The following is a 144,179-nucleotide window of genomic DNA, read 5'->3' as shown; positions in this document are numbered from 1 at the left end:
GGGGACGTGTTAGGCTTTACACTATAGCCGAAGCCTTACTACCGTGAGAGGCCAACAAGGTGCTTGATGTCTGTGCTGTATTGGTGACTCTAGGGCACAACTTCTGAAAGTAAAATGCGACCCTGCCTTTCGGTGCATGCAGAACTTGTGACTGCAAGAGAATGTTAACCTACGACGATTCGTGTACTAAATACTATCCCTATGGTTTGTCAAGTTCGGTCCCTTCATTCGTAGGTGCCCTACCTTCTTTAAGAAAACCAACTCAAAAATGGGAACTCGCGAGACCAAATTGATCTATACAAAGCACTCTCATTCTATTGTCCACGTTGTTTCTCTGCCTTTCTTTCCAAGAATGGGTTACCGACCTTCCCAGGCTCTCGTTCCATCCAATCCCGCCCTCCAATTCCACTGATGTGACGCATAATTTTTTTCGTTATACCAGGTGGTACTGCGAAGTAATTTTTTAAAATTGCCTGTGGCAGCTAGATTGCACAATTCTAGTCATTGAGCTTGTCTACGCGAAGAGGCAGACATTACTTGCACGAGGATACGAAATACATAATCTACCAATTAACGAAAATTCACTAATTACGTTTATAACTAATTACCTTACGTCACATATTGCAATCTACCAATTGTAGCGTGAGACTGCATGGGCATATCCAGTTGAATATAAATATGTGGCTATCATGTTCGAGATATGTACCAACACACTTGTAAAAATACACTGTCGTTCCACTTTCTCCTTTAACAAAACGCCGTTTTATGCATGCGTGTTATGTACAAAAGTAAGTGGACCGTTAATGCATTTCTTCGCAAAGTTCGGCACTTAATATCACAAAAGTAAGTGGACCGTTAATGCATTTCTTCGCAAAGTTCGGGACTTAATATCTCGAAACTGGTGTCATCCTGAGAATTCGTTCCAATTGGATCCACCCTGCGAACTGCCGGGCTACAATTTGTAAACTGCAGTATGCGCTGTAAAGGAATTAGTCAAGACCTTAATTTGCGAAATTTTCCCTAATAGTAGATTGTGCATTTTGATTTCTCGTACAAATAATGCCCGCCTAATTGGGCAATCCAGCTCATGTATTATAATTGTGCTATCTGCCACACATGATTTTTAAACGTTACTTGAGGTATTCGCAAAAACACCCTGTATACCACGTTTCTCCTCACAATGTTCCCAGTAACTGTGACCTGACTTTGCTAGCCTCACAGGTGTTACGGGTGATTAATCTGCGTAATTTGTTCGTCTTTCTTTTTCTATGTGTTCAACTTTTTTAAACTTCTGCGTGCTGTTTGTTCAGATCCACTTGTTGAGAGACAGTGCTTGGTCGCTAGTATTATTTCTGGCAGGTCAGGTCAGGTCACCAGAACTTAACGCCAGTCATATGCCGGCGATTAAGCAATATCGTCCTTCTCTGAAAACCTCACGAAACCTTCTCTGTAAAGCTCGCGGAACGAAAAGTTTGAAAAATCTCCAAGTCGCCATTCGGGTATACAGAACACTATAACTGACTTATCCCGACAAAACGAACACTGAGAGGGACATCGGCAGGTGCATGCGCATTGTGTGCCACATTGTGGGTGTATATATAGAGACACGTTCAGAGTTCATCTGTTCAGCGAGGTTAATGCGGCATATATGGGCCATAAGTAATAATCTCTCTCTAGCGACGACTCGGCGAGTCAGAGAGGAGACGGGTGCATTATACGCCACATCGCACCGGGGGAGCTGCCAGGAGGGGGGGAGTGTTATTACGACTTTATATGGCAATGCGTATTTATGTACGTGTATGCGTTGCCGTCTCCCTTCCTCTCTGCCGCGTGTGTAGTCGGTGATGAGAACGAATAGGAGGTGTGCGCTCCACTGAGCGCCTGAAGGCTGGGTGAGGGCAGGCACGCACACACGCGCCCAGAGGAATAACTTGCGCTCCATGGAGTCCTCATACGTTCACCTCGCGGCGTGGGTGCGAGGGGTGCACGTTGCGGGAGACATCAGGCGTGCGCTCGCTCGCCGACGGAGGGACGTCATCATTTATGAACGCATCGTTTAGCCGCTCCCCCACCACGCTTTGTCTTTCCCGCGCCGAGGCGTTTATCGGGAAAAACAGCGGCCCTCGGTTTCTTACGCCGCCGCCGCCGCCGGCCAGTCTTGCGCGTCGCGTCCCGAGGACCTATGTGCTGTTGCATGTGCGGCGACGGTTTTGCCATGGGGCGTCAAGCCACCGTCTTCCCACGCTGCGGCCGCGACGGATCGCTCGTCCTGCGTTTAACCGGCGTCGCACTATACGCGATCTATACCTCGCGTTCCCAATGCGGTTGGCTTGCATACTACGTTCTTGCTTCTTGCGCCGCTAGAGCTGTATTCTGAGCCCATAGCGCAAATGCGCTCGCACGGAGTCGGGTATAACGGTGTCTTCGCTCCATATCGCTGACATGTCGATGCAGATGTTTATCGTGAGGTATCGACACATTGCTTGGCGTACTTTAAAGCGCAGCTCTTAGGCGCCTGTTTCTTCGGCGAGTGTCAACGTCGGTGTCGTCTCTCGGCGTCCCTCGTAACCGAGCGAATGAGCACAGCGGCGGATGAAAGAGCGAACGTGGAACCCGGATGAAAGACACCGAAGAGAGCGCGAAGAGGCAAGCGGTGGAGGACGGTATGGCGAAAGCGTGAGAAGAAAAGCGTAGTGCCGCGCAAGACGGGGCGATGATGGCTACGAGACTGGCGCCAGAGTAGCGCGTCGTCTGTTCACCGATGACGCCACTGATGCCATACATGGAACCAAAGCACTGCATGAGTGGAGGTCCGTCTGCGGCGGCTGCTGTGAATTGCGCCCACGCGTCACCCACGCGCTGCCTCTCGCGATCTCCCGATAAGCCAGGCAGTCGGGCCACAGTTCGCTCCGTTTGCAACGTGCCGTGCGAGACAGATTGTCTGCGCCAGGCAATATTTCGCGAAATGAAAACATCCCTGCATACAGCTGCGCCTAAATTTCTCATCAGGGAGTATCGTAATCGTCGGGGAATTCTTTGTCCTCCAAGGTATGCCTGCCTGCCTACCTGCCTGCGCGCGTGCGCACTTGTGTGTGTGGTCTGAATGCAGCACTGCGGAAAAGTTCCAATTTAGTAATGTAAATTTCGCACTACTTATTTATGTAGTAATTATTAGTGAATTTAACGGCGCAACTCCGAATTGAAGGCGTCTGGTGAACATGTATTTCAGTATCGCCATCTCGCGTACCATGGCTCCCCGTCCTGTGCAGAAAAAGCGCACGCCTCCGTCATCATTATTATCATCGAGATCTACGCCAGCGAACGGAGATCCACTGCGATGCGAGCATCACCGCGACAACGTATGCCAGCAAGAAATAATCCTGCGGATCAGGTCTCTTTCTGTGCACGACCGCGGCTTTACTGAGCTTGGAGGCACCTTTTGTAGAACCTGTAGCGCCAGTCACATATCCTAAATGCACAAGAAGTGATTTTTTTCCTCTGGATACCTCTAGTGCATCAAGTAATGGCTATATTATAGGAATACGCGTAGGTTTCCTCTTTCATCGAGTGGAACCAAAAGCAGAGGTGACGTTACGTCCATATATATTGTTACGTCTCAACCTGGGCCAGCGTATACCTTGGACGTTTCCGACGAGGCAGCCCCTTTCATCAGCGCCGCCCAGACGGCGACAGTGCCCGACACCGACGGTGGCGGGCAGACAAGCGTCCCAAATCGGGAGTGCGCATCCTTTGGGTGTTGCCCCGAGGCAGCGCCTTTCATCAGCGTCGCCCAGACGGATACCGCCCGACACCGACCATGACGAGTTTACCGGATTGAGGCGAGAGACCAACTTCGAGGCATTACTACCGTGGGAACGACAACGATCTCGGTTCCCTAGATGACCACGCAGTGGCAGCAAAGGCGGGGGCGAGGATGCGACAGTATACAGGCGGTGTTGGGTGAACAATACAACCTCTCTGATTGGCCGCACCAAGGTCAGCATATTCCCCAGTCGAGTCTCCTAGGGAAGACCAAGGCATTAAAAGCGGAGACCGGTGGTGCAGTGGGGATGGTGTTGACGTGACCTGATACGAACTCAGACGTTGAATATGCTCCCGATGGAGTGAGCTTCCGTGCCCGGAGACAGTGTACATAATGTAAATTAAACCTTTTCCTTCATTTCCAACTACTGGATGTATTCATCGATGGGCTTGGTGGATTCCTGGCCCAAATGCCACCTCGAGCCGCAACAGTATATATATATATATATATATATATATATATATATATATATATATATATAAACGAGAACAAAGGAAACCAAGGTGCCCGATTTTTGTTAGTCATAAGAACACAAGAAACCATGACACCAAGGATAGCATAGTGGCAATTGTCCATAGTTCTTAAATGAATTCAAAATATTAACTTTTTACCCTTCAAACAGTGTGATTGGATATGGTAACAGCAGCTGATGTCTTCTTTCGCCAACTCGAATTTTGTTCGTAAAAAAAAAAAACACAGTTTCTGCAAGTCGTGCCGGGTGTGAAATGTCTCATAGCAAGTATTGAAATAGGTAATCTGGTGCCAGCGCGAACACACACTGGGCGCAGAGCTCGTTTTTTGAAACTGATGGATACATGTGGCGAAGCAAGAAAGAGAGAGAATAGAATGAAGAAACAACAACAGAATAAAAAGTCATGTAAGAAGCACAGATCGATATGAAAACGAGTTCGGGGGCTAGTGCTGGTGGTTTTGGTGAGGTTGGGCAAAGTGAAAAAGGCAATTGAGTGAAGTAAACATAAGCAATCCTTGGAAGGAGCTCTTTGCGGGCAGTGTTTCGTAAAGGGCGCTGAAAACGGAAATAGCTGGCAGGGTCGCTCCCCAACAAGCGGACCGCTCCCTCAAAACAAGTAGCAAATAAGCAGTCGCTGGCTGCCAAGAAATAGCTTGAAGCATATTTAATCCAATCATTCTCTTTTCGAGCACCTGCTGGTTTAGATTAAAAACAATACACCTTATATAATTTAGTTTTTACTATATGGCTGACTGTGCAAAAATATATATAAATGAGTCAAGAACCGGTCATCGGCACTGATTGAAACGAGGAAACAGTGGTTGGGCTGCTCCTATGTTTTCCTATACGAGAGTGGCGCATCTGAATGAACACTCCTGTTCCGTGCAACTCAAGATTATGTTGACGCGAAAGAGCCCATGAATACTAGACCCCAGAAATTTTGTTTTTTATATCCTTCGTTTATATCCCCTTATTGAGAACTGACGCTGCAAGAAAACATTATTTTCTTGCTGGAACTATGACGCAGACTTACTGGTGTTCTCCTAATCTTTATAATTGTCTCCTACATACACTCGCTTTTTTCCTATAAAGCGACAAGTACCATCAAAAATCCCCGCTCTAATGCGACATTACTGCGCCGCCTCTGAGTCGGAGTGTTATGGACAAAGGCTTACTCGTTCCGCATTGTAATAGGTGACACAGGCGCATGTGTCACTTACGGAAGCAAGGAAACTGTTGAACACCTTCTGTGCCTTTGTTACCGGTACGACGTCAGGGGGTGAACCTCCGGAAAGCATTAAACCGGCTTGGCTTTAAACCACTTTCGGAACCAAAGAGCCTTCCACAATGGCCGAGCGACGCGTCGCTCGCGCAGAAAACTAAGAGCGTTACTGAAGTCCATCAAGTCGACAAGTCTGTGCGACCAGTTATATAGACTTCCTGCACACCTTCATGCGTGCACCCAACTAAGTGTTTGCACTCTCCTCTTCTTTCTTCCTCTTTTGGTCCCTATATCCCCTTTCCCCAGTGCAGGGTAGCAAACCATAATTGGTATCTGGTTAACCTCCCTTCCTTTTATTTCTTCTATTTCTCTATCTCTCCACTTCGTTTCTTATCGTCAATCGTGTCAAGTAGCAGATTTCTGCTATAACGGCGCCACGGGGACGCCTGATTCTATATTACGAATGGCTAAAAGAATGGAAAAGGAAATGCATCTGTACAAAATATGGCCCGAGCGGTCTTATTTGGCAGCGTTAAATTTTACTTTTTATTACTCTCGCTCCTCGTTATTGGCTGGGACGCCGCCTAGCCGCTGTAATCACTTGGTTCAGGCACTATGTATGGCGGGCGATAACAAAAAGAAAAAGGAAAATTAGACGGATCGTTACAAAGTGCGGCTACATGTTTACACTATTGCTAATTTGATATTATTCGAGCTCCCCTAATCCGTAGGAAGTGATACGAGCGGCTAAAGAATTTGGCACTTGCAAGCGATTGGGCGAAATGATCAAAATGAAAATTCGCATGGTCACCATGGTAGTCGGATTCATGCAACGTTACTAATGCAGTCACGTGTCATGACGAAGGTGCCACATCTTCGAGCACGTGGAATAAGATAAATATGAGTGCCGGCTCGCCTGATAAGGCATGCCAACTGATGTCCTATATACCTTGTGAAGTTTCGTAGGGCAACACATAGGTGGCGCTCCGCACTTCCACAACGCGGTGCCTGTGCCCTCTAGGACTGCCGCCAATGAGCTGAGTGAACTCTCGGCGCAGCGATGGACCAAATCGCGCGTTTTTCCAGCTAAGCTGTAGAGCTGACATATTTCGATAGCACGTGTTTCACGCGATCACCGTATGGTTTCGCGATGTCGGCATAGCGCGACTGGCCAGAGGGCATAGTTCGTTCAGAGCGTGCGAGTCGTTTTCTCTTGCTGGCCTGTCCATAGAGCGGCGCGCCAACTTTGGGCTAGCAGCTAGCGGAGTAAAATGGAGGGGAAAGTGCAAAGTACAGTTACAAGCAACATTAGTTCACCGCCCCAAAGGCATTTTGAGATAGGCAAGTTCCTGTGACTTCCACCAAATGGTTCCATTTTCACGCTCAAAATGTTTAATTACATGTGATGTTGTCACCTCCCCCCCCCCCACTCCCGCAATTGGAATGCCTGTGAATTCGGGTGCCGATACCCAATAAACAATTTGCGATGCGTTCATAAGGTTCTGCGCATTGGATGTTTAAATAAATGTGTCGTCATCACTTGACATATTCCGTCCCCTTCTACATGGCTGTAACGACTGTGAAGGCAATGTAAATACCCAATAAACAATCAACAATGAACGACGATGCCTGCACGGCGCTGAAAGAGGCCCGCAGAACCTCAACGAACCGGCGTCGCAATCTCAAACCATGATTAGGGTTTCTGGCCGATCGGGGCTTTGCAAGTGCACGCCAACCACGCCTGACAACTATTGTCACTATGCATATGGGACCATGTACATCAGATCAGGCCCTTGCGAGCTGTGCTCTCGCTGCGATGAAACCATGTGCGTGACTACGGTAGCTGCCATGCATTGCGAGTATAGGTAACGCGTATAGCCTCAAGTGCTCACTCTGCCGGCTTCTACAGAATGCTGAGCAGGGAGTACGACGAATATGTAGGCTAATGTAATGAGGTGTACTGAAAAGAAATTAAACATAATGACAAAGTTCTTCTCCAATAAAGTAATTATAAAATACTAAGAGCAACTATCTATTAAATTTTGAATCAAAAATAGAAAGAAAGAAAAAAGAATCCAGCGCTTCTCTGATAAGGCCAGTCCAACTTTAGCACAAGAACGCTCCATATATCGAGCTATACGCGTTGCCAATCTTGACGTTCGCGATTTATTTTCGTGCGGCACGTGACAATACGATCGTGCGCACGCAGTCATCTCCTCAAAATAGATGTAAAAGTGATCAACACACCTTCGAACATACTACCTATATACAGCGTTAGGCTTTAGGTCGCTCGCGTGTATTTTTGCTAGACTTGGCTGTCACCGATCTACATTCGTTCAGGCATTCAGAGCAGCCAAACGACTAAGGCCATCGGGACGCCCGCACGCTTATACTCTATATAACAGCACGCAACAATATTTCTGTACGCGATCGATGTTGTGCGCAGACACTAAAGCTATAAGTTACGCTGGCAACGACCATATACGCCAGCTTCTCGATAGCGCTTTTCAGTTTCACCTATACAGCAGGCACAATACATTCACATCTATCATCGTCCAAGGTTCATCGACTATTAGTTATGTCTGATGAACTCTTAGTTTAAACTCAGCTCTTTCAACGTGATCACATTGTTAAGTATAGAGAATAGCAGAATAATTAAGGAAGTTGAAAATTTACATTGAATTACATTGCATGCCACAGGGACGTTCATCGTGTAGGATGCAACGCAGTGAAACACGCGCGCAGATGCTGTCTTCCCTTGTTGTGCGCTTCACTGCGCTGAATTCATTACGATGAACGTCTATACCAACTTGCGCCTTCATCAACTTTTCTCCGCAAGAGTTCTTTTGCATACAGTTTGAAGGTAACCAGCTCAGAAAAAGAAAAAAGAAAGGAAAAAGAACCGAAGAAGCAGCGCTAAACCACAAAAAAAGTCCTAATTTTATTTCAGATGATCATAGGATATACGCATGCTGTAGCAGCATCACCGCTGCGCGTGCGTAAAACAAAACAAGCAAGGAAAGGTGAAAAAAATAAAAATACAAAAATGGATGTTCAGGCTTTGACCACTTGCCTAAACTTCGAAAGATTATTTTGCAACCACAGAATAACTTGTCCTGAGGGAACCCTCAAAAACAACGGAAGAAAAAAAAAAAACCCATCTGCATGAACTCATCACGCCTGCATGCCAGACACCTGCATTTTTTTAGCCCCACTTTGATTCCATGCACTTACCGACTTCTGAGCACGTAAGCCTAGTCAGAATTATCTGCAGATGTGAACTAAATGATTTAAGTGTCAGTATTAATCCAATTAGGCTTGCGAATGTCAGGCGTTATCTTGGTGTGTGCAATCTAGTCGAATCGCCTCAGTTAGATAGGCATGCTGGGGAATACAACAGGTTGCTCTCGACTGCTCGACATTTCTTAGAACCGAACATGGTGTAGAAGGAGCCTTAATGCCGCAAGGCGTGCAGTCATCTGCTATATATACGCCGAACGAAGACGGCAAAGCTGGCTCCAAGACGTTCCTTGGATCCATGTGGTGATTTAGCTATAGCTGCTTCGGGCAGACGTTCTGCACTGCCCCCAATGGAGATATATTTAAGAGTAAGAAAGATAAGAATAAAAGGATTTGTTTTTACTTAGTTTGTGCCAGTTGTGCTAATTTTCTTGCAGTCATTCTAACATTGTTCGAACAAAGACGAAAGTCAAGAACAGCTAGGACCTCATCGAACATTTAGCTCGTCTCCGACATCAGTGTGCTAAATTTTGTACTACAGAAAGGAAAGCAAAAAAAATGTTCCTTTCACGTTGAACTGGCAGACATAAGCTACATAATTAGTATCTATAAAACAGGGAGGGCGATGCAACAGACCTGTCACACTGGTCTGTTCTTTGAGGTACGTCAATGGACAGATGGCGCGGCACAAGTGCGCTCTTGAAACGCTGTGTAAACGCTGCACTGGAAGCAGGAGTATAAGAACGCTCGGAAAACACAGCACATTCGTTGCGCGACCATGACGAAGCGGAGACGGAAGCTGCAGAGGATGCGGGCGCGCTCGCTCACGCGGAGATGACAGGACAGCGGATGGCCCAGACGCCATCGTTTGAGGAATGCCCGAGACCTCGATCGCGGTCCCGTGTGGAGCTCTCTCTATTCGCTTTGTTGGCTCCCACCCTAGTGGCTTTGAATACTATTTCTCCCGTCGTTATGAGCGCGGTATCATTCTGGCCCTATCCAAGTAGGGTTTCGATGGGCGGAGGAGGAGGGTTGGGCCGCGGGCAAACGCGGAATAAGGGACGGCGCTGCAGGGTCACCAGCGCGCTCTCTCTCTCGTTTGTTTGGCCAGCGTCGCGAGGCACATTGGCAGGCAAACGGCCAGTAGGTACTGCAGGTCTTGGGGGAGGAAGTGCACGGCCGCATCGTCCCGCAGGCCGGCCGGCAGCGCCGCGGTCCGCGGCAGTTTCACGGCTAATGGAACGATCACGGGTCGCTGAGGAGGAACACGCGGCAGAGGACGACGAGGCGGGAAGAAGGGAGCGGCCAGATTTATCTTTCCTCCATCTCCCTCCTCCCCCTATCTATCCATCGCCAACGCCAGCGTCCGCCGAGCGGCGGGACCGTGCGTAGCCAATTGGGGATTAGCGCAGGAAGGAGCGCACACCGCCTGTTCCGCCACGCGGTCGCTCGTTTGTGTGCGCATCTATCTGCCTATTTATATGTGTGTGTGTGTTCCTGCCCCGGGGCACACGCGCTGAAACAAGTCTGCGCGCGCGCACATACCACGTAAGGGAGGGCATCAAAAAAAGAAATAAGGGCAGGGATGCACGAAGACTTTGCAGCGCGAGACGGCTCGCTAGACGGGAGGAGCGGTTGTTTCTCCTCCCCGCGCGGAGCAGGCCTCCTCCTGCTTTCCCCCCGAAGCGGGAAGAAAAGGGACGCCGGGATTCGACCGACGCTCATTTCGTTGGCTCGTTCGCGTCCCCGAGCGCGCAGTGAGAGCTGGGGACTCAGAGAGGAAGAGATAGGGCACGCTGGCAGAAACAACGCCGGCGTCTCCGTCGTTACGCTCATTGGAGTCGCAAGTTTTATTTTCCCGGTGGGGATGGGTTGTCTTTGCTCCCTTTCTCTCTCTTCCCTTCGTCCTCTGCTTTCTTCCCCAATTTCTGCGCGACAGGGTCGGCGGTCTTTTTTCGTGCTCCTCCCGGCCGCCTGTTAGCTCTCCGCGTGTTCGAGTCTCGTCGCCTGTGTATACCTTGCGCGGTGGCTTCCTTTTCTCGCTTGCCGTTCCCGGCGGCGTAATGGCCCCGCTGATGAGATTGTCGTTGATGATGATGGCGATGATGGCTCTTGTAGAGGTGAAAGTGCGGCATGCGCTGGTTCTTTGTGCCACCCCTCGGGGCTGAAGGCCTTTTTTTCGTATTTTGCCTTTCCTTCCTCGGAAGAATCGTGAACACGTGCTTGCGCACAGGCAGAAAGTGTTTTGTTTTTGTTTCATTCGCAGATAGCCCTTAGCAACATGTTTTACTGTTGCAGCGTATAGCAACCACGATCTTTTTTCGCATTGTGTCTTTAAAAAAGCGAATGAGGATGCAAGAGGCTGAATAGTCGTTCTGCTTTTGTTATCAAGAGTGAAAGACAGAAAACTCATGACAAAGGCTCAGGCAAGGTATGTAAGACGATGACCTTTTTGGTTACTTAATGGTAATGACATCATGGCAATTGCGGTGCTTGCGAAAGACTCTATATTTAGAAATGTAGCGTATGCGTGCTGCCCATTTTCGCTGCCAAACCCTTACATTCGCCAACAATGAGTAACCTCTAATAACCACATGTGCACTGAGTGAACGTGATTTGTTCAGCCAAGATACTGTGAGACAATTGTGAAGCAAACATGCGCAATACTTAGCTGTGATCCTTTGCGATATGGCTTTTAAGTCCATGATTCGACCGGTCTACAGCGCATGGCATATCCGGTTTCAGCTTGTTCGAATGTTTCTTGGAATAGTCGCTTAGAAAAACACTTGGAGCTTTTGCGCGTTCAGAATGCGCTGTTTACAAGGTCAAAAAGAAGTTGGTTGAATTCAGACGTATACATATAGGCGTGCACGAGAATATTTATCGTACCATCATTGTATAGGAGAGTAGGCGTTGCTCCTCAGCGCCACATTTTAATGTGCCTTAGTCAAAAGTTGTTTAAGGTGGCATAGTTTGATCACGGCGCAGTATTACATAGCACAGAAAAATGGACACGAAAATATGCACAAGATCTAGTCATCAAAGTTTCACCTCGATGTATAGTCTTGTATCTCTGCTGTGATCGTTTAAAAAGCGTCAGCAGCACTCCTGCATGCTCCACGATAATAACCGGTATATTAACAGCTGATGCTGCCATGGAAACGGCGAATGCGGACCTGAATGGATAGGTTGTCGCTCAAAGTGTTCCTACGAGCTCAAACTATAATACGCCCTATGATACGTCGTCTATGGGTCAGAAAAATGCCGAACCGTTTCGTATTCTTCGCCCTATGTGGCAATGTATGTATACATCTTATTATATATTCTTGCGAATACACGAGCGGCCAGTCGCACGGCAATTTTGAGAATACACGCTAAATTGCCACGCGACGGGCCGCTCGAGGCACTTTGCGTGTATTCGCGGGCTTCTTTCACGCTCGGAAAAGCACTTTTATGTAGCACGTATTGAGCAACAGCAAGCTGTATAGGGAGTTTTTTCATGTGCTCTACAATTTTCTCATTGGCACTTTTCATCTAACTATAATAATTGAGCAGTTGATGCATTAATTAGGACTAATTATCTAATTAGGCGCTATTAAAAAATAATTTCAGTATCTCTAAGCGACGGCAAACAACATTACCTTAGTTCTGTCCAGCTACGTAGAGCATTTGCATATCTTTAAAGTTTGACCGAAGTTAAGTGAAACATCCTGTATGTATCGTTGCATTGTAACTTATATACATACTCGTAAGTGTCTGTAAATCTCTTGAATTCAGAATCAGAATCAAATTTTATTATTACATACGAAGTTATTACAACGTGTAATATACAGGAGGAGGTCCCGGAGTCGGAGACTGCATTGGGATCTCCTGTACATGGTATACACGAAAGGAAAAGTAAACTTAGTTAACCCAGCGAAAGTAACAAATACCACTACAAAAACAAATTAGAAAGGCAGCAATTATTAAAGAAACAGTAAAACACGAATTAAATCCATTAGGCAACATTGGGAAACAAGAACAAATGGGCTTTTTTAAACAGTTTCATACGTGATTAATAAGCATGATATAAGCTTCAGTATTTACCAATGAAAATGAAAATGCATGCATTATGCGGCATATAAAAAACAATGTTATGTAAGGCTCCGTTGGTTCAAAAGGAACTTTTTGAATTCTGTAATAAGTGAGTGCAGTGTCATTAATTTTAAAACAAATGGTAGCGAGTTCCATAATAAATGAAGAGATTGCTTGCCGTAGTTGGTTCGAACTTTGGGTAGGATGAGATTTTTCTTAAGAGCAAATCTAGTGCTCTTAGTGTTGTCTAGAGAATAAGACGTAATGAAAGAAAAGGAGAATCGATTGTTGATATGCTTATATAAGCAGATACCTAGAATATTTAATTGTGTCGGACACGGTAAGGATATTATTGGCTTGTAATAATTGTTTGGCGTTCATGTAGTATAGGCTAAAAGTTATTTTGATTGCTCTATTCTGTACGATTTGTAGTGGCGCAAGATGAGTACTGTATGTATCACCCCATGTAATTATATACAGTAGTTAATGTGTGAATGAATGAATGCATAATACAATGATAACAGAAAAGAATGTGAAAAAAAGGGACGGGCTCGAAAGAAGATGCGTATATCATAGGACATCTTTTTTTTTTACGTCTGAAATGTGGTGATGAAATTTTAAGTTTCTATCTACTCTGACGCCCAAATACATGCAGTCATCACTAGCCTGGATCAAGTACTGTGGCATGCAAATGGAAGGAAGAGGAACTAATGACCGTTGATGTGAAGTAAAGACAATCAACTTTGTTTTAGCTGGATTAAATTGCAATCTGTTTAATTTACACCAGTGTAATATGTTGAGAAGGTCCGCACTAAGTCTATCTACTAGGCAGTTCATGCTTTTATCCGAGTTAAATATTGTAGTATCGTCAGCATACAGCAAACAATTACAGTGCGTGATGAAATCAGGTAGATCGTTAATATCAATTAAAAAACAAAAGTGGACCCAAAATGGACCTTTGTGGTAACCCTATATTAGTCATTATTTGCTTTGAGTAAGTCCCGGAAATACTGACCACTTGGTTGCTATTATGGAGGTAACTACGGATTACTAGCAAGGCAGGACCAGATATTCGCATTGCTTCTAGTTTAAGAAAGAGCATCTGATGATTTATAGTGTTAAAGGCTTTAGTTAGGTCAACAAAAATAGAGCCGGCATAGCTGCCATCATCAATAGCTTTCTTTAGAAAATCTGTCAGAAATATTAGCGCGAGATCTGTAGAATATCCTGATACCGAACTGATATCGCGTAAGAATATTAAATTTGTTGAGATAATTTTTTAGGCGTTTTCAGTTAGTTTCTCGATTATTTTACTGAAGAATGGCAGCACACAGATTGGGCGGTAGTTCGTTAATAATCAACGATCTCCCTTTTTAAATACTGGGGTAACTTTGGCACGCTTGAGTTCACGAGGAAACGTCCCTGTTTTAAATATCAAATTAATAACATCTGCAAGGTTATTAGATATTGGACAAGCAATTAATTTTATATGACATGGCCTAATATCGGCAAGACCGGCACTTGTGACTTTAACATTATTAATTACAGATATCACTTCATCAGGAGTAGTAGGAAACATGTAAAAAGATTGTGGGAGGCGTGTCAATTGATAATGAAAATGCTTGCCCGAAGCCAAGTTCTTCGAGAAAAAGAAGTCACTGAAGACATCTGCTTTGTCACGATGGTTTGAATATTCACTGCCGCAGTGGTTTATTCTAGTTAGGGTTTCCTGGTTGCTGTTTCTATTTAGGAAAGAATTTCCTATTTTCCATTTTTTATCAGAGTTGTTCCCACACTGCAATATTTCCTGTTCAAAGTAGCTTCTTTTTGCTCTCTTTAGCTGTGCACAGATATGGTTGCAGTATTTTTTGTACCGGGCTATCAGTCTAACATTAAAGGGCTGTCTTCTTGTTTTTTTACAAAGATTCTCTCGTCTTCGCATTGCTTTCAGTAATCTATCAGTAAGCCACGGGTTTTGCGGTGACGCTAGTACCTTCTTGCATTTTTTCTTGTGGGAATGGAAATAGAATTTGCGTAAAAGTATAGACAAAAAGCGCGAGAAAGCTTGTTGAGGGTCGTTAGTTTCTTTTACTGCGAACCAGTCTACCTTTGTTTCGGCTTCGAAAATTTTTCTTTATCAAGAACAAGTTTGTAGTAGAATACAATGCGGGAAGAAGGAATAGAATTGATCTTGAGAAATATGGGATAATGGTCTGTGATGTCACTAGTAAGAATGCCTGCTTCAGGTGGGACTAAAAGGTTAGATAATGCATAATCAATCAATGAGCTTCCGCCATTATGAGAGCAACGTGTTGGTTCAGTAATTAGGTAGTCATACCCGAAACTATGATAGCAACTAGAATATGTCGTGTAGTTAACGGACGTTCTGTCAATAAAATTTGCGTTCATGTCACCCATAATTATTAGATTCTTGTTTTCATATGATAATGATTCTAATACATTATCTAAGACACTACAGAAATCACTGATGGAAGTGGAAGGTGAACGATAAATGCAACCCAAAATAAAATTATTTCTGTCAATTAATTGTCCGCTTGTCGCATTATGTCATCCGCATGCATCAACCCAGCGAATTTCTGTTGCACCTTTTGCCCATTACGGATGTAAGAGAGATCCAAACCTAATTCACTGCTTTCCAGTCATACTTCTATTCCCTTAACATAAAGCGTGAACAAAAATGGAGAGAGAGAGGACATCCGTGCTTCAATCCTCGGTGAATTTCCACTTCATTGCATTTCCGGCCTTCCCATACAACTTGAACACGGTTGTTTCTAGACATCTCTCTGAGCATCTCCACGAAATCATCATATATGACCTCGAGCTTGAGAATATCCCATAGCGATTCCCTGTCTACGTTGTCGTAAGCTCCCTTAATATCTAGAAATGCTATTCATAAAGGTCCCATAAAGGTCCATTTTGAGCTACTGCAATCTCTATGCACTGCGTTAGTACAAAGGTGTCCTCTAAGCGTCTGCCTGGTCTGAACCCATCCTGTGGTTCCCCCGGCATATTGTTTTTCTCCACCCACTCCGACAGCTCTAATTTTGTGGCTTGCATTTCCATCCTGTTGACAATTAAAGTATATACTGTGGCGCCTCCTGTAGCATTTTTAATGCTCGAGATTATCCTTCCTCATATTGGCATGAATCCGCGTTACGATACACTTCGAAAACGTTGCTGAACGTTCAGACACAGTACCCGCGCAAATCGCGTATAAGAGATGTGCAGGCAGAACAATTGCCGGCCAAGCATGACAGCTTATAACCCCGCCTGCTGCACCGCCACCACCACCAAAGTCCACAGTCTACGAGGAGGTCACGAGGCGTCTGCACTATAGGAGTTCATTCAGCTGGAGCCGTAAACAGAAAGGAAATATCGTACGCTATCGTGGTCAACCACTTTGCCAAACCTCGGCCTACTTCTGGGAAATTAGGCTAATTTATTTCAAAAAAGAAGAGAAAATCGGAAAGCATTCGCGCTTTTCGTTTTCTTCTATCCATTTATTTCATTTCACTCCCTATGCGTACGATCTTATGCGACCGTTGTGCGGCTAGCCATTTATCGAAAGTGTATATAAATGGCAGGCCTCTACACTCTTATCGAAGCGTGCGGCAGCCGCAGCAGACCAAGAGATCGATGAAGAACCCCTGAGCGCTAACTTGTCGTGTTGCACGAGTAATTCACGATAATCCTGTTAACCCAGACGCGACTGGGCTTGGAATTTTGTCGGTGTTGAAGAATTAGTGAAAACGCATTAAATCCCCGGATTGCTTATTTTACCCCCTCCACTCGCTTTTGTTTTAAAGACCGTTTCAGAGAACCGGCAAGCGATTCGTTAGAACGCCTCGATTATCGCCAGTTTCTCGTGACCCCTCGCGAATCAGCAGACGCGGCAATAAACGGTGCGGAAAAGCACGCGGCCGGCGGACACCAACTATGGCCGTCCGTCTTAAACGAAAAAAAAATGTTAAAATGATTTCTATATGTGCCCTCCGCTGCGCGGAAACGAACGTGCCGTTCTCGCGCTAAAGTGCATCACCGGTATCGGTGATCCGTACACCATGCTCTCTATAACTTTCGCTGACTGTCGCATATAGGCACTGCGTGCGCTTTATCATAGCCCGACGAAGAGTCCACGCACTCGGATAGCCTGAGCTGCGCATGCGCGGACCATGTCTCGCACGAGCTTGTCGAGCGAATCACATTTCGCTGAAGCGGCTCTCGTGGCATTACATTAGCGCCACTGCGTTTTGTTGACCTTTTGCAAATTGAGAGCTTTTTGTGTTTGTGTCTGGGACCTGGGGTGGTGTAGTCTGGACAATGTCAAATTACGCCATGTTGTCAAATTCCGCCGAGTTTGCGTATAGAGCCTGTCAGAGAGGGCGTAGCCGTCCTTTCTGCTAATCAGAGCTGACAAGGATGGCGATGTTGATATGGGAGAATTTCACACAGTCAAGAAGAGTACCACTGCTTGTGTTTACTTTTTGGCTTGTCGAAATCTTAGCTCGTGAGAGTGATAATCTCTCGTGATCTTTCTGTATTGAAGTGCTCCTTCTTATGAATAACTTCTTCTTATTTCTGGGGTTTTACGTGCCAAAACCAGTTCTGATTATAAGGCATGCCTTAGTGGAGGGCTCCGGATTAATTTTGACCACCTGGGGTTCTTTAACGTGCACTACGACGCAAGCACACGGGCGCTTTTGCATTTCGCCTCCATCGAAACGCGGCCGCCGCGGCCGGGATTCGATCCCGCGATCTCGTGCTCAGCAGCGCAACGCCTTATAGCTCACTGAGCCACCGCGGCGGGTCTGATGAATAACGTTCTTGTAAGCAAAAATTCGATGGCGACTGTAGCGCCGCTTTCGGCGTCTGACCTCGCTGCGCTTCGCCCTTCCCGAAAACGCACCATGTATATAGCCCATATCAACTGTCTCTGTCTTCCGTCTGGCTTAACTGTCCATTTTGTTCCACTACTCTTGCATAATACCGTATAGATACGCCTATGTTACGCGTGTCAACCTTATAATAGCCCTCTCTCTGGATAAGCTGACATGCGCGGTGCTGACAAGCCTTGCATGGTACAGCGAGTGCCTAAAGGTATACGTGAGCTCTGGCAAATAGATATGCATGCATAATCGGCCTACGTTTTAGACTAAACGGTATGCGCGTTATTATGGAACCAAGCGCTTCACTCCCTGAAGCGGTGCCCACAGGCATGCCCTGTGCGGCTCCGTGTATATAACGGTGGCTTGCGCGTGTTGCGGACGTGACGGCGCACGTTGCGGCATGGGCGCGCGGCACGGTTATATGGCCGCGGGGCAACCGGTGTGTTGTTCTTTCGGCTGACCGTGTTATCGCTGACGAGTGCCGGGCCATAAATTGTCCCCCCGAATAAAATGTGGCCCCTCCGGAGCCCGATAGGCGCGCGCTGCGGCCCCGAGGGGGGGCAATCGCGCCCTATCTCTTATACAACGACACGACAACTACACGGCGGCGGCGACAGCCCGCAGCACGCCCATTGCAGCATATGGCAGGGCCACGTGTTCCGGCGCGGCCGTATACGAGGCAGGGCGGGCGCTGCATCTACACGCTCCGTGTGCATGCGTGTCTATAGGCATATATAGAGCATTGTACCATATAAGAATACCACAGAGCGAAATCTGACGCTGCCTTTCGCTCAACATTCGTGGAAATCATTTGTATACACTACTACATGAATTTGGCGTCGCTTCTTTAATGAATCACGCTGCGGTCTCTGCTAAAGTTATTTGTGACGCAATAGCCACGCAGCGTATACTACAGCCTTTAAACATTACTTTAGAGCTGCAGGGTGCTTTAGGTTCACAATGAAGTAAGCTTTTCGCTTAACTGTGTGTGTCAATTGATAAATAATAACCCCCTATACAGGTGACTATTTTTGACATTGCAAGGAATTCATTTTGTTTGTAATGTTCTGCGTGATAATGATCAAACGCTTGACATTAAAGTCTATGTGAGAAAAATGATCACGATAAAATGAATTTGCGGTGACAAGTTCAACTTTAATATAGTTGACTTCGCATCCACTGCCGTTACAATAGCGGTTTCTTAGCGGATGCTGATCGACGCGCAACACCGCTGCCTCGACGTTTCGAATTTCATAAGTGCTTTAATATAATTTAGAAACCATTCTGCATCGTGGTATTGATATACGAAATCCAACTTCTGTGTGCCTCCACCACAATTTTTGTGCTCTTAAGTTTGTAAGGACGTTAAAAGTAGCTCAGATAGACATTCGAGAGTTTAGTTGCTTACATTCGCAACTATTCCTTTATGTACAGCCAAACTTACGTGCCACTGTGACATAAGAGGTATAGAATCCTTATAAGATATATGTAGAGATGTGTCTCACTTCGATGTGCGTATACACTTGTCATCACCCCCCCTCCCCCCCCCCCCCCGAAATATTCCCGATACAGCTTTCTGTTGCTCAATACGTGCTACATAAAGGTGTTTTTCCGAGCGTGAAAGAAGCCCGCGAATACACGCAAAGTTGCCGCGCGACTGGCCGCTCGAGGCACTTTGCGCGTATCCATGGGCATCTTTCACACTTGGAAAAACACTTTTACGTAGCCTATATCGAGCAACGAAAAGCTGCATCAGGAGTTTTTCATGTTCCTCTACAATTTTCGCATGGACACTTTTCGTCTAACTATAATAATTAGGAAGTTGGTTAATTAATTAGGACTAATTATCTAATTAGGCAGAATGCAAAAAATAACCATAGTATCTCCATGCGACGCCAAACCACATTACCTTGGTTCTGTCCAACTACGTGGCATGTACATATACCTAAATATATACGGAAATTTTCGCTCACGGGACGCCGACGCTGACGCCGACCCCGACACCGGATTTTCTGCGACAGGGGGCCCTCAACGCTACTTCGTTAAAAGGCGCGTCTAACGGCGCCGTTATTAGGCGCGCTAGCGCAGAGGCTACGCGGTTCTGCTGGGTAACACAGAGAATGTCACGAATTGGGTTCCATGGAGCAGCGACCGGCTAATTCTGAGTAAGAGACACAAAGGCACTGCGCGTCTAGCGTCGCTATTTCGACGCACTCAGTGTAAACGTTCAGGAGACGCGTAAATGAATCTGGAACACGTAGATGTATGGTGTGCCGTACATAGGTAGTACCTCGGGCAAATTTTCGTATGCAAATTTGGTGTTCCTTATACTTCGTCCTCTAAAATTAATGTCCCCCCTTTGGGAAATATTCAAGGCAACATTCCACTTTGCGACGGATTCTCAGCGCCTTGAAATTGCTCCGTGTCGCCGTGTCCGTATAGCACTTCTCGCTGAATATTCGAGTGAAGAAAGAGGAAGGGTTGAGGGGGGGGGGGGGGGGGACCGAGGGTGATACACTGTCGCAGGGCTCTCCTCTCCAAACTTTTCGTCGCGACCTTTAGAGGTGGCAGATGCAGCTAGCTGTTGCGAAGCGCGGATCAGGAGCTTGAATCAACTATAAATACGCAGTTCGTATCTGAACTCTTCGTTATTATACGAAACAGCTGTTCAAACAGCGAGCCTTTTAAAATCAATAATATGCACTCATACTCCCCACCCCGACTGTGCATGGTAACAGTTACATATTTTTACCCGAAGTTGTAGTCCGGCGAATTCACCGTGAAAATAATAATGTGGAAACTATGAAGTGTCGAATGTTCGTGTCGTGGGTGACAGATATATACCACCAGGCGAGAGCGAGCGAGCAGATCTTTGCCACAATACATTGTATTGTTGCTAGGTCGGTGGTTCGGCATGCAGACACAGTTCTCGAAATGCAGCTAAGGAAACCAGAACAATTAACGAGTTGTCGGCCACTAAGCATGTTGTAAGCCACGCTTATGAGCTCTGCGACTGCGTCAGACCAAAACCCCAATATCGAGAAATAGCGCGAGCAGCATATATATATATATATATATATATATATATATATATATATATAGGGACCATGGAGAGCATATTGTCTTGTGTGCTGCACCAATACAAAGAGCCATTGTCCCCGTTCTAGTATATATATGTGCGTGTGTGTTACGCTCACGACACATGGATATGTGCAACAGGTTTACACTTCCTCGCATCTTGGTTAGATCGCGTTGTTTGCGCGACAAGATGCCTCGCTTCCATTTCGCTCTTCTTTTTTTTTCATTGTTTTTTTAGAACTGCACTGCGATTTTTAACCTACCTGCAAAATCTCGCTCCCATCAAAATGAAAGCAGCGACCGTGCAACAGGGATGGGGAAATTGATCACTTGTTTTATCAAAGTCCCACGTGATGGGTATCATGTAATACACTGATTTTGCTCTATAATGATCTGTATAGTACTCGCGAACTGAAGTGCGCAAAAATGTGAAGGAATATCTTGCTAATAGCTCTGCTTTCTATACATGGCGACGCAGGCTGCAACCACAACGTCTGGCGCATTTCAACCTATTTAAGGCTCTCGTGAGGCTTCAGCTCGAGTGGTCCAAAGTCATTAGTGTGCGTTGTTTCTTGAGGCTTTTGCTGTAAAACGTCCTCTTCAATGAAATTCGTACAGCTAGTTGCGTGCGACAGACATTCGTGGCCGAAACGTCGATGCTTCCGAATCGCCCGCAGATGAGAACCGCGCACTACAAGTTGCCAGTATGTAACGTCAACGTTAAAGTTAGAGCCTGCATGCATCTATGAGTCGTCTCGATCGCATGACATATATATATATATATATATATATATATATATATATATACATGATTATATCGACCTCTCCGCTATGGTGTTGTTCCTTCTTACTGATAGCAGAATGAGCGCATGAATAAGCGACCCTTTAGGACAGTTCGGATAACTCGGATTCTCTTTTAATTCCTACTTCTTTGCATGAGTCTTTGCCGGTATATAGTCGCTGAATCTGTGTGGGGCATAGGACACTGTTGTCAGCACTAAAGGATGAAATCAAGAAAGAAAAACAAGAAAGGAAAGAAAGAAACAAAAAGAAACAATATTGATCTCGATCATATACTGAATGAACCTTATGTCGGGAGCTCTCGTCTGCAACGAGAAATTGTGCTGCGGTAGGTGAAGTGTCGAGATAATATCTATAGCCGCTGCATTTTTTATGAGGCTGCAATTAAATAACGCCGTGGTATAGAGGCGGGAATTGAAGTAGTACTATCTTTCGTGAAGTTCGAACGTATGCGAAGTGAAAAAAAAAGTTTTGGGGGGAGGGGGGGGGGGGAAGAAAACATTTATGCTTTTATGCAAATGCACAGTGATTCGTAAAGACATTCAGACATTTCTCAAGGTTCCCAAGCTCTATAGTGATAATTTCGGCCCTACGTTGATTTCGGCTCGAATTTTACCGACAGCGAGTTCTACTCACTGATGACTCTCGCACGCTCGAAAGTACGCACCAAAATCAGGGTGAATGGAACTTTCGAATAAACGAGACCTCCAGTGTTTGGTATACGTTTCCAATTCTTTCTGATATCATCCTTCGGGTAATCGAGGATATTCTTGTAAATTTCAAGTAAAGTAACGTACCCCGAGAACTTCTTCGACTATATACGGCTGCAAATGATTAATGAGCCCTGTATGTGCGCCTCATCGCGCCACATGCAGTTTCGCAATCACGTGATGAACGAGGTTTCTCCATTTCGTCGAACGTATTTAAAGAAACATCCCTGACTTCACGGGTTAAAGATTGCTTCATCGGCGACGGTATACCTAAGCTAACTCATTCGGTACTCGTTGCCACAGGCGCGCACACATTTTTCGCGCAGAAGATGTCGAAAAAAATAAATGAAGTTAGTACGCTTGAACATTTGTTCATACACACACTGCGATCGTGTTAAAAAATACTCTGAACTCTTACACGAGTAAGATGTCAAAAAATACTGCATTCTTCACCGAAGAGAAATATCGGTTAAAGTGCGAAACATTTTTTTGTCGGTGGTCCGATGAGTCTATACTTTTTGCGGAATTTATACGTTTTTTTTTTCTTATTATTATTCTAATGAACTCCTCACATTTCCCACAAAAATAGTGCGAGAAACATGTGAAGCTATTGGACACCACAAGTGATGCGTTAGTGAAGAGGAAGTAATTTTTGGTCAACATTGAGATGGACTCTAGTCGATGTAGTGGCTCAGTGAGTAGCGTTAGGTGGCTGAGCACAAGGTCGCCGGTTCAATACAGCCAGCGGCGGCCGCGTTCCGATGGTGACGGAATAAAAAAAAAACAAAAAAAATGTTCGTGTACCTTGATTTGGGTGCGCGTTACATAACCCATGTAGGTGGCCAGCAGTTATTCGGAGCCCACCATTCCGGCGTCCCTCGTCACCCACTGCACAGTGTCTGCAAGTTAAACTCCCGCACTTTATTTATTTACTTCTCACATATGGCGGCTGCCTTTTGGAAGCCATGGCTTGAAGTGTGCTCCATCTTTGTTTTGCCTACTTTCACGTCACTGTTCGCGGCAGTCCATTCAGGGGAGCTTAAGTGAAACCGATGAATGGTATCACCTCGCATATACGCTGTGTTTGCCGCCAGTTCGTGCATCGACAACAACAACAGAGTATATATAGTGAGAGCCACGCTGAGCGATGCGCGGGCGCGTTGTCTTGACGCTGCTAAGTATGGGTATGCGAATATTCAAAACTTTCGAAAAATGAATCGAATTATGTCCTATTCCATTCGGTCTTCGAATAGAACAGTCACTATTCGTAAATGCGAATATTTGTCGATATATATATACAGGGTGTTTCAGCGAACACTTTCAAAAATTCTTAAAGGTTGCTTGTGGCAGATAGCACAGTTATAGTTGATGAGATGGTCTACTCAAAGAGGCGGACATTATTTGCACAAAAAATTGAAATGCATAATCAAATAATTAACAGAAAATCACTAATTAAGTTTTTAACTAATTGTCTGATGGCCCATATTGCAATTTACAAATTGTAGCCGTGGAGTTTGCAAGGTGGATCCACTTAGAACGAATTCTCGGGATGACATCAGTTTAGAGATATTAATTCCAGAACTTTGCGGAGAAATGCATTGGCGTTCCAGTTAATTTTGAGCTTCAATGCATGAAGTGACGTTTTGTTAAGAAACCTAACTGGAGCGCCAATGCATTTCTCCGCAAAGTTCCGGAATTATGATCTCGAAACTGGTGTCATCCTGAGAATTATTTCAAAGTGGATCAGCCTCGCGAACTCCATGGCTACAATTTGTAGATTGCAATAAGGGCCATCAGGTAATTATTTAAAAACTGAATTAGTGATTTTTTTAATTAGTCGAGTATGCATTTAAATTTTTTGTGCAAGTGATGTCCGCCTCTTCAAGTCGACCAGCTCATTAACTAGAATTGGGCTATGTGCCACAGGCAACCTTAAATAAATTTTGAAAGTGTGCGCTGAAACACCCTGTATATATATATATATATATATATATATATATAGATTTTCAGCCCCGCGTGCACAATATAGACATAAAACATGATAACTTGCGTAATAGAGCAGGCTGCGTCACTTATAGGCAGCCATACTTTACAGGTTGTATTTACAGCGATAATTTGCACTCTCTGAAGAGCCCTGTGCAATCGAAGAAACTAAATGTATGGTTCTAATGCTCAATTTGTGCTTTCAGTAAACAACGCTTCATAACGTACCATGTATAATAGCTGAAACTTGCTAACTTAAAGAATACTGGGATGTGGACATTGTTGCATATTAATTGTGATAACGGCTCGACCCGCCGAGGTTGCTCAGTGGCTATGTTGTTGGGCTGCTGAGCACGAGGTCGCGGGATCGAGTCCCGGCCACGGCGGCCGCATTTCGATGGGGGCGAAATGCGAAAACACCCGTATACTTAGATTTAGGTGCACGTTAAAGAACCCCAAGGTGGTCGAAAATATCCCGGAGTCCCCAACTACGGCGTGCCTCATAAACAGATCGTGGTTTAGGCACGTGAAACCACATAATTAAATTAATTTTTTTAATAACGGCTCTTCATTATTCGAAAACTATTCGACAAGTATTCGATTCGATTGTGGCACTATTCTATTCGTATTCGATGCGGTCTCAAAATATCCCTATTCGCACATCCCTACTGCTGAGTCGTTTTGTACAGAAATTCCAGCCTTTTTCGAGGCGGCAGCGCCCGTAAATGGAAATTCAAATGCCGCGTACATAGGTTGATGCCGTGAACGCCGTCATTCCATTCACACAAAGCGCCTCGTTCTGTTCCTTGTAAGGCCAAGCTCGACACGTTCGCGAAGGCCGCAGCTCAATCTATAGATAGCTGTCTCCAAGTTCTCGCTGCGTGTGCGCTCATGGCTATCTAAAAACAAAAATAGGCGAGCTATTAACATAAACGGCTCTGTATGCACAGCGGAGACTTGGAGTATTTATGCTGACGTCGCCGATATATGCTTCATGACTTCCTTAATTCCCGTACTACGCGATGCTTCATTTAGAGGAGGGCCGCAAGCTGATGGTCGCTTTTGGTGCCGCCATTGCATAAAAACAAAAGAGAGAAACAAAGAGGAGCCTCGTGTTCTTCCGAACTAAATTCCGAACCAGACGTAAGCGCCACGCGAGGCTCGCTATATACGTATATACGCATGCAAGAAGTGGATATTTGTAATGCAGCTCTTGTTGCGTTCTGCGCATGCGCACTGTGCAAAACACAGCTCTCGCACGTATACACAACGACACTGCGTGCGCAACCAATACGCATGTATATACCAACAACTATGATGGCAGCATGCAGCCAGCTTCGGCAGCACTTGTTGGGTTTCTATATAGGCCCAAAAAGGGGAGAAAATGACCGCACGCCGGAACACCCGCACCGTTATATTTCCCGTATAGCAGTCCATGCCTATAGATTACGGCAATGAGCCTCTAAAACATTTTACTGTGGCAAATATTTTGCTTTCTTACTTGAAACCCTTTTTTTTTCAGCGATAACTATCCTAGGGCGATGCAGTCTACTGTACCCTTTTAATAAATTGTAAAGAAAATAGGGCTAGTTTTTAGACAGCCGACGCGGCCGGTGTGAACTGTATACGTTATATGTAGGTGTCGTGTTTTGATTGTTTTGTCAGGTCGCTACTGAACATTCGGATAATATAGCGAAAACGCTGATAGTGAAACCCGCACGATGCATAATTTTATTCAGGCAAAAGAAAATAAAATAATTACACTTGCACTTGCATTCAGCTATGTATAGAGTGCTGCGGAAACAACGTTGTGAGAAAGGCATCGCTCAGGAAATGTGGCTTCGCAGTATTTATAGACTCGTATCAGCTTCATTTGTGGGTTTAACGTCTCAACGCGTCACAAACGCACAATAAAGGTGCAGCCGCGGACTGCTCCGAATTAATTTTGACTACCTTGTGTTTCATTTAACGAACATTTTGCGTGGTCGTTTTCTGGCATTCTATACCCCCATCAGAATGTGACCACCTCGTGACCTGCAGTCGAACAGGCGACCTCCTCGTGCGGATTCCCAAATCAGCCATGAGTGTGTATATGTATATATATATATATATATATATATATATATATATATATATATAGCACCTGGCAAACCGCACGTTTGCTGGCAAAGTGGGTGCTGCGCGATAAGAGATGCGTAATACCTCGAAGCTCACCCGCATTCGTGGACGAAGCCACGTCCAACGCACGCAGGTAAAATGTGCACAAACTTGAATTAGCGTCCCGAAAAAATAACAGTGAGGCACGCGGTAATGGAGGGCTCCGGATTAATTTTAACCACTACATATAGGGCATTTTTTAACGTGCACTCGAACGCCAATCGAATTTAACCAATCGAACGTCTTTGAATTGCTCAGGCCCTCCGTGTGCGGGCGCGAGCTCATCGTGTCCTTCCTCTCCTCTCTCTATCTCATCTTTCTATTCCCTCTTTCCCGTCCTCCAGAGTAGGGTAGCCAACTCGACGCATTTCTGGTTAACATCCCTCCCTTCTCTCTCTCTCTATACTCCTTCTCCTACCAATCGGAATATTTTTTTTTCCTTCTGATTCATAGCTTTATTCATGCTGCCTCCTTACCTGCAAACAGGCACCCAAGTTTTCATCTTCTCGTCATAAAAGAGGCCCAATATACATACTTGATTGAAAGTATATGATGTTTTAGCAGAGCGAAAGTTGCATGTCATTATTTAGCACTTCGGCATTGCATGAGCAGCTCACTATCGAGCAAAATGCTGTCGCGGAAAGTGTACATGCGCGCACTGCTTGTGTGACATGCAGCGGCGTTATTATTTTAAAGGATGTCGGAACGGCTGCGTGACCTTACTACACGTTGGTCATAAGGTCAGAAGTACACCTGGCCCTGAAAAAAAATTCTCAGCGAAGTTAAAACGGAAGGCATCAAGCTAAATGTCAAGCGTTTCCATGGCCAATGCACGTGTTTTTTCACATACTGACGTGTCATCCTTTGTTCGCGGGCGGATTATATTTCATTCCCCCGACTTCATTTACGAAAGCGCTGCTACACTGGAGGAATTGGACTGCCTACCCGACATGATGCGAGTCGATGTCAACAGCCCTATACGCAATGTGGTCCCGCCCACTGAAGAAAACAACGCCATATATCACCTACTCAGATAAATGATTTAAACTAGCGCAGAAACGTCCCATTCGGTACATGTGGTTGTATTTTCGAAGTATCGTGAATCAAGCTCGCCTCTCAAGCAATTTTACAGCAGCCACTTCTTACCTGTCGGCCCCTAAAAATATAACATTGTGGAGAAACCGCTGACATATACTGTACTTGTTCCCACCTCTTTCAAACTAAATTGAGAAATCAAACGATACCTGCTGCGAAAGTACCATGGTTCTATCCGAAGGAGGTAAGCCAGAGAAACAGGACGAGGATAGACCGACGACCCGTGAAGAGCCTTGAAGGCCGTACTGAACGTTCTACCTGTAGAATTGTTTTGTTTACCACGCAGAAAATACATCGAGCATGCCGTCGAACATTCCATGTATAGGTGCCGCTTTAAGGTTACTATGTGTTGTTGAGCGTATACAAGACAAAACAAAGGAAAACGAGAAGAAAGGCCGGAAGGCCAACCAGACGAGCGTCTGGTTTGCTACCCTACACTGGGGGTAAGAGAAAGGGGGAATAGTAAGAGGAAGAGAGTGAAGACTGTGTGTGCACGCTGCACTATGTGCAGTGAAGCCGCGTGACACCAAAGTAAAAAAAAAAAAAAAAAATTCCGTGGCGATTTAGCTGTACAGTGAGGAAAATGCGGTAGCATTATACGTCGCACCTCATTGAGGTCCCGGATACAAGATTTAAACCGCATTCATCACAAATTCTTGTTCGGGAGCTCACTCGACACACTTCCTGCCTCTTCGAAGAGCGAAGTGCAACTGGCGGTGATCCGAAGCAAACCACCGTCGATTTGCTCTTCCAAGCTCTCGCATCCTTTCTCTATCTTTACCACGTAATCGGCTTCCTATACACTACACACACGTACACTTTTTTTTTTTACATTTCGACACTTCCTAATGATAATTCGTAAATATGCAAATAAGGCTCCGTGGAGGCTCATTACAGCTAATTTCCCAACCCCTCATACCTATTATACAGTTTAGTTAATTTTTTTTCAGGCCCTCATTTTACTATTACCCGTCCGCATCATGCTGCAAAACCACACCACAACATCGCAGTCTTGGGTCGTAAGTATACATCGTGTGATCAGGAGTGTCGATTTCACTTGTTCATTCGCCCTTGATCATTTTCCACACTATTTCTCAACCGTTGCGTTTGTTTACTGCCACGCGGGTCGTTCTCCAGGATGAGCGGACTTCTAAAGCTTTCGATTAGGCACCTTGTAATTGTCGTTCGGTGGTTTCCTTTGCATGTCACATTTCATCGCAAGGCATACCGTCTGCGAAACAGCAGCATTTCCCTTCTGTTCTTGTGCGCGTCACCTTTTCACGTGTATTGGCGTGTTCCACTTTAGCGAAGCGCTTCTTCAAACGTGACGCTCGTTCGTCGAATCCCCGTACAATGCGAAAACCCTCGTCTGCGCCTCGGACGGCGGTCGCCGCGCGAAGGCCAAGTTCAGCGTGGTCGGGCTTTTACGCTTCAAATCTGCTTCGCGCAAAGCAAGCATAGAGCTCGCCGGCGTTTTCCGCTCGTGGCGAGTAGTAGTCTCCGTTGCCGCGCCGTGGAGCCGTTTTGATCGCGCCAAATAACTGTAATCTGCGCGCGGCGGCGATGAGACCGAGGAGGATGCGCCTCTCCTTCTCACGTCATCCGAGCACGGAAACCGGCGGCGGCTTGCACCTGCGACTCCCTCGCCGCCGCCAGCGTGCGGGCCGGGGAAGCGAAGTGCGAGGGGCTGCGGGAGAGCAACGCACGCCGGCGCGCTTCTCTGGGGTCCGGAGACCGAGGAAACCACGGCTTCGCGCGCCGGCGACGGCGGCGGCGCTGGGCGCGCGCACCGCGCCTCCGCGAGCATCGCCCACTCTCCCTGAGATCCGGTGTGAGGAAGAGGCGGAGGCCGAGGGCGCTCCGCAGAGGCGGGCTGAGGCACGTCGCAGGACTCGGGGCGGAGCCCGCCTCCGACCAGTCGCCGAGCGCAGAAGAGGAGCGGTCGAAGAGTCCCCGCCTCTCGGTGACGCGTGGACGCGCGTTTTTCCCGGCGTTCCGCGGCGCGGAGTCCGAAGAGGGAGGAGGACGCGGCTGGGACGCCGGGCGGCTTTCGCCCGCGAGGGAGGCGGTGGCGGACGAGAGAGAAAGGGCGACGTTCTCGAGGAGGAGGGCGAAAAAAAGAGGCGGCCATGCCGGTCCAGCGTGGCGGCGCGCCTTGGGAGAAGGGAAGAGAGGCTTCGCGTAAATCCCCCCGGCGCGGAGAGACGCGCGAGCCGGGTCGTGTGGCGGCGCGGCGATGGAGTCCCTAAGCGACCCGCTGTGCCTGCAGGATCTGGTGGCCGGCGGCGGCGACCCGATGACACCGTCCATGACGCTGGCCACCCTTGCGCCGCCGGTGGCGATGCACCATCACCACCACCACCACCACGCCGCCGCCATGGCGGGCCACCCTCTGGGCGGCGCGCTCAACACGGCCTGCTCGGCCGTACTGCAGCAGCACCACGACGCCGAGCAGAAGAAGCGAGGTGAGAGGCCGGCTGGTGACACACGCGGCGCGAAGGTGCTGCGGCGATAAGTGCCCGAATCGCTTACATTGCGTTGTTAACTGTTCGTCACCGTTCGCCACTGAAATGGCGACCGCTATATCTCGCAGCGCTATCAGAGAGTCGTGTGATGTCATCGGGCACCCTGCAACTCGAGAGTTGCTAAGTCCGGCGACCGCTGGTCGCTCCGTGGCTTGTCAACTGCTGCTCGCTGACGTAGTGCGCGTTTCCTCCGAGTACCTAAGCCCCGAAAAACACGTCTGTCACCTTCTCGACGCGCTGTCTCAGCGATCCACCCAAAATCCACCAAGACATCTCTCATCGTGCAACCGCACTGCGTGTAGTATATAGCTGCACGTGGGTCAGTCAGCTGTCATAATGTCATCGGGCCGTTATCGGAAGTTCCAAAGCGCCTTTTCTGATGGTCCACATTCTTACGAACATCATGAGGGCCATCGGCGGCTTGAGTCCAAGCCTGTCTATTATCGGGCAGTCACCGTTTCGAAGCGCAAGCACGTGTGAGTGGCGCAATCTCCCTAAAGACCGCGTTGCTTTCTACAGCTTCCTCGACTTTCGGGCTGCTCGCTGCTATACAGTTATTTTACCTGGAGAGGCGCCTTTCCCGAATAAATTACATATACGACAGCGATAGAGTTGTAACGCTTTGTAACCAATTGCAGTGCACCACTTTCTGAGTTATGCCGTAGCAAACAGAAATCGCCGGTCTCATAACAACAATGTATGTGTTCATTATCCCTCCTCACTTGCCGCCAATCCCCATTAGCCTTGTTCGTGCTCATTAGAGCTTCCAAACATCACGTGCACGTGGTGACCAGCTGTTGCCACCTGAAAGTCAATAAGTGGTTGTCTATTGGTCTAAAAGTGGCACCGCATATAATTCAGTTGCCCTTCCTTCCACGTTAGCTGTATATCTCTTGCAGAGTAATCACGTGGCAGTTCCATGGAATACTCGACGTGATGAAGCTCTGCTCTGGTATATAGCGGTGGAAGTGAAGAGCCGCGAGTGCTTCACCAAAGTCCATATTGCGCATGCGTACAGCCTGTAGCGTTTTTTAATGCATCATTTGTTCGGCTGTTGCTTTAGCCGATTAGCTTGCTCACAGAAATACATTATCCCTGGATGCTGCGTGATAGCATTACCTTGATGCGATATGTGAGGAGCGCCCATAACGTACATATCGGCTTTGCGCTTTGTAGAAGGCACTTAAACGTCGTGCCGGATAATGATGTGATTATAGGAGGAGTATTTCTTGTTGGGCTAGTTGGTGAAGCATATAATTATCAGTTAGACCAGTCTGTATACGTCTCGGAGTACATAAAAAAATTTGACGCCCTCTTCTATAAATAACGTAATCGCACATGGTGGCGCACGTACATGCTTACTTTTTTTTTTCTGCCTTCGAGAATGGGCAACGCTTTTTCAACAGAGTCTAACTCAATACACGCTTACATTTGTGTTATACGATAGCTTGCGTTGGTGACAGAAGATGGGAGGAGACTTCTATGTTCCTTTCCTTTCGAGCGCCAATTTCTCGCGGACCATAGACTATACTTGCCTGCTGCCCATGCGGTTTTCTTGTTAGGCCGTCACGTGTCCAACTAGATCAAGGCTTAATCAAATGAACGAAACCAATGCGCCATCGTTAGATATATGCGTGCAAGCGGGGACGAAAGCGGTAATCTGTATCAGCTCCCTATTCTTTCTGTGTGCCGTCTGTCCTCGATTGGAAAGGTATACACTTTCAATCATTTGTCTGTCGATTGTAATATTACGTGCGAACACGCTTTACTCAGCAACAGCGAATCGCTCAGCGTACGGACCATGCACCCACGTGCTCCTTTTCAATGCCGTCGGTTAATTGTCTCGGTCATGTGACAATGCTTAGGCTATCTTTTGACGTTATTAAGATGGACAGCTGGGCGAGTTTGCACGGGTGCATTGGTACAACCTTCGCGACAAGACGACATAATTGCACTCGTCTGTTCCCTTTCTTATACCATGTGTCCTGTCTTGCTGACAAGTTTGTACCAATGTCTTGACCTATCTGCTCACGTGCATTCATAGCTATACCGTGATGATTTTAGGAAAGCAAGTCATTGTACAATCATCTTGGAAGCACGTGGATTCACTTGGATGAAAACCAACGCACTACGTAAGCCAGTGCGTGAGCTAAAGGCCGCTGAAGAAACTCGGTGAAAATCCATCAATAAGCAAAGCTTGGCGGCTGTGTGACGACGCAATATATGCGTATATGAATATTTAAAAAGCACAACTTGACCGTTCCATCTTGCCGGTGGCCCTTGATAATATATCGCCCAGACAATGATGTTAGCATGTCGCGAGTGCCTATTGCTTTTGCTAGTTCCGCTTAATGCGTGTGGATGAGCGTGAAAACATGACGGATGTTCGCAACATGGCGTAGTACGCGTACCTGCGGTGCGCATGAAATGAGCTTATTCAGCAAGGAGCTGCGAAATGTAGACAACCGCTCAGGAACGCATTTGTTTTTCGAAGTATTTTCGTGCAATATTTGAGGATAATTTAGTCCATCCTAAAGCGCAGCGGCCACAGTCAACCGGGTGTACTCAGACTCGAAAGAGAGTGAGAGAGAAAAATAGGTAGCTCAAGCGATCAGAGAACCGGAACGCCGATAATGGTTGACTGTTTGGTTAGAACCGTACACGACACGTGAAAGAGGGCTATCGAATTTCAAATTTATCCCTCGGTTGTATGCTCCGTGAGCTGAACAGCATGCCTGCTTCACAGAGAAACGGTGGTTGTACTTGCATACTTTGATCATTCTTATTGAGTTACATGGACGTCCTACACTGCAGGCCTTGCGCATCGCTTTTTGAAGGTCCTTTGTAGACCCGTTTTCGTTGTTGTCTTTACGGGATGAAGTAGAACAGATATTTGCATTGACTAAATATATAGAAGCTATGGGGTTCTAAATCGTGCTGCGAGTAAAACGGGTGTAAAGTGTGACAAAGGCTTTAATGTTGTAAAGTATATACCTCAGGGCACTACGGATAACTTTTTTTCACGAGAAAAAAAGTTATCCACAGTGTGTCTAGAATAGAAAATATGCTATTTTTTACAGCAGCCGCATTCGTTCGGTAAGTTTGTATTCAGAATCCATGTCAGTGTTTTATTCCTTTACTCTGTCATTTACTTTGTACGGCGCATGGCATTTTGCTCCCTGAATTAGCTTGCCTCTTGGCACACTGTTGCGGGCGACCACTGAGCCGTTGGTCAGAGTGCTTTGTTCTTATGTTGTTCAAAGTGGTTTGCAAATTTCTTTCTTCGTTGCTTCTGGACATCATCATCAGCCTATATTTATGTCCACTGCAGGACGAAGGCCTCTCCCTGCGATCGACAATTACCCCTGTCTAGTGCTAGCTGATTGCAACTTACGCCTGCACATTTACTAATTTCATAACCCCACCTAATTTTCTGCCGTCCTCGACTTCGCTCCCCTTCCCTTGGCAGCCATTCTATAACTCTCATGGTCCGCCGGTTATCTACCCTTCTGTATCAGCCATAGAGCGTCCATATTTTTGTGTACGAACGAGGAGAGCTCTCAGACAAACTAGACTGGGTGTTCTGCTGTACACGAACATGTATTTATACACCAGAGGAGTAAACCAAGAACGGAAGGGCTGCGTAGAAGCAAACGAATATGAATGCACCACAGTAAGTATCATGCGAAAATGCACACTCATGCTCAAGAGCAGCAACAGAAATTGAAGTATATCGTTGCACTCAACAAACATTAATGCGCAGAGCAGCACCAGAAACGCACATTAATGGCGCTTGACCGAACGAGGAGGAACTGGCATTACAAATCACAGCGCGCCACCGGACTCGGAGACGAGAAGAAGGGATGAAGACGAGTCCGCTGAGCAGGTGTAGATGGGCAGCCGTGTGTCAATGGCGCGTATACTGGCGCCAGGGTATTGGCCAAGAATCGGGCAGCCCAAAATTATGGAATAATACTATAAGAAAGAATAGCTGTACTATCAAATGCAAAAGGAATTCACTACTAGTTGAGAATATGTAGGTTGGAATAATACATATATATATATAACCGAAATTAAAAACTAAGTTTGGCAAGAAATAGACATGTTCAGGTCAGAATTTCGCAATTCAAGCGCAGAGAACCTGAAAGAGAGTCCAGAATTTCAGTGCAAACCTCTGTGTCATTGTGTCCAACAGTCATGAAGTACGTATACAGAAATTCATCAGATGCTCGCCCTCGTTCTTTTTTACTCGACAGTGTAAGGTTTTGGGCGCTGTGGTTTGAAATACCCTGAAACATAAAACTAGCCCGATCATATTTCCTGTTGCGAGAATCTGACGTACTACGTTAAAGCACACCAAGATTTATGCGCCAGAAAAGTATGAGAAACGCGCAACCTGCAGCAGTATACCAGAAACTAAACTCTAGAACAGGATTAAAGTAACATCAATGCACCAGAAAAATACAAAAAATGAAGATTCATATACAAAAGCAGCATATCAGAAACAAGCGTAGCACTACAGTAAACGAAGATTAATGCACGAGAAAAGTGCCACAAATTCATATTAATTCACCATAGCTGTACACTATGAACACACACACACACACAGAGAGAGAGAAAGGATGTAACAGAATAGTTGCACAGATATAAGCCGGTATTAAAGCACCCGATCATTACCATGAACTCTCAGTTCACGCACCATAGCAGTACCACGAACTCAATAGTACAGGAGTTAGCCAACATTAATGGCCTCCAAACTGGGGAAGCAGGAAAGCAATATCGATACAGCTCGAGCACCAACATTTGGAAACGACGTTTTTTTTTTTCTTTTTTTTCGTTTTCTTTTCATGTACTGCTTGCAGTACCAACGCAAAAACAGTCCAAAGTAGCCGTATCACTCAATGTTAAATTATTCAGGAAACTAGACATCTATATAGCAGAAACTGAAGAATAAATAGAGTAAGACAGAGTGAGCATGAAAAAATGCCGTTGTGTCAACAATTAAATGTTGCGGCCTGTTAACCTAGACCGTCATTAACCTAAGACGTCAAGATTTATCTTATTGAAATGGCATTGCACATAGTAATCATGACATTCATTTATTTTTTGTGTAAACGCGCAGTACAGCAAGTTCTAATATTGGTTAAGGAAGGTCAAGGAAGAGGGTGGAGTTTATTAAAACTGTAGATCTCCCAAGAAAGTAGTTTTTACGTAGTATATCAGGTAAACACTGTTGACGTATTCGAAGCATACCAACATTATAAATGTCCAAGGCATTTGAAAAATGTCTGTTATGGAAGCTTGTGCTAGATGCAAGAATCACTACATTTTTATATCTCGATATGTTTAAATTATAGGTCAACCGCAGACCTTAAATAGTACTTATGGCTACGTATACCTTAAGACAGGTTGTTGTCATTTGTAACTTTTGTACACTAGCTCTCCCGCGAGATAATGACAGGCTTGTCATAACGTATTTATGCGCTCACAAGTGGCACTCAACTTGGTAGCAATCTCTCCCATTTTCAACATCCACGAGAACGTGTCATCAAAACTGAGAACAAGATATTTTTCATTACGTAGCAGCGTCATGGAGGTGCACGAACAACGCAAATAATTTTTCTCGTGCACCTACAGCTGATAATGTTATTACAGTTCATATGGTATAATTCAATCGTGAGTGTGCTGAGTATGGATGAATAGCCCCTTTTATGTTTATCCTTTTCCTTCCAAGCACTACTTTTGCTCAAATAACTGCGAGAAATGTAGAAAACTCAGGGATTTCGAAGACGTGTTGATGTGTGGGCCCCCCATAGACGATGGCGGTAGGAAAATCGTAGGTAAACTTTTGAGCACATTTGACGCACGCCGGCATGAAGTAACTAAACAGCCTAGCAGAAGCCCTTGCGTAGCGATTTTGCTAATTAGGTTGACGATTATTAAGCATTTTCTATGCCAAATGCTAAGGAATACGTTTACAATGGGCTAATTAGTTTTGCGTTGATTTTTGCGAGCACATCGCATAAATTGGTAATCGTTTTCCCACTGCGTGAGGCCCAGGACCCACAGCCAGGTCTAACCTTACCTGTACGCAATCTTCACTCCAGAACTGACAAGCGTTCAAAAAGTGGTGTCGTTCGCGACTACAAATGTCACCTAACGCGCAGTGCCACCAAATAGCGGAGCGACGGGGGTGACGTGGTGAATCTGGCCCTCCACGACATCCCGTTTACAGCTCACGCCATAGGCTGTGTTGACGGTGGTACAGCACGGTCCTACTGAGAAGAGAGCGCGTCAAAGAAATCCAGAGAGCCTTAATAATTAACCTTGAGTCCTGTTTGTTACCCTGGCCCGCACTATAAGTGAAGAGGCTATGAAGGAATGACATGCATGAGAGATGCACCTCTGTACCCCGGTGCGAATGGCGTAACCATTTGTCATCACTTGCACAAAGCCCTACATCAGGGGCCGCACTATCCATGGAAAGCTAGCTCGGAAAAAACAATTTTCTGTGGCTCCCGAGGATGGCTTAACCAGATCACACAAGTTTTAGGTAGGCGCGCTTTTCATAGATGCATTGCTTGCTTGTTTCTTTCTTTCTGTTCCTTTCTTTCTGTTTCTTCTTTTGTGTGTGTGCGCGCGCGTGTGCTCGGCTCAATTACAGAATGCATACCGAACAAAATTTTTAACATTTCCCAAGTTGCCTGCTCTGCGTGCACACAACGCGGCGCATCACGGCGTATAATTTATCACACACAAAACAAGATGACAAAATCGTGTGACGATGCACACTGGGTTGCCGGCCGCTCCGCAGTGGCATCGACCTAATCTGACAATAGAAATAGCGCTCACAAGCCCAGTAGTCCTCACCACATTGGTGTTAATATTATAAGAAAGTTGTGTTTTTGTAGACAGCTATGTTTTGTAGTTGGTAATTGAGCGCATCAGTAAAGATTACTGCCTTTCTGTGAGTCCTATCGGTATACGGTTTATAGATTTTTTAGTTACTAAAGATTACTACCACTGCAGCTGCTGCTTGCATTTACTACCTAAGTAGTCGATATTGCGACAAAGATTTACTGCCGTATACTATAGTATAGTGTGTGGACCATTACTGATAGATGGGGTTTTGTGTAAAACGAAAGGGATAGACGAGGTGGTTCACCATTGTGCGCCACCGATGGCTATACGCTGTACTACGGTAAGGGGGCACAGGGATCACAGTGCTGTGGGTATGGCTTATCTGGAAGAGCGATGGCCCGGGATGTTGCAGGTTGTCATGGCTGATTACGAACATGCGCGTAGGTTGGTTTCTAGGTGAGACAATTTTCAGCCATGCTTTCAAGCGTACCAATCAAAACGGTGCCCTATGAATAGCTATACAATTAGCAGTCGAGAGCATAATCCTGCTCTTGAGCCAAGACAAGTCCCTCAAGAATAGTGCGCAGTGAAAAAATAAACTAATAAGTAACAGGACAGTTGCGACGCTTATAACTTGCGCCGCTGCGGTGCAGTTTGGTTGCATGTATAGACTAATCTAATCACTCCGGCACACAGTGTGGATAGTTCCTAAATGCGGAGGCTATTCAGGGCAGTCTGGTTCCAGCGTGAATGAACACGGGGGCTTCTGCCTAATCTGCGACTATCTCATTTCACACCCGTAGGCGCTACAGGATAAATTCATATTTGTTCTCAACGTTTATTAGCATTGGTGATGAACTGGCAATGCGAGACGCTGTATAAGCCAAATTATTCACTGCATCGTTAATTTACTTCTGCAGCATGGTATATGATGACGGTATGCTGAAACGCTGATATCTCGGCATGTTTACCGTGGTAAAGCAGAGAGGCGGCGCATAAGAGGACCTAGCGTATTACTGTGACGTGTCCCGTGACACGCAAAGCCAAAACACTTTAATGACTTTATGCACTAATTTCAGCCAGCGGTACGCATGTTAAAATCGCTTTAGCATATCATAACATGGGCACCAATCATGCAGGTTAGGACGCTTTTAATAAACTAATATGTATAAAGGCTGCCATGATGACCGATAGAATATATATATATATATATATATATATGACATTAAGGGCTCCTGAACTTTTTATCACTGAAAATCTTTCACAGATATTCACGTACGTGAATATACATGAATATACGTGAAGATACGTGAGTATCTTGTGAAATATCTGCATTTTCCACAGCTATACCTTGGTTTTCCACAAGAAGAGCAGACAATTACCTATGAGGAAAGGGATCAGGCAAGGAGAAAATCTCTCCAATGCTGTTTACTGCCTGCCTAGAAGAAGTATTCAAGGTCTTGGACTGGGAAGGCTTAGGAGTGAGGATCAACGGCGAATATCTCAGCAACCTTCGGTTTGCAAATGACATTGTCCTGTTCAGCAACACTAGGGACGAATTGCAACACCTAATTGAGGACCTTAACCGAGAAAGTGTAAGAGTGGGGTTGAAGATCAATATGCAGAAGACAAAGATAATGTTCAATAGCCTGGAAAGGGAACAAGAATGCTGCATCGCCAGTCAGCCCCTAGAGTCTGTACAGGAGTATGTTTATCTCGATGAATTACTCACAGGGGACCCTGACCATGAGAAGGAAATTTACAGAAGAATAAAAATGGGTTGGAGTGCATACGGCAGGCATTACCAAATACTCACTGGGAACTTACCACTGTCGTTGAAAAGTGTACAATCATTGCATTCTACCGGTGCTAACATATGGGACAGAAACTTGGAGGTTAACAAAGAAGCTCATGAATACGAGGACCCCGCAAACAGCAATGGAACGAGAATTGTTAGGCGTAACGTTAAGAGACGGGTAAAGGGCGGTGTGGATCAGAGAGCAAATTGGGATAGCTGATATTCTAGTTGACATTAACAGCAAGAAAATGTAGTTGGACAGGCCATTTAATGCGTAAAATGGATAACCGGTGGACCATTAGAGTTACAGAATGGATACGAAGAGAAGGGAAGCGCTGTCGAGGACGGCAGTAAATTAGATGGGGTGATGAAATTAGGCATTTCGCAGACGCAAGTTGGAATCAGCTAGCTCAAGACAGGGTTAATTGGAGATAGCTGGGAGAGGCCTTCGTCCTACAGCGGACATAAACATAGCCTGATGATGATGATGATGATGATGATCTTTTACAGAATATCTGAATAAGCAATCGACACATTTTTTTCCTCTTTTGGCCGGCCTTCTTTAACAATCATTTCGAACTAATCCGCTAATGTGTAAATTTAAATAAAACAACCAACGATGACAGCGTTCGACACGAACACACCAACAACTGCACCAGCCGCCAACTGATACTGAGGTGGTACTCACGGTCGATCACTTCGGGGGATACTTTCACTTTTGCGTATCTTAACGTGCAACGCGATGCTTCACTGGAGTGACGGTCATCCTGCCGTCTGACTTATCGTGTGAATTCTCACAGAAAACGATGTCCCCGAAAATTATCGATCGAGAATACGTCCGCTGGATTCAGAAAGCGTTTCGTTCTCACCCTGCACGCTGTTTTGGCCTTCGTTCGTGTATTCGCTGTCATTTAGCTCGGTGTGCATGGTCTCCAATGTTAAACTAACGGTTATCTTAATAAAAACGCTATGAAAGCTACGCAAAATCTGCTTGCCCGGATGGTTTCTGCACTTTGGCGGACACAATTTTCGCGACAAGTTAGAGTCCCCCAAACGCATAATTAACAAAAAAATCTTCTTAATTAACTTTTCTGCTATCCCGATTGTGGAATGCGTTTATATATGAAACCTTAAGGCAATGGTATTTGAAGACAGCTTCATTTTCTTTGATTCTCCTGCAGCGCTTCGCTTTCGTGATATTCAGGATCAAATTCGACATTCAGTCAGGTAATCTTGCATTCAGGGGCTTGGATGACGACAAAACGTCAATCCACCAATGTGACGTAGCTTGCTGCGTGTGATGCATTGTTTGCAAGCTGAGCGAAGCTGATAACAGCGGCGCTCTTGCTCTTGGCTACCGAATACAAGCAACGAATGACTTCTTAGAGTGCAGCTCTTAGGCGCCCGTTCCTGCGGGTAGCGTCGGCGTTGTCCGTCGTAACCGAGCGAACGAGCACAGCGAAAGATAGAAGCGACCGCGGAGCACAGCCGGGAGAAGAAAGATGGGGATAGCAAAGAGAGTGCCTGGAGGAAAGCGGAGGAGGAGGGTATGGCGAAAGCGTGAGAAGAAGAGCGTAGTGCCGCGCAACACGTCGTTTGCGGCGACGATGGTTACGAGATGGCGCTAAAGGAGCGCGCGTCGTCTGTATGGAAACAAAGTGCTGCATGAGCGGAGGTCTGTCTGCGGTGGCTGCTGTAAATCGCGCCCACGCGTCACCCCCGCGCTGCCTCTCGCCATCTCCCGACTAGCGAGGCAGTCGCGCCACGCGTCGCTCCGTTTGCAACGTGCGGCACGAGACAGATTGTCGTCCCAGCTAATATATATCGCGAAATGAAAGCGTGTAGAGCTGCGATCAAATTTGGTCGTGATCGTCGGTCAATCGTATCGTATGAACCGTACCGTATCGTAATCGACGGTGAAATTTTTTATCGTATATTTTTTTATCGAATCATATCGGTGAATCGTATCGTATCGTAATCGTCGGTGAATTTTTGTTCCGTTCACTCACGGTGACGTTCCTTCAACGGCTTAACGTTGCGTCGAGATGCACGTCTCTGGGAAATTAACTGAATGAGTGCGAAATTTGGTGATTAATATCTCGGAACAGAAGCGTCCCAGGAGAATAAAAAACGGTGGAGTTCTCTTCAAATACGGTTGTCTTAACGTTTAATATATAAGCATATACCATAATCACGATTAGCTACTCCGCATTGCCTCCTCCGGCGTTTATATATAGGCAAATACATGAAGAGACCCCGTACATATTCGTGGGGGCAACCGCCCGCCCTCACCCGATAACTTTAATCCCTGCGCACCACATCAGTTTAACGTCACGATGTACGCCTCGACACGCACAAGTCTGATTACCCCTGAAAGTTACTAGCCCAGTATACGGCCCCTGTGGTCGCGTGATCGCCGCGACAAAGCAGTGAAAACGCGGATGCATATTGGCATGCCGTTCGGGAGGTGCTGTGGCGCTGCCTGTGTATACTGTAGGACGCGAGTGTGCGTTTGCTCTAAGCACGCTTTCAGTTTATGCATGCATACGCGTTCGCCCGCGTTATCTCCGTACCTCGTTATCAAAGGGGCAGCTCGAGTGCCGGCGCGGCTCAAGTGGCTTACTTCCGCATAGCTAGAAGGGATGAACAAAGAAACAGAGGGCAGGGACGGAGACGCGGGAGGCCAAGAGGCGGAATCAACGAGACTAAAGAAGAAAGGCTCCCGAGTGGTAAGAGACAAAAGGGTTGAACAAACTGCTATTTGCACCGTGCCCGTACGTTGTTGTGAACCGCTCTGGTTATCTATGTATATATTACTCGGAGACGCCTGGCTCAGACAGCGTTGTTCACTAGGCACACGTATACCTGCTCTTGCTCGCGTTCAAGTTAGAGATAAGCCAACAATTTTCGACGCCTACGGAACAAGCTTTCTGTCATCGCCTTGATCGTATAGTCATTGTCCTATTGGCAAAGTGGTGTCCCGGCACTGGTAGCCTAGTGAAGGCTAATACAACAACTCTGGCGAAAGAAACCCAGTACGGTGTGCGATCTACCGAGTGCGAAGTGCCGGCGGCTACCTTGTGCGGGGGAAAGGGCTAAAGGGAATAAAAGGTGATAGAAGGATAACGGCAATAAAATTTGCAGCTTTTGTATGGGGCAGCAGGCCCGTATGCAAAGAGGGTGGTGGGGGCATGCCACGCTATGCGACGGGGGCTGGACGCTTATATATAGCTGAATGTGACAGAGACTTACTCCCGAAAGTTCACGCAGTGCTCAAATTATTGACAACGGTCGACACTGAAGGGGTAAACCTTAGTCGCCGGACATGACAGATGAAGACCGGCTTATAATCGGTTGGCTATCACGTCCATTAACCCATTAACCGGGTGCCAGCCAGCATCAACAAAATTATCGCCGTGTTTATGGAGAAGCCACGGCGTATAAAAATTGTGGTGTAAAACAAAATCTGAAGCTCTCCGTTCCGCTATAAACTATGTCACCTACCAAGCAGCTGAGAATCGGTCTTGTTTTATGACTCAATCAATAGCACCTCTTCAGAGCATCAATTGTATTTACGCCCCAAGACATGCACGAATAGATGATATCTGAAATAAGACAATTAACCATCATGCTCTGTAAAAAGGGCACAATGTCATCTTTCAGTGGCTTCTGGTTATAATCGGTAACGGCCTCGCCGATGAGGCTACGTAGTATGCCCACGAAGGCATCCAGATTATTTCCATTCCACTGGTGAGGACGGACACTGCTATGTATGGGAACTTGATTTGTTTGCTCGCTGTACAACACAAGCTTTCTGAGTTCTCCGAGGGCCTTTAGTTGCCGCCTACGCATCCTGGGCGTTTTTGTTGCGGATACAATTAAGTGCGAACCGCCTCTCCTGCAACATTGCTGTAGCGCCTGTGGCTGGGATTTACGAACACCTATTCTTACCATCTTGAAATGGCCGATACGCCAACATGCGACACTTATGGGTCTGAAGAAACCATCGAACGTCTGTTGCACACTTGCCGTCGATACGACTTCCACTAGTGCATCTCATTGTAGGCCGCCACTGAGCCGACTGGACTCTCTAAAGACTTTCTAAACCAAAATTCTTGGCCCCTGGCCACATCCGTCGATGGTGCAGAAAGTTATTAGTGCGCTACAGCAGTTTTTGAAGAACACAGGCCTCGGTGACTTCTTATAGCTCTGCTGTGCATCCTCCCGCGTGACCGCAGTGCTCCCGGTCTTCATCTTCCACCTTTTACCCTAGCTTCAGTGTAGGTAGACGCGCGTCCGGTAGCACTCCGGACGCGCGTCTGGCTGAGGTCTCTGCATTTCATCTTCTTGCTTTCTTCATCTCTTTCTCTCCACTGACTTTTCATTTGTTGGGAGAGGCTTGAGGGGAAGGGAAGTTGCGAAGGTTGCAAAGCTGCGAAATAGGTGGGTAGAGAAAGGAAGCAGAGCGAAGCAGGACATTAGAGTCTTTAGTAGACACCTAAGAACGTCCCTTCCCATATGCCCGTGTCGGCACACCTGCCCGTCTTCTTACTCCGCGGTTATGGGAAACCAGCGCCGGCCAGGAAGTGCTACGTCACTTTGAGTGTGTGACTAAAGTATGCTGACGCCGTCCGTTATACAGTGACGCCATGATAATCGCATGACATTTTGAACGATAACAGTCGCGCGCCTGCATCAAGGTTTGGGTTAGTACAATGTGTACTAACGCGTACTAAAAAGCCGAGGGTTGTCGACTATACATTTAATATAAAGCATAAGCTGCTTGGCTGGTCAAGAGAGATATACAGAGCGGATATACAAAGTGAAAGAGTAGTCAAGAGATAATTCTAAGTAGCCGTTGCTATTAACTTCCCATGGTAACCATATACAACGGCAAACGCCGGAAATGGTCGCCGACAAATTAAGTGTCCGGTGTGTTTTGGACACCACGTAGCTTTTGCACGCAGGCTATCTAACAACGACTGGACTGCCGCAGTCATCGCAGTGCCTAGAAATGGCTCAGGATAAGATAAGGGAAAAAAAGCCTAAGTCACCTTTGTAATAGCACGTTTTATTGACTCGTAGTTGCTAACGGAGCCATATATAGTATATTCCGACGTCGAATTGAGAGTGGCCGGAAACGTGGAACATAGAGGCAGTGGTTAATGCATTAGGGAATTGCGCAGTGTCAACACCACCTAGATAGCACAAGGCCTACACATTCCGATCCCTGACGTGATGCTACCTGGCCCGACTGCCATAGAATCTAATGGGGATGCTCCCGCGTAAGCAACAGGGACTTTGTCGTCACTGCTTTCGGCACGCCAGCCTTGGCAATGGAAATTTCGAGTCAGGTAGCATGACGTCATAGATCGGAGTGTGTAGGCCTGTGCTATCTAGGTGGTGTTGGCAGTGTCCCTGCCGAAGACAATGGTGACAAAATTCAGACGAGGCGAAGTGTTCGACAAATGTGCGACGCGAAAATATGCAGCACGAGGCGCTTAAGACAGAAGTGGAAGCCAGCATGCTTATACAGAGTTGCGCATGCTTATACAGAGTTGCGCATACAGCATGCTTATACAAAGTTGCGCATACAACATGCTTATACAGAGTTATACTTCAGCTTATACAGAGTTGCGTTAAACTCGTAGTTCAACAGGCAGTGTCGTTGACAGCAGTGCATAGTCGTTTTACAAGCGTTGTATTCCCACTACGGAGTCGTTTATGTATAAGTATGGGGCTATTTTGACATTGCGGCATCTGCGCTCTTTGAATAATAAAAACTGGTCGGTTGCTCTGAGATGTGTTCAGATTAATTGTGTGCAGTGCGCTTTCATGCGAACACGTTCGTTCATGCATTTAATCTCGCAATCTCAGTTACACGCGGTGCGTCCTCCGTATTACGCTTTTGTATACACCACATACTTCTGAATTTTGTCGGGTCCAATTTCGCATGAACGCTTAATTTTACTCTTGCCTGCCAAGTAGGTCGTTGCTTGGGTGTATGCGTGCGCCTGTGTTTGCGTTTGCGTCCATGTGCATAATGATCTGCGAATACGGAATAGTTCGATCCACTTCTTTACCTCCTCGGGTGAAGATTACATCTGCTTTGTAAAACGCGTATTCACTTACTGCGATGTTCTTCTAGCTGTCTAGAAATTTAAGAGCATGAGCAAAAAAGCGGACAAAAGACACTCGATAAATTTGTGCTTGGAACTTATTTTATTGGCGTCAATTGAAAATAAGACTGATAAAAATCAATAATGTTAAGCATAAACTAAAAAAAGGACATTGTTCAGATATTCTCACCGAACCTTCTGCGTTTAAAACTGTATTTTCTTGAGATTTTTTTTTTTTTACAACAGCTAATCTTTTAAATGGCACAAGGTTTCGCGACCATGATTAGCCTACCTTTACAAGTTATGCGGTTAGAAGAGGTCTAATGCTACTCTTACTGGTTGAGTCGGTTACACTTTGGTATTGAACCGAGAGGATGCTAACGTAAAAGTCCGTCATTTGAAGAGATTCAAGTGGCTAAAATGAGGACACTGAAATGGGCGCGCGCAGTTCTTCGGAAAGCTGGGCTCGGAACTTCACCCGAAAAGCATTTCAAGTATCACCCGCCCTGAGCCGGGATTTAAGAGAGTAGATTAAAGAATAAGGTGGTTTCACCACGTCATCAGAATAGATATGAGCTATACATCGGTGAGAATGCAGTAGGTTCAGTTCTTGTGGTTGCAAAGAAACTGAAGTCGCAGAAACGAAGACGCGGAAATGTGCGATCAAGTATAAACTCACCCCGAAAAAAGTAGGGAAGGGGCTGCAGAAAATGTTGAAATGCTTCATTAAAGCGAATGTGATCTCTTCAATACATTTCATCTAGTTGCAGACAGATAAAAAAAGAAAACATTCTGCTAGACGACGGCTGGAAGTCGTCTGAAAAACGATGCTTGACATAATTAGAGTCAGTTCTGTATTTGCTTTTTCATTCGAAAATATTCTGGTTTTACACCATTACGGCAGACACCATGATTCTCCCTCTTCGGTTGGATGGATTAACTTAAGACGTCGTAGAATGGCGGGGGCAGCTAGCACGAAGTTTAACTCTCTACTAAGAACCAATCTGCACGCACTGCGTGACGTAAGAAGGCCCCGCGTATTTTCGCGCTTGCACACGTCATGGCATCGCAGCTGTCAATGGACTCTTGACATCACTTGCGGACCATGAGAAAGCCATTTCAGCCCAGAGCAGATACTCCCACTGAAAAGAGGTTTATTGGACGTGGGCCGTGAATAATAACAGTTTTATTGAAGTGAGCGAATTAACAAATGTTTACATGGTAAATTTTATTTATGCATTATAGGTTGCGTGTTGCATTTGCGGAATTCGATCAGCATTACAACGCCTAACGAAGTATTGCCCATTTAGTAGCAGTCCGGAAACTTTTGAGTGTCTTTCACCTGAAAGTCATGCGGAATATAATTGCGTTGCAGTTAACAGTATCGCCAATGTTACCTTCGCGCATTTGAGGACACTCTAGCAGGGACGCCATTGTACTTAGCAGCAGATTTTGGGGGTGGATACTGCGAACTGGTGCTAGCATCGGAATTTCTGTTGAATGAAGCAAAACTCCTGTGCCACACTGAGTTGTGAAATAGCAACATGCGCCCTACTGGGTTAAAAACTTGATTGCTGGCGCTTTGGCACCGTGTTAATCTGATTAGCTAAGAGAATGTTTCGATTTGCCGTGCAAGTGACGCCCAGTTATTCTAATAATCCACCCGCAGAGGCGGCATTACCCTATCTCAACAGAATTATGGCAAAAAAAAAAAAAAATTGGTTCGAGGTAAAAGAGAAAAGAAACAAGTTTGGCACATAAGCAAACAACAAGCGCCTGCAGCTGCATCGTTGCATTTTCCACTTTGTGCATTAATATATGTACAATCACTAGTTTTTGGCGCAACGCAGCTGATTCATTTCAGTTCCTATAATATCTTAAATGTAATAAAAGCGAACCCCATGTCAAGGTTGCGTCAGCAACACGTCTGTCTGCCTGTTTGGGAGCGAGATTCGTTTTATCGCAATAGAAGTTACAGACCATTTTCACGGCGATCCTGTGGGCGCCACCATGTTTGATCACATGTTGACGCGTCCATGAATTGCCTCGGCTACCTCCGTTGCCTCCGTGTTTACAATGCTTCTGCATGACGCCAGTGCGGCTCAGCAAACCTTTGTTTCGGTGGATATCGTAGACGGCAACTGGTTGGACGACACAAAGCTTTGGCAACAGCTTCAGAGGACACGCAAGCACTTTCAAAACTCATTACGCCTTGTCCAAATGGTCCGAGCTGCGTATACAGTGCTTGAACTAAACGCGGGGCTAGAATTGTGTTCCAAGCTGTCCAAACTTCTCGCTTCCGAATTAAATCAGGATCAGGGTTTTCGCTCCTCGTTCTTCATTTGCCAATCCCTTTGAAGGAGTGGCTTGTCATGTTTCTGACTCAGCAGCGCTCCCCGCTGCGGTCACTGTATCCGATTGTTTATTTTCTGCCTAATCGCTCGCGGGTGTGCTTATATAGTTGCGGTAGATTTATTCTTGCCGCGCACAAGTCTTGGAACGCAGATGTTCTCTAGTCTAGTTTTTACCAGCTTGTAGTGAAGACGTATCATCGCTAGTCACTCTCTTACTCCGTGGACCAACACGAATCACTGAGCTTCGTATATTCGTGTGCTGTCTGTCGATAGTCCGTCAACCACGTTTCGGCGGATTGATTGTAGAGTTCACCCAATCACTTATACTTAATGCGTGGGCGATACAGTGTGTGTATGTTTGAGTGCGAGTTGGGGTGGATGTAGGCAGATGACGTGCGAGAAATTTGCTATGCCAGGAAGCGCTGCTACTTCCTTTGTCGATGCGTAACCAGCGGTATATTCAGTCTTGCCGGCGTTCCGCGGTAGAAGTCCTTTGTTTAGAGCTTAGCGATACAACGCTGGCGGACGAGTGAATGCTTTTATCTCCGATTAGATCCACGCATTGCGAAGGGCCAGCAACACAGTCAGTCCTTGCGTAGCAGCAGTTCGTGAACTTGGCCCCACACAGGTTCGTTCCATTCCTTAAAATGCCAGTCACTATACAGCATGACTGGAGCACGGTACGTTAGCGATCACTCAGTTTCAGTTCCGACAGCTGATCGCACAGTAGCCGTGTACAAGCGGTGATAGTTTCGCATTCGCCAGAGGCAACGTGCGGTGCGACGTCGGAAGCGCCATCTCGTCCTTCTAGAGCAACCTATACTCCGTAAAAATGGTCTATATATACGGATGCTCGAGGCGCGTTTGTACCGCCGTCGCCGTGCTGCGTCGCTATCAACACGCATAAGCGGCCTTCGCGTGCAGGTTTAGAAGGTCTTTAGATACACGCAGTGTGTTTGGCTGCAAAAGTGACAAATCCAAGTGTACGACCCGTCACAGCTCCGCGCAGCCGACTCTGCCGGATCTTTGGAAGCATGCTGGCTTCCGCTTCTGTCATGAGCGTTGTGCGAAGGCTGTGCACTTTTCAAGCCCACAGGGAGAAAGACTGGGGCAAGTGGGAACTCTTACGAATTATTCTGCTGCAGGAATGACGTGGAAGGTAGGGCTTATGCACAATAGTTCGCAGTCGCTAATTAAGCGTATCTCGCCTTAGGTAGCCAAGGGATTTGCCGTCTAGATTTAAACAAAGCAATTATTTTTTTCAGTTTCACCACCTTTGGAGCAATTTAAATTTATAAGCGGTGTGGTAGTAGTGCAGTTAGCTCCATCGAAGAGCACTATACACTTTACTACGTGAATCTCGTGACCTGCTGTTTGTTGCTTTCATTGCTGTCATTCTCTTTGTGTGCCAGATACGACCACCTTTCCTTTGTTTGTTGTTTACATGCTTCTCACTTGAGCTGAAGTCCAATTCATAACGGCATTACATGTATGAAATAACGTAAACAACCTTTTTGTTGCAAACACGCTCCACGGAACCTTTATATTTCACATTGTTTAGAAATTGGAAATATTCAGTTTTTGGCTCGATTCGAAAATTTAGCTATTCGAGCACCCATTGTCTTTATTTATAATGTTTCCGGTAGAATTAGGTTTGAGCAAAGTATCCCGAGAGGTGGTTTTTAACCGCACGTTAGCGTAGGAGCAGCACAAAACGTTATTCCGTTGGTTGTGGCTATCTCTGTTGCAGAGCAAGTTGGTTTTACCTTTCTGATGTCCTTTCCCGCAAGTGCGCGCACAGAACGCGAACGTCTCGCTTAATCTCTGTTTACCCCTCCCCATTTTTTGTTTTTTACTTAACCTCGTCCCTCACCGATACTCTCTGCGTTCTGATAATTTCTACGCTATCTTTATAGCCTGCTATCGGTTGATCCTTTTGTGGTTGAAGACAGGCTTCCCTGCAGGAAAGACGATACGGGAAGCGACGACGACGTACTCTTCATAGATTAAATAGCAAGTAAAACAGTATTTACAAGCCCATTTACACGTCGTTTCCCTACAATAAAGTGCGGTGGTCAGTTAAGAATGGACTGCGCACATATGCCATCTCGGCCTCCTTGGCACACGGAAGGGACCCCTATATAGACTAGGGGCTTACTAGGGGCTGTCGGGACGTTCGTGATAAGCGAGTGGTCCCACCGCCTCGGACAATGAGCCGTTTGTAAATAAAGTTGATCTTTTTCTATCTGGTCGTTCCGGCTGTCCTCATCGGCCCACCTGCTCGACGCTCGGTGACGCGCCGCGATGACCGCAGAAACAGTCTCACTCATGTTTTTGTACTCAGTTTAGGCTCGTTTATTTCGACTCGCATTGTTCGCTTGTTGTTGCCCGTTCATCTGACAAGCTCGTTGCTGTGTTCCGTATAAGGCCGATGCTGAATGGATATAAAACACACCTCTATCCGGCATGTGCATTCTTGCATGCACAAGGTCACAAACGCCCATCTGCACTTCTTGAAGGCTACCGGACTGCACGAGCTCTTATGACAGTGGTCATTACTCTGTGAATGTGTTCACCAATGACTGACTCTTTATTATTTTTTCCGCTTTCCTTCTTAGCTATTCTTCACCCCTTCCCCTCCCCAAGTACAGGGAAGCCCACCGCGCAGGTCCTTGATTGAGTTCCCTACCTTTCCCTTTTTGTTTTTCTCTCTCTTTCTCTCTGGGGACAACAACTGAGCCCGCAACATGCTCAGGGCCTGGTTCTGGCAATCTGAAGCCCCACAGAACATCGCGGAATATGCATGCTGGTCCTGAGTACCTTTACCGCACCAAAACTTGATTAACCAAGCTTCCTATAGTTTGTTCTCTTTCACTCATTTTGTTTTATGAACACGACTAGTACGTGCAATTTTACGTTGAGGAGGCAGCAATATTTCATTGCGCCGTCTTTCCGCTCAGGGTTATTACAGTCGCATGTCACAGATTCAGCATACCGTGCAAGTGCATAATGGGCGCGAATTCATGTATACGTACGCCTGATAAAACTGACGACTACTGTTGTGAGCGAGTATAGGATAGCGAAATTCGAGCGTCCGGGTTTCTTTTTCTTTTATTTTTTTACCGTTCACTTCGTCACCATAGCGCCTTAATGAGAGTCACCTGTCAAAGCCTCTGTCACCGATATCCCCGATACTTGTCCATACTGTCAGAACCAAAACGAACAGGTGGCGGAAAAGCTCGCGTGTGTCGCGCGCATGTCTCTCACCCATAGCTATAGCACAGCCGGTACAGTAAACTATACAACGTAAGCGACAGAGCACCCGCGGCCGGGACGTGCCTCTCTTCATTCGGTCGATGGAGACAAGTCCGAGCCGTGCAAGGCAGCGGAGACACGCAGAGGGCGCTCGCTCGCGCTTGTTTAGCGACGTCACTCATTTTGCCCGATCGCCGATACCTAATTGGTCCAAGTCGAAAACCGGCGAGCGCTCTGCCCTAAATTAGGCAATAGCGCGTACAGCGAAAGCAAAGGGACGGGGAGAGGGTCGCGTGACAGGCTTTCGATGCTCTCGATCCTTCACGGGTTCACTTCTGGGCAGGAGACGGGCACACTATAGAATATCACACCAGGCCTCGGCGCCAGCGCGCGAGTGAGTGAGCTGCGGAGGCGGAGCTGGCGGACTCGAGATCCAGAGCAGCGGATTCGAGCGCTCTGTTCGCCGTCGCCGGGCTCCTGGAAGCCGAGTCCCCGGCCCCCGACATCGACGAGCGCGCCTCAGCGGCTCCCATCGATCGAGACCGCGCGCTGGCGTTGGGGCGAATGCGCGGCGGCGTCGGCGCTGTGCAGTGAACCCGCCTTTTCATTTCGCTCGCGCACGTTGGGCACCCATGCCGTATATACGCCGCTGCGTGGTTCGATCTCCGTTCTCGCTTCGTTTTCCTTATTCCCGCCGTGTTTGTTCTCGCCTGTTATATGCGTTTGTTTATCTGCCGCCATTTCCTTTCACTTCTCTGCGGGGAAAGCATCGCAGACGAGTCTCTCGCAGCGATCGTTTCCCCGTCTCCTTCGCGCTGTTCCGAGTGCCACGGCGGCCCGCGCACGTCGCTTTTACCACGGTCGTGCAGACGGTGTGTCGTCGCTTGCGCTCACAGTTCTGTTCACGCGGAGAGGATCGGGCGTCTGAAAAGTGAATTCCATGGCAGGCGCTCACTAAAACTGCACCGCGTCTGACCATTTATTGTACGTTTCCGTGCCGGGAACACTGCAGTTTTCTCAAATTAAGGGGTTTTACGGGCCGAAACCACTATCTGATCATGAGGCACGCCGTAGTGGGGGACTCCGGAATAATTTGGACCACTTGGGGTTCTTCAAAGATCACCTAAATCTAAGTACACGGGTATTTTCACATTTCGCCCCAATCGAAGTGCGGTCGCTGTGGCTGGGATTTGATCCCGCAACCTCGTGCTTAGCAGCCCAACACCATAGCCACTAACCAACCACCGCGCGAGTAACACTATACAGTGAATGGGAGGTTCGCGTCGTATTGTGCGACACGTGCGAACGTAGCCCTGGTGACAATACTATATCTTAGTTCGTACAAATGACCACTTGTAGGTTAGCGGAAGTGTGAAGAAGAAAGCAAAGAGAAATGCAAGTAATGAATAAAACAGTCGGCGTATAGGCTGCACGAAAGCGGTGTTCGCAGCCACGAACGCGAGCACGTCATTTCGTATCTGTGCGCTCAGACCGCTTCGCGCGGTACTTTAGAAGCAGCTCTGTTTGAATAGTCGTAAATTTCGTATAGCGAAACGAATGCCCTGCCATTCGACTGCACCCGCCGTGGTTGCTCAGTGGCTGTGGTGTTGGGCTGCTGAGCACGAGGTCGCGGGATCGAATCCCGGCCACGGCGGCCGCATTTCGATGGGGGCGAAATGCGAAAACACCCGTGTACTTGGATTTAGATGCACGTTAATGAACCGCAGGTGGTCCAAATTTCCGGAGTCCCCCACTACGGCGTGCCTCATGATCAGATCTTGGTTTTGGCACGTAAAACCCCGTAATTTATATATATATATATATATATATATATATATATATATATATATATATATATTTTAATTTGACTACATGGGTCTCCGAATCGACTGGCATCTATTTCAAATTTCGAATGTATTCTTCAAATCGTTTTCGAGTAATAAAATTTGAAACAAATTCGTTGTTATCATCGAGGTCGAATCGCGAAAAACGTAATCTATAATAGGTTCAAAATTCATAAATCTATCCATGTTAAAGGATCCAATCGTTGTCAGATCTTTCAAACATTATGATGCTTTCGAACCAATGCCGTCTCCCGATTCATATTCCATTCTGTATTTTTTATATAAAAAAGACACTTTTCGCGCCACCCGCAATCAAATCTTGCCTCATAGTTAAAACGAACAATGACTGCGAACGCCTCGTCACATGTTTGCAGTGAAGGCCGGTTGCGTACGACTGCCTTGTTTCTTTCTTCACGCACGCTCGCAGCGTGCAAGCGCGCCATTCGCTGGTTCTGCGGAAGGGATAGCCTCTGTGCAGCCTTCAATTGAGCCCGGCAATAATACGAGAGCGATAACACCCCGTGAGCTACACTGTATGCACGCACGTGCGTGCCTGCACACGACCCGTAAACAAAGCCTCTAGAACTATCTGTTCAAGGCACGGAGTAAGATAAACAGGAGCGCCGACTCGCCTGATAAGGCGTTCCAACCTGTGTCCCAGTGAGCCAGCTGCTTTCTGGCTCAAATCATAGATGGCGCGGAAACTTGTTAGCATGCTACTATTGGTAGAAAAAAAAAAATAGCAGGGAAGAGACTGGTATACGACCGGATCCATTACAGGCATAGGAGGCGGTACAAGGTAGAAGGTTAAAGGATGTATACAAGAATGCGAGAAGGAAAAGCATTGATAGCATACTTGAGTAAGTCAAGCAGGCCAGGTGATGATTGTCCCCACCCCGTTTCAAAGGGGATGCCAATAAACGATCATCATCAGCACCCAGAGCTAGCTGCGTCACCTGCAGCGGCCCAAGCGCGGTGTGGTGTGTAGTGAGGCATAGTTGGCTAGTTCGTTTGTTGTGTAGAAATATGCGCGCATTTCTGCTGTTTCCTGCGTAACGAGTGTGTGCGCTCGTTAGCGAGTACCGCTTGTCTGTTGGAATAGTTTGCGGGATATTTCCTTGCTTTTAAATGTATAGAAACTTACTACTTTAAGTGCCAGTGTCATGGTACAGCGGCTGTCAAACAATCCAATTTTTCTTACGTTGGTATGCTTTTACTCAAATTACATTAGTTATTAAAGTACTGAAATACAAAGCTGTTAAGCTGCCCCACGTCTGTGTGCATTCAGTACATCAATGAGAGAAAATATAATGCATAGCTTTGCTTACTTGAGCGTGTTTTCGTATCGTGTCTGTGTTTATGAACTTGAATTAACGACATGTCGGGACGTGCTTCAGCCGGCATGCTATACATATATCAGTCCTGCCACCAGACAAACATCCGTAGCTACAATTAAAGCTTTATTACAAACTGCACCACTTAACTCGGCGGCTGGTGGCAGCAGTGCCCTAAAGTTAGTAAGGGCACACCGCAGGAACTGAGGAACATCAGCACGCTTTTGTTTTATGCTGGAACTCTACTTAACACAAATGCAATTTTATTCAAGTTTAGGTCGTGATTGTAGTAGCAGACTGGCACGTACACACACATGAGGCCCTTCATAGTGTTTTCTACTTTGATTAGCTTATCAATATGCCGCTGCTGCTACACTTAAACAGCGCGCTTTTACCGCTTTTATCTCTGTTAGTGTGGCCCTGAGTGTGTTTGACTCGAGAGGCAAAGAACTGGCATCCGCCACCGTCAGGGTGCGGAACTCGGAGACAGTGGAAGAAGCGGCGATCGCTCTCGCCACCACCACGAGCACGAACGCGGTCGCAGTCTTCACGGACTCTCAATCCGCAGTACGCAATTACACGAGAGGCTGAATATCGGTGGAAGCTGTCAAAATTCTGAAAAAAGAGCATTCCGCTCCCTTACACCTGCGTCACGTGGGTATCAGGGCACGAGGGGCTCGAGGGAAACGAAGCGGCACACGCCGCGGCCCGCGATCACGTCAACCGGGCCTCTCTCGCCGCCTCGCAATACCCCCGACCGCCTGGTGACGCAGCGGAAGCGGAGACAATACCCCCCACGTATAACGCCATCCTCCAACACTACCGACTGGGACACAGGGTGTACCCGCCACCTCACCCAAAACTAACCAAAGAGGAAAGCACCGCATTCCGAAGACTGCAGAGCAACACGTACACCCATGGGATCCTCATGCATCGCATCCATCCGACACTACACACCAACAACTGCCCGATCTGCGTCGTGCCAGACACTCTGGCTCATTTACTACTCGAGTGCCCGTGGCGTCCCGAAGACGCCGTTAGCAAGCATACAACGTCCGAAGACGTGAACCTCCTCGCCGAGACGTGGGAGGCCAAGATCTCCATCCCGGCCCAGGACGAACAACGACGTCTTGTCGCCAGAGCCCGGGATGCTATCGCGGCCAGAGGATTCCTGGAATGAGGGACCCTTCCACCTAGAGTGATCCACAGCTCAAACGCTCGGGACACTGTCTCGAAAATTAAAGTTTATTTCATCATCATCATCATCTCCGTTAGTAAAACTCTGACGGGTAACTACCGCGACGCAATGCTTTTTTCAATCTTGAAAATCGGCTGACCGTATATTTTCTCACTGCAGTCACAATCGAAAAAAAAAATCACCAACGATTACGATACTCTCTAATGCGAAATTTGAGCGCACCTCTATGCGTGTTTTTATTTCGCGATATCTTGGCTGGCGCGGACACCTTGTCTCGTGCCGCACGTTGCAAACGGAGCGAAGTGTGGCGCGACTGCCTCGCTATTCGGGAGATCGCGAGAGGCAGCGCATGGGTGACGCGTGGGCGCAATTCACAGCAGCCGCCGCAGACAGACATTTCGCTCATGCAGCGCTTTGTTTCCATATATGGTATTCGTGGATGCGCTCGCCGCATGCCTAATCGATGACGTCATCGGTGAACAAACGACGCGCGCTACTCTGGCGCCATCTCGTAGCGATCGTCGCTGCAAATCCGCAGAGCGTTGCGCTGCTAAGCCCGAGGGCGCGGGATTCAATCCTTTTCGATTCAATCCCGCGATGCATTTCGATGGGGGCGCTATGCAAGAGCGTCCGTGTACCGTGCATTGAGTGCACGTTAAAGAGCCCCAGGTGGTCAACATTAACGAGAAGTCCTTAACTACGACGTGCCTCATAATAATATCATGGTTTTGCACGTAATAACTCAATTTTTTTTAATGAAATCTCTTGCTGCCCTGCCTTCTCTCTGGTATCAGTATTGTCTCGCGCTGCTCTTCACAGACTCCGGCGAGATTGTGGCACCGTGATTTAGACGGTATCGCTGCCTCAGGCATCTTCAGTCATGCATATTAAACAAAATCTTTTTTTTTCTGAAAGCGAAGAAATGGAAAAATGAGGGGAATACGAAATAAAGACGCAGTGAACGCGGGTACGTGCGTGAATGACGCCATGAAGTTAAAGGCGTTCGTACAGGCCTCTCATTCTCAATTCTCAAAAAATAAAAATAATCAAACAAACGAATAAATAAATAAACAAATAAATAAATAAACGATCAAACTATAGCAAATGCCTGCATTTACTTGTGGATCGATGAGTGGCCAGGTCGTCATTCGAAAGAGCGTCCGGATAGCCATAGATCGATCGTACAGAAGTCTATATGAGTTGGAGAGGGATTGTCTCGGTAACTGTAATACACAACAGTTGCCACAATAGGCTGTCAATCTACAACTAAAATATAAAGGATAAATAGGCAGTCAATACTTTCTTCACATTTGCAGGCATCGCATGTGGCACAGTGAGTCATTCAATTGACTGCTGAACTAATTTGCTTTGCTGAAGGCCTACGTTCTGTAGTAACAGCCAGCACAGAAGAGATGCCTAATGTGGAGCTGTCCGGGTGGAGGTCAGATTTGCGAAGAGTTCTCTAGTCTGTGCAGTAAAGTGGCGGCTTATATTATAGGTATTCCGCTCCGGCTAATGTGAGTGTCCGTGCCAGAAACTGAAGCTGCCTCGCAGTGCCTGTCCTTGAAAACTGTATTCGTGTGATGATCGAGCAGCCTCGTCTGTTCAGTCATTATCAGCGATGCCTGAGCGGAAAGTTATAATCACAAAAAATAATTGCATGACCTTTTTCTTCCACGTGACCTGAAAGGTTCATGCTTTCATCTGTCGATTCGTTCGAGGTCTGTGTGAAAGGGGGGACTGAAAACATAATGGCTGGCTTTTACTTGTTATAAAACATGGTCCATTTCCTAGAGCGTTCTCTGTCTTAATAGACAGAGAACGCTCTAGGAAAGAACCCCGCGCAGAGCTGCGAGTTCAGCAGCTGTAGACTTCATGACATGTAATGTCTTAAACCATGTGCCACGGTACTTGTCGGTCGACGTAGTCGAGCCTTCAGAATATACGTGCTTGTTGTCGCTGTGCTTCTGACGCAGGATAAGTTGTTTGGGTGCAGCTAACGGTGCGTCAGAATTTTTTCTGAAGTCCTGAAACAGTGAGGTGTACGTGTGCATGACTCATGGAGCGCCATGAAGGTAACAACGGCATGGCCGCCGGTACATACTAATATGAAATAAAGCTGTGATGTGCACAGACAGTTCCACTGAATTTGGTGCCGCTTTTTACGGCAGGAAGGCTTGCGAGATGGTGAGAATTGTTCCGGGCGAAACGTCTGACGCGCACACGCGCTGCCTCGACGGCATTAAGAATAACGATTAAGTAGCTGTAAGCGATGACAGTAGCTTCTGCCATTGACACACTTTGTGGCAAAACCAAGTAAACCCTTACAGCGCTGGTTTGTATGCTCTGTGTATTCAGGGTGTAGTGCTGCATATGTTGGAGATAACGGGGCGGCTGTACCGCAGAAATTCGAAAAATATCGCCCTGTACAGCTGCAGCATAGATTGTATGGCGGCACCCGAGATCTCTCCTACAGGGAGCTTATAGAAATGATAAATTTTGTTCAGCCGCTCTTTCGCAAAGTTCACGTGAGGAATCCAGAAGGAGCTTGTCAGTTGCCAACCCCCCAATGCACTGGTATATTTTGCTGTCTGATATCAGCGATCTCACGATAGATATCACGTAATGAACTATTGACTTTTGAGGAAATGCCATCACTGGGAACGTTTTACGTGATATTACGTGATATTCTTCGTTACGAAGTTACACTAGGTCAAGGTCTGCCGAATTCCAGGGAGAAGCTGAAGCTGTGTCACTCGCGATTTCCAATTGCATATGTTGTCGACCAACGTGGTAGCCGAACAATGCAGGTTGTTGACGAGTTCAATGAGGACTAGATGGAGTAGTTTTGTGTTGAGTACTTCTCCTTATAATGATGATGTATGGTGTTTAATGGCGCAAGGGCTAGGTATGGCCAAAGAGCGCCACTTCTCCGTATAATTATGCGCACGGTGAATTAAAATGATTTCATTACAAATGCCCGTTTCACCACCCGGCGCAGAACGGCGCATATGACAATTATGACATTTTTTCTCGCACTCTTCATTGAAGCATACAAAACAAGATTGTAGCAAGGTTCGTATTTACAAGTTTGATTTGTGATCGAGACGCTGAGAGTTCCTCATGAATAACGTCCCTCACTGTATCATATTCAGTTGTTAAAGGACAACAGCAGCGTGTGTTACTGTATGTGGGATGCTTCGGTGGTATATACGAGTATACGATTTTTATTGGGTCTTATGCTACAAGAGACTAAATAGCTGTGTGTGTGTGTGTGTGTGTGTGTGTGTGTGTGTGTGTGTGTGTGTGTGTGTGTGTGTGTGTGTGTGTGTGTGTGTGTGTGTGTGTGTGTGTGTGTGTGTGTGTGTGTGTTCTGCACAGTAACCTTGATCTTGCATCATTTGTCAATTAAAACTGCGAATTGGGCTAGTTGTCTTGAATTCATGGTAACAAAACTCAGTGCTAAGACGAATACTCCCATCTTTGTCCTTCGTCTTAGCGCTGAGTCTTGTTTTGTTACCGCGTTTCACTTAATACGATGTCAGCTGTGCGCGTGCTGTAGACCGTTTCACAAGCGAATTGCCTGCGTTTCACGCAACCCATAAACTGAGCACAATCTGTATAACTGCGCGGTGATGGGATCCGGTTCAGGGGTTCGTAGTTCGGACTCGGGCGTCACACCGATGGTCGCTTGCCTACGCCATAGGAGCGCCTAAACGTAGTAGCTTTCCTGCGCTATACCGGAGCGTCGCGCTAAGCTGACTAAGCGGCCCCATGCCATCGTCCGTCTCTGTGCCGCCGAGAGTTGCTTGTTGGTGAGGATACGAGGTCGGGAGGTTGAAGGAAGCACACTGGTTTATCTTACGTATTACAACTCCAACTGGCTCCGTGTATACAGGAGCACACTTCATTCCGGAGCAATTTACTTGTCTGATTACACTACATGTCTGCAGTACACACTACACTGCACCAAAGATCCGTTTTTTAAGCCATCGTTTTCCCTAGCTCTCTAAACGAGGGAATTCGATTATTCTGTCCCGACCAATCAGAAGGGTCGAAGTATTTGCAGCACACCGCCAATGATGTGGCACTAACTTGCTGGACTCCACCTCTGATGTTGCGCCATCGCTCCCGCATACGAGGCAACCACGTACGAGACAATTGCGAATCTGAAGTCGACGCTGTTCCCACGGAAGTCATCGACGTTGGCCCCTTGCATCAATTAGTGGACTCTCCGAGAAGGTCGCCTTGGAGTGATTTGAGGAGTCTGACCTTTACGGTCGTTACCGCTTGCACAGAATGCGGCGGTTGCTTTAACCTCGACGGGAGCTTCTTTGTTTGCCCGTCAGTAGTCTGCGCCGGGCGGGCGCTGGTGAAGTGTGCGCTTCGTGGGAAGCACACCGAGAATGGCCGTGCTGATTTGAGAGGTAACAGCGGTGGTTGCAGCGGATTTTGGAATCGGTGCACATTTTCCATGAAGCGCTGCATTAGACCGTTGAAAGCACGGAGTCAGGGTGTAACGTGTCGACGTGTATAGGGAGAGCCCTCATACGAAGACATGCTCAAGCGCACATAGTGTAGGCGTGCGTTGTAGAGGCAGTAGCGCCTACAACGCACGGTATACTGCTGCAACGTATTCACGCTGCAGCAGTAGCGCCCACTATAATTACTAGAAGATTGGCAGTCACTGCGGCGGCGGACGCTCACAATCAGAGCAGTTCGCATCGCAGGAGTTGCTGCATGAGAAACTGGCTTTTTGAGAAATGTAGCATATTTAGGATTTTATTATTAGTTACTGATCGCAGTAGTATCCGAAGCTTCAGACGTATTAGGGAAACATGCAGAGGGTTTGGGGGTTGAGATCCAAGTGAAATATTTCTGTGCACTAACTCATCTTTTCTTGTATCTTTTCAGACTCCTTGTCCTTCTACTCATCGAAACGTAAGTCATACCCACTTTCGATAATTCGTCACACGCCAAAGTGTCTGCCCACTTCATGGGCCCGCATTCACCAATCTTCTCTTAGGTGAAAACAGTTGTTCAATGGCTTCATTTTAGGTGTCCAGCACTCATGCTTGCAATTGGCAGTATAGCGGGATGACCATCCCGCTAACAACCAGTCACATGCGGCGCCTACGCTTAAGAGAAGTTTTGTGAATAGAAGCCCTGGTCGTCTGTCGCCACCGCGTTATTGATGATGCAAACGCTGAACGGGTCTACTGAACGCTTATCATTGCTCGTTTGCGGCAGAGGACATTCGAAATGAACGTTAGAAATCCGGATGACAAATCATAAGTGCGCGAACGAATTAGCTGGGAGGAAATAGACTTGGGGGTATAAGGATAGACGAAGGGCATTCGCAACTGCTCAAATGACTGTTGTCCTTCGGAGCCGATAACATAGCAGTCATGGAAAGATTATTGTAGCGCTGTATCTTGAACATGCGCGCATTATGGCCGCTGTTTTCCTTGTGGCTGTATCGGGATGGATTCGTTGCCAGCAGAGCTGCGGACGACATAGTGGGAAGTTTTACTCAAGCAGAGCGCTCTTGAAGTTTTCTGATTTTGCTTTTTCTTATCTGTTAACCTATATATATATATATATATATATATATATATGTATATATATGTATATACATATTTGACTGGTTACGCAAACTTTCTGATAGTATCATTATTGTCCCGCCAAAAGAATGCCATGCAACCGAACTTTCGAGCATATTACGGTTGAACACAGTGTCACGAGAGGTCGTGCGCTGCTGTTCACGTGTGCGTCCAGCTACTGCAGTAAAGTGGCAATGCTAATATGAGTTCGCGCATTCCGTACATTTACTCCGTACGTTCACTTTTAAGCTCTCAACGTAGGCATTTTCCTCTAAGCCATGCCGTATAGTAATAGCAGTGGCGCTGCTGTCAAGCATACCTTCAGTTGCTTCGACTGTTTTTTAGGATTTTATTTCGGGACAGAAGTACAGAAATCATAAGCACCAGAGGCGATAGCGTTGTGAGGAGCCACACAATCAAAGTTAAAAGAATTAGGAGGGCGTTTCCGTCATTTCTTTTTGTGTCTTCCTTGTATACACTTGTTTATATTGGTATGCAGATATATTGGTATATACACTTTTCTTACACGTGTTGAACTTTATACACAGGTCATGATCTCCTGCAGCTCTTTGTCTTTGGTACCGCGCTGTGGTGAACTTGAATTTAATTCCTGAATACTGAAGGCTCAAGTATACGCTTTGGGGTATCACTGACGACGTTTTAGAATCAGAATCTTTACTAAACGTTCTGATTCTGATACGTTGAGAATTTCAATGTATTAGACATGATATTAGAATGATATAAACATTCTGATGGGGCCGTTGGCAATTTAAAGAAAAAAAAAGAAAAGCGGGAGTGTAAGGAATTGTTGATGTAATTTCTGCTGCGACATTCGCGAAGTCCTTGTATAAGCAGAGGAGTCCTGTGGAAACCATCAAGGCGGATGAAGTTTTTGTGTCACGATCAGAAGGCCTAGACAACCATTGTCAGACGCGCTCACTGATAAAAGCTCGGCGCGCATTAGTTGCGATCATTACGACCAAAATTTCGAACAAGTGTGAAACATTCACATGGATACGCTGGAGACTTCATACGCGCCTTTTATGGTCATTACCTATAGACTTTTTTTTTTTTTTTTTTCATGGACGCCGTTATATTTCATAGGCAGTGGCGCCATCTATTGGCAGTCGGCATACTGGATTGGGCAAGCGCTCCGTGTTGTATGATACGCTCGGCAGAAGTTCCTGGTTGTTGTTTTCGCGCTCGTGTGATCTGTTGGGTACGACATGGCGTCTTCTCTGTGGGAAACGATTCTGTGAGACGTACTGAAGCGGTTTAAGTCGGCATGGCCGGAGTTTCTGCTAGCGTTGACGCGGACGGAGCATACAGCACGTTGTGTGCGCCTGTTTGAGCCTATACAATCAGCCTCTGAGATCAATTGGAGTATTTTTTTAAAATTTGTTTCAACCTCACTGCAGCATTCTCACTGTAGTTGTAAGCTGTTGTTTAGCAGCAATGAGTACTTACGAAACATATGATGATCCTAACAGCGTGGCTACCGTTCGGCTACGGAATAAGCTGTGCTGTTTACTTTGACAAACATTCAAATTGTTATCTGTAGATACAGTGCGCAACTCTCTTTCGTAGTTGCACAATGTATGGTAGTGGCGCTAAACCTCGTTTGTTGTGCGAGGTTTTCGCCCACGAATAAACTAGTTTTTGCTATTAATAACACCATACCGTACAGTGCGAATCACACTTGTCGAGTCGTGAGAGACCGGCTGCGGACTGCGTGGGCATTGTAAGCAGTGCATGGTAGATGCTGGGATCTAGATTGGTTTGTTTCATATAGCGCATGGCCCAAGCATGCCGCATGACCATGCCAGGTCTTATTGCGGTATTAGCCCCAGTTTTTTTTTTTTTTTACTTCTTCTTCCTTTCGCCAAAGAAGACGATGAAAAACGATTTGTGTTTGTTTAGTCTTGTTCGTCCCGTCCTGTACGACGCACTCACCCGTCCTACAGAAATCGTGTCCTCACAAATAGCCGTCGGATTCTTTTATGCAATGCCCTTTCGATACTACGGCTTTACAGGGCAAAAAGGCAATGCCGATCGAAGCACAAAGCGTCCATGTATCATGCTGGTTTGCCAATCGCAGTGATCGCAGTGTTGAGCGACTCTATCGGCCTTATACAGGAGACTAACGTAGACAAGAGCATCCAAATCTACTAGACTCGAAATACGTGAGAACGATGCCGGTGGCTGACGCAAATCTCTTACAACAATCGGTGCTTTGATGTTTCGGGGGTTGCATTGGATTGGCCGTAGACGAGCACTCTTATGTTTTAGTTCCCACGCCTAGTGATCAGACAGTTAGAAGACTTTCCCATTCACGATGGCAATTCAGAGACGCCGGTGCTCTTCGTCGAGTGAGAACCGACACAGCCGCCATTGTTCACAAAACATAGACACACCGTGACACGTCGCACGTTTGTGCACCCAAGAGAAATTTCCGCATACTGCAGTTACCCGCTGCACCGAAGCGCTACACAGTGGTTCTTCGATGACTTCGTATGAACTGACCTCACGTGAATTTCACGGAGAACGAGCTGAAAAATCTCCAAATCGTTCAGCCACACTCAAGCAGCGCCGCGCCGGCTCGCACAAGCCACAAAGGAGGAAAGGCTCGCCGCGTGCCCTTTCCTCCTCTCCCTGTGAAAATTTGTATAAGTTGATCCAAGATAAACCGAACACAAAGCAAGTCAAGAACACACGAAGTGTAAGGCGATATTATAGCACGCGAAACGTCGTTCGTCTGGCGTCAGTTACTCTGCGAAGGGCTGCAAGGAGCCGGCAATGTAACGCGCTGAGTTCACTGTGTATACTATAGTTGTATGATATCACCTTACAGTTCATGTGTTCTACATCGAGCTTGTGACAGAATTCCTGATTATGCTTTCCTGAGTTATTTTACGAGTCGCGTAATATCTGACCGCGAACATTCAGCCAACGGTGCACGAGTGAGTACAGTTACACGGAAACATATTATTCGGCACTGCGCCCGAATCCGGTCGCGCGGATGCGGCACTACATCGACCTCAGGACATTGGAGAGCATTAGCATGCATGCTGCATTATTTTACCGTGCAGGGAAAAACGTCGTAAAATTAGGTGATGCTGGAAGATGCATGCTACGACGCGGCGTCACCGATACGACGGTGCGAGGCGTCTGAAATACACATAATCGATGGCGACTTTCGATGAGACCTATATAGAAACTTGTAAAATGCGGTTTGCGACAAGTCTTTTGCTTGATCGAACACCGAATCGTGCCGTACGTCTCCTACACTCACACCTTTCCGTCCGGCTGCACAAAGCAGCTGCAAGGACGAAAGAAAAGACCGTATTACCGTATCGTTGGGTATATAGCGTCGCGTTTGGGTGCGACCCTCGCGGGTGCACGACCTCCGAAGTTTGGCTGCAAGTGCGTGCTGCACCGGCTCGCGATAGCTCGGCATGCGCGGCCGAGATTAGGCACCCGCCGCCTTTATCGCAGCTTGCTATACGCGCTGTGGGCTCCACCCCGGTGGTTGCACGCTCAGTGCTAGCTTGCCGTGGCCCGATGAAGCTGCGGCCGCTCGCTCCGTGCAGTGTTGCAACCCTAGTCATGTTGCTTGTCGCATTTGGCAGCATGATATGTGTAAAAGAAAAAAAAAAGAAATTGCAACCTGCTTCATTTTATGGTGTGGTAGGCGAAAAAGCGAGAACGTATGGAGACACGTTGTGAATCTGATGAAATGGTAACAGCAAAACGTACAAATAAAGGAGATTGAAATTAACTGATATCCGAGGGAAAGAAAATTTCTATGGCACCTGTCGGAATCAATCTGAGATATGGGTGAGACGCAGCATATCCTTAGGTTGTATAAGGTCCGAACCCAAATATGTATAGTATATATAGTGCGCTCCATGCCAAATTTCAACGCTCGAATTTGTGTAGTCCGGTTTTTCTACCAGGAAGTCTTCGCCATTTGCCTTGATTTCTTGGTGATCTGATATATTGTTGCGCTTATGAAGTGTTTTTTCGTGGCGGGTTATTTTGTTCGTCCAAAAAAAAAAAAAAAACACCAGAAAGCAGAGGAAGAACAGAATGAGAAAAAGAAAGGGCCCCCACCCTTTCTTTTTTCTCGTTATTTTTCTTTAGAAGAAAGTGAGATGAAAGGGGATATGAACGCAGGATATTTCTCGCTCAAAGTGCGAATCTACTGCAGTACGTAGGTGACCTTGGGTATAATGAAGACATGGCTTATTTGTTTTCTCTCGCTAAAGGAGGAGGAGGGAAAGGCAGGGGAGGTGAGGTGATGAGGCAGAAATGAGCAATCTTTGAGGGAAGACGGCGGGAAGTGTTTTTGGACTTCCTTCATTTCAAAGCTGCAAATTTGAACCGGCGATTGGCGAGCATTTCGTAATAGCTTCTTCTTTACAGCTATTTTACTCGTCCACAATTCTGAAGAATTACCTGCCATTATATTAAGATTACCTTTTCAGTCATATTTTGACCGAAATTTCCCACAAAAAGGAAAAAAAAGGAATAAGAAAAGAACTGCGGTAATGCAGTTCCACTCAACGCAAAAGCTGGGGAAGTGTACAGCAGTGATGAGCCGGTGTTTCCCGCGTTTTATCCTGTGTTGATCTTGTATTCAGCAATCCATCATCCGTTTTGACACCTGTGCTAAGACGCAACTGGTGTGAAACCGCCACGCACATGGAGCCAAACCACCACGCCTTTGCTGATGATAGTTAGAAGCGATTTTAACGAATTTCTGTTAATTAATGCGCCTAATGCTTGATTATTGCTTTCTTTTAAATTATTCTGAATCGTGTCAGTTTATGCTGAACCGGTTTTGATCAATTCTGCACTTGTTTTTGATCGTGATCACGCGACAGACGCCGACAGCCCGGGCCCCTAAAGTGCTTTGCACTTAAAAATTCCTGCAGGACTGCGCTGCCTTCTGTGCTACCATTTGTGCCTTCTGATCTTCTATATACGCACGTAGGCACGAACACGCTCACGCTAGCACAAACGCACAACGAACGGACATGCGCGTACATAAAACGACCGCTGAAGTTGTGATGTCTCTACTCCCATGTAGCGCCGTGCAGATGAACCTTCCCCCCGCTGGAACCACCGCTGCCGCCAAAAGTTCACCATTGAAACGACAAAATCCATTGTCCGTGCCGCGTCGACGCGCACACGATGTCGTACGCGAGCGCGTTATCGCGTGTGTAGCCCCAAGAGGGCGGCGAGTGAACTTGTAGGGCGGCACAACGCCTTTGCTCGAAAGTGATAACAACGCTCTCCGCGTGCCGTCTATTATCGGCGCCCTGTCCTAAATCATTACTTTAATTATCCAGCGCGCCGGCGGCAGCTCGTCTGACCAGCGCGTTTCAGCTAGCTCCCCGTTGGCGAACCTCGGAACGCCATGCGTAGTGTTTACTTTTAAATATATATCCCCCACATTCACTGCAGCGTTCCTACGCTCGCCATTCTTTCTACGTTTTGTTCCAAATATCTCCTCCTCCTCCTGCGGGGCAGTCATAATAATAATAAAAAATGAACTGTGGCAGCGCCTGCCTCCGTGCCCCCAATTTTTGACCGCGCGGGGAACATTACAGGCGCGTTAACTGTGCGCCCCCCCCCCCCCCCCCCCCGGCGCCTCCGCTGAACCGAGAACACGCTTTTCTATTCTTGCATCCCTTCGCGAGCGGAGAAAGACGCGTTATTTTTGCATCCGTACGCGTTGCTGTTCTCTGGATCTTTGTCCTTTCGGGTTACACGGGTAACGGGTGCAAAGGTGCCCGACACCACATAGCGCGGCGCCCCCCATCCCGTCCACAGACCACCGCACACCTTTTGCTTCGCTATATATGCCCGCAGTGTGCCACCCGAATTCGTCCCCTCGTTTGCCTGTCAACTCTGGGGGGGACGAGCGGTACTGCGGCGTGTTCAACGAACCCCGAAACACAAGCAACGCTCAGCGACACCGTTGATCCTGACGGCGGCTCTTTCCCGGCGTCCCATGGGAAGGTCAGCAGGCGGGACAAGCCGTCCCTCTCCCAGGGGACGAAGCAGGGGCCGCCGGTGTCAAGCGCGATCAGGTCGGCCAGGCTTGAGAGCACGTGTGCGGGGCGGGGGGAGTAACCCTGCTAAACTCATCAGCGCGCAACGACGTGTCGGGTTTCGCCGAGCAAGCGGCCGACCGACGGAACGCTCCTTGACGCGCGCCCGTCGTGTCGCAATCTCCGCGGACCGTCCGCACGTGCGTGCGGGCGAAGGCTTTTTCCGCGTGTGTCTCGTCCCTTAATACATCAAGCCTGAACGCATACCAAACTGTGCTGCATGCTTTGTCAGTAGCAATTATAACGTTCGATGTAATGCAACAATCTTTGAGTGTGAGCTAGGATGAAAAAGCTATCAGGCAACGAAAAAAAATATTGCTACGAGTTTTTTGTTTTCTCTCTCTTTGTTTTTTTTTTTGTCGCTAGCAATAAGACCGGTACTGATAAAGGTTCCTGCATTTCATGATGGCGTGATAAGTATACAGCGTCCGTGGGGTATTCGATACTGTATCAGGCTTTAGTGCGAGAGGTCCTCTGTTCGAATCCGGCCATCGGCCAATTATATATATATATATATATATATATATATATAGAGAGAGAGAGAGAGAGAGAGCTGGAGAGAGCGCACGTATAGACCCAAATTTGTAGACTGCACTCTCTTCGGGATCGGCCCACCAAAAGGCTATACACGAGCCCGAAAGTGGTGGTACCTCGCTGAAAAAGACATGGTCTTTGAACAGTTGTAATTTCCCTGCACCGGGATGCACGGCCAAAATGAGCAAGAACCCAATAGTATACTGTTTGTGCTGTTTAGGTGTGTCAGCGGCAATCACTGGCATCCTCCACAACTGCACGTAGTTCAATTCGCATCGCGTAGCGAATGTGTAGGCTCCCCTCGACTGTCACAGTTAGAGAAGACCCCGTCGTGGTGACTGCTTAGTGAATATGGCGTTGTGCTGCTAATGCACGAGGTCGTGCGTTCGAATCCCGGCAGCGGCTGCCGCAATTTCCAAAATTAATTCGGAGTCTCCCATGTGCTACGGCGTGCCTCATAATTGGATTGTGGTTTTGGCACGTAAAACTCCAGATTTCATCATTTAATTGACGATTATAGAAGAGAACTATCTGCGATGCTTTCTACACATCATATCTCTGCTACATCACAACTAAATATACTACTACAACTACTACATCACAACTACATCATATACTCCTGCACATGCTCTATAACGCAAAAGAGTACTCAATTAGGCCGGGTGTTATACACCAGAGATCAAAAGTATGCGATCCAGGAATTCTGCGGAAAAAAAAATGCCTTAAAAAAATGCCTTCCCAAGTAGCGTGAAACTGCAGGCTACAGTTCAGACTTGGCATTGCAAACATCGCAGTGTATTGGTCAGTTTCTAGGTTATCAGTCTGAGTTGTATAGAATATTATTTGCTTTCGTCTTTTTTTTTTTTTTTTTTTTGCAGGACCCTTGGTCAGTCTACTTTTGATCCAGAGTCTACATTCTGAAGCTTCGTAGAAACTGCACAGAAGCAGGACGAAGCCGAGGGTGTACAAGCACAGCGCTATATATTCCCGGCTTCGTCCTTTTTTGTGTGCTATTTCGTTCGAGTTCGCGAGCGCACTCATTCAATAGCCATGACACTTGCGTCAGCCAAAGGAGATTTAGCGGCCTGTAATGGAGAGCAGTGAAGAAGTGCTTTGGAGGACAGCCAGCGGGCGCGAACGCAATTTTACGGCGGCGTTGACTGTTAAGAGCTCAATGTTCGCTGTGTGCGCGTCATGCGTGCGTCCGCTCTTCGCTAAGCGCAGACGATGATCTTCAAATAATTCGTATACAGGCAGGCGAATAAAGGTAACGGCTACAAACTATGTGAATACTGAGCAGGGAATATGTCGATGATGTTCCATTTTTTTTACAATAGTGTGTCTTAAAACCCTGACGACTGTAATGCATAAACTGAGGTTGCAAAGAACCTTGCCAGAAACACGTAGACGCAGTTTGGGTGAGCATATATAACGTTCGGCAACATCTCACTTCGCGGGCTTCACCGGAGCGCCTGTTTACAAAGCGTTTACAATCCTCCTAGACAGGAGATAGAAGTGCCGCGAGGTAAATGTTTGTAGAACATTTATTTACCATGGTTGCACTGCACCTTGGTAAAGCGGGCAGCCCCGGCGGAAAGCTGATGTCCCAATCTCAGACGTTCTGATAATAAGCCACGGGGACGCCGTAGCGGAAGGTTCCGGAATAATTTTTACCGCCTGGGGTTCTCTAACGCAAAGCACCGGTGCCCGAGCGTCTTTGCATTCCAATGGCATCAAAGTGCTGCCGCCGGGGCAGGAAATCGTACCCGCGACCTCGTGCGAAAACTTGAAGAGACACGAGCGAAAGCCGCCAACGAAACCGCGAATACTGCCAGCCCGCGCGCGCGCGCGCGCGCACCATTTTTTGAGTACACAAGCACCACGTGGCGTGACAAGGGCGGCCGATAAGGCCACTTTTATCTGCGTGTCGTAAAAGTGACACGCCAAAAGGACACTGACAAAGCACACAGCTCACAGCGACGCGAGTCGACAACCACGTCCCGCAGCGGCATTCCGGACTTGTCTCGCACGGAACCCAGTTCTCGGAAGAGACCGCTAATTGCACTGGCCTATTTGGTCGACCGCAAGACGCTCGCCCGCTGGAACGGGCACTTCGTTTAACGAGTGTGTATATATCCCCCCCCCTCCGCCGAACTTACAACTTTCTTTTTTTTTCTGGTCCGCAGACAGTCGTCTAATGGCCACTCAAACAACTAAGGACGCTCGTCTTACTCTTTCTTTTTGCCTCGGACACCCTCTCGACTTCCGCTGAAAAATAGGAAAATAAAAAATGAACGTAACAGGGCACTAGTATATGTATACTACGAACAGCGAACTGCTTCCGAGGCCGTTGCTCTTGCCCCAGAGGTGTTTTTGCGCAAATTGTAATTGAGAAAGAAGAACCGCAAGGTTATTTTTTATTTGATTGTTTCTTTTTTGTCCCTCACTCCCATCCGCTTGAGCAAAAGGGGTCAAAATGAAACCACTCTCGAACGTGTTGACATTTTGCCTGAGGTGCAGAGCCTGCTATAGGTGGACCCCTCCGGCCCTTTGCCATGTTGCGGAAGTATCGATATCGTTGCAGATTTTACGTAATCACATTTCGAGTTCCATAGTCATCTTGGAACAGCGAAGCGTACCCTTCACTGACGACAGAAATGGGCAGCCCGCGTCTCGTCATTTTTTTTTTTTTTTAGACCCCGTTAGAGGGAAGAAGTTTGGTTCGTTCATTTGCAGTGAGTGTGATGCACTGTACTCTGACTTCACTGTCACTACGGTGTCTTGCCATGTGACTGATTGGTCAAATGAATGTAGCTTCCCGCGTCCAGAAAGAAAGAAATAGAGGAAGAAAGAGAGAGAGATGGGAGACAGTGCAAATGAGTCTGACTCGAATACCCATGATTGTGTTTTCGAAGGTAAATCTATAACCTTGAAGTCTAACTTATAGGTTTAACCGCGATCAATCAAAAGATCAAAGTCATTACCATGTAAAGTAAGCACACTAGTCAGGATGCAGAGAGCGCCTCCACTTGCAGAAGTCTGTAACAGTTGACAGTTGTGCGAGACTTTGTCAGGGCAGTATGCAGTTTCTTTTTTTTTTTTTTATTTAATGTCAGGGACCCTTTTTTTGAGAACCTGAAAAAGAAGCACCTTTCGCATGCGTGCCTTCAACACATTGTGTTCTCATAAAGGTCAGTTATAGGTCAGTTAATTAACGAAAAAAAAGCGGGCGAGACGCGAACAAACATTTGACGAAGCCTGAAACATTACAAAATTGCAATACTGAAAGAAGCGGTCTTTTAATGCCTTGTGTCTGTGCATGGCCATACATCATGCATATATAGAAGCGAAATCATGCTGCATGCTGACTTCGTGCTAAGCCTACCTTATAGTAGTGTAATAACTCGGTGATAAAAATCGCGGAGGCATTGACAATTCAACGAGTTCAAGCTAAAACTTGACATCGGTCATTGAGGCCGAGAACCATAAACAGCGGCTGTTGCGGTATAGGCTCAGAGGCGCACAGCAGAAATAGCAGGGAGCCTCACGTGACACCCCTTACTAGATGGTTCTTATATTCTGTGTTTTCAACCATGCGACTGTTTGATAACAACAATTACAAACAATGCTATAATGACTTCGGTATAACCATGCATATATGCCGACACTTTAACGGCTGTGGATAAGTGAAATAGTAGCTGAAAGGTGTACGCGCACTGTTTAAATACGTCGTCATGAAATGTCCGCACCAGCGTTGCTTATATGCTAGAGTGTGTGTACTTTCCGTTCGCGGGACATTGTCATGTCTCCGCTGTGCTAACGCTACGCGTACTGCTTCGCGCGGCCGTGTGCTATAATTCGACGAAGAAAATAATTAAATCATGGGGTTATACCTCCCAAAGCGACACACCGTCTGGGGATTATTGACGTGCGCCTGAATCTATAGCACACGAGAATGTTTTGCATTCCGCCCCCCACCGGAATGCGGCTGATGAGCCCGCGAAGTCGGGATCTGCAGCAGGTATAGTCATAGCCATGCACTGAGAAACAACGGCTGATGCTGTTAGCTGCTCGCGTAGATATTTCCGCAACGATGCCTGGAATAAATTATTTTTGAGACCGATGAGAAATTGTTATCGCGAACGAAAAGATTTGTAAATTCGGCCCTTTAACATGGTGCATGGTAACAGGTATACCTCCGAGAAATCCCGTGCAAAAGAAGAATCGACCAGCGCGTCTAATCGCTGTTGCCAACAGCGCCACATTTACAGGCTGCGTCCAGGTATATTGCGGTAATGTACAGTCAGGCCAACACGTATCAAGGTAAAACTGTAGAATGGCGTGCCATGGGCGTGCTGGCTCGGTGGAAAATAAAGGCTCGTTGTTTCTCGCTGCAGTATTAACTTTTGGCAGAGCACTGATATCATGATGTGCCCCAAAATTTGACAAGACATTCAGACTTAATCCTAAAGCATTGACGCAAATGTAAACGTTGAGAAGGATTTGTACGGAAAATTGAGCCATATTAAATTTGGGTGGAGTGCGAAGAAAGCGCTCCCTTTGCGCCACTATAAGGTAAGGATTATTCGTTACGACACTGTAAGCTAATGGTTGATCTCGAGCGTGTCTTGATATTGAGCGTTAATCTCGGACACACACACACACGCACACACACACAGATACAAACACGCGCACACGCGCGCGCCTATTAGAAACTATTAGAAACTGCATTAATACGATGGTAATGATGAACAAAGCGCTGAACACTTCCTCACTCAAGAAACAGCATCCACTATAATAGCAAGTTACAATTTTCCTGGGACTGGCAATGAAGAAACTAACGCTAGTAATTGTATTCCTCAAATACAGGCATGTTCTGTTTATGCAGCTGATCCAGAACTAGACGATTCCACTCGTCGCATTACACCTGTCTTGTCATCGTATAGTTCCGTGCGCGTAAAGCGCTTAAACGGGAACTCCACCGGGGCGCCCTCTTAAAGGGGTAGACGGCTCCTATAAATGCGATGCCGAAAGAGATGGAGGGGGCGCAAAGTGGAACAAACTGCGTCCTCTTCTCGGAGAGATGAAGACAACGTCGGTCGTCGAATCTTAATAGCGTCGCTCTCCAATCTTCTCGATGGTAATTTGTTAGGGTGGTCCCGTGGCGATTCGTCGTAGGGGGTCCCTTTTTTGTCATATTGTTTTTTTGCTTTCCGTCTTTCTTTCTCCCCTCCGGGAATCAAAGAAGGAAAGGTCTGTCGGGCCGACTTCAATTGTCTCGCCGCTTCCGTACGCGAGAGGTGACGGTTACGACGACGCTTCGTCGCTCGGAAAACGGTTCTTATTCTCCCCTTTCGTACTATAGCAACACCTCGCGCGTGCAAGCAGCTAAAAAGAACAGCCTCATTCAGTAGATGTTCGCTTTTTGTTGCGTGCACTACTGCTGAATTCGTGGATATATTTTCTCCCGTAAGGCGTGTGCCTTGTGAGGCAACATTTCTTTGTTCGTCTCGAATCGAGCAGCACGAGGGATAGTCCAATTATAAAGGCACGGCCATTGAACCACTCTTGAGGATGCTCCGTGGGCGACGGGAACAAAGGACTCGAACGTCGCACTCGGGAAGTGATTCTTTCGAGTTTGTTTGTGCGTTCGTACCTCGCGCGTCAAGTTGCATGCATAGGGAAGTGTCTCCTGTGAATAGTGTGGAGCTATGGTTCTTTCACAGCCTAAATGAAAATCACAAGTTCAAGATAAAAGAAAAAGACCAACCAACCAAACAAAAATGCGCGTGGACATAGCTTGTCGGCACGTTAGCTTCGTACAAACCTTAAATTACCTGCTATACTCGCCTATTTATTTACACGCTGGGCTCTTTGGTAAACACGACAAAAGAACAGTCTTGGCGCAAGCGTTATTTTGCCAGCTAAAAATACGCTTTTTGCACTATGAACTGACCACGCGTATTCGCAAAGGCGCGCACGAAGATGACATGGGTCCTCTGGCACAACCGAGCATTGCATTCATCGACTCGATACCGCCGACCCTTCTTTCTCCATGCTCCAGTTGTAAAAATGGGGGTGGAACGACTAATTACACGGGTGTTTCGTACATTCGGCATCGCGCAGCTGCTGTAGCGGTCGCGAGTATACTGACCACTAGACATAGCCAATGCTGAACAGCTGTATATCCCCGTGCCCGAGCGTTTCGCACCGCGCTCGACTTGGATACCGCTGCGCGGAACTGGAGCCCAACCCACGTCCGCCACTCGCCGGCACCGCCGCGCCCCTGCCATGGCAGGGTTTCTCCCGCGGCGCGCCATTTAAAGCGGCGCCGCCGCCTCGCGCGCGCGAAATGGAGATGAGAATCGTAGCAGCAGCGCGCGCCCCCTTCTCCGCGTTCTCGCGCGCGCACACACCGGGAGGGCGCCCAATAAAGCCGAGCCGCACCACTCTGCGCTCCCCTCTTCGACACCCGGGCCCGAGTCCGGGCACCACACGAGACGCGGGCGCAGTCGATACGATGGGCCTCAGTGGCCGCCCGCCTGGCAGTGCAGCGCCGGCTCCCAGTTTGCGTCGACTCTGCCTCAATAACACCCTTCCCAACCTTCCTGTACACCCTCGCTGCCACCGAGCCTTGCGCGGCTTTTATTAAAACGAGCCGCTGCTGCTGTCTCCTTCGTCCGTGTTCCAGCGACGCGTCCTGTTTTGTCGCGAGGAGACGCTGTTGCCGAGGTAGAGACGCGCGTCGTTTCGGCGCTGCCGAACGATGAGGGTGAGCGACCGAACGGTGCACTTGGAGGGCTGGAATAACGGGCAGTCTTAGTAGGCTACGACAGGCCCTGTGGATCGCTATTGCCACCTCCGGTTTTGTACATTTGGGCTTGCATTCCGTGTTAGAAGCTCCCTCACTGAGACCAGCTGCAGCGGCGGCTGAGTTGATACGGCGTTCTGTTGCTGAGCACGAGGTAGCGGGTTTGTTTACTGGCCACGACAACCGCATTCTTTTAGGTCCGGAATGCAAGAAAGCACTAGTGTACCCAGTGTTGGGTAGAGAGTAAAGAACCGTAGGTAATGAAAATTAATTCGGAGGCCTTTATATACTATACCGAATCTTTCACAGCGTGTGTGTTCTATTGGGACCGTAAACCCTGTCCTTTCATATTCTGCAGTGAGTTCAGGTATAAAGATGGTCAGCCGGCGATCAAGATGGTGTCACCAGCTGGCAGAAGCAATGTCTTATTAAGGGTGACGGATGAGAAATTTGACGATCGTTTCGGCAGCTTGTAAACGAATGTATGCCTATACGGCCGTACTTACGCAACGCGCGACGTTTCTTCATTTCAGATCTGGCTCATTCATTGTCGAGGTATTCACGAACCGCGCAACAACGCTGCTGATGTTTACATTAATGGCACGTTTCACGGACGGCTATATCACGGCGAAGTTAGTGTATCGCATATATTAGGTAACAATAGTACTTTTACTAATTTCATTATCATCACCAACCTATCTTTAAGTCCACTGCAGGACGAAGGCATCTCCCTGCTATCTCCAATTACCCCTGTCTTGCATGCGCTAGTTGATTCCAACTTGCGCCTGCAAATTTCCTAATTTCATCACCCCGCCTAGTTTTCTGCCGTCTTCGACTGCGCTTCCCTTCCCTTGACGCCCATTGTGTAATTCTAATGGTCCACCGGTTATCTACCCAACGCATTACATGGCCTGACCAGCTCCATTTTTTTTTCTCTTAATGTCATACTAGAATATCGGCTATCCCCATTTGCTATCTGATCTACCCCGCTCTCTTCCTGTCTCTAAAAGTTACGCCTAACATTTTTTGTTCGATCGCTCTTTGTGCGGTTCTTAACTTGTTCTCGAGCTTCTTTGTTAACCTCCAAGTTTATGCCCGATGTGTTAGCAGCGGTAGAATGCAATGATTGTACGCTTTTCTTTTCAACGACAGTTGTAAGCTCCTAATCAGGATTTTGTAATGCCTGCCGTATGCACTGCAACCAATTTTTATTCTTCTGTAAGTTTCCTTCTCATGGTCAGGGTCCGGTGTGAGTAATTGGCCTAGATAAGGGTACTCATGTACAGACTCTAGAGGCTGACTGGTGATCCTGAATTCTTGTTCATACAGTGAATACTCATTTTTAAATCGCTGTCGAACATTTAACTTATTTTCTGCCATTAATGTTTTGTATGTGACGGTGTTATACGGCCGCGAAGGCCTCTGGGTTGTTGGTAGACACATCTATCTATCTATCTATCTATCTATCTATCTATCTATCTATCTATCTATCTATCTATCTATCTATCTATCTATCTATCTATCTCTCTATACGCAGTTAGCCCGAGTATAGTACCTGCCATACCTGCCACTTGTGGATGCAGCGAGAGAGTCTTACCAGGATACAGAAATAACAAACGGCCTAGATAAAGACGTCAAAGTTTAGTATCCTGAATGTACACCCGTGGACAAAAGTATACGGACCACAGGGTCGCCGAAAAAAGTGAATTTCTTCGTAATCAACAAGCATAAACTGGGATTAATGAGTATATTGAAAAGTTAGCAATGCCAAGTTTGGACTGCAGTCCTCAATTTCAAGTTGTGTTCATATATATAGGCAGAGGAAAAAATCGGCTTTTTCGTGCAACTCCTGGTCCGTATACTTATGCTCACGGGTGTACAAGGCGAATGGTCGGTATGTTATAAACGCGACCGCGAAGAAACCGATCCACGTCGCTTACTTTCGTTTCCATGTTCGCCGACGTGTCTGACAGATACGTGACTTATTCTCGGAAGCTAATTTTTGGAAATGCATGCATGTTTGACGGCCAAGTACGCAACGGTGCCACACATCGGGTTTGTTGTGTTCAAAACCTAAGAGTTGTTGTGAATAACCTTTTTCTATTTCTCTTCGCATTTATAATGACCGGTCCAATATTAAACCTTCCTTCCCAACCCACCTTGTTATGTAATCCTCCCCCCCCCCCCCCCCAAAAAAAAGAAAAAAGATGCTGCCTTATAGGATTGTAATGTTGGCATTTTTTTCTTCTATTTCAGACGCATACGACCGGAAAAGCCCATGTGAGTATTGAAATCCTTGCTCCTATCTGTGTTGTGGCACACACACAGTTCGAAAATGCTGAATTGAATGTACTTGCACGGACGTACGGCTCGCGTAATTAATCATCAGACACAATGCTTAAGTACATTTTTAGGGTGCTAGCATATGACGCCATAGCAGTGTACTGCGTTATTAAAGGATGAACAAATACCGCCAGTGTCCTTTGAAGCACCTCGTAATGAACTTTCACATGGAATATATCAACGCGGTTAAAATTAAATTTACGGTTTCTTCTAAAGCTCAGATATCGCTGCAGCTAAGTGCAGCAACTCGATTACTTAATTTCAGCGCCAAATACGGGTCGCAGAACTAAAAAATAAACTAGAACTAGAGTCAAACCGGATTATGAAACAAGCCAGGGCACAGCAAATTATGTTCTATGCCGAAAAAAAATTGGCGCTTTACGTGCCAAAATTATATGATATGATTATGAGGCACGCCATATGACGAGGACTCCGGAATAATTTTGACCACCTGGGGTTCTTTAACGTGCACCTAAATATCTAAGTACACAACCGTTTCTTGCATTTGCGAAAAAAGCTTGTGCGCATACCACTATGCGCTGTACTCGGCATCCGTTGGTGAATTGTGAAGAAGCTGCCTTTTAAAACATTCTTTATGGGATCTGGTCAAGTGTAGATATTTCTTGTTCACTGTAACAACTTATTACGTGCAAGAGGCGTGAATGAACTTAATGGTTGTTTCGTATTTATTAATGTTATTCCACTCTGCAGAAACTACAAAATATATCATGGCGACCGTAAATCACATGGACGAAGTGTTGCAAGCCGGCTTCTCTACGAAAAGATAACGCCGTGTTTGTTGGCGATGCCAACACAGCTGCTTTTCCACCCAGCTTTTTTTTTTTTTTTTGGAAGCGTTTCATATAGGAGAATCACGTGACAGGTGGTAGTTATACAGTAGCTGCGTTCAGAATGGCGCATGCAACATTAGTTATTAGTAATGCCGCCACCGCTTCATCCGTGAAGCAGAAAAAAAAATGTGTCCGCCTATTGTTAAAGGTGCAGTTTCCACCCTCCACAGGTTCACTAAAACCCACCGTCTGCCAGGTGATGCAGACTCCAAAGCGGCAGGATGTCGTATATGCAGGGTGGTTTCTAACCGGCCCGCGCTTTTCGAATGATCCGGTGTTGCGGACGTTACGAGAGCGAATCATCATGGATACGTCGCCATATAGCACCTTATACAGAAGCAACGTTTGCTCACGCTCGTCATTGACGTCATGTCGCCTACGCCTTCGCGTGCATCCGTCTCTGAGCTGTCTCGTTCACTACGTCCTCCATGGCGTTTTGGTAACAAGGATCGTTTAGAAACGAAAAGCAAAAAAAAAAAAAAAAAATTGAGGGCGTACAAAGTCAACACGGACACGCCACATCCAGAGCGGCTGCCATGAATCGAACGAGAAAGAGACAAGAAATGAAAAAAAAAAGAAAGAGAGAAAAAAATACGAAAGGCGGAATCAAATGGGAGTTTGGGGAAGTCCGAGAAGACAGTTGGAACGAGAGCGAAGGGAGGGTAAGAGGGAAAGAATAAGGAAAGCGCGGGGCAGCTGGAACCAGGGAAAGACGAAGGCCCGGCCATCAATACTTGGGCTGGCGCTCGCCGAATGCCGCCGCGAGCTGGGAAAGACCGCCAAAAAACGGGAAGAAGGGCATCGGCAGCGGCGGCGTGGCACTCGCGAGGAAGGCCGCCGCCGCTGCGTGGCGCGCGTCGCGCCTTCCCCTTAAGCCCGCACCATAAAGTTCCATTAGGAACTGATGGGGACAACTGGACCTATGGGGAAATAGAGCTAACAGATTGACGATTGCCCGCGCCGCTTCTTCTGGCCAGCCGCCGGGCAATAACCATCGCTGTCCGTTTATGGGAGGCAGCGGCCCCTTGCTTGGTTGCTTTGCTCGCTTTGGCGTCTCGCAGCGCCACGCTGGTTTCGAACAGAGGGCGCGAGTAGAAGGGGGGGAAGGTGCAGGGTGTCGATGCTTCCAGGCTAACACAACAATGGCCGCCGCGGGCCTTGGCGCGCCACGGCAGAAGCGGAAGAAGGACCGCGATCAGTATATTTAGTGGGCCGAGAAACCGAGACGAAAGTGCGATAGCTCTGATGCTCCGTCGCCGCGGCGTGGTCCTGCAGCTGTAGAGCGCCACGCACGAGGTGTTGTGTCAGAGCTTTGGTTTTTTCTCTCTCCCGCCATCTGGTTTCTTTTTTCATTCTTATTTTTTTTTCTGATTTGGCTTGTCCTTCGTACGGTCTCGTGACGTTTCCGAAAGATTGGGTTCCCATTTTTCTCTATACTCTGGGACGCACAATGACGACATAGTGACGTGACAAGACAGAGCAATTGGCACGCCAAAAGAGAGAGAGAGAGAGAGAGAAAAAAAAAGAGCACTGCGACAATGCAGCACGCCGTCAAAGTGGCATAATGACGAAAGAATGCAGACTTAAATTTAGAAGGCTCAATTGGGCAAAATTAATTCACATTATACTCCACTACTGCGTGTCGCATAGGTCAAACTGTGGAAGGCATGTTACGGAAATAATGACTTTCAGTGATTCTTTCCGCGGTCTGCGCGGAAATGGAATCAACTCCCAGATTGCGTTAGTAATGCCATTCCTCCATGGCGATCTGGTAACAAGGATCGTTTAGAAACGAAAAGCGGGGGGGGGGGGGGAGATTGCGTTGTGATTGCCGACGTGTATTTTTTCTTTCTCTTTCTATTTAAAATTATTGTGGAGAATGTGTTAAACATTTGTGTTTCCTAGCCTTGTTTATGGTCTCGTAAAAGCCTGACACTACATAAAAATTGAATAATAAAAAAAAACTACCAATTTTGCAGCTGTCTTCGTGAACGCTTCCAATCGCTTCGCGTTACTCGCACCAATAGCAAACCTGCAGCTGTAGTTGCCTGTGATTCTGACTGCACAAGTGCCCAGCAGTATCGTTCTGTGCCCTGTAAATTCAGGCGCAGCTATGTCATAGCGGTCTCGACTAGCAACGCTGCATTGCGGTCGCGTGTAGGACAGGGCATTGCGAACAGGTTAAAGCCAATATTTTTTTGTTGTTTCGGTTCGTCCGCACGCCTAAACGAATAGCTTGAACGTATGGATAGCATACCATGTAAAAGCCATTGACTTTGGCATGCACCAAAAACGCGAAGCGTAGCAGCAAGTAGAAATAATGTAGAAGACAGCAGGTGGCAAATACTGGAAACAAATTCATGCAGAAAAAAAAATAGCAGGGGACATGCAACGTTAGGTCGAGTGGTAATGTACTTGGCTGCCAAACATTTCCCGCCACAGCCTGCTCAGCATGTGTCACGACACCTACGAGTAAAATCTTGCTTATATAGAGATGATCGACCAGTATTTCGGGAGTCCCACGCATAATCGGGAATTGTTCGGCCTTTCCTGTCATTATCAAGTTGCGCGTGATTGTACACTTTATAGGACTGCAAAGTGATCGGGCGAGTGATTGACGCGTGCCCAGATTCGATATCGACGTCCACCGTGCTGCCGGACAAGGCTGCCGGCAGCAACGGCGTCGACGGCGGCGGGGGCCACAACGGTGCCGGCGGAGGGGGCGGGGCCGTCTCCTCGGAGGCCGACGACGACCCCAAGAAGAAGAAGCGGCAGCGGCGCCAGCGCACGCACTTCACGTCGCAGCAGCTGCAGGAGCTGGAAGCGACCTTCGCGAGGAACCGCTACCCGGACATGTCCACGCGCGAGGAGATCGCCATGTGGACAAACCTCACCGAGGCCAGGGTCCGGGTGAGTCTCGATCGCTAGGTGACTGTTTCACCGGTGACTGTAGTATATGCACGCCGTTCATTATACAGGTTGAGTGGTGCATAGGGCAGAGCCCTTATTGACACTTCTAGAAGTGCGAAAGCTACCAAAGAGCCGAATGTTTCTGCAGACTGTACGAAACATGCATGCAGTGAGGATTCGAAAGTTTACACGGCCCTTTTGTTGTTGTTGTTGTTGTTGTTGTTGTTCACACGATTTGCGATACGGAATAGCGTGGTTAAATAAACGCTCGCAAACCTTCTTCGTGAAGAAGATTCATAGGTTGCCAGCGGAACTTTTCGTTCCCAATTAACCATTCGCATAGTCTGCTGGCTATAGTTCGTCAGTATCACGCCACACCTGTAAGCACATTGTCTTACTGTGTACTTTGTCCCGTGACACAGAAAAAAAAACAGACCGTGCTACAGTGCTTGCTGTAGCCGACGCTCTGTATATATATATATGAACTTGTAGGTTACTTTATTTCCTACTTGGTATTGGGAGGGGCGGGGGCCCACGAGGGACCTCCCTCCCAATACCATGGTATTTAAGCACACCGCCTTACCGTTTCATGTATTCCCTGACGAAGGCCGGACCTCGGCCGACACGTAGGCAATAAAGTATCCTTTTTTCGTACGTGCGTCCTCAACCTGCAAGTTCCTGTTCAACTACCGGATCCCGGCATAACCTCACTTCATATATATATATATATATATATATATAGCTCTGAAATGCATGCTCCCCGTTGATTGAGCCCACGAGAACGGAAAGGGACAGCTTCTCGTGGCTTTCATCCTCCGGAAGCATCTGCGAGTCGGCGCGGCGTCTCTTGTCTCCACATCAGGCGTGCGGGCTACTCGCATGCTCATGCTGGGGAGAACTTATCGAGATCTGCGCGTTTTCAGCGGTCGCTTAATGAAGCGACGACGCTGGGACTATGCATCTGTTTAGCAGTTTTCAGGTTTGCTTTCGTACGTTTCGGTTTCAGTTTAAAAGAACGCGTTGCTGGGCTAGTTGGTTCGTATACTTGCAGGTTTAAACATGCGCACAATTTTCCTGTGACTGTCTCTATTTCGTCCTAGTGGCAAGTGTGAGAATGTTTACAGCTGCAAGGGCGTCAGCTTGGATGAGAGATAACTGAGACAGTTCATCAAGACCAAGGTCTCGCTTGGAAACCATGCGTATTCGTTCGTGTTTCACGCGATTGCGCAAAAATCCCTTCGAGGCATCACTCTATCGACGGCAGTGGTTCTAATGCGATCTACAGTAAGACGACTGTGTGCTCCAGGTCTATATTACGCATAGTGAGACTTCAGTTTACGCATTGCTGTCTGCTGATCGAGACATTAGTTTGAACTCATTCGAGACATTAGTTTGAAGCACTCCGTTCGTTGAATAGAGTGCTTCACTCAATCAATGTTTTTTTCTTTCTTTTTTTTATGCTTTTAAATGCAGGTTGACGTTAATGCTACAGAAATATTAACCATAGCTCTCCCTCAGGCATGCAGGAAAGTGGAATTATCAGTATTACGACTTCTCGAGAAGTCTAATCATTCGCTTAGCTTCTGCGATGTAGTAAGAACGAACATTAGCCTCCCTATACTGTTCTACCGTGTACAGCGACTAATGCGCTGCCTTCGGATATCATTGCGGAGGGCGTCTGACAATGCTGAGAAGCATAAGAAATCTCAAAAGGTCTTTTTATTTATTTATTTATTTATTTAATTTATTTATTTATTTATTTATTTATCTATTTATTTATTTATTTATTTTAAAGTGCATTGTCTACGTTAAGGCTTATGCTCCACAGGGTTATTGTGAAAGTAGAGCGATCAACCAGCTAATACATTGAACGGGCAGTGGCAACGCCTGTAATCTGTCAGAACGAATAAAAAAAAGTGTGCTAATAGCTTCTTACTAAAGTTTTAAAAAATTACGTGGTTCTGGCGCGGGCTGAATGTACCGACGGCACAATCAGACCTCGCCGAACGTCGAAACATGTAAGGCGACGTTAATATTAGCGACCTTACACAACGCACGCGCAGTGGCGTTAAACGTGCTGTCCCAAGCGAAACGAGAACGCTAAAGGAAGGCTTTTAGTTAGTTTTGGTTTTCCTTTGCTGATGGCTACTCTGTCTTCTTTCACATGCGTGCGGGTCTACTTCCTACCGCTAGATTTTTTTTTCCTGAAGTTTATATGCTGCATTCATTATACAACACGTTTGCATGACCATAATTTATATCTATCTGATATGATATGATAGGAAGTTCGATGACACCGGATAGAAGCACCGGTCCAGCTTTCTGAAGGCATAAGGACTGGCGTCAGGTCTTGGTACTCCTTTAGTAGTACTTGTGCCAAGATAGTGGTAAGCAAGGTCCAGAAGATGGCTGTTTGGTTTGGCCCGGGGCTGAAGGCAGCCACTTCTCCCATCAGCTTATTTCGCGATCAAGGATGGAGTAGAGGAGTTAATGGGGACGATATAGACAGCACACCAATTATTTGTTATCTTGAAAAAAAAAAGAAGACAAGAAAGAAAGAAGAGAGAAAGAAAGGAAACTGTTCACACTGCGTGTGGCGTGGTGAAGCATAACCAGAAAGTTGATGTCTTTTTGTTCTCTCTTTTTTTCCATACATGGTGTTTTCTGCAGCGAGTGTTACATCTTATGTGCGATCATTACAGAAGGAAACGCCAATGCATCGCGCTTCAAGGGCTTTCAAAAGACTTAATAAAGCGTTGATCTTTGCGAGTTGGAATTGCGACTAGAAATTGATGCGAAAGACAAAAAAAACAACAATACGAGTTGTATAACACAGAGTTTAATCGTGTCCGTATGCATCTTATTGTTTACGGAATACCGGACTACCAGAAGCTTAGACATCAGCAGCAGCTCTGACTGGTGACGTCGTCATCTTGTGACACCGAGTTGCACAAGTGTTATGCATTGGCAAAGCTTCCGGCTGGGCTGGCAACTTAGTCGGTAACTTAGCTATATATATTTCTATAGCATCATTCATAAGTGCTATTGCATGGGGCGATTGCGTTCTACCTAGTTGCTGCAGTAAATGCGCCGGCAGCCCACATAATCTTTATGAACGTTCTATTGTTGCTTCTTTTTTGTTGCTTTTCGACGAAAACCACACATATGCAATACCAAAACATTTTTAAGGGTTCTTGTAAATAGCGGCGCAGGACTTCACAAACAGCGCTGCCGCTCCCAGGTCACGCCTCTGGTTTTCAGGTATTTCATTAAATGTATATATCATATATACAGGGTGTTTCAGCGAACACTTTCAAAAATCCTTAGAGGTTGCCTGTGGCAGATAGCCCAATTCTAGTTAATGAGCTGGTCTACTCGAAGAGGCGGACATTACTTGCACAAGAAATTGTGCAAGTAATGTCCGCCTCTTCATGCATAATCAATAATTAACAGAAATGCATAATCGAATAATTAAGAGAAATTCACTAATTAAGTTTTTAACTAATTGCCTGATGGTCCATATTGCAATTTACAAATTGTAGCCGTGGAGTTCGCAAGGCGGATTCACTTGGAACGAATTCTCGGGATGACACCAGTTTCGAGATATTAATTCCCGAACTTTGCGGAGAAATGCATTGGCGTTCCAGTTAGGTTCTTAACAAAACGTCGCTTTATGCATTAAAGCACAAAATTAACTGGAACGCCAATGCATTTCTCTGCAAAGTTCGGGAATTAATATCTCGAAACTGGTGTCATCCTGAGAATTATTTCTAAGTGGATCCGCCTTGTGAACTCCACGGCTACAATTTATAAATTGCAATATGGGCCATCAGGCAATTAGTTAAAAACTTATTTAGTGAATTTCTGTTAATTATTCGACTATGCATTTAAATATTTTGTGCAAGTAATGTCCGCCTCTTCGAGTAGACCAGCTCATTAACTAGAAGTGGGCTATCAGCCACAGGCAACCTTAAATAAATTTTGAAAGTGTTCGTTGAAACACCTTGTATATAAGCTAGCACTCACTAATGGTACAGTTTTGGCAACAGGAGAGGCCATGACGCATGCAGGTGAATTTGGTAGTGTATGTGCGCTTGCAGATGCCTCCTGACAAGTGTTGCGCATGCATGGCTTGGGCAAATAAAGAGTGCTCAGAGTAAACTGAATGATATGCTACCCTGTGCATTGAGACTGCATGAATGCAGCTACATACGATGGGTCATTGCTTTGTTGCGGGCGGGCCCATACTTCGCGTGCTGCTGCTTCTCCGAGGCATCGCGTAGTCGATCCCAGCGCCCGACCACGTATACAGTCTCACGCAAAAGGGGCTATCGTCGAACATACGGACGCGAACAGGTGTTCCTACCGCTCGAGTTTCATCACGCCACCCAAGCGGCCGACCGGGCGCGCGCACGCGCTTGATAGACAGGCGGGTGGCAGCGAAGGAAAAAAAAAGCACAATGAAATACTGCCGCAGCAAGATGCGCGCGTTGTCGCGCTCACAGCATCGCTGCGTGCAACGTCGAGATTCGGGAGAACGAGGCCTTCTCGTATAGTATACGGTTGGGGGCGCCGCACGCCGCCGGGCGCAGCGGGCACACTGCCTTCGCAGGGCCGCACCGAAAATTCGCGCCGCCCGAAGCTCAGCGAAGCCGCGCCGGCGGCCCCCAGGGCGCCGCGGGAGAAACGCGGGAGGCCGCTGTCATCGACGGACGGCGCTGGCGCGGAACGTGCGCGCCGCTCGCGTACAGTGCGCCGTCGCCACCTCGCCGCGGCGCCCCGCGGGGCCATACTGCAGGGTCGGATGACGCCGCAGTCGCCACTGACTGATGGCGACTGCCGGCCGTGCCCTCGCCGCCGTCCCGCCAATTGGGTGCAGCGGCCGCGGCCGATAAAGGACGCACGGCAGCGGCGTTCCGCGTGTTTGGGAGCACGCGTTTCTGTATTGCGCTCGCTCTACTACTGCGACTTCTTCCCGCGAGCGGTTCAGCGGACCAGTCGAATTTCTTTTCGGGAGCCGTCGCTTCCGGATAATATGCGGAAGACTCGAATTTTGTTTGTCCCCAAGACGGAATCCACTGTGAAGCAAGGGCTCCGGGGAAGCGTTCCGAGACTCTCTAGATAACGGTCCGGCCGCTGATGTGCCTTCCGGAGGGCTGCGCGCAACTGCGGCGGCCCTCGCTTTATATACGCTAGGTGGCGAGCGAACCGCTCGACGTGTCCGTTCCTCAGGGCAGCGACAGCGGTTGAAAGAGCAGGGAGGAGGCGCTGTACCTATTTTCGCGCTTCGCGCCGCCAGGCCGCATGTCAGGGCGGCGAAATGATATGTGACGTGCGCCGTTTGCGGAGCGCACGTGGCGCGGGAGCTGCGTCTGCCGGCCGCGTGGCCGCCACATACGCGGGCATCGCCATTCCCAACACTGGAGCTGGCTGTCGTCGCAGCTTGCGCGCGTTTTGCCGAGGGCGAGCGCTGCTCGTGTCAGTGCGGCGATGCAAACGAATTTACGCGCACTCCGCGGCCGAGAAAGAATAAACGCGAATGATGGCGGTAGCGCTTGCGGTTCTCTTCGAAGATAAGCCTGGCGCCAAAGCTAGCGTTGAATGACGCCGGTTGAAGGGTCGTCGTTCCGTTTTGTGGAGCACTGCACGACCATGCCGGGACGGTAGACATAATGTGGCGGTGCACAGACCTTATTTAGACGCGTGGGTGATATACCTCGCTCATTCGTAAGATTGAAGTCTGACTTGCAGAGAGATTGACACAAGAGGCGATTATTGTTTGTTTTGTTGTGCACAATTAGTTGTCAATTATGCACCAAAAAGTGCGCGCACGGCACGTTTCTGGGTTTTCGCCATTGGATGCTACTCGTGCTTCAGAGCAATGGACTGGGATCGGCGTGACGCTGCGTCCTAAAGAGCACAAAGACTAAGCTGTAAAGCACTGCCAAGCACACGCCTAGTGCTCACTCCGTTACGTGTACCGTGGCCCTTTGTGACTTCCAGCAGCCCAAGCAGCACATGCCGGGGAAGCAGTGGCCCCGGACACGCTGGCAACCGACCATGAACCACCGAGAGGGTCAAAACCGTCTCACATATATATGCTGAGCAGTGCGAGTCTCAAAAGTTGCAATTACATCGAGCTAATCAAGCGAGGTATATGGGCCCACAGAGAACGTGTTCTTTCATATAGACCTTTCTCGCACCCCAGTAAGGGCACCTTTTCAAACATTCACCTTTTCTTTATAAAGTAAAAGCAATGCTGTTCCCTATTAATAACCTTCTTCACTCTTTCTTCATACTAACTAATGGTTTGTTAAAGTCAAAGTTAATAACACCCCCATTCACCACCTTATAGTTGCTTGAAAACGCGATGTCCGCCGCCCATAGTTGGTTCTGATTAAGAGTTGTTTTTTCTTCGGATTACGAATGTCGCATCCACTAGTGCTGTTAGAAACCTCACCGTAGAGCTTGTACTTATGTGTAGTCTCCGCAAGCCTCATATAATATATTTGATTTGCTTTCAACATGTTGTACTTAAAAAAAAAAGGAATTTGTGCTTAACTTTCTATATAACGTGGCCGCAATAGTTTTCAATATGCGTAGTATTCTTTTTTGTTATTGTGCCAGCCTTTTTTAGTTCGTGTGTGTTGTTGTCCCCACACTCATTAGGCGTAGCCTAACTTGGAGTAGAATAATGAGTATATAGTACGATTTTTTTTTAACCATGTGGGCGTGGAATGTTGTATGCTATGTAAACTGCCGACTACCTGGGAAAGGTCTCCCCCCAGATTGTCGACATCAACTCTCCAGGACGATCCTTCAGAAAACCAAAACACTGAGAAATGTTTGTTCCTTTGCTTGAGAAAGTAAGGTATCGTAATATTTAATAGTGATCTGGCGAGGATCTTTCTTGTTTCTTGGTTTAAAAATTGCATATTTTGTTATGGTTATATTTAGCCTTACGCAGTATTAAGCAACTTCACAAGATATGTTTTCACTGGTTTCTCTAAACATTTAGTTTCTCCTGTATAGAAAATGTTCATGTCGTCAGTGTATGTTAATAAGTCTTGTGATCCTGGTATTGTTGCTATGCCGTTGATATAAACAATAGTCTGTGTGAATTGTTGGACGCATGGTTGTGTTTACCCGAGTGTTGATTGTGTCGCGATGTTCTCTCGGTAATTTATTATGAGTTTTGTATGCGATGTATTTAAGGGAAGAAGGGGGTGATTGTGGTCTAATGGGTAGATCATAGGGATCTATAGTGCTGACGATCGGACATGCCTTTATTATTATTATTATTATTATTATTATTATTATTATTATTATTATTATTATTATTATTATTATTTTAATTGAACACGCCGAAGACAATGCGAAACAGGAACCATCCTACGGCAATGTGAATGGTATGAGGCAAAGTATACTTCGCATTAATTCACAGAAATGGTGCTTGTTTGATGAAGTGCCACCCTTCACTATGATAATTCATAGAAATTATATCGGGAGCTTTCTACAGTAAAAAGAATGGAATAGTTTATGCTAACAAGGGTACTCTTATGTCTTTCACGCAAGAAACGAAGTATTTAAATGTGTATATTGAAGAAGATAATGAAAAATCATGTCGAACTCGGGCGAAAACACCAGCTCATCACCGAACAGCAAACCAGCTGAGTAATGCACTGAACGCAACGCATAGGCGCGATCCGTGAACGCGCGAGGTGAAACATATTTCCAGGGAAATTATGAGACGAGAAAGAAATCAATCTTCGCACATTGATCATCGATGATGTGGAATGACTACCAAAAAGGCGCGAAAAACACGCTTCCGTTTTAGATCGCAGCGAAACAGGCCAATGCAAGTCGGTGTGCAGATAACTGGATACGGGTGTACCATACATTAGCAAATAAAATTGGTCACGCTTTCCTATCAACAGACTTCATTCACCGGAATTTTTTGTATAAAGCAACGTTCAGGTTGCGGCATTTTGGTATGCTTAAGGGATTTCATTCCGAAAGAACTATCCCAATCAAACATCACGGGAAATGGGCATCATGCAAGGTACAACTGCAGCGGAAAAAGATTAGCACAAGTGGCCGATGACCGCAGCAGGGAAATTGCGGTACGCGGCGCTCTTGTTCCCGTGAACATTGGTATTTAGGTTGCCACATGATTCATGTTTCAGAGAGGTGGTGCTTGGTACTCTCGTTTTCGGCGTGCTAGCGAACAACAACATCGCGTGCCGCAATATATCTGCTCGGGTGATCGGTCACTTGTGCTAATCTTTTTCCGCTGCAGTGTACATATGACAAACCTATGCGGAAGACAGTAAATGCAGCTATACCTGTATTTTTTAAGCACAGTGACACGATAACAGCAGCGTGCCACAATTTGCTAGCAAGTTTGTTTTTAAATGATGCACAAAGACCCTTTCAGCTCGGGTTCGCGTCAAGTGGAACCCGATGACCGAGGAAACAAGAAAAGTCTCGGAGAGAAAAACGGAAATGGCTCAGTGGAAGCGGCAGCGTTTGGCCGGATTGAGCGGGGCTCCCTCCGGGCATTGAAAGGCGGCGGCGAAGCGCGGCTGGTTGGCGGCCGGCAGGTTGCAGCGCAGCACCACGGCTGGGTAAAGGCCCGTGCTCCGGTAGTGATACGCCTTTTGCGAGCAGAACTCGAAGCAGGACGCGACGAAGAAGAACTGCTCCTGCGTGTAGCCCAACAGGCCCCGTTGCGGCGGCAGCGTCTCGTACGCCAGGTACGCCTTCTCCGTTCCGGCCGTGTCGGCGAAGGTCTCCGACAAGGCGCTTCCGGCGTGCACGGCGTCCCCGGTGTAGTCCAGCAGCTGATCCTGCACACAGCTGAGCAGCCTGGTGAAGTTCTCGTACGATCCCCTGCTCCACCATTTGATGGCGTCGCCCGTCCTGCTGGTGTTGCCCAGCCGCGGGTCGAAGCTGTGCGTGAGCTCGTGGCCGAGCACTTTGCCTATGGATCCGTAGTTCACCGCTTCGGGCATCGATAGCGTCACGAACGGGGGCGCTATGATGGCCGTCGGGATGACCATGAGGTGGTTGACTGGCATGTAGTACGCGTTCACGCTGACCATTGGCAGAGCGATGTCTTCGCGGTGCACGACGACGCTGGCGTTCGGCCTGAGCAGCCGCTTGTACTTGTCCTGTCGACGACCAGCCGCGTCCAAGTACGACGCCAGGAAGGGCTGCGAGAACTCCGGTAGGTAGTCGTGGAACTCATCGAGCGCCTCGTCGCTCCTGAGATGCGCCGGTATGGACACGACCGATTTAAGCTGCTCGACGTAGTTAGCGGCGCCGGCGGCCGTCGTTTTGTCCATCCAGCTGAGGCTGGCGAAGTTGCGCTGCGTGCTGTTGCGCAAGGCAAACCAGGTCTTCTGGGCAGCTGTGCTGGCCTCGTACAGATGCAGCCCGTCGGCGAGCAGGCGTCCAAGGGCGTACGCTGCAACCTGGATGCGAACGTCCATTAGCCTCAACACGTGCGTGGTTCTTACGAATGTAACAAACGCCGAAATGTGCTGCACTGTTCGTTACGCAATATTGGCCAAACCGACGTCCTGGTAGAAAGCCAAACTTGAGAAGGAAGAAAGTATACCCTCAGAAGTGTTTGATTAGGTAAATACAGATTGATATATTGCAGTAATAAGTTCGTTTCCGTCTCAGGCTTATGAATAATCGATATATTTCGACACTGCAGGCGCTTATGCGGGACGAGGGGAGAAGTCTCTATTTTCTTTGCGCCGTTGGTGTCAGAACAGCTGAAGAGTGAAATGGAAACAAGCACTGTAAGGGGATGCAGGAAAAAGCATGGAGACGTTTGACTCATGTCTTGATTCATTAACTTAGTAAAGCCTGAGATGCAGGTGATCGGCACGTCGCGCAGACAATAGCATACTTCATTCAATATATGAAACGTGCCAGCAGGGGCGCAACGACGGGTTCTGCTGTGTCCTTTGACGTATGTGTCGCTGCAACATCCAACCATACGGAATCTGGCAGCTTGCGGTAAAATGCATTTTTATTGTCGCATAACTCAGACAGCAACACAGAGATTTTGGGCTGACGTGGACGTGCCACTCTTACTGTGAACGTGAAGAGCAGCTAGGTTTACCCTCTGTACGGGGTGCATGGGCGGTGAATTCCTTTTTTATACTGGAAGTTTTTCCTCGTTTACGCAGTATGAGCTTAAATGCTTTTGCGAATATTACGTCGGTGTGATTAACATCTTTGCGCCAGCACATACGCAGAGCCGTGCCACGCATCCGAAGAGTTCCGAGCGCATTAATTCAACGAAGGGTCACAAGATGTGCCAACGAAATGTGTCCCTCCCGGAAAACTCCTGAGGGGGCTCGGGCCCCGGAGCCCCACCCCCCTCCCCCCGTAGTCGGCGCCTACGGGTCCAGTCACACAGTGTAAGAGAAACACGACAATATGCTGCTACTTACGCCTCCTGTAAGTTTTAGAACGCAAAAAACCCGGTCGGATATGGCGGGACTAGAGACGGTGTGTATCTTATGTGCCACACGGAGCAAACAAAAACTAAGCTCAGTTTCTACAGTGAAACGAAAAGAGGATATCGCACCTCGTTGACGAACTCCAAGCAGCCCGTGGCCGACCTGATCATGGCATGTGTACTGTAGAAGCACTTCATGAGCGGGTATGACGCTCCCGTGTGCAGCTGCAGGATCATCGTCCAACCGCCGAACAGGACCAGGTCCACGTAGTCCGACGACCTGGTTGAGCGCAGCAGTTCGCCCAGCAGCAGGCTGGAGTTGCAGAACGCGTACACGTATTCATCCTTGTCGATCGCTCTGTCCGGAGGCAGGTGCTTGTTGATGGTCCTCAACCAGCCATTCAGGTCCGCCGGCTCCATCAGGCCGCTGGCCAGGTCTTCGACTGTGCTGTAGTTGCGCAACACCCGCCCAGCGGGGAACAGATTCACGACGATTGTGTACAGATCTTGGTACACGCCTTGCACGCGTCGCGCCACCTGCGACACTTTATCCGCCGAAGGTGCTATGCTCGGTAAGCAGCGCTTCACAAGCTTCGCCTGGAATGTTTCATTGTGCTCGACGAACGAGAACTCGAGCGTTAAGCCGTACCTCTTGTCCGTCTTCAGATAGGGCTGCAGCGTAAGCAGGAACGGCGTCGCGAGCCCATATTCGAGGGGAATGCCCAGCAGAAAGTCCATCACGTCGAAGTCACTTGGAAGCGTGAGTGAGGGCCACGCGAAGTTGAACTTCTTGAACACGTCGAAGAGAACCTACGAGCGAACGCGAAAATGAAAGCGGGCTTGTGTGGCGATCCCATTCGACGGTCTGTCCCGGTCTGACCCACTAAAACTGCGCAGTGCTCGGGGAGTCAAAGCTGACGCCAGCGAGTCAGCGGCCGACTTCGCAATAAGTTAGCACTAAAGAGCGTTATAGGTCATTTCGCTGGCGTTTCGGCTATCGTATCTTTTCTTGTTGTGTTTGGCCGGCACAGACGCACCTTGTGATTTCTCGTTCTGACTAACTTTGATCACCTGGGGCGTGTATACCCGCCGTGGTAGCCCAGTGGATATGGCGTTAGGCTGCGGCCGCATTCCGATGGGGAAGGAATGCAAGAGCGCCCGTGTACAAGGTGGTCAAATTAACCTCAGTTGGTCATTAATTAAACCGCAAGAGGTCAAAATTTATTTTAATTGTCAAATTGTATTTAATCATTAGGAGCCCTCTACTTCGGCATGCCTCATAATCAGATCGTGGTTTATTTTTTTTTTTCTGGAGGTTTCTGGAGGCTTGCATTTACAGCATGGTACACAACCGCTTTTTCTTTCTAGTTTATCTAAATGCGTCTGCCGCCGTTGGTAGTCGAGCCCACGACCTCGTGCTCTGCAAAACGACGCCCATATCCACTGTGGTTTCAAAACCAGTGCCTTAAACGACTCGGCAACGCCACTGGCATTGACAAGTCTGGCTGATGGCATCTTCTACTGTTCTGGTTGAAAGTGTTGAGCATATAAGTTCTTGAAAGACAGCACTGAAGCCAGCATTTCGTCGACAGCCGAGTTCTAGCAGTAATGATCATGCTTCATTGTGTGTACCAGAGCTGAATTTGTCCCGTAATAAAGTATGACTGCTGCCTTGCACAAACATTGTATATATAGCGCTACCAGTGCGCTATATCGAACAATAACTAGCCGAAGATGCCATTTCGGAAGCAGTATCACTTAGGTTACACTTGCCACTCAAACACTCAGTACTCGCATTCACGTACCACACTAAAGAAATCCAATATCAGTTAGCTAGCATTTACACAAGGAAGGCATAAAGACTTACAGTCACAAATTAAAATGAAGCGAACAATATTAGTTGCGCGTCGCTTATCAGCTTACGTTTAATCGTGAGTGCACAGCACGACTACCGGCGATCTTTTTCCTTAGGCTATAAGAAGGTAGGGTAAAGCCTCATTTGGAAATGAGGGACGATAAGGGAGTAGTAGGGCTTTCCCCAGATGTGACGGTTTTAGAAAAAGTGGCAACAAAAGATAAACATTTCCTAGTTTCGCTTACTTGTTTGCTATATTTCTTGACAAATATATCCGCGGAGTGATGTGTACGTAGGCCTTTACACTTGTTCTCCTCGTCAGATAACCATGTGAGTACCTACACAATAGCCCCTCTCTCTATGAATAAGGTAGTGCCTCATCTTCCGTTTTTCTCTTTTTTTTTTTTGCTTTCCCTAATTCAATAACCATTCAGTTGGACGTATTCTACATTTCATGTATGATAATAATATACCTGTGTTACGTATGAATCATGTACGTTACTATGACATACACTCAAAACAATATATGCATTCGCATGCCCCACTTTGCCATGCTTATATGGGGCACAGGTCTTTGTCAAGCGAAGTTCGTCTTTTTTTTTTGCGTTTCCCGACATTTGGTGTCGAAATAAAGGTTTGATTTGAGAACTTCTGGTCATTGCTCGCATGACTTTTTACACACGTTTCACGGTTTTATAGGCTCTGGCATTAGGGGTGGTAAACCTTTCGGTATATACCTTGATGTCGTCTCGCTGTTCGTCGTGCACCTTGCGGCAGGCCTGGTAGGCAACCACGCTCCTGCGGACGGAGTCGGGCTTTAGGGAGCCCGCCGGCCGTTCCACCAGTTCGAACGTGAAGGCCGAGATGCGCCCCTGGAGCAGCGAGAACTGGCCCGATGGCATGACTGGGTGCACGCGGTCCCAGCGGGAGCACACGTGCTCGTACAGGTTGTCGCACGGGTCCACCCTGTGGTCCAGGCTGGCGGCTAGCTCCTCGGCGTAGTTGAAGCAGCGCGTCGGGTGGTCGCACCAGGGGAACGCGACGAGCGCGGCCCACTCCACCAGGTGCTTGAGGCAGCCGTAGAAGATGCCCAGTACGATCACCAGCGTCGGGTTCAGCACGCCTGTGGTACTCATTTTGTTTTCCTCGGGAACAGTGGCGCACTCCAACTGTGGGTGATTTACCAGGAATCAGGTGACGTGTGCAAAGAGATTCTTGCTTGCTTGGTCCTCACTTGGGGCGCTTACCCACTATACGGGGGATTGGCCAAGAATCCGGCGGTTAAAGTTTAAAGGGAAGGGGGAGAGAGAAAAAGCTAAACGAAAAAGTAAATCAGGGTTATAATTAGGAAATTGATTTACCTGGCACATACAGAAATAAAAAGAATTGTAATTGTATATGAACAGCATTTTTGTGGTGGTATTATAATAATTTCGAACACACAATCAGCGATTTAATGAGCTATCCAATTATTGATATAGCCTTTTTGTGTCACAGAAATAGTCACAAATGACCACGCAGATGTTCCTGTGGCTAAAGCCCAATAAAGAAGCCTCGAAGGAGTCTGAAAGGGCTCCTCCTGCATGATATGAAGAAGATGATTATAATGATCTCAAGAACTGTGGCACATACCGACTGTAGGGTATCTTCCAACAGTCGGCCGGTGTAAGTTTAAAATAAATGTAAGGTATCTTTAAACTAAATCTGTGAAACTTTTAAGAGAGGCAACTATTGTGGTGTGTATCGCGTTCTCCTCTTCTCCTCCTTTCTGTATAATGCGCGTGCCCACGCATGGAGATAGACAATGATCATGATGATGAACCTCAACTATGACACATGTCCACTACGCGGGACTGGCCATTGCAGGCGTCAATTCCGCTTCTGTTTCTTCTACCACTGCTCGCTTATGCGGCACGGTGCAAACCCTGGCTCATGCCCCGTCGCAGGCACGCGCTATTGATTTAAGGACGCTACCCACATCAAAAGCAACCGCAAACAAACATACTGCAAACTCCGCGACGTTCCCAAAGAATGCTAATTGTATTAAAGACCCGAAGTTGTTGCATGGCTTACTGCAAACTTCAAGTGGCAAACAGTGACACTTCCCAAGTGTTGTGGAAGTATACCACTGCGAATGCTAGTCTTAATCTCGGTGGAACCTCCTAATGAGAGCAGTCAGCCCTTTTCAATCATTTCAGAGGGTTCACTTACGCCCAGTAAAAACGGGACCGCGAGAGCGGAGTCGATGTTGAAACGTACTTATTTTAGCACATTCTCCTCCCCCCTTCACTATTGTCAGAGAGGTTGACGAGGCTGGAGCAGTCTTGGCACCTTAGTGGTGGGCCACGCTCAGTTGGTAACCGCGCGCGCATGCACATACTCAAATAGGTTGTAGCGCGGAAGCTAATGACCTGTCTTCGGCTACAACAGTGAGTGTGTCTTGCTGTTTACCAGGACTACTATTGCTAATATTGTCACTGTTGCCAATATTACGACTACCAATGATGCTAAACGATCAGTAGAATAACAACATTGACAGGATGATAAAGTAATGTAATAAGAGAAAGAAAGAGTGCTTCTTCGACAACTGGTAATGTAGGTAATTATTTATGAGTGGTTCTTCTGAGCTAGATGTTGGCCAATGAGGCCAAACCGAGCAGATAGTAAAAATATAGTTAAGTAGTAGGTATGAATTTGAAGAAAATACTGTTATAATATATGTCTCGATGCATCAAAGGAAAAGTAACAGAAGTTGGACAAGCTCTAGTGGGTTTGGCACAGATAACCAGAGTGCAAAAGAGTGCAATATGTTCAAAAATGTTTAAGGTCAGTGGACATTTTTAAGATCGCCCGAGTTGCCCTTCAAGGTGGAGACATTACAAATCTTCTATAATCTTCACTGCTTGGCCTCTACGCCAAACATGATTCGCTTCACGAGCTGGTTACCCAGTCAATGCTAAGTGGCGTGTGCTAACTGATAGTGGTGTGTTCCTGTAAAGGAAACCCTACCATTACTTCCAAGTAGTCTGGCAGCTCCGTTACAGAGGCGTATGTGCAGGCGCAGTAAGTGCAGGCAGTAAGGCAACGTCCATGAGCATCAGCCAGCTATACTTCGAGCAGCGTCTTGTCTGCATTGTGCGAACTGATATCGAGTCTGGCCTTGGACACGTACGCCGCAGGCACGCACAGTGACTCTCGGGACGCTGCTTGAATAAGTACAAACACCGCGCGGAGCTTAAACATTAGGGGGTCGCTGTGCCGTGGATGTGATTACGTCATAGCCGGTGACTGTGCACACTGTCAAACAGGTGAGCATGGTTGCAGTATGTTGAAACTTTGAAGGCTCTCCGCGAGTGATCAGATCTGCCGCATGACCCCTGCAGCATGTCTGGCGCTCTTCAAGCCAAGAAAAGTGAAGATCCCTATATCCCCGGAGCTTTCAAGCAACGAATTTTCTTTCTGCTCCTATAAACGGTTACGCCCGAAATTATTACCAAGAACTCGTGAATTAAGGGGGTCTTTTGGACTACGGACATTACCTCTTATAGCTTTATTACAAAGTTGAGACGCGCCCTATTACAGCTTCAGTAACTGATCTAGGAGGAAAAAAGGCGGTGTTCCCCTCCCCCTCCTTGACTGAAAATATGCTTCTATCAACAGGCTGTCCATAGGCACACCTGCCACGAGCTCTGCACCACTGCTGCAAGAATTATGGCAGTGTAAAGAAGCCAACTTCACGTTTGTGTGGCTCACCTGGGCTTGCCTGTTGAGGGACGTCACGGCGTTGTCAAATTCTTGTCGCAGTCCTTGCTCAACGATTCCACAAACTAAATAAGCTGTTCTCACTTTCAGCGTTGATTAAGGTTGAATAATGTATTTGTGGGTGCAACAATCGCTTTGAACTTTCTAAAGTGATTAGAATCCGTTGCTACTTCATTTACTTGCCTTCAGTATGTTGTCCCGGCCTGAATGAATAACGCCGATGAGCAACCATACACTGTTCCTGCCATATCTTTGCTGTTCTAACTTTGAACGCCCTCTTTATACTGGTGCGTTAGCGGGGCTCTGGTGCTTGTAATTTAAGACAACGACGTCAGACTGGCCAAACGTGCAGAGGTTGTGTTAGCGGACGCGGTTGTCTTGTTTTATAGATAATAGCTGCTAATACCGAGATATGCGCCGAGCATTTCCGTCCATCTTCACGAGATATTCCTTCACCGTCACAGCGTTTAATCTCGCCCTTCGACGTATACGTTCACTCCTTCTCCGCCGCCTTCACGAACACTCTCCTTACTCCGAGCTGCGATGGATAGATGGATGAATAGATCTTATTATCAGCATCCCGTTTTGAAATGGAGTAGTGGATGATGCCTTCAAGACGTTATATTTACCTTTCTGCTACGTTTGTTGTCAGCCCTTGAGATCCGCGGTTTGTATTGACAAGCAAACGAATCTCAAAGAAAAAAAAAAAAATAAGTGTTACTCTAAAAAGTAACGTGTTTTCATCCTGTGTGTTCCCTGCCTTTACGCCGCCAATACATCTTTGACGCTTCTCCACCGCAGGTTCATTAATCGTTTCTCTAAATTCTTAAAGCCCAAGACCTCGGGCCAGGTAACTACGTTCTCATTTACCTCTAGATGGATACTGCGACGTGCTAATGAGATGCGTTGTTTTCTGCGCTCTTTCCAAGCACGTTTAATCATCTCTAACACGTTTATTCGGGATCTCTAACACGTTGAATCGTCGTCGGCAAATTTTCTCTCTGTGTTCCCATACATCCTAATCTGGCTTCTTTGGCTTCTTCTCCACCCCATTTGATGGTGCTGGCGTCGGCGTGGTCGCCGGAGTCTATGGAGGTGCTGTCAGAGTTGTTCGCGTGTTTACTTTTCTTATTTATTTATTTATTTATTTATTTATTTATTTATTTATTTATTTATTTATTTATTTATTTATTTATTTATTTATTTATTTCTGTACATATAGAGAAATCGAAGCAAGAGCGAAAGCCTCAGCAGCCTGACGGAGGCTTTCGCGCCGAATACAGTTTGTCGCGCAGGCCGAATACAAATAGGCAAGCAACACTTCTCACGCTAAACTTAAGACAAGTTAATACAACCATGTCCCGCTACTGCCTGCCGGCGTTCACTCATCTCCGCAACATGAAATGATTGTCGCGATGTCTTCATCACGATAAAATGAACTATAATAGAAGAAGGTTGCACAAACAGCATCGGTTCAGGCGTCTCCGTCCCTTAAAATAGACGCTGCGCCCAAATGAGCTCCGGCAACGTCGACGATGCGCGAGCGCTTTTTAAAAGCAGAAACGGCTCGCGGGCACCCGATAATGTTTCGGGCCACAGTGCTCGGGACAGGCTGAAACCGGCCACGGGGGGTTGGGGGATGGGATGCGAGATGGTAAACTATGAAATAGCGGTGGACCATCAGCTCGAGAAATCCCGCCTGTTGCAGCATCTCCTTTCAGCCTTTCAACGTTGTCCGCGCAGAACGTTTCGATGTCAGTGCATGTAGTGACAATGTGCTGCAGACACATCACCGCCATCGGTGCACGATGTGTATATCTGCTGAAAGTTGAGCAGGTCTCTCCGAATATTCTTCTTTTCTCTCTTATTTTACATGTTATCGAAACTGCATGCACATACGGCATCCATCGGGAACGCCGCAAGACACTGTCGTGCTATGTTGTTGCTGGTCTTTCGACAACCAGGCGATGTGTTTCTCGGGTTTCCAGTGTAGGCGTTGCACAGTGGCTGCGCGACTGACTGCAGAGACGTTCGAGGAGTAGTTACCGCCGATATTCTTGCAAAGCGTCTGGTCATGCAAAAATGTCGCTCGTAGTAACTCCTCTTCGAGTAATTAGCACGCGCGCGCTGGAAGGCCAGTTAAGAGCACTGTTCGAGTTCGGCCGCTTCGCAGAAGCAGACTTTCGCAAGAAGTGTGCCAGCCATCTGCTGGCGACTATCGGAACGGTCATTATTTTTCGATTATTCAACAGGGTATATTTTTGTGTAGAAAACGGCGATATAACAGTCTGTGTTCGCTGTTTGACATGAAAGTTAAGTCAGTCAGATCGTGCATGCACGAACCTGAACAAGCTACAAATTCAATTCAGAGGTTTTACGTGCCAAAAACACGGCATGCCACGCATGCCGTTAATTGGGGGACTCCGGAGTAATTCTGACCATCTGTCGTTTACGAAAGTACACGAACGTTTTTGCATTTGGCCCCCATCGAAACGCGGCCATCGTGGCCGGGGATCGAACTTGCTACCTCAAGCTTAGCACCGCAACGCCATAGCTACTAAGCTACCAGGACGGGTAGTGCTTAAGCTATATAGTTCTTCTCCTGCTCTTATGCCTTTTGACGATCCGTTCGCGAGATGCAGCGCGCTACGAGAAATGGGGAGCTTTATATGAAGGTGTATGCATAATTAAGGGTCGTGCGATAACTCTTGTGTTTTAGTCAATGCACGTATTTTACGACGCTTATGCGTCGTCTCGCGAATTGCATATATGTGAAAGATAACGAAGGAAACTGAGGCCTTCTATTAGTCATAAGAAGCCAAAAAACATTGACACGAAAGACAGCATATAGGGAAATTATTTGCGGTTCCTAATTGTACTAAACCAATGATAAATAACTGGCAATGAAAGCGAATGAAAAAACAAACTTGCCGCAGGTGGGATACGAACCCACGTCTTCGCATTGCGCGTGCGAGGCTCTTACCGATTGAGCTACCGAGGCGCCGTTTTGTCATGCACCTTCTAGGATATGCTTACGTCTGTCTACTGGAACGAACCTTGGGAAAAGATTTTGAATATATAGTGCCAAGCACGAGGGAACAAAGAAAAAAACAGCGAGAGACAGAGCGCTCTGTCTTTCCTTCTTTTTATGCCCTCGCACTTGCGCTATTCAAAATATTGTACCCTGGCATGCCAACAGGCACAAACTGCTATGGTTGTAACCCTGGAATGGTTGACATATCTATCTATCTATCTATCTATCTATCTATCTATCTATCTATCTATCTATCTATCTATCTATCTATCTATCTATCTGTGCATGTATATATATATATATATATATATATATGTATAGCCCAAGCTGGGTAACAACGGCAAAGTGTTGGTATAGTTACGCTATCTGCATATTCAATTCGTTTCGAATATAAGCAAAGTAACGGTCACTGTGCATGCGCGTGCGTGTTGCAGAGGGCTGCTGTACAGTCGCAGTGTGCTTTTGCTCACCCCCCAATCTCCCGCATGCTTGTCCCCTTCTCGTTTCCTGTCGCCCTTCTTTCGCGCCTCGCACGAACCGCGGCAGAAGGCACGGAAAGGAGGCGAGGGAGTAGGGAGCCACCACAAGGAAAGGCGCTAAGGGGAGGAGGGGGGGATACGATCGCCCCAATATTCCCGGCCCGCGGGGGGTCGCCGGACTCGCGCTTCCTGTCAGCGCCGCGGCAGGCGGTCGGCGCCACCGCGGGACGCCCGGCGGCGATGGCCCAACGCGGACGCCGCCAACCACGGACGCGCGGGCGACGTCGACAGGCGCTGCTGTGCGTGTGCGCGCTTGCACGCGGTTATGCTCACGCCTCAGCCGCGCAGTCGACAGAGGGGCGGCCGTTGAATTGCCTGCATGCAGCCAGGGAAACCACGGACCCCCGAGTTGTTCTTTTGACGAGCGCACGTACCCGGACCGGGAAGCGTTGCTGCGGCTAGCTTCCCGACCTGGCTGTGTACACGACCGTGCAGCGTGCGACAGGCTGTGGCCTCGGGACGTGCTCGCTAGGTGCGACGGGAGGAAAGGCTTTCGCTTTGCCCGCGCTGAGAGGGTCGGTTATGCACCGAGATGCCCCGACTCTTTGTTTCACGTCTTGTTATCCCAGGAGCAGTGCCGTCTGAAGTTTAAGCTCTCGATAATGTGATCTATACATTACACTGTTCGTTGCAGAGGCAAACGAACTGTTGCTTTAATACACGCGCCCGTGCTCGTCCAACTGCGCTCAGTCTGCTTCGAATCGATACTGGACTAACCCCTGTATTCGGAAATGCATCTTAACTTGAAGCCCATTCTTGACGTTTTTTTTTTCCCCTTTTTTGATAGATTCTGAGGTGTTACGTGCCAAAACCAAGATATAGTTATGATGCACACCGTATAGTGGGGGAGTCCGGATTAGTTTTCACCACCTGGGGATCTTTGACGGGCACCCATGCAATGCACGGCACACGGGCGTTTTTGCATTTCGCCCGCATCGAAATGCGGCCGGGATTTTATCCCGTGACCTCGTGGTTAGCATCTCAACGCCATAGCCGTTAAGCCGCCACAACGGGTCCCATGCTTAATAGACTTGATCTAAATGAAGCCTGCCGTGAACGCGCCGAGGGAAACGCAATGAGCGTCGTTAGCACATTCACGCCAGGCGTCATTTAGTTCAAGTCAAGCATGGGCTTGAAGTTAAGACGCATTTATGAATACGGAGGTTGGGCTTCGTGGTGCGTGTGTTCTCTTTTTAATTTTAATCCTGCGCGTTCCGCTTGCTATCCCTGACACTCCCCTACTGTTATTTATTTATTTATTTATTTATTTATTTATTTATTTATTTATTTATTTATTTATTTATTTATTTATTTATTTATTTATTTATCACAGTACCCTCAGCGCCAACAAGGCATTATAAAAAAAAGGGGGGGGGGGGTATTGCAGATTCCACAATTTGAAATTATGAAATATGTGCACGTATCCGACGAACATCAAAAGCAACATCCTAACATAGCGCATCAAATAACAGTCGTAACCGCATTATATACCGCATTACGCGAAGGTGATGCCAGTAGTATCCATCCCTATCTCCGTATCATGCGCTTCCTAACCTACCTTACGGCGGTGTGTGTTTGTCAACGGTATACGAGAAATACGAGAAAATACTGAAATCTGTGACGTCATGCTGAAGTATACCGGCGCTGAAGTTGGGCGCGAAATTAAAAAGAGAAAAAAAAACGAGCAAAGTTTTGCTTCATTTGTTTTTTAGCAACACAATGAACCCTTTCCGCTAACTAAATGAAAATAATGTTTAGAAAAACCTTACCTGTGTAAACTAAGTTTTTTTTTCTTTCTCTTGGTAGTGTTCCTGGTTCTGCGATTCTAAACCATGCCGGAAACAAGGGACATTGCATGCATGAAGGATGGCTGCAGGAGAGATATATGCTGTGGTGTAGGATATACATATTGTATAGGGTGATTTTTTATTAATTAAGGGGGAGGTGGGGTGGGTGGGATCTCTAACAGTTGCCTGTGGTAGACAGCACAAAATATACTCCTCGAGTGAAATTGTTCTCCGCTGATGGCGTTTAAAAAAAGAATTTGCGATCGTTAAAATCAATTTAAACGCCTAGTGTAATAAAATGTTTATTTGACGCGCAATTCACGGCAGGAAAAAAAATATTTATTTTTGAAATTCCCCGTTGTTTGGGACGCGTCACACTGTGCCTGCTTATCAAGCTCTCGGTGTTTATTGAGGTGTAATTAGTCACGGTATAGAGTGACGTAGATTATATGTTAAAAAAAAAGAGTATCACTCGAATGCCAGTGATGTCCTTTCCGGTCTTGGTCTTCACTTTATTTCGCGTTCCATTACACCGTAATCAGTACAACCATCTAGCCCAGCAACAAGTATACTGATAAGTTTCTCTATGTTTCACGCGTCACGTCTTATTTTCCGGTCGTATGTGCCGTTAGGCCCCTTACGCTCGAGGCCGCAGTGTTAGTCTTATTTTTACATTTTCTCACAGCCGTCTACAAGCGCACGCGGAGAACCGACCCACCGTGACGTCATATTGTGTCAGCCAAGTCGTACGGTAATAACTTTCGTATTCAAGAAAAAAAAAAAGAACCTCAGTAGAAATGTCCGGACGTTTCCTTAACGCTTGAAGAGAGTAGATGCTGGTTCTTTCAGAATACTACTGTCTTCAAATCTCGAAATCTTGATGGTATCACAGGGTGCTCTTTATTAGTTTGCCTCCCTTCACCCCCCCCCCCCCCCACACACACACACAAAAAAAAATAATAAATAGACGTGATGGCAGTTTGGAAACATCGAGAATTTACGTCAGCCCCAGCCTTCAAAACGACATAGAGTCTCGTACAAAAATTGCTGGAGAGACCTCTGACGTTGCAACTCTTCAACTACCATTGGAATGATGGGTAGTACGTGGATTTGTCTAATTTTTTTTGTGCTTATGGCTTCAGAAGTTCTTTATTTTTCTAAAAGTCGAAGCAATCATAGTTGCCTAAACCCAGCGACGGAAACAATCCCTGCGCACGCGCATAGGCATTGCGAATTCTTGTATTTTTAACCCATAATATGTTTGTTGAAAATGATCAATTTGCAAAGTACCCGACACTCTTGAAGGTAGAAGGACCAAGTTCAGTCAAATCCATGTGCTACACCCATCATCTGCATGCTGGGTGAACTGCCACGCTTTCGGTTCCCGTAAACACTGGCGCCCTCTAGTAATCTTAAAGCAAAGCTTTGTCTGCCTTGTCGCCTCACTTTGTGGTTACTTAGGCCGATGCTGTCTTGCAGATTATACACAACTTGGGCAACAACTGCGCCCGCGCAGCTGAGTATGTGGCACTGGGTATATATCAACATTGTTGGCCAATCCCACAGAATGGGTAGACAAGCAGAACGAGAGGTGAAGGCGATGACATCAAAGCAGCCGAGTGTGGAGAAAGAAGTGAACAAAATGGAACCAGCCTCTGGAGCGCGTACAAGTTAGCGTTCGAAAAGCCGACGTTCGGTTTCGTCTCATGCGATTGGCCAGGCCGCGCCGATATCGCGGCCTATACCAATCTAGGCCAATCGCGTGAGGCGAAACCGAACGTCGGCTTTTCGAACGCGTACAAGATAGCGGCCTAGTCTGTGCATTGAGAGCGAGGAGCTACAGAGACATGAAAGAGAAGTGAAGACATTTCAGTAGACATTAAAGAAAGCTTCGCTTATCACCGATTCCCACACCATGCGTGGGATCCACCGTTATTTATTTATTATGATTATTATTTTTTTTAATTGTAGGGAACTCTATGCGTACAGATAACTGCGCTCCTGCACGCACCTCGCGGCTACCCGCAGAGTGGACGGCATCGCCTTTTCTGTCGGCCGCGTGCCCGTCGTGCTCGTGCAAGCGCGCTCATGGACGTTGTAGCGCGTGGCGCTGCAAGCGCATATATTGCTCGATTCCCGCTGCTGCGAAGATGTATGCGGTGGGGGGGCAACCGTCGTCGCAGCACGCCGCTCGTGGTAGGCCTCACGCCATGCCGTCCCAACGACCGACGTCAGTTCCAATAGGGGAGCCAATATTTCGCACCTTGGGCGCTCGCCGGGCACGCTACGCGGGGAAGACTAACGTGCAGGGGAAGGGCGCGCGTTGGGGCAAGTCCGTGTTTCCACGCTTTGCAGGCGAGGACGATGAAGAGAGAGAGAGAGAGAAACGCCGCAGCCCTGTACGCATTCGGGAAGGTTCTACACGGGACGACACGCCACAGGGCGCCTTGGCTGCATGGGAACCAAGTATAGTGGGAAAGCGTCTTTGCGTCTCTGTATCAGATTTTTATTATTATTTTTTTTTGTAGCTATTGCGGCATTTTCAACAAGGACGCGTACAATTTCATGCGGCAGTGCGTATGCGTGATGCCGTCTCTGTTTGCTTTTTCTTCTTTCTCGGCTGCTTGCTCCATCCTCACACTTGCTTGGTGTCGACGTTTCAGGCCGGCAGTTTCTGCCCACCGTTCGGTTGACAAATGGATGCGAGGCGACTCTCCCAAATGTATGAAAACGAGTCTACATATCGGTAGAGACGCGTGTATAGCTACCAGCGTGTGGAGTTAGACTTGTCAATGCGATAGCTGCACGCGTTTGTGTCTTTAGGAATCCGGCCGCGATGTGTGAGCGGATGATTACTCCTGCTTTTTTACGCTTGCTTCCGTGGTTGGTTGCTCTCTCTCTCTCTCTCTTTTTTTTTTTATGCGGAGGCAAAATAAAGAGCATGGGGTATTGACGCCGCCCGAAGCTCGGTGCTGGTTTCTCAAAGAGCTTTTTTTTTTTTTTTTTTTTTTTTTGGAAGCGAAATTTCGCAGTGGAAATAAACAGAAACCACTGCGGTGCTTACGGTGGGATGCCGAGAATAAGTCGTGTGTTTTACTCCTGAGCACTACGCATAGCAGCAAACTGCCGTATATGGTATTCCGGTGGGCAGGGGTCCCTCTTAGAATGATCCCGTCTTTTTAAAGCACTGACTGAGCTCTGAACTGCATGACAAAGATTCTCTGTGCGTTCACGCGTGTAAACCACATATTCTCTATGTGACTGTACGAAGTCATGTTTACCTTTGCACGCGAAGACCAGTTTTCACAAGAGCTTTACATTGCTGGTTATTTGGCGGATGAACCTATAAGTGCAATTTCACGGCATTTCAGTATTAGGGAGATTTATATGAGGCCCTTTGGAGTGCTTTTATATATTATCGGTGACCGTAATAAATATTATTTTCGAAATTGAAGACTGGTAAACTATACTGGTAAATTCTTTTGGCTGGTGGTTTACATGGACCAGTCGCGGTATCCGCCCGGATGCATGTACACGAGGCGCCACGTTCCGCAGTCTCGCGAAGTCAGCTGACTGTGTCTTAGACCTATGACTATGCACAAATCGCCGGAATTTGCGGATATACCACTGACTGCACTTGCATAGCCACATCTCTGATCTATTCTTGAACTACTGAGAGATATAGGAGATCAAGAGACGACGGTAAATGAAAGACGGGGAACTAAACCGGGGGTATCTTCGGTTGGCTACCCTGTACACTGGGGAAAGGGAAAAGGGGTGGTGAGACAAGGATAGAAGTAGAGAAAGGGGAAATATGACAGGAAAAAAAGGAAGGGAAAGTTTTCTAAGAGATCAGGATGTCAGCACTGCTTTATGCAGGGCTTGCCACTTCAGAGCGTCCTGATTTCGGTCCCCTATACAGGGAGTCTAATCTGGCCGTACATGCCAACATAGTATCTCTTTAGCTTTATTGCTTTGCTGTAATCACTCGCCCGGTACGCAATGCCAACATGCAGAGCCTGCGGAGAAAAAGTTGTATTCCTATCCTTTTTTTCAGTTATTCATGTAATGCGCGCGCTTAGCAGTGATCTTTATATTATAGAAGTCATTTCGGGCGGGAATCTGTAGCATCAGCTACTGACTAGGCTTCTGATTTATTTATTTATTTATTTATTTATTTATTTATTTATTATTTATTTATTTATTTATTTATTTATTTATTTATTTATTTATTAAACTTACCTTCTAGGCCCGAGCAAACTAGAGAAAAGAGTGGTAACAAAGCAAAACAATATGCAGACAATTATATAGAGAAAAAAATGTTAAGCGATAGCGTGGTATACAGACTGCTGTTTTGAATCAAGATGCGAACCTACCTCTAGCAATCGATAATGCGCTGGTGCACAGAGAATGAGAAGGGAGAAGACTGCGTTAAACGGTGCAAGAATACACAATATTTAGGGCAGCCGCCCAGACAAGCTCTTGTGAGCGAAAGCAGCTCAAAGCAGCTCGTCCTGTACACTATATATACGACGCGCTGTACCTCCCCGAAAACCGCCCAGTGCGGCGAAAGCTATATATACTATAGCTGGTGTCAGTCAATCAGGGACCGGATCACCAAGGCTTTTCACAAACAGCACAGCCCGCTACTGGCTGGCAGTTCGGCTGTCGCATCTTTGACTGTCGCAATAGCGCTCTTACTCGCGAAGTAGCGTAGTGAATTTGCAACCTTAATTAAGACCGTATCACCGACATACGCACAGTCAGGTTTAGAGGCTGCCACCGTTAACGCTGCCACATTAACGTGATCGAGTCCGGTCACCCCGAGGGCGAACGCTTCGAAGGTGGCGGCGCACATTTCCTCTTATAGCGCGCGGGTGCTTCTTCTCTCGCCTCGGAACGCACGAACACGAGGAACAGGCGCCCCGTGCTCAGGGTTTGTCGTTGCAACCCAGCAGTGGTGGCAACCCGGCACCCATGCACCGCGCCACCGTTGGGTTTTTCGCCCTCGATGCACACCCATCGGTCATAGCGGCAGCAGCTAATGGTCTCGCCCGCCACCCATGCTGGGCCTCTAGGGCACTCGGGTGGTATATATATATATATATAGGGAGGGAGAAAGAATCCCTCGTGACACCTAGGGCACAAGCCCGGAGCCCGAGAATCCCCGATGCGTTGCCTCGTTCTCTTCCTCCCCGATTCCGAATGAACCTAATATCCCCATTCACGATGTGCAGCGAGCCACATCAGTGCTTTCTGTCATGTGCGTCCCCAGACCGCGGTCTGCGGTAAAGATGACGGGGCGTTTGCCGCAGAAAAAAAAAAGAATTAATGAAAAAAAGGAAAGTAGCAAGGACTGCGGATATAGACCGTCTAACTTGGGGCACTCGGCATTTCCCTTTCTGCGCCTGCGTTGGTCTGACGCAGAAGGACACCCGAGCTGCAGAAGGACATCGCCGCGGTTACAGCGCGGTGCACATTCGGCAGCCGGCAAAGCTCGTATCCCTGTCGTCGGGTGAAATGATTAGACCCCGCCGGGGCGGCGAGTATGGGACACAGTTATGACGACGCCAGCTTCCCCCGCCCTTGCTTCCCGAATATTCGCGCGTACATTCAGTGCGCAAATTGGCTCGTTATATCGGCCGTCCTCGGGTTCCGTATACCGCGACGCTTAGCGGCGTGTAAGTGTTCCTTTATACATATTTGCACATCCCACCTCCTCTGATCTGGCCCCAGAGATTTAGAAAGCCCCATTGCATGCACTATGGGTGGCCTTAAGTCACATTGGTGTCAGCGTTTCTTTGTCGCCCCTTGTTTCCCTTGTTATCAGTATAGTATAGTATAGCCGTTGTTAGCTCAACCCTGTACAAAACTGGCCCTGACATCACCCTCAGATAAACTTCCAGTACGAGGGCCTCGAAGGCCTCACTGTTGGCATCGTATGGAACGTGACGCTACGAAATGCATATAATTATTTTTTACATGTATTGAATCTGTTTTATTGACTAGTCTACACTCTCTCTCTCTCTCTCTCTCTCTATATATATATATATATATATATATATATATACACTCTCTTTTTCTATTATATATATATATATATCCACGAAGGATGTTCGACATCTGGCACATCTCGCTTCCAAATTCGTGACTTGGCAGCTTATCAGCTTGTCCTTGATATAATTTATGGACAGACTGCGGCCCCTTCTCAACGTATACGCGATGACTTTTTTATTTTTCAGGAATACGACCCTTGTTGACGAGCGGAAGTTATCTCCTTTCTCGAGGTCATCCCCCTTGAAACTGACACACTTATCGCAACATTTCAGCAGCGCATGGATGTCAGCAGCAAGCATATATATATAGAAAGCTTTCTGATTGTGTCGCAGCCTTGAACGAACAGCCTGTTTGACCTAATTGTCGCTACTTAAACGCTGTCCTCCCAGGAACTCTTTCAGCGGTCCATATAGATTAGAAGCGACGTCGGGGATGTTTGGCAGATGCGGTTATACCTGCCGTCCTAGATCCCGTAAAGTGCACATAGTGCGATGCGCTGTATGCTGGCGTGCACTGCCATGGTTGAAGATAACGCCCGTGGTGATCAAGATAGGTCGTTTCTTCCTGAGTGCACTGCGTGCACCCTGGCAAAACCTCGCAGCAGTACTCGCTGTTATGGTCTCATCACTATGAAGCAAATCGACATAAATCACGCCGCATTCATCTAAAAAAAAAACAATTGTTGTAATGAGGTGTGCTGCTAAAGAACCGCCTCGTCTGGCATCGTCTTCTATTCAAGTCTTACCGTGTCGAAACCGTTTGCATCGCTCGGTAATATTGTGCTGCTGCTTAGCATCTCTTCGCGATGTTGAGCTTAATATCTAGCGTGAAATTCAGTCGGTTTTAGGCATTCCTTGGTGAAAAACTTAATTAAAATTCCGTTGTTACCCAGCTGCTTTCACAGGCTTCTCCGCCGTCTTGTTTAAGACGTCATTTCCGGTGCGAAACGACATCAGCGTGCTATGGCGTGATAGCCGACTAGAGGTGAACGAATATAAATTTTTTTTCGAATATGAATCGAATAAGAGTAGTAAGTAACGAATATGGAATCGAATATCGAAAAGCCAAACGCAGACGCATGTATTTACAACAGGGATATTTCTTTCGGCATTATTAGGTACCACGCGTATACTGACTCGTGCAAAAAGGACATCTAGCTATCAGGGACACAGGCTCAGTTTGAAACAGATCACTAATTATCATTGCGAAAACTGCACGAATAGCCTTTCAACATCTTTAGAGCGTGGTTGCAAAACATTTTTCCAAGAATGAATGCCTGCTTTATGACTAGCGTTCGAAAACCGATACGTAAATGGTTAACGAAAAAAAAATCAAATTTTTGAAAAAAGAATAAGAAAGCTGCTGCAGGACTCGAATGCCGTAGACACATGTAAAAGGGCCCGTTGCAAAGAAAACATCACCTATTGTAGCATGAAAGATAAACATGCTACATGACTAGACTGCCAAGAGCACTAAACGAAAGACTACAAGCAAATATCCCAGGTTATCATGTATAGGCTTAGGCCGCGAAACTAAAAGCAAAGCTTGCGTTCGCCTTTTTGTTTCTGCATAGCTTCGCAAACTTTTCGCGTTGCTTTACTTCTGATTACTTGTGATACTTTGTTTAGCAAACGGAGAAGAGTAAACAGACTTTAACAGCAGGTTGTTGCAAAATATCTTGGTAGTTTCGAATATTCGGAAATACCGAATAGATGATTTTCGAATACAAATAGTTAGTCTGTAATATTAGTTTCGTATTCAAAACTTCGCAGCATTCGCCCACCCCTACCTAGAAATGACCAAAGTATCATCAAAGCACGGCAAACAGATGGCGCTGTAGTGTGTTTGTATATGTGCATACTACGAAAAAGCCGTGCTTGACTTGAGCGACCCTCGTATGTCTCAAGCCAATGACATCCATGTAGTTCATTATAATTACTTGCCGATCTCACCAAGCCTCTCCTGGCGGAGCATGACTGCAAAATGTGGTCGTGTGTGCTTTTCATTTCTCTTTCATTTGAAGATCAATCAGATCTCTGCAGTCTAACTTTATTCATTATGCATCCTGTTATCATTTGTGTTGTCAAAAGACACCGATGTGCTTAAAACGGTTCTTTATATCGCCTTTCAGTACATTCTAATCTTATATCCGCCTAATTGCAATAATCATGAGGGAGGTAGTGGCTAAATACTGTGTCAGCGAGTGCGATTTATGTTCTATGCGAGAGAATGTCTTTCTGAAAGTTAGTATGCCTTCTTAATTTTGGTCCACCTGGACTAGTATAGACCACTGACTTTCGGCAGCTACTTTTTTGCTAGATTCAGGTGTCACTCCAAGGGTGATAGGCGTAACGTTAAGAGACAGCAGAAGAGTGGTGTGGACTATATCGAAAACGGTAGTAGCCGATATTCTAGTTCACATTAAGATGAAGAAATGGAGCCGGGCAGGCCATGTAATGAGTAGAGGAGATCAACGGGGGTCTATAAGAGTTCGAAATGGATGCCAAGAGAAGGGAAGAGCAGTTGAGGACGGCAGACAGGTGACGAGATGAAATCAGGAAATTTCAGCCATAAGGCGGCGTCAGCTGGCGCAAGTCATGAGTAATTCGAGATAACCGGGAGAGGCAGTCGTCCTGCAATAGACACAAATTAGGCTGATGGTGATGATGAATCATGTGTCATGATGCGGTGACTTTAAAATTTCGCCCTGTAAAATACGAATATTTCTTTGAGGAGGTGGGCTTTAGTAGCGTGCGAAGCGATCCTTTAATTAACTGAAATGCTGCGAGAAACATACCTAAAGTCAGCTAACTCTACGCGTAGTTTTCTGGGGGGATGTGCATTCGCTATAAGGGCTGTCTGATACAGAGACTTGCACGATTTTATGGCGATAAAGATATGTGTACGTCTGCAAACCCATCGCCATCTATAGACTTAGCCGTACCAATCGCAGAAACGGTGAGAGGGACCGTCACGTTCGTTACAATTTCCGCGCTACGTCCAGACGAAGGGGGCACCCTCCGAGGACGAAATAAAGCTGGCAGCATGAGTGACTGTGAAATGTCCACTGTCCTCCTCACGTGCCAACGCGAGCCCTCAACTCATCCCAGCGCACTCTCTGGCCAGATGAACGCGGTGAAACGAGGTTTCCGATTTGGAGCGCGGTGCATAAACAGAGCCGCGGTTGGAAACCCACTGCATGTGTCCGCTGCTCGGCCCGTTCGTTCCTTCGGCTCCACATACACACTGTCATCCTTTCCCCCTTCGTGTCCGTGCTCCCGCGGCGTTCACCCGCTGCGTGACTGCACAGAGTGGGGCTCCCACTAGCGGCTTCCCGAAAGTTTTGTGGGCAGCTCATTTCGAGAGGCACATATTGATGGTCGCACGACCGAGCGAGCGAGCGAACGGTCCAGATTTCTTCGGCGCGGACCTTTTCCCGCGGGATTAAAAGTCTCCGCAGGCTGGCAGCTTCGAACCTCCCGCTGAGACCGTGGCTCGCCTGCTGTAGGCGCTGTGTACGCTGCAGTCAATGACGGCGGGCCGAACGCTGGCGTCGGCGATGGCGCGTGCGGTGGGCGCGCTGACGGTCCAGCGTGGTGAATAATGAACGGCCAAGGTGCGACGTACGCCTGGCCGGCTACCCCGTTGGTCACTGATGGATGGACGCACCTCGGAACGGACACACGGGCTGCCGCCGCGTGTTGGCTTTGTGGACGCAGCGGGTGCCCGCGGTGGTGGTCACTGTGCCGGGTTGAGCGCGTGCGTGGCACGCGCTCTGGGGAATCGGAGACGGGATGCACCCGCGCACGTCGTCATTAAATACGGCGTGAATGGGGAAACGCGAGTGTCGACGATGCGCTCGATCGATGCCGCCGATGGATGATATATACGCGGTAAATGGTGGGCCGCGGTCTATGGCGGCCGTTTGTCTCGTCGGGTGAGGCCATGCGAGCGCGAAAATACGTTTCTTTCGGATGTTAATCGTCATTTTTGTCATTATAGTGCTGCAAAGAATTCGGCACCTTGGCTTCGTAAGCGTGCGCCTTAAAGTGAGCAGTGTTCGAAAGTCCCGCAATGGTCGTGCTCGGAATATGTAAACCTTTCGCGCAAATTTCCCGGGAAGAGGATATGAAGACCTATCGCTGAAGCGATCCCACCCTTTCGGGCTTCTCACGGATTCTCCTCACGCGACCACGTGCCTTGTGTTTCAAAATGCGCGACAAACGTTGCATTATCAGGCATTGAAATCTGGGTCTGAATCCTAGTTTGATGTATGACGCCATTTCTTATGGGACCCCATTTCGCTGCCTAAGAGTCAAGCGTATGGCCAGTGCGTTTGATGCATGTTCACGTGTCCGAAACTACGTTTATTGTATTGCATAGCTCGCTGGGAAAGCGACGCTTGCGCCACCGATCTTTTCCCCCTAACTCACTCTGCCGCGTTTTTTTTTCTTTTCCTTTCTTTTTTGTTCTTCCTTTTCTTTCCTCTTTCAGTTTTGTTGCAGCCCTGGGCATGATCGTCCTGCGCGTGTGTGAGATGTTTGGATCTCGGCCGACACCGTATTGCTCTGGTTATATCGAAGGCGTGTGCTCTGCATGCCGTAAAAGGCGTGGATTTGCCTCCACAACGCTATACCTGAAACTTCTTTTCCCGCACGACGCTTGGCTCGTATAGGCTCTGCTGAGCCCTTTGCTGTAGCCTTAGGCGACGGTGCTCCGAAGTACAGCTCTCGCCCACCGTGCGTACACAACTACCCGTTGCAAACAAAGCGCTCGAGTAAACACGCTCGCACTCAGGCGTAAAGCGCCTTTTAAAAGACATTTTCCTTTCACGCGAGAAGGGCGCCAAAAAACGGGAGTATAGGCGAGACGAAGCAGGCACGCCGTTACACATACGAAGCCTCGCAGGATATACAAAGCTGTAAAAAAATAAAGCAGAAAAAAAAGGCAGGGAGGAACTGTGGCTAGAAAAAAGGGGAGGAAGGGAGGCAACGATGTTCCCGATGCCAGAACGCGCGCGAAAGCAAATGAGCTAACGGGCACGCGGTTGGTTTCCCCTCCCCGTGGCGCGCGCGCGAGTGCGCGCCACTCAGGCTCTTCTGGATGGCGTCAGCGACCGAAGAAAGCGCACGGAAAGAAAGCGCGCAGAAAGAAACGAGCAGAGAAATCTCATTCTTCAGGAGCAGGCGCCAAATCCTTCGCGGCGCCGCGCGAGCAAACAAGAGAAGCGCCGGGCGACGGCAGCGCGTTGCGGCACCCAAATCCTTCCGAGTGCGTTTTTCATCCGCCTGTCGCACGAGCTCCCGAGCCAGGCCGCGGAGGGGAGGTGGGGTTTCTCGGGGGTGGCGAGCTTGCGAGGTGGCGCACGCATGCAGACGAGAAGGCTGCGTGTGTGCGTGCGCGGCCGTGCGACCCACGACGCGGCGTCCTATACTACTGCACTGCCGTAGCGCCACGTCGTCGGGCGCCTACGCGGGCTGCTGCTCCTGCTGCTGTTGGCGGTAACGTGCGCCAGCCGTGCAAGCGCCCTCGGTGGCGTTTTCTCGCGCGAGATGTGTGCGGAAGAAAGCGGGCCAGGCAAGAAAACGAGCGTGGCCAACAAAGTGTTTATGCAAGACGCGTCGTCTCCAGGGGGGGGACTCGCCGCACGTGGCTGCTTCCTCGCTTTCTCCCTTCGCTCTTCCCTCCCTGGCCAACCAGAAAGCCCCGAGACGTGGCGCCCGCTCGATCACGCCCCACCCGCCGCCGCTTGTAAGCGCCGGCGTAGTGGTGGCGGCACCGGCAGCGCGGTCGCCAAACCACGGGGGATGCAACAACGCCTTCCGTGTCTCCTGCGTTCACCGAGAGAACTAAGTACAATGGAGTTCGTAGCATTCGTTCTCTTATGTACGTGCGTCCGCGACAGAGTGCGGCCTATGCGACGGGGGATGGAATAAAAAAAAAAAAAGAGAATTAAAAAATGAGGTTTTATGTATCTATACAGGCTACGCTAGCTAGCATATACCATATACGGCTCGGCAACTAGCGAATCCGAACCGCAACTATAGCGAATCCGAAGCCACAGCTGAAAGGTTTCACAATACCGTGCACGACTACTGTATATAGTACTAATTCGCGATTGCACAAAAATATGTACCACTCCTCGTCCTTCGGACTCCACTCACTTCCGCAACAGTTAAGTATGACCGCAAATTGTTGCGACTATCTAAGTTTGGCGCACATCACCATTTCGATACACTGCGTGTGCAGTATGTTCCACGGCGTGAACTACGATACGAAGGCACGCGCAAGAGTCCAGGAACGATTGTCGCTCTTATCCCAAAAGAAGCAGGCAGGGCAAACGAGGGAAATAGCACGGCTCATTCAAGCGATGGTTTCGAGGGAGGAAATAGAAGTTCCGTTTCTGGGGGATTGGGCGCATATATAGACTTGCGAAGCCGGTCGCTAGCAGGCAGCAGTCGCAGATAGTGCGTTTTACGTATGCGCCACGGCTACACCACGTACCAAAGATGCCTTCGTTCGCGTCACTGCCGCCCTCGTGCCACAGTGGCGCTGCTGCATCGGCCTCTTAGGCTTGGCGCAGCCGCCATAACCGCACTGGCCGTCACAACAGAGCGACGAGAGCCGTCTTTTCTTTCGTGCGCGGACGACGATCGGCACGTTTTTTTTTTTTTTTTTTTTTTTTATTTCTTTTACTCCGCCGTCGACGTCGGCGCTTTTGCTGCTTTTTGTCGTTGCTTCGGTCGTTGCGTCCTGTTTCTGGATTTGCACCCTAGGCGGCGCCTCAAGACGTGGAGCAAACAAAGGCTTCTCAAGCGAGAGAACTTAAGACGGTAGGCGCCATCTCTCGACCGCTATTCGCATAACAAACGAAGTTCTTTCTATGTTCCGTCCGTGTCGCGGTGTCTGCAGTATTTATTCTCCTCATTTCTTGTATCGTCCATCTCCGTCGTTCAGACATCGACGTCTGCTAGATAAATGAAAGACAGAAGAAGCAAAAAAAAAAAAAAATGAAGAACGAACAATCCCGCAAACAGCATGTGTTAAAAAATTGAGGAAAATATTGGCAACGAGAACATAGAATGAAATGTAAATGTTAGGAACACGCAACTAAACGCTCAGCACTGATGTAGCCTACGATGTAGCTTTCACCTCTTATCGCTTTATTTACTTTGTCTTTTTTTCTTGCTTTCTTGTTTCTTGCTTACGTTCCTGGAGAGGCTGGGCCGCAGATAGGAAGCGTCTGCGGCTCAGCGTGCAATATATCAGGAGCGCCGCGATTCCTTTTTATGCGCCAAGCGCGGAGCGACGGTGACACACCGCGTAAAAAGTAAGCGAACCATTTTAAATTCATCCCGGAACGCCGCCAAGTGCTCGTGCGGGAGAATCGATGGACCCGATGGTTTCTCTTCATGGGGCCCGGTCTCGTCGCTTATACATTCCTCCGCCTTCCTCGGCTTCCCGTCTTCCTCCTGTCTTTACTTATTTTTTTCTCTCTTTCTCTTTTTTACCTTCAGTGTTTGCTACCGCTCGCGTTATCATTCATATTTGCAGCTTGGCGGCGCAATCAGGAGAAGCCTCTTCAGCGCCAAAGATACAGCGAGGAATTTCATGAGATGCTTCGAGGTGAAATAAGTCCGAAAAGGAAGAAGCGGCGGAGAAATTTATAGTAAAGAACTGCCACCATGATCAAGTATAAAAACTTCCTCTTTGATCCGGGGCTGGTTCCGGCGGCGCTCGCGGTTTGAAAAACCTCAGAAACAGCAGGCAGCCGCGTATACGCAAGCGAGCAAGTTTAAGCGGACCTCTGACGTCTAACGAGAGTTTAAACCCCGCCGGCGGTGGCACCCGTGTTCCCGAAGGTTGCGCAGCGGCTGAAACGAGCAGGCGTGCGTAGGGAGGCGGGAAGGGGGGTGTTTCTTTCCCCCTTTTTCTGGGGACGGAGCTTCCGGTTCGGGCGCTTCTACTTCCGGCGCGAAACGTCAACTTCAACTTGGCCGGACCACCCGCGCGGTTTTTCGAACCTAAATCGCCCAGTGAACGGTGCCAGCTTTATTAATATTAAGCAGGCTGACAGGGCAGGCAGGCAGGCAAGCCAGCGCAACTGACGGCCCAAGAACAGCATGTGCTGAAACCAACGGGGACCGTTTTTTTTTATATTTTGCGATTTATGTAAGAGCTACTCCTAGTGTTTCTGTGACGTCAAGGAGCACGATCGCTCACTGGACGTGTAGTTGTTCAAGCGAATTTGGGCCTTGCAATATATTGAAGCAAAAAAGAGAAAGAACTGAATTTAGGTGCGTCCAGTGTGGCGTAGGTGTATCGCCCGGATTCTTCTTTTTCTTCCTTTTTGTGTCTTCTTTCTTTCTAGTTCTAGCTTTAGTTATACGGCGCGTCTTCGGTCGTCTGTGCAAAGATTCATACATTAGTTGCAAATATGTACATTATGTGGTTTTCACTTTCCGAAGAATGATGAGCTTTTTGGGCGGTTTCCGTGCAATAAATTTAGTGAGCCAGTCGTTCGCGCTGTCGTAATAGTTGACGTGCCTTTGAGAAAAGACGGCGCAGCTAGGAAAACTTTGAGAAGGGGTTGCAGGGAAGCCGGCTTTATAAAATATAGAATTGGGTGGCACGAATAATTCTTCGAGGAGCACTGGATGTCGACGCCACCAGTTACTAACGTAATTCCTACTGAGGCGTCCAGTGTTCTGCGCTGTGCATGTGAGTTAGAAGGAGGAACAAGAGAGGGAAAGACGTGCCTACGTTAACCATCTTGCACATGCGTGGTCGTTGACATGAGATAGATAGGCACGTGTAATAAGCCTTATACGAACGGTTTTCGCGTGGACTGCAACTGCGCAGATGTTCACTGAAAAAGGACAATTTGTGATTTAGACGCGTCTGACGGAACGCAGTGTTTGTGTGTTTGCTTCATGCTAGTGGAACGTCATGCGTTTGATTACTTGTGCGGCGTGTTTTCCATCTTCTTGTGTTGTCATCAAACTTGACCGCACGTAAACTGTTTTGCACGGAAATGTTTATTATCCGAGCCTGCCCGTATGCGAAGGTGCCGAGTGGCTGCTGTGTTATATGCGAGGCTTCGATGCGTGTACGCTCAAAGCATCTGCTGATGTCTGGACAAATCTGAGTGTAAAACTTGAAAACATTGTGTCTGTCTTCACTTCTACACCTCCCTTCGTATGTGAGCAATCAGCTAGCAACTAATAATCGTGGTTCTCATTGTTAGGCTTCGTATATTTGTGTGTATACGTTCGGCATGTGCGTGTGTGTTAAACAGGGAATTAATAGCGTCGATTTGTTAACGGCGTCTTGGGACAGCGTGAGCTCCAAAATGTAGCGTATCTTTCCATTTGTCTACAGTTGTTAAACCACAAGAGCTAGATAAAGGAATTCAACAAAAGAACGAATAAGGTCAAAACAAACGAGATGCCAGTTCCACTTGCATTGTCCTTTCGTGACACTAATTTCGAATTTAGCAAACGAATTTAACGGAAACCAGAATGACGGATACATTCTCACCTATTTAGCTGACACCTCTCCACCCTTCGTATTTGGGCAGCACAAATAACTTAATACATGCTGTTCGTTCCTACTACGCGCTGTCGATCATAGAGCGTCGCTTCACTTAGCTTGTTAGAGCGTCTCTATCATTGAAGCGCTCGTCCTAGCTTCAGTCCCCTGCCCATGCAGAGCGAGCTTTTAATCGGCCGTGCCAAGTTTGAGTTTCGAGGAACTGTCACCTTTTCTTCTTTTAAGCAACAATGTTTGGTTATTGAAGCTTTCTTCGCGTTTACCCTTCCGGGTTTGGCGCGCCTGCTGCTGGGCCGGTTGGAATCTCGTCAAATATATAAAAAGTGGAACCCGGATATATCGAACACACATACAACGAATTACTGTGTATAACGAACAGCAGTGAAATCCCCTTGAAACGTTTTGTATAAAATGTTTATTTTATATATCGATTTACTTATATATCGAACATTTTTGTGATCGCATTCAGATTCGATATATTCGGGTTCGACTGTATAAATACTTTTGGATATCCACTGACCTATAAAACATATAGTTCCAGTATGCGCGCACTTCTGTTTTGCGTAATAAAAAAAAATGAAATACCACATACAACCTGGACCTATAATGTAGACTCACAGGTATCTCAAAGCGCACTGACCTGTTAGTGATATGCCGCTATTGATATTCAACGAATACTTTGATTTACGTTACTTTCGTTGATTTATTCTTATCGGCACTGGGTGCGCGTGCCCATTATTGGCCATTACTCCGGAAGGACTTTGTTCCGCTGGGAAGCAAGAGGTGCAGAACCTTTAAAATGCAGCTGCACACGTGTCTCGCTTCTCTTCGCATAGACCTGCATGTCATCGCCCATTCTTCTCTCTACAGGCGCCATGTACATCGCCTTCCTCCTCGCCATATCGCTCATTAGACGTGTCACATTCTACACTCGCCTGATTTGGTGTTTGCCTTTGGGCATAGCTTATATAAGAGGTGTACTTCACAAATATAAGAGCTTGCATGAGTTTAGCGTCACCTTTAACTGTGGTGGATAAACATAAACATTGTGTATGAGGTTAGATCTAGCATACGATGAACGTAAATACAATCGTTGTTAGTTATATACAACATTTCATACACCCGGCTTGACTAAGGTTCACTTCACATGAATTCCAGCATGTGTGTCGGACCTGCTTATTCTTATTTTTTTTTCTTATGCTTCGATTAGAACAACTGAAAGCACAATAAAATTTTTGAAGCTTTGTGGTTCAGCAAACCACCACGAGATGTCGCTGCCATCGGTGCTGCTGCTCCAATGACAGAACTGGATGAACTAGCGAGATCTAGATGAGGCATGTGTATGCCGCAGCAAAGATCCGGAGACCACTCAGCATATCCTAATGGAATGCGAAGGAATTTACCCAGTGAGAATAGTAGGTAATGTGCACTACCCAGAAGCGCTTGGGTTTAAAGTGGGTAGAAGCATCAACCGGTCAGCAGTCGAGGTAAGCAAGAGACGTTTAGAGTATTGATGGAAAAAAAGATGGGAGGAGATTGATACGACCTGATTTGACCTTTTACAGTCATAGGTAGCGGGAGAAGGTAGATATTGAGGGGAAAAGCCTAATGAAATGTTTACAAAAATGCTAGATAAAAACATCGATAGCATACCTGATTAAATCACGCAGACGAGGTGACTATTTGTCACCAGCCCGTTTCAAAGGGGAGGCCATTAAATTATCATCATCATCATCATCTGTGACGTCTCGCAGCAGCACCGATGGAAGAAAACCAGAGAAGGGGGTCATTGATTGAACCGGCGTCATTGTAATTATAGGTAATGGTACAGTATACTGATAGAGGTTTTCAATACGAAAGTTAAGATCGAGATCAGATGGGTAAAAGGCAAGATAGCAGTAAATGTAGTAAAACCTGATTAAATCAAGCAGGCTTTGACTATATTTGTCCCCGCCCCATTTCAAAGCGGACGCCAATAAACATCATCATCATCATCATCTGTCGTCCATGTCTTCGGTGTTACGGTGTACTGTAAACTGCGAAGCGTTATGCGGGGGAGAAAGAGAGAGAGGGATATAAGGTAGGTAGGGATGTTAACCAGTCAACAGTCCGGTTGGCTACCCTACGCTGGGGGAACGGAGAAGGGGAAGAGAAAGAAGGGAGAGAGGGTGGGGGGTATGGAGACGTGCACGGACCGTACTGCAGAGTGAAAGGCGTTCGTACAAACCAGACGCTCTCAGAAAGCACAAAAGTGCCTTCAGTGCCTTCGGAGCCGATGATCGGCGGGGACGGTGTTCTAGTATAGTCTGTTCACTCAGAGGACGATTATCTAGTTTCCTGAATGCGTTGATCAGTAGATTGTCTTTCTGCTTCAAATTGAGGACAGCGGCACAATAAGTGGTCAACGTTCTCCTCGCATCCGCAGACATCACATGTAGGACGGTCAGCCATTCCAATTAGTGCTCAATACGCTTTCGTAAAGGCAACTCCCAACCACCACCGACACAGAAGAGACGCATCGCGTCGGTGCAGTCCGGTCGGAGGTCCGAGTTGCAGCGAAGGGTTTATTCAGTCTGTGCAGTCTGGTGCACCTTGTATGTGCAGTATTCATGTGCACTCTGCTAACGAGGGTGCGTGCTAGAATGCGAAGCTGTCTCGCAGCGTCGGTCCTTGAGAGAGGAATGGGGACGCGGCGGTCTTCTTGGTTTGACGTCCGAGCTGCCTTATTTGTATCATCATTTCAAATGATACCGCAATGGCCTGGTATCCATTGAAATGAGATATCATGGCCTTTTCCCCTCAAGTGACGGATAAGTTCCACGATTTCGCACGTCAGCTGATCGTGAGTTCCATGTTGGAGAAACGATTGTACACATTGTAAGGCCGGCCTTCAATTGCAGAAGACTGCCCATTTTTCAGGACTCTGTGTATTTATCACGTTAAGCGCGCACCGCGGAGAGCCGCGAGCTCTGCACCTGTAGACGTAGTGATATGAGAAGTCTTGAATCGTATAGTGTTATGCGGACAAGCTAAAACTCTCTATAAGGTCGCGACCCAGCAGAAACTGGTAAGCGTGGCATACGTTCACGCGAAATCATTACACTCATCCGGGCCGTTGTACCAAGACGGCATGTCCTTTTAACTTTTGTGAGGTGTCACGCCAGTGTGCTGTGTTACGCTCGCTTTTGGCACCATTCGTGCGGTAAAGCCTCTCTAAAGTCGGCTAGCCAGCATTTATCACCCAGCTGCTATTTCAGCTCTCGCGCGATCGATGTCGGCTTACCAGTCATGGATCTATAGAGTGTTTGCGAGGTGTTGTGGCAGCAGCCGCGCAAGAAAGAGCTCGTATAGAGCGCTCTTGCAGCTGCTGCCGCCGTGTACACGGATTAAGTAACGCAACCACGTTTTTCACATTCCATTATTTATCAATTCCTTTCGCTCTTCGTCACAATGATAGAGCACAAGGATGCGCAAGCTGGCGTGGCATGTGATACATTTAGAATATAATCGAACTAAAGATTGATGTTTCGGCTGGTTCTTTGTTGATCATATTTGTACTCCATGCAATGGACCAAGAAATAAGGAAGAACTCACACTCGTTATCTACGCTCGTGTGGTGTAGTGTCAGTGTAAGTGGCGATGATGATTGCACTGATGGAAGCCATAATTGATAGAAGGAAAAAAAAAATAAAGCGTTGCTCCCCTGGCTTCATACGCGGTGTCGAAATCGCAACCCCAGCGGCAGCCTTCACGGAGTAACGGAAGCTAATATCGAAGGCCGTGGTTTTGCGCGCTGCAAGCGGCGGAAATACGCCATATAGCCGCCATGTTTTGGACAGCCCCTATTGGGAAAAATGAGCGTTAGTGCCCGTGAAGGTCTGCCAAGCATGCAACATCCCAAAGGGACACCAACACGCGGCGGATGTCCATAAGTGACGAAGGACGTATCCACTGCTCACATGTTTGGGTACGGGGATCTAGATAACGTGGACGGGGGGCTTGTCATCCGGCAGAATCCTTCAGAAGGTAGTGTCGCAGTGTTGGCTTGCATGTATAGAGGCGGTACCGCAGGATGACAGGCGACTGCTGCTCGAATGGCTCGAATTGCAATAAAATCGAGCCGAAGGAGTCGCTATACGTTATGTACTGTCCGTATAGCCAATGTTTAAGCAGTAAGGGACGCATCGACAACGTGAGTAGGTCATGCAGCGAAGCCATGGAGCAGTTGGAGCGGAACCCATTCATGATATAACTTGGAACATTCATTCATGATCGCAGCCACTGAGGCTGCGGCGATCTCGCTGCCAGCGACTTGCGGGACCGGCTAAGACTGAGGGATTCGTGTCTTCGCCATGAGTCTAACGACCCAAAGCCCGTGTGAAGCCATTTAAGCCAATGTGAACCCATCTGAGACAGCATGAGCCCTCTAAATCCACGGGATTCTTGACAACAAGTGTGAACGCTTTTAGTCGTTTAGCCCTTTCTGAGCTAAAGTGTAAGCCCTCTTTCAACACTGAACACATACGCAATGGCCTCAAATATTTTTACCTTTACGTATAATTGCTAGGGCTGCAGAAACGAGAACGCCTTATTAGTTATTAGGGAATTTTAGAAATAGTGTTGTCAAGCAATTTGGACTACGCAACAGCCCAAGCTCGTTCGAGTTCTTTTGTGCTCTCTTTTTTTGTCTGTTCGTTTGTACGCAAGGCGGCCAAAGTGACCAAACTTCGGCGTCCAGATTTCTAAAGCTCCCGATTGTTACTCTTCGTTATTACCAGAGGAAACTATCAATGTGGTTAAAAGGAAGGTATAGCTACACACATTAGAGTGTTCGTGCGAGGTACGCCCTTCTCCTGGTCAGTTATTTATCCCAGTGTTGCCGGTAAGTTATTTATCCAATATGTACCGGCACAGTATGCAAAGAAATGCTGTTGCGTGACGACTATGATCCTAAAGAACCCTGGAGGTGCGCCTTCACCACTTGGAGAAGCAAGGCGCAGTACCTTGCATGCCAGCAGCGTCTGGCATTTTGGTGAATAAATTCGCATGTAGTATTCACCGCTCGCTGTCTGCAGTCATTATAAATTGGCTAAGATCACAATTTTTAGACTCTATTTCCAGTTGATTGGTTCCTTAAGATAGTCCCAAAGCAAAAGGAGGACAAATAAAGGAAAAAAAACCTCCTGGGGATTGGAGCTGAAACAGCTAATTTTACCCTTTTGCCTTTCCAGCGCGGACGGAGGCAGTGTCATTTGCTTTGCTTTCTGCACGAAAAAAAGAAGCGTTAGTGTAATGGTAAGGCGAGTTGAACTAAAATAATAATAAAAGAGAAGTCGAGTGCGATATTCTAAGCAAACATCACCAAGAAAAAGGCTGCTATAACTTCTTTTCTACTTTTACTGCGCATGATAACTTCCTTGAAAACAGACTGTGCTCATTTATTTTGTATGTGATGAGTCACAATGCCATGTAACGACATTACTTAGTGAGTACGTTACAGCTTTGAATAGTGAAAATTCACATTATTGACAAAGCACGTGAAGTGCATAGAAAAGAAAGGAAACAAAACATCAGGTATAACAAAACACGTTGCGGGGCTAGTTGGTGATGCATTATTTTTTTCTTTCTTAAGAAAGTAATCCCGCGCTACCCTGGCTCTACATCATGTAACAGCCAGGGAATAGTGATGTTGACAGTGTCGTGGACGTTCTCGGCCCGCTTCGTAAAGCGTCGCGTTTCGGTGATATTGCTGTGAAGGAGAGCAATGCGCAGTCACATGTGCCAGAGATTGAGTTCTTCAAACAGCCAGGAGAGAGCATGGGGACAAGGTCTTGGGGCGCCGCTCTTTTCATTCAGGCAGGTCACACATTTCTCGATGTCCAGAATGCATAAAGTTCGTCTCCGTCAGGCCGTGCCCACTTCAATAGCGTTTCCTCAGCCTGACGAACTAGTCAAGAGCCCTGCCGCCAGATATCAAGTGTAGTAACCCTCAGAACAAGAATATTCTTCTCACCTATATAACAGTCCCAGGATGGTTAGTCCGACACAAGAGTCATCGTGCTCACCATATGACAGTCATTTAGTCATTGAGACTCACAACTCGCTCTCTCGCCTATTTGTTTCACCTCTTGTCTTCATTTTTTTTTTTTTGTGGGGGGGGGGGGGGGGGGAGATGGTCTTCGCGTGTTTATGCATGGAGTTTACAATGAAAGTAAGCTGAATCGTAGTCAATGGCGTAGCCAGAAATATTTTTCTGGAGTGGCATGCACTTGACCGGGGACAGTGAGGGTGAAAGGGCCGGGGGGTGGGGGGGGGGGGAGGAGTGGGCTGGGCAGGCCCCATACTAACATCGACATTTCGGAAAGGGGGGGGGGGGAGGTAATTGCCAGTGTTAAGGTTTAATATCGGCAGGTCTTTAGCAATATTAGCATCGGCAGGTATTTTTTGACGTATATACGTAACTATATCGAACAATCGAAAGCGTTTTAATATGTGTTCTGTTTCTACCCTGTTGTATGTACATGTGTTCTAATCTGTGAGTCAGTGTGGGTCGCTTGTCCGCATTATTTGAGATGTCACTCGCCCCTGCCCCGGTTTTATATTACCTTCACAAACCCACTGTCTCAGTTTAGTCAAGGCACGTGGCTTTTTTCTACCGGCCTGCTGACGCCGTGCTTAACTTTGTCTCTGTCGAGACAAGGACTATATATAGAAACTATTTATAGTTCTTTTCATACGTTCAGGTGGAACGTGCTGAACATTCGTGTGCAGCACTCGCAGTCTCGAGAAACGTGCTGGCGGCCGTTTATTTGCCCTTGGTGGCGTCCTCGGCTCGTAATAACCATTGACTCAGACCAGTTCTGCAGACGCGGGAGACGCACGTGTGATTCATCTGTCTCTATATTAGGGCGGTAGAAAAAAAAAAATATATACGAGAAAGCGATTCTATACAGCCACGTCTGCGATCCATTTGTATGCGTCGAGGTGGCGAAACGTCGGTCGGTCTCCGTGGCAAACAGCGATATATATGGCTTTCGTGGCTTAGTCGCTTGCAAGGAGGGACAGTCGATGCGTGGTCTCGATCAGCTTTTGTTTTCGCTCGAGGCGGCCGGTGACATCATTCCTTTTCTCGCGGCGCGGCGCCCTTTGCTCGCGGGTGTCGTCACAGCCAATCTGTCACGGCTGCCGTGAAGGCCCGAACCGTATTCGTCTTCATTGACGCCGCCGCCGCCACCGCTGCGAACGGCGGCAGAGGGCTATGTACTGCATGGCCACCAGTGACGCAGACGCCACGGCGTGTGTGTGGGCACCACGTTCTTCTCTGGCGGATGGCGTTCGAGACCGCGCGTATTCAGCTTCCTTCGGCAGGCATCTGCTTGCGATCAGGATAGACGTACGCTTCATAATCATCATTAACATCAGCCTATTTTTATGTCCATATTCAGGACGAAGGCTTCTCCCAGCGATCTTCAGTTACCCATGTCTTGCGTTAGCTGATTCCAACTTGCGTCGGCAAATTTCCTAATTGCATCACCCCACCTAATTTTCTGCCGTCCTCGACATGCACTTACCTTTCATTGGCGCCCATTCTGTTACTTTAATGGTCCACCGGTTATCTGCCCTACGCATGACATGGCCTGCCCAGCTCCATTTTTTTCTCTTAATGTCAACTAGAATATCGGTGCGCCTTGTGCACTGTTAGAATATTCCGGCTGCTCCTTAAACCATGGCTGCGCGCGTCGCTGGCGCTGAAATCAACGAAACCATTACTGCAGTACCTGAAGTCTGGAGGTCTCTATGCGAGCGCTTATACGTTTGCTGCGCATCTTCACGTGTGCGCAACACGTGAAGTTGCGCTTCTCCTTTTGTCTTCATATCCCCTTTCCCTAGCGCAGGGTAGCAAACCGGACGTGCGGCTGGTTATCCACCTTGCTTACCCTTTCCTCTGTCGCTCTCTCTGTATTGGCAAGGCGTGTAGAAAACACGAATAGAACGTGCCCCATTTGGGAGAACTATAGTACTTCTAACATATACTGTTTCGGAATTAAGGAACCGGGAACGTGTATACCGCGCCAATACTTTGTGAGGCCAAATTGAACATCTCCGGTTTGTCCGTATGTCCATAGTTGGCTTTTATTTAATGAAGGTTTTCCACACGAATACAGCTGTATTTGGCTACGCTCAGCACTTTCGCTCGATAGATGACAGAAAGGCATAGAACAACATATCCTTTCATCAGTGAGACTGTTATTAGCAAAAAAGCCACTGATGCACGTTTTGTACCTAAGCATTGTTCTGAGGGCAACGCGTAGCGTGTCACAATGCGAGCTGTTCCAATGTGCTGCACTCCAAATATTATAACAACAAGGATAGCATTCACACGTTTTATACTTACAAGCAGTATATTTCTTTCTAAGGGTGTACCACACCATGCAGCTAACGTGGGTTACAATGGCACCGCACGAGCCGACGTTATGTGACGGCAGGCTGCGGACGCTGCCTGTTCCTTCAGCAATCGAGGCACAGTGCATTGCTGAGTGGTAGGGCTGCACCTGAAGGCAACACTACAGCGAGCTGTCTCTTCCATATCCACACATTTGTGGGGCCAATACTTCCTGATACTCACTGAAACTAGTGTACTTTCGGTGTTCACGCATAAACCGATTTACCCCGTAACGAATCTAACAATCGATAGTACATCTGCGTAGTCACCACAAGTTCCATGGTGTAACTTTAGGCCGTGACCTGCCCTGTACGAAGCACATTGCGGCGTCGAATGAGAAACTTGGTAAGTTCACCCGTGTCCTGCGCTTTATGACTGGGAAATCGTATACATAGGGAACTTCCGAAAGATACCTGCTGCGTTTGCACCACCACTATGCTGGTTATCTGCGGTACAGTGCTACAATCCTTTCAGGGATTTGTTGTCCTGTGACCCGCATGCTGAAGACTCTTGTCGGAGAAGGTGCCTTGTGGCCAATGTCGACTGCATGTATGACGATCAGGTGGGCGCACCTGGAATACAATCACTTCAACGTGATGACATACACGCACGTATCAGTATAGTCAAGCACACAATGGAGCGCGAAATGAACGCTCGTGTTTGCGATGATCGTGTGCGTGATGTCGGTAACCCAAGATATACGAATGTACAACAACCAAGAACAGGCATTAAAAAAAAAGAAGAAGCGATGCTTTCGGCATGAAACGCACGAAAAAATATGTTAACGCAGCTGTGACAATGCAAATTTTGTGCTTCGTTAACGCTCGAAATGGGCCGAAGCTAAGCGTGTCTGGTTGAACGACACCAATGAAATTCGACTGGCCTAGACGCCGTCTGACAACGGTCGGCGCCCTCGCCAAAACAATGTATTGTAAATTTACTGGTCTATATCTGAGGGTCTCGCCCCACCCCATCCTGTGACCCCCCCCCCCCCTTTTTATTTTTTGACGCCGGTAGCTGTGAAACGGATGGAAATAAAATAACATAAATTATGCAAATTCAACGTACTTATCTGAATCCTTGTGATGCGAAACTTAATCAAACGGTTTGCATTAAATTCTTTACAACTAACAGTGATGCGTACAATTGTGTACGCATCACATATATTTTTTTGCTTTGCATATTTTACACCACAAGGACTCTAGAAACATGCCTGAGCAAAAAATAAGTCATTTGAGTTATTATTTGCCGATTTACAGTCATGTCGTCAAAACCGCACATCAGGGCTCAGTGGTTGCGAAACGCAGTGAAAAGGTAATTTATTCAGAAGTGGAAAACGCAATCATATTGCAAACACAAACTTCACTAATTCTTCATGTGGAGGCCTCTGAAGCAATTTCGAGCCTTGGCAAGACACAGGTGCACGTTACATATTTTGCACATGATACGGGTTTGTCCTGTGCATCCCTCAAGCTTACAACGCTGTTCCCTGCTGTCGGTACGAAGAGGCCAGTGTCCCGCCTGATCAAACCTGATGTCTTGTACAGGCCTATTTTCAGCATATCTTGCTTTTTTCGAAGTCACCAGAGGGCAGAGTGACGGCCTTCCTCGCTTTTGCACCTTTGGCCGGCTGTCGGCTCGTGCAAGTGCTTCAGTAATATGGAGGGTGAAGTCCAGTAAGTCCAGTTGCTTGCCAGGCATCACTCTTCCTGCAGCTGCATCACTTCTATACTCCAGCCATGCGTTCACAAGTGAGGCATTGATAACGTGAAATATCTGGCTCAGGCTGCTTAAACTCATCACCGCTGTCCAAAGATCCGTCTATTTCTCCCTCCACATCAGACAAGTTTCCATTATCAAGTTCACGGAAAATTGCATCCGTGCATTCTTCCAGATGCCTAGAACGCAAGTTATGGCGGGAATAGAATGAATCTGTTGGTATACATGAGCACGATGTAGCGCCCACCGACGCCGCAACGCTGGGCGTTTTGGTCGGCGCTCTCAGCCGGTGCCTTGGCGCCGGCTGTCAAAGAAGTGAAAAATAAGGAAGCGCAGCGCGTGCTCGAGGCGCAAGCTCGGCACGCGCAGTGTCGTTCCAGAAGCTTGCCACGCTGGTCGTCGCAGCCGCCGCTCGGCTCGCCGCCTTCGCCCTTCTGAGTAGGAACGACGGCACGGCTCGTACAGCCGTCGTACTACCCTCTTCCAGTGGCTGACCGCACGGTGCGCGAATCACTGCCTGCGTTCCCACCGCCAGCGCTACCCGCATCTTGTCCTGTGCCCGTCAGCCACCATCAGACAAGCCTTCGTCGCTCGACTTGCCCCGATACCGTCTCGTCGACCACCCGATGCGCTACCGCACCGTCCCCGGCCTCCGGCTCTCTCCAGGGGTCTCTTTCGTGCGAGTACGCGCACAATGACCTCGACACGACCATGATACCGGCCACGTAATCGCCCTCACGTCCCTCTTACAACGGTATAGGCGTGCCTGAAAAAAAAAAAAAGAAGAAAAAAAAACGCCCAATGAAATAGGACGCAATGGCAAGCCGACGGCACGCCATATACAACCACAAAGCCCTGCTGTCATCAAAACCGCACACGGAAAAAAACATCTTCTTACAAGTAATATCACCATGCAATGACGCTTATTTAAGTACATGCGTCCTCTCCAATCTGTTTAGACACTATAAAAAAAAAAACGCAACGTAAGCTACGCAGGGGTTATTAATTATAAAAGAAAAAAAGTGCACGTACCTGACGGCGCGTCTGTCATGTTGGTTGTTGACATTTCTTCTTCCTAGTTCGACACGGCTGCGTAAAGTCGCGTGACTAACCATGGCGATGGCACTAGCACTTTCAATAGTACGATGCGGGAAAAATACAAGCAGTTTCGGTTCTTTTTTCATGCTGAAAATTCCGATTCTAAGTCATGTCGTCATTTGACGACGCCAGGGCTGAAAGGGTTAACCGCCGTGGTGGCGTAGTGGCTTTGGCATTGCGTCGCTAAGCCCGAGGTCGCGGCATCGAATCGCGGTCGCGGCGGCCGCATTCCGATGGGGGCGAAATGCAAAAGAACGCCCATGTATACCGTGCAACCGGTGCGCGCTAAAGAACCGCACGTGGCCTAAATTAATCCGGGAGCCCCCCACAACCGCGTGCCTCATAATCAGGTCGTGTTCTTGGCACGCAAAACCCCAGAATTTTTTTTTTTCAATTGTGTTTACTTCCATCCTATGCAGCGCGAAACATATTCCAATGTTTATGTTTATCCAACACAAAAGTCACAGATTTCTCATGCATTTATATATATATATATATATATATATATATATATATATATATATATACGCACTAAATCGTTCACAATATATATGCCAATTGATGAAAACAGCAAACCAGGCGGATGCACAATGTGAAACGTCCGCGCAGCGATGTCGCCAGGAAGGCGGTGATGTATATGACGCTTGAATAGGGAAAAGTGGGGATCGCCGGTGTATGTGCAGTTACGTGCGACACATATCTTGTTACATTTAAGGATTCTGTACCTCTTGCGCCACAGACGGCACATGTTAATTCGGGAGGATCAATCAAGAATGGAACCAAAGGAAATCATGTATCTGTTGAATATAATGCGCTATCCATTAAGAATTTCGTGTGCTTTAGGGATGCCCAAACAAGCCACATTATATGTTCAGGTTTTATGCAGGAATTTATTTTTGTTATTACGCAGAACAGGGGGAGGCGCGCTCACTCGCAGTACTTGATGCCTGCAAGAGCAGTATGGTCTGTAATACACTGGTATATGACAAATTACATACAAACCGAGAATCACGAGGTTGAGGGGTTAGTTGTTCATTCCTCCTCCTGTGTTTGGTTCTAAAGTTAGTTTGAGGCGTATACCACTGAGATCTTGGAACACTGTCAGTCTATATAGTGCGGAATAAGTGCCACCTCGTGGCAATTTAGGTACAGCTTGGGTTTGAAATGCCTCCCCGCATCACCGAATAGTAACTATTCTTAGCCCAAATAAGATGATCGACAGAATAAGATGATGGAAGTTAGACATAGCATATAATAAACAGACATTATCACTATACCACCGAATCCCGACCTATATAGCCTCTGAATCGCCAGACCAACACACCGCGACACGGATTCTGCCGCTAGAAAAACAAATACACAAAGACGAATAAATGGGGGCAACTGGGCTTGTGAATCTTTTTTACACGCTTTTCATGACCGCTGCACAGCATGTACTCACCGCAGTAATGCAGCATAAGCTTCATTTTGCGAACCCCACATTAGCACCAGATAACGCCTAACGTGTATAGTACAATTTCCTCTACCGTTCAGATATTCTTGCTGCCTTACGTGGAAGTACTGAACGAATACATTCCGAATCTCGGGAGAACCGTTTCGCGAAACCCCCAACAGCAATGGCGGATATGGCGTGCAGGAAGGCCATGGTGCGCGTAGAAAAAAAAAATAAGAAAGAAAGAACGAAAGACCATCAACGTAATTCCGCGTCGTATAAGTCATCTCAATCTGGGCGCGTTTAATAAGAACGCGTTCTCGCTTTTTTTCGCTCAGCGTGTGCTTCGTGTACAGCAGCTAATAACACTCTCGTGCGCCGTGACTCCCACGGGGACACTCGGCGACAATGAGAACAAAAGACGGCGGGCCCTCAAGCGCGCACGCACGCACGCGGTCGCACAGCGGTCGCAGAGCTCTGCAGACTAGCAAGTGCGCCAGCTGCAGCTGGGCGCCTGCGCAGTGTCTGTGCGTGCGCTCGTATTCGGTGCCGTATTCTTTTGAGCGAAGCCGGGGCCCGCCGCGGAACGCTGTTCTTCTTGTTCTCGACATCGTTCCTTGGGCGCTCCTGCCAGGGAACGCCAAATGAAGACGGATCGCCGCTCGCTCCTGTTCTCGCCGAGCAGTCGGCAGCCGAGGCGGCGAAAGCAGCAAGCAAAAGGCACGCTTGTCCGCCGGGGGGCTCGCCGCTGCGACGCTGGGGATCTGTCCCGTACGCCGAGCGCGAGCCGACCCGGAGAAATCCCGGCTGCACCTACAGCTATACGCGCTGTACTCCAGCAGCAAGAAAAAGAGCCGCTTCCCGAGGGGTGCGCGCACGCAGTGGGGGGAAGGAGGGAGGATTTCTCGGCGCTGCCTTGGAGCGACGAAGGCCAGCTTGAAACGAACACCGCTTCTTGCCTCGCTTTCCGGTCCTCCGCGGGCCGTGTTGTTGCGTCGGGTAGTTTGTACGGGCGGCGAGGGCGGTGCGGTTAGCGCTCGCTCGCGTGCTTGGCGTGTATAGTACGCGGTGCTGGTCCGTTTCTCGGAGCCTTTTGGCCGCGTGGGCGCGTCTGGATGCAGGTATACGCGAACGCGCGGCGGCGTGAGCGAGGCTTGGCGCCAGCGCGGCAGTCGACTATTACGCGCATGCAGCGCAGGATGACAAGCGCGAACACAAAAGAAAAGAGACGGTGTGCGTGCGTGTGTCGCCGAGGTCATATATATCAATTACTGGCCGAGGGTGTTGCGCGGGCCTCGTCGGCTCGTATACGCGCGGCGCGACCTCGCGGCGCTCGTTGAAAATTAACGCGAGCCGCTGGTCGCGGCGCCGCGCCAGGAACCGACGTGAGCGAGGAGCGAGGGCGCACCGAAAGCGGACGGCGCCGAAACCGCCTCATGAAAAATGAATCGCGGCACTAAGCGCACCGACCACGACGGTGCGGGCCCCGAAAAGGAGAGAGAAAAACCAGCAACAAAGGCGGGAGAGGCAAAAGCAGCAAAAACTCATTGCGCGGCCCGCAATGCGCGCGTATAACCCTTTCGGAAGGAGTTAACGCGCGGCTTGAACACCGCGGCGCGCTCTTGATTCTGCTCGCGCTCATCTTGTTGCTGCTCATTGCCTCCACCTCACCACCACCGAGCCCCGCGCCTGAAAAGTTTGGCGATGAGGCCTCGTTGTTCATGCATGGTGATGGGTTTCGCGAGTTCCATTTCGTCGCCTCCCCCCCTCCAACCTGCTTTTAGACTTTTTTCCAGGCTCGAGGCGCCATGCAGCCAGAGAGTTGGTGGTGTTGTTATAGTAACCCTTTCATGCAGGAAACAGGCGCGAGCAGAACCTTTTGTGCGAGTTGAGTCCGCGAAGAAATCCTGTGCTGTGGCGAGTCGTATAGCGACCGCATGTGGAATTTTGTGCAACTTCTTATATCCCGGGAATCCGTTGCCTCTGGTGCCGGCCGAAAAAAAGACAGAAAAAAAAAAAAAAAAAAGAGAAAGACAGGCAGTGTGAACTTCCTTCTCTGGAATACTTGAGAGGTTACGGCCGAGTCCTTAATGCCAACGGAGTCGCACCTAGGCTCCAGACCTCCGCTTGTTTTCAGCTCGGTGTAGTCGCGTTACAGCGGCGCTGTTTACGTAGTCTCACTTATGATGGAAAATACGTATGCGGTTTCAGCCGCCTAATGCCATATACGGTTTGCACAGAAACTGGCTCTTACGCTGTAAGGCTGCAGGGGATGAGCCACCAGCAAAGAAATTGTGCGATGCTTCGCGGACATTCACGAGAACAAATTCGGAAGGCGCCTAATGAAAAACGATCGCGTGCGGAGTAATTTGACACGATTAAAATGGTATAAAGTCAACTTGCGGTGCACGCGCCTCACAGAGGTAAACAACTTGTCAGCTTGCTTTATTTGGTGTTCTGCACTAGTGCGTGCGAGAAGCTTCGCTATAATTAACTGTAATCCTCGGCTAGACTTGATCCCCCAGTTTAAAAGTAAATGAAGGAATTAATTAAATATGTAAGTTGATGAATGTGTACAAAACATGCGGAAACAATTTGAACACGGAAAAATAGTTTTTCGGTAACCCGGTTTTACAAGCCATGATGTCGTCAGAAAACATGCGTTCCACGAAATTTCAGCACGCCTGTTTCCACAGCTGAGAAATGGGGTTATAGCGTAGCCCTGTGCAGCTTCAAACTTTGGTCGTTTTCTTTAAGAGCACGGCTGGGACGAAAAGAGTGGTTGTAGTGACTGACGCACGCGCTTCTCATTATGCGATTGCAGGGACACGCGATCCCGCTATACCCGGGACTAGTAACGACTGCATCTTTGGCACGAAACGACAACCGATCACTTTCTGAGTCTTCTTTGGCACGAAGGCCGTAATACTCTGCGTGCCAGGACACGAAGGCATCATTGCTGTTTTGCGAGAAAGTGAGCTCCTGACCCAAGATTCGGCTATAACGCAGCAAGGACGTTACGATTAAGGGCTATAAATGCGCATGTTAATAAAAGCGCGTATACCCTCTCGACGTTGATAACTGAAAGTTGTTAAAATACGGGTGGCCTTATGAAATATAATTTGTTTGCAATTTTTTTTTTTTTAATGCTGGCCATTGAGTTAAGCTTGTGCCCTGCGGTTAAGTTCAACTGATAGCCGAAGGGGCAATGGCCAAAATTCCTTAACTTGCGTGAGCCCGAAGGCCGCATTGTCAAGAATAGTTCTTAGTACGCACTATTCACAGTCACTGACCGTGTTGAATTGACAGGACTCTCAGTCAGAACGGAGAGCGCTTTGACGTTGACCAGTGCTCGTTCTTTCAAGTTGTTTTGCTAAAGAGAGGATTTGCGGATCTCTCCCGTTTCTATACGCTGTCGTTGTGGGAAGAGTGGCGGGTGCCGGCAAATCATGATGTCCGACTCAGTGATGGCTAGTGCTTCCAGGGGTATTGTCGTTCGGATGAAGAATGACACTGTTATGTATTCATTTAGCTCGAGTTATGCTATGTTATGTATTCATTTAGCTCGACTCGGCTCGAATGTATCGAGTCGTAAATTGACACGAGGTACAGCACGAGGCCAATAGTGAGTACATCGACTCGTTTCTGGCTATTCGAGCGGCCGAGATATGAGCTGCACTGCAGCCTGCGTCAAGGAAAATAATAGTGTATAGTATGAAGTGGCTCTTTATTGAACTAATAAGGCAGACGTATGACGGAAATTACTGTGCTGACCACACTATACTTGTATAGTAGAACATGTTCTGGGCGAGTTGGTTCAAGTGTAGGGGGGGGGGGGGGGGGCGTCTATATTAGCGCGACTTGGACACAAAGACAGTAGGAGGAAGACCAGAGCGTAGCGCTCGCTCTGTTCTTTCCTGTACTCCCTCCTACTAAGTATTTGTTTTCCACGCCGCGCAATTATGCGCCCTCCATACCGGTTAAGACCGAGCGAATGACACTTGAACGGCGGTGAGCACTGCAACGAATGGAGTGCGCGAATGGAGAAGTGGGCCCAACATTCGCAAAAACGTTATTACGCTACAACTGTATTTAATAGAACATGACAGCTAATCGGAATGTTGGACATCTTGCAAGAGAAAACTGCCGGTCATTGGCAAACGACACTCACGAACGACGGACTGTGTGTCGTCCCTGGTTCGTCGTAGCTAGCAGCGGACCGGCGACTCGACCTGGCGACGTTTATTGCTGCTTGCCGACAACTTGGCGATCAGTCAACCTACCCCGCGCCAGGGGACTGCCTCAGCATTGGCCCGAGAAACCAACCACACTCGCTTTTGCAGCGTTCATATCTAATTGAAAGACGGTTAATCCTTACGAAGAAAAGAGCTTTGTGAAACGATCCTTTGATACGAACATCTAAGCCTGTTTTAGGGCCGTGCGCATATTTTGGCCTCCCACTTGAGGCACTTCAGTAGACAGTTAGCGAGTCTCACTTGTTGACGAGGGTATTGTACGCGTTCCATAATGGGCTTCACCGCTTTAGAGTTGTAAAATGCAATGAACTATGAATTAAATATGATAAAAGAATCATAAAATGAAATAAAATGCAGTGAGCAGAGAAATTGCGGAAGTATGTAAACAAGGCGTCGTTATTTAGTAAACTCTGGCGGGCTCCTCCAGAACACCAAAGGCGCAATTCGGGGACACCAAATCCGGGCAGATCCTTGGGTTGGGGGCTCGCCGAGGCCTCCGCGGGCCGGGGGTGTCTAAGATCGGCTCTGTCGCGCACAGCCGATTTTGCGCGTGCATCTGCATTGCGGTGAAGCTTAGTAAAGCACATTCATAATTATGGAAGGCATATAAGCCCCTTGCTTCAAATTTTTTTGCCCGCCCGTGGAGGAGGTCGCACAAGCTCGCACTGATTTGCAAGGGTAATCGCCAGAAACCTAATAAAGTAAATAAGCCAAACAGAAAGGCCGAGAAAATAAATCGGAGAAAACAGTTCCTGACGGACCATTTGCACTAAGACCTTGTACATTGTGCTTTAACCATGCTTTTGCTTCGTTCTTATCCTTGACGCGGGGTCTCGGCTGCTATAGCAAGCACGAGGTCGCGGCTTCGGTTCCCGACCGCAGCTGCCGCGTTGCGATGGACGTGAACTACGAAAACGCTCATGGAGTTAGACTTAGGGGCTCGTTTAAGTACCGCTGGTGGCCAGAAAAATAACCTGGGCCATTATGATTGCACCTTTATGATTGCTCAAGTTTTGCTTTCGGACGTTCAATGAATCAACTATGTTTGTCCCATGCACTCTACTTTTCTTGTTCGAAGAAATAACCAGTACAGAAAAAAAAGCAGTAACATATCGTTGCAAACAGGCCGCCATAATCGCGTGCAGTGTCTAGGCGCTGAAAAGAATAAACAAATCAAAGTGCTAAATAACTTGCAGCAGTGACGACACATCAAACCGTCGGCGTCTTACGCATTCAACACAGGAAGTGGAAATCAGACGCCTCTGTAGGCAGCTAACAACTGAACATTACATGGGGAAATTGAGCCTTATTATTGAGTAAACTTTAATTATACAGTTGAAAATAAGCTGGCACGATTTCTTTCTTTGAACTGTATCGTTTGCAACAGGCCGTTTAATTGCGGTCAGTTGAGCGAAAGAGGATTATGCGTCTGAAATATTCATGCAGCGAGAAAGAGAGCGTGTGTGAATTAAAAGTTGGCTTTCGGGATTCACTGGGAGGAGACCGGCGTTCGTAGAAAAACTGACTTTCGAACTCAATCGGGTACCTTCACTTATTCCGTGGAACTGTATATCTCTATGCGTGCTGTACCTTTTCATCTTTGTACTCTCCTTTACTTCCCGTGCAGAAGTTGTTCGGGATCTTATAGACAGCCTTCAATGTATTTCAGTGCTTTTTGCGCTTTCATTTCACGTTTGCCCTGCGAATCGAAGTAGCCAGTGCTCCTTTAAATGCATATCATAACTGCTACGTGTATGTTCACGCTACTCCTCAACCAATTACACTGGTGGAGCCAGTGTATACGTTATGAAGCTGCACGCGACGCTATGCAACTATGTTCAATACTATGCATTCACTGTAATGCAAATAACGACACGCAACACGACACCACTCACGATAGGCGCAAGCGCCCTGTGCTTTGATTATCTTAATTCCGCCGCCTCTCGTACGCCCTATGCACGCGCGAATGCAGAGCGCGACGCAGACACAACGCCGCCTGGACGTAACGATGCGAAACTGGCACAAGTATATATAGCTTCGGCTGACCAGCGCAACGCTTTAAGGCGCATGAGCCAATTCCGGTGTGAAAGCGACACCGCGGTGTAAGGGAAAATCCCGGAGTTAGGCAACACTGGATGAGCCCGCGGCGATTTTAATTGCGTAATTACGATGCATGGCAATGTTGTGTGGTGCTGTTGTTGTGTGGAACAGTTTTCTGGTGCGTTATAATGCATTTTGATTGTGTGCGGTTTATCTCTCTCTCTCTCTCTCTGTGTGTGTATTTAGTGCTGAAACAGCCTCTCTTTTGTAACGTACATGGCCCAATACAGGAGTCCGTCAAATTCACATGACTAGCCTCCCATGAACGTCGCAAATATTCACTCCATCAATAAAACCTGGTTTATGTCACACCGCTACTGCAGTCATGCACTAGCGTATCTTAGGCGAAATTTGGCGCCTGGAGAACCTCGCTCTTCACTGATGGACTCCACTGCAAAATGATTTGCACCCATAAAAGTGAATAACGGTGAAATCGGTTTATAACTCAAAGGCTTACACCTTTTTGGTGTAAGGGTGTGAGTTATAGACAAATGTATACTCTTATTCACTTCTAAGGTGTAAATTATTTTACAATGTGGTGGTACATCTTTGCAAATTGCTAGGTGCCAGATGTGCTTTTCAAAGAAATAAGTTTGCCGTAAAAGACGAACAGGGAGTTCGATTGGGCACCTCGTGTGCATGTCATCGTGCCCGTCATTTTGAGTGTCACTCGTTCACTTGTCTGATGATGTTCCTTGCAAACAACGTTTATTTAGTGTAGCAAACACAACGAAAGAAGCACAACCACAACAGCAAAAGGGATGAGATCGTGGCGCGGTTGGCTGAAAGCACACATTTTAGAGGGCAGGACTCAAGTTTCATACGGCTTGCCGTTTAAGCTGATGGTGTAAGCTTAACATGATTCAATAGGACAAGGGAGAGAGGCTGCGCTTCATGATGACGATGCAAATAAAAAACAAACACGTCTTACTCGAATAGCGAATAAAAGCTCGACAAGTTTGAAGTGTGTAAAACTAAAGCGGACCTTCAATACGTGACAACAAGGACAGATAATCAATCAATCAATCAATCAATCAATTTTTCTTCTCTGAACGATCAATGTCGCATTGCGCGGTCTGTGCAGAATAATGGTGCGTGGCCTGACAACCCCGTTTTTCGCATTTGTGCGCAGGTGTGGTTCAAGAACCGGCGCGCCAAGTGGCGGAAGCGCGAGCGCAACGCCACGGCCGAGCTGAAGAACGGCTTCGGCAGCCAGTTCAACGGCCTGATGCAGCCGTTCGACGACTCGCTGTACTCGGGCTACTCGTCCTACAACAACTGGGCCTCCAAGGTGCCCTCGCCGCTGGGCGCCAAGAGCTTCCCGTGGGCCAGCCCGCTGGTGCCCGGCGCCCAGGGCATGGGCTGCTTCAACTCGCCGCCCGCGCCGCCCGGCATATCGTCGCCGTCCATCGTGCCGACGCCCGGCAACGCGCTGAGCGCAGCGGGCGCGGCCGCCGCTGGCGCACCCTGCCCGTACGCGACGCCGGCCTCGCCGTACGTCTACCGCGACCAGAGCATGACCTCGTCCATCGCGTCCCTGCGGCTCAAGGCCAAACAGCACGCCGCCTCCAGTTTCAACACGTACAGCCCCCCGCGGCAGGCGAGCGCCTTGTCGCCCTCCTGCCAGTACGCCGACCGCACCAGCGTCTAAGACGGACCCGCCGGTGCGTGGCCACGCGGGGCTGTGCGCTGCCGACATGGACTCTTTCCCCCCTCCCACTTGTGTTGCTAGAAGCGTTCGGTTCGCGCTCTCGGCCTGCCGCACGGACGTGTCTGCGGGTGCGTGTGGCGCTCCCAGTGCGAGCTGGCACTCGACAACGTGCGTGCCTGGCTGGCTGCATTGCGTACGCGCAGACGAGTTCGTGCGGCGACCGGAGCAGGAAGCGGCAGGCGAGCGTTCTGGACTGGCACGCACCCGCGTCTGCGAGTCCAGGCAGCTAGCGCCTTCCCACGTGCATATACGCGCACAGACACCCCTCCTTGTTCCCGCCCTTGGCGTTTCGACACGGGAAACCGTTTTGCGCTCCGGGAATGGACAGCCCAATTTTTTGTCGGAGCAGTCCGTCACGGCTCACGAGATGTCTTGAAAGTATTTGGGAAACCGCCTCTAGCTCTTTGGTTAACTGCGCTCTTTAGTGCTACTGAAGACCAGGGGCCGAATTCACAAAGTTTTTGCTTCGTAAGGATTTCTTGCTATTGGCCACTGCCATCGCTATACAATATCTCTGTTGCCACTTTTAGCTGGTATGCTGTTACCAACAGTTCTGGTAGCCAACCGGAGATTTGATCTGGTTAACCTCCCTGCCTTTTCTTTGCTTTTATCTCACTCTCTCTCTTGCGTAAGTGATTTCTTGTGAATACAGGCCCTCGTTTTCAGTGCGCGATACAGCGCGAGGCGATTTCTGCCCATTATGTACGCGCCTTAAGTTTCCACCACGTAGGGCTGATTATTTTTTTAGAGAATTGGTTCATAACCATGACTAAATTAACGTGCTCAAGCTTTCTTTCGATGACAAATGAAAATATTCCAGAGTGAGACTAGTACGTTCCTCCTGCACTCAATGGATTCATTTTGCAAGAACCACTTCAGTGTGCTCAGTTTCAATTTCACAAATGTAAATTCAGCAGAGAAGCTTAATTTTCTGTATGATCATGTCGCTCTACATGTTTAGGACAGGTCAACAGTATGTGACCTGTGCTAAGCATTGCAGTTCTCGCTTGCACTAAATTGACGCACGGTACGGCTACGATCAGATTTATTGGCTAATAAATGACCGACATGGTTATCCACAATACACGGGAACTTTCAGGCTTACCATTTGCAAGACTTATATTGCAATAAGGAAGCTTCCAGTTGCTTGTTTATCCTTATGGCACGTCCGTGCTCGGAACGAGGGTTTTATACGTTGCGTGCTGCAAAGAAATTGCATGTCTTCATGCAGTTTCTATGTTTGCTTCATTTGATTTCATTTTCTTCTCGAACTGTAATGGTTATGGAACGTTTATACTCTTTGAAACCCCACATATCAGTCAATGAATTCTAGTCGTAGCTGTAGATGCGCTCAAAATATCCCATTCTCCTCGTTAGAACATATCATACCTTGAACAAATTTTTAACTACATGATGGAATCGAGAAACACAAGTACATGTGAGTAGTTCAGTACTTTTGGCTGTGAATGCACGCGTGTGGGCATTCGACTTCGGCTGAGAGAAGTCGATGCGAATCTGTCAGCCAAAGTAAGTGCCACTTTTCGAAAGTGCTTGCAACGTGGTGCGGCGTATAGTCCAAAGTCCTCCCCGCCCGATCCTTGAGCGCAAAGCAGTTTCTAGTGTGGTACGAACAACCCTTTCTTTCTAATCCGGCACGCTCGTTTGGTCCTCGAGGCAGGGGCCCACGGACGCTCTCGCGCAAACAGTCCTGGTGCAGAGCGGCCTCTGGATTGTGGCGACGACGATTGCATCGCACGGTGGACTTGTCCGCGGCCAACGCCGCAGACGTCTTCGGACTTTTCCGACCTAGCTATTTGGCGGCGCGGCGCACAGCATCGGAACTCTACCTGACTGCGTCGGAAGATGTTCTTTTCCACCCTGGCGGTTCTGCGGACGAACGCCAGTCATTCTGTACACGGCGACGGGACGTCGTCAGTCTTCGTGTGTGTGGTTGCATGACTTTTGGGACACGCAAGTTCGCGTGCCGAATGAGTCGTGTGTGTTTGCTTGTTTCTTTTCTTGTGACGCGTGTACGTTCCTTGCACGCTTTCTGTGTATACGCTGTGGATATGAAGCACCATTTCAGATCACTACACTCGCGGACGTGTAGTTATCTGGAATGCTTGCTGTGGGGAGGGGGCAAGCAAGCCGGGCCGAGGCGTCTTCGTTTTTGGTAGAACTGGCTGACGAAGAGCTCACGGGTGGTGCGCCTCAGCTAGGCGGAGGAGTCCGTGCGCGGACGATTCGCTTGCAGCCAACGTGTGCGTCCCTTGCGTTTGCACAGCTTTCGGTGACAACTGGAGCGTGACGCCACCACTGGAATCTCGGCAGGAGTGCGTCGTCGCGCGTTTCATTACGAAACGGCGCCCCGTGGACTTCCTTTTCTTGTCCCCTTCGCAGATCACTACGCGTCCACTAAACGCTGCTTACGGGTCTGGCTTCAAGCTTAAGCCTGCGTGCGGAACGATGAGGCGCATGAAATACGGACCTTTGAGGCACGCCCTACGCGCTCGCCGTGAGGTTCTACTTGTATCGTGTTTCCATTGACGTCAGCGAGTCGCAGGACGCCATTAGAAACACAAGCTTATATTTTTGAAGGGTTAGCCTTCCTTCTCGGCCACTTATGTAACGGTTCGGTACTGGACAAAGCTAGGTAGTTGTCTCGGAACAAAGACCTATTTTATAGGGAACAGAAGCGAGAAGGTATACAAACGATTTCGTTTGAGCCAATTGATGCAACCGGTGGCGGCTGGTTAGCGAGGTATATTTTTGCTTAGTTCCTGTGGCAGGCTAATTGCTATCGAAATTAAAAAAAAGTATATTTCTTACGTAAAACTTGTGTCAAGTGCTCTAAGCTATTAAGGTGGATTGAGGTTGTGGTACAGCCATTTGCCTTTCGTATTACGTATGTATTCGCGTTCATCATTACGGGCACCGAGTGAAGCTGTACAATACACGGATCCCTAACGAGATGCTTCCTCGTTTCGCTGACAGTTCCGGTATTTGATTTATAACCTCATATAAATGCTGAGCCTGGATACGGCACGCAACTTCTTTACGAAAACTAAAGCAGTTGTTTGCTGCCAGCTATCTTATACCGCCGAGATTAACGCAATGGGAATGGACCTTGCGGTCTATGCCAGTGTGAAGTATTACCTCCAGTTTTATAGGAGCCAGTGCAGATCCAAAGACGTCTGATTCAAAACATTTTGCATCTAAGCGCTGGAACACATTTCTCATGCACGTTTGAAGACGCCGTGCATTTTGTTTTTAAGTGTTACCCTTCTTTCTGGGGTTTTACGTGCCAAAACCAGTTCTGATTATGAGGCACGCCGTAGTGGAGGGCTCCGGAATAATTTCGACCACCTGGGGTTCTTTAACGTGCACTACAACGCAAGCACACGGGCGTTTTTGCATTTCGCCTCCATCGAAATGCGGCCGCCGGGGCCGGGATTCAATCCCGCGACCTCGGGCTCAGCAGCGCAACGCCTTAGCTGACTGAGCCACCCCGGTGGGTTTTTAAGTGTTACCCGTGACAAGACCTGCGGCAGAAGGCTTACCTTTGATTTCATTCATTAGGTGCCAGAACTCACTATTAAACTCATTACGTGGCAAGACCCATTCATTACATTCACGACTTGTCAAGAGATTGGGACGCTATCATCGTGGAGCCAGAAGGCGGCTCTATTTTCTTCAGGAGTGTACGAACAGAAGAGCAGAAACCTATTGAACACAAAAACAAAAATCGCCACTAGCAATGTGGAATGCTTGAATTTAAAATCAAATTGTGCAGAACCTTTCCAGTTACTTGAACGCCAGTGGTAATACCTAAGGTTTTTCTTTGTTTATTTAGCGTTGATGCTTGCACGGCAAAATTAGACAGAGCGGCCGTACAGTTAGTGTTTTGCTAGTTAGGAGGTGACCGAAGGTGGCCGAGTGCTGATAAATATGGCGAGTCTACATATTCGGTGAATGCACAGGTATCATACAAGTGAGCTGAGATTTGGAAGCGCTCTTAATTTAGAACGAACAGGTCCGATTTTAGGTGAGTTTACCAGACAAGTTTATGCAAGGCATATCTCGTTATCATGGTTGGATCGTGTCGCCGCGATTGCACTGTCTTATGCACTTCTGTGATTCGTTGCCGTCAGGCTATGGAATATAGCTTCGTGCCGGCAAGGTAGTCTGGATGCTTTGGCTTTTCAACGAACAAAGGGTTTCGCCAGCCGCTATTGTGACCGTAGTCCACCAGCGAAGTTGTGGACTGTGGCCTACAGCGTCGTCTGGTATAAATCCGGAACTTGCAGACGCCCTTACAAACACGACTCTCCCAATAAGTTCTCAAAGCAGCGCAGAAGGCTCTTAGGAAACTTGAATGTGGCTCAGCAACATTGTGCCCTAAGACTAAGACCGAAGGGAAGCGCTAAAACGAAACCAGTAAGTCAATTGACCGCAAAGCACACGGCAAGAATGTTTAGTTACATTTTCATGCCGGGACAAAGCAGCAACGAAATCAGCAAATTTCCCCTCGTGTTGACACCGCGTACAGCCTCTATCAAAAGTATAGAGTCCGCTATGTTCGTGACTCTTAGCCCAGTCCTGAACGCGTCGTACCACATCCGTTACAACTCCTGGCGCTTGGAAAGCTTTGAACGGTGAGAATGGCAGTTTGTCTCGCTCTCCAGAGTTATCTAGCAAATTACGATGAAACAGAAGGCCTACTAGACTGCTCGAAGTCAGCGGCCGACACCAGGGGGAGTTGCTGTGCGACCGGATTCGTTACTTCTGACAAACGAAGTAAGTAAATTGGAAAAGTTCGCGAAGGAGCGAAATCACTGCGTAAGACAGCGATGCAATGAGGCGGCACCGGGACTTCCTGAAATGGACGCTAACGCGAATACCATCGCAGCGCGCTGTAGTGATGGGTTATCGGACGACAAGCGCAGCTCACGCCGTTCGCCGCGTAACACCATGGGGGCGCTGTAACCGCGGGCGTGTCGCTACGCTGAGCATTGCATTTGCAACGGCAATCTGGCAATTTGAAGACAGCCCACGTCCTGCATTGTGCTCTGGAAGTCACGGTCGGTCTACATTTCGATGACTGGCAAGAGATACACTGGTAGGACAGTATTCCGGCTCCTGAATTTTAGCAGTGTACTATTGATGATGCGGGGGTGAGCATCGCTTTCTGTTCAGCGTGTAACACCGGTCGGCATGTGTGCCAAATTATACTTACCTCGTTGGCACAATGGTTAATCGATAGCAAACTTATATTACATAGCCGCCAATGATAAAAGCATTTCAGTTGCAGCCGCCTTTGCTACTGCTGAAACAACGTGATTCGCTCGTGATGGTTGCCAAGTTCGAGACCGGTTGTTGAAGAACCCCAGGTGGTCGAAATTTCCGGAGACCCCCACTATGGCGTGCCTCATAATCAGATCGTGTTTTTGGCACGTAAAACCCCATAATTAATTAATTAATTAAGTTCGAGACCAGTTTATGTTCGCTGCAATACCGGGGAGTTCTTGTGATTTAATGGCTATTCAATGAAACGTGGCACGCCGAAGTGGAATGACGGCACAATTGTAGCTGGTAGCAGTAACTGCAGCATCTACCAAACCAGAAGTGCTGCTGGAATATGGTTAAGAAATTCTCAATGCAATGCTGTGAATATATACTGCGAAGAAACACTATAAACAGTATACAGAATAAACATGATACTGCGAATAAACGGTATCCAATGCAAATTGCAAATGACCAGCACCGAGAGCTGGTTCACGAAATCTGTGAACGAAACGCATTTTGATATCAGAAGCAAAGTGCTCATCCTGCCAAAGTGTTACTCGGCTCACGCCAAATCATATTTTATTTGCTTGCCTCTTTTGTCGTTCGTGGATGAATGATGCACAGAGCATGGTCTCGTAGCGATGAATTAAAGCTTTGCTAATTCGTTAATAAATAGTTTTCAAAGGTGAGCCCGCGTCACTATTTCAAAGTGCCTCGCCAACAGGCTAAGTTGAATTTTAAGTGTGAGCGACAGAATACGTTGAAATCCTTGTGTCGAACCATGAAGCTAAACCATAACCATAAAGATAGGTAGCGTAAAGGAAAGAGTATGTATCATTTCAGATCGCAACTACTATAAGAACAGTCCGTGAATGACGCAGAATTGACGTTATTGCAGTCTCCGAAAGGCGGGGACCAGCTTTTGTGGTCTCAAAAGCCGACCGCTACCACTCCATTTCATGTCAGCCATCCTTTTCGCACGCAAGCCTGGAAGCAGCTCTCGCATGTGTAACGTCTCTCGACTCGGTGAAAAAATTGCGTTCTCGG

At 47.5% G+C, this 144,179-nt stretch overlaps 1 protein-coding gene and 1 non-coding gene across 2 annotated transcripts; one reads left to right on the top strand and one right to left on the bottom strand.

The window, feature by feature from the left end:
- The first annotated feature begins 29,763 nt into the window (after positions 1-29,763).
- On the top strand, positions 29,764-141,376 carry LOC119437423 (pituitary homeobox 3-like). The gene is made up of 5 exons (XM_037704452.2): positions 29,764-30,027; positions 59,765-59,791; positions 76,174-76,197; positions 79,741-80,021; positions 137,268-141,376. Exons 1-5 carry the CDS (start codon positions 29,799-29,801, stop codon positions 137,784-137,786), a joined length of 1,080 nt encoding a protein of 359 aa, XP_037560380.1. The 5' UTR covers positions 29,764-29,798; the 3' UTR covers positions 137,787-141,376.
- Trnaa-cgc (transfer RNA alanine (anticodon CGC)) lies at positions 99,047-99,119 on the bottom strand. Its single transcript has one exon. It is a non-coding gene; the product is annotated as a tRNA-Ala (tRNA).
- Positions 141,377-144,179: the final 2,803 nt, after the last annotated feature.

Source organism: Dermacentor silvarum, chromosome 1 (assembly GCF_013339745.2).
Source record: "Dermacentor silvarum isolate Dsil-2018 chromosome 1, BIME_Dsil_1.4, whole genome shotgun sequence".
In the NCBI taxonomy this organism is placed as follows: domain Eukaryota; kingdom Metazoa; phylum Arthropoda; class Arachnida; order Ixodida; family Ixodidae; genus Dermacentor; species Dermacentor silvarum.
Note: the sequence above shows the minus strand (reverse complement) of the source record. Positions and strands in the feature narration are given on the sequence as shown.

What these genes read in the sequence shown, in the direction of transcription:
- LOC119437423 (XM_037704452.2), top strand. Translation starts at nt 29,799, where the DNA reads ATGGAGTCCCTAAGCGACCCGCTGTGCCTGCAGGATCTGGTGGCCGGC. An exon ending in CGCCGAGCAGAAGAAGCGAG is followed by an intron (nt 30,028 to 59,764) that starts GTGAGAGGCCGG and finishes GTATCTTTTCAG; the next exon opens with ACTCCTTGTCCTTCTACTCA. An exon ending in GTCCTTCTACTCATCGAAAC is followed by an intron (nt 59,792 to 76,173) that starts GTAAGTCATACC and finishes CTTCTATTTCAG; the next exon opens with ACGCATACGACCGGAAAAGC.